The sequence below is a fragment of the Podarcis bocagei genome (genome assembly GCF_964188305.1).
Source record: "Podarcis bocagei genome assembly, chromosome: 8".
Classification (NCBI taxonomy): Eukaryota; Metazoa; Chordata; class Lepidosauria; order Squamata; family Lacertidae; genus Podarcis; species Podarcis bocagei.
The window spans coordinates 53287870-53411360 of record NC_138133.1 but is presented as its reverse complement, the minus strand read 5'-3'; the positions used below and the strand labels follow the sequence as shown (position 1 = coordinate 53411360).

The 123491-nt window shown below is 41.5% G+C and overlaps 2 protein-coding genes across 7 annotated transcripts; one reads left to right on the top strand and one right to left on the bottom strand.

The window, feature by feature from the left end:
- Positions 1 to 7636: 7636 nt before the first annotated feature.
- On the bottom strand, positions 7637 to 55671 carry RGS20 (regulator of G protein signaling 20). Of its 6 annotated transcripts, XM_081205179.1 has the most exons (7): positions 55589 to 55671; positions 49607 to 50017; positions 30074 to 30382; positions 16090 to 16238; positions 11152 to 11229; positions 9046 to 9280; positions 7637 to 8089 (listed from the first exon to the last, which is right to left on the bottom strand). In XM_081205179.1, the coding sequence occupies exons 2-7, from the start codon at positions 49715 to 49717 to the stop codon at positions 7901 to 7903; spliced, it is 1071 nt and encodes a 356-aa protein (XP_081061305.1). In that variant the 5' UTR covers positions 49718 to 50017; positions 55589 to 55671; the 3' UTR covers positions 7637 to 7900. The 6 variants fall into 6 exon arrangements, with proteins under 6 accessions (XP_081061305.1, XP_081061300.1, XP_081061304.1 ...); XM_081205174.1 differs by lacking the exon at positions 30074 to 30382; XM_081205178.1 differs by lacking the exons at positions 30074 to 30382; positions 49607 to 50017; positions 55589 to 55671 and adding an exon at positions 28623 to 29354.
- A 21-nt stretch (positions 55672 to 55692) lies between these two features.
- ATP6V1H (ATPase H+ transporting V1 subunit H) lies at positions 55693 to 88785 on the top strand. The gene is made up of 14 exons (XM_081204844.1): positions 55693 to 55834; positions 59019 to 59142; positions 61921 to 62023; positions 64273 to 64362; positions 67051 to 67164; positions 69445 to 69549; positions 70467 to 70508; positions 76869 to 76966; positions 78622 to 78814; positions 79304 to 79482; positions 80534 to 80659; positions 82268 to 82369; positions 83622 to 83735; positions 88399 to 88785. Exons 2-14 carry the CDS (start codon positions 59039 to 59041, stop codon positions 88457 to 88459), a joined length of 1431 nt encoding a protein of 476 aa, XP_081060970.1. The 5' UTR covers positions 55693 to 55834; positions 59019 to 59038; the 3' UTR covers positions 88460 to 88785.
- Positions 88786 to 123491: the final 34706 nt, after the last annotated feature.

Genomic DNA, 123491 nt, shown 5'->3' with positions numbered 1-123491 from the left:
CTATAAATGAACAAAGATGATCTGTAGTATGCTGCCTACCTGAAGATGTAAAGCTAATCTTTACAAATTTATAGTGGTATTAGTTCTTGTGAACTCTTAATGACCAGCTCTTTTTACATGTAGAGTTGCTGATTTCTTAGACCTGAGGTCAAAAATAAAACTATGGTTTTTCACCACCTGTTTGGGTGGCATTTTGTTAGAATATTTCTCTGACTGTTAGAAATACTGAAAAGCAAAGTTCTTACAATCATTTATATTTTGGTATAGTAAACAAATCTATTAGAATGTGAGTTTTACTAAACATGGTTTCAGAAGATAAGAACTGACATGGAATGGATAACTGAATATTTTTCATTTTCATATTCACAATAACAGCAACATGACAAACTTTGACTTCATTTACTGCAGAATTCATTTTTTGGGTACTATTCCATGTTGCCATGTTGACTGAAGAGAACAGGATACTCAAGTAATCAAAAGTAACATTTCTCAGTAGCATAACACATTAACTTGCTCATTTGACATATGTTTATTATATACATGGTGCTAATTTCTGTCTCATCATTTTTATAGCACTTAAAGTCTTAAATCTAAATATAAGCACACTCTCCTCATATTGTTAATTTTATTTTGGTGACTCCTTTTTGATGCCAAATTATAACTGTGCTTTAAACATTTTTTAAATCTAATTTTGAGTTAGAATTCTAATTGTTCAAACAAGTAACCTATATGATCCATGTGAGAAATTGCATGTGTAGCTTTTATAGCAGCATCTCTAATAGCTGAAAAGACTCATCTAACTATTCATCATAAAAAACTATTTCTTTTCAGCTGAACTGTTGGAGAAACTTGAAGATCTTTCTTAATAATGACTGGCTACTAGGTTAAAGATTAGGAACATTCATGGTAGGTAAGGGACAAGCTCCATGTTCAAAGATAGTATACCTCTGATAAACATACCGTATTTTTCGCTCTATAACACGCACCCGACCATAACACGCATGTAGTTTTTAGAGGAGGAAAACAAGAAAAAAATATTCTAAACGAAACAGTGGGTGTATGATTTTTGTGGTTCATGCTGTGGCCACAGACATGTGATCTGACGGTGAGTTTGGGGTAGCCCAATGCAAAAATCCTGAGGATCCATGTGGATCCATGCTTTGTAACCACGTTTTTGCACCACTGCGGCCCCAGGCAACAGTGGGTGCGTGATTTTTTTGGTGCAAGCTGTAGCCATGGACATGCTATGTGATCTGCTGGTGAATTTGGGGTGACCCGTGTAAGCGGCTCCTCTCCTCTCCCACTTTGCTCCTTTAAAGCAAGCAGGCTCTCTGTCCCTCTCTCCTCCCCACTCAGCGGCTCTTCTCCCGCTTTGCTGTTTCAAAGCAAACCACGGAGGAGGGAAGGAAGGGGAACCATGGGTCCTCTGCTCACGACTGCAGCAGATCCCCCGCCATCCGTAGGCATTCGCTCCATAACACGCACAGACATTTCCCCTTACTTTCTAGGAGGAAAAAAGTGAGTGTTATGGTGCAAAAAATACGGTAATTGGTTTGTCCCCAGTATCTGATTATCTTTGCTATGTCGTGTGTGTGTGTGTGTGTGTGTGCGCGCGCGCGCGCACGTGTGTCAGTACTTAAGCATATACATGTTTGGTCTGATTCAGTCCCTGTATGTGTATGCCTGCAATGCGGGGGGTGGGGGTGGACTAGATGATCCTCAGCGCCCCTTCCAACTCTATAATTCTATGATTTACTAAAGAAATTCATGTAGTTTATGTTCTCAAAGCTCCAACTGTATGCCATTGTTTCCTGTCTTGCTTCCTGAGCCTACAGTTATTTAAAGATCAGCTGGCTTTGGACAGCAGTGTATATCTCAATTATGCAGTATGTCTCAATGAGAATCTGAAAATCCATTTATCTTTAAATTCCATTTCTGTAGGTACAAAAGAAGCTTTTACAGGGGTCTAATTGGTAAAAATGGATCTTCTCAATTAGATACTTTGAAACAAGAGCTCCCAAAATTTCTTAGAAATAGCTTTGTTCCATGCATACTAAACACAGGTATATAAATGTGGATAAACCTAATTAGCTACAAAATCTTGTCTGAAGCGACCCAGGTCAGTGTTTAAATACAGCTTGCATAATACCATTACTAGTGTTGGTGATTTGAATAAAATGTACCCAAATGTGTTGGTTTGCAAATAAAAACAAATGCTAAAATGTGAATGCTATTACACTATTAATGTGAAGATTTCATTTGTAGTGACAGAATATACTAATTCAAGTAATAAAGAGGAGGATAGGATGCCAAATGTTGTAAACATGAGTAAACTTGCTGATATCTATAAAACATATTGATCCATAACTAAGGTTTCTAGCAGACTGGGAAACAGTGGGAAGCTTAATCAAGCTGCAAAAATTGTGTCCTAAATTTCCTTCGTTGGAGCTTTTTCTTCTTGGAACTTGAGATGTTTTGATATACAGTACAACAATAACAATTTTAAAGCATTTTGTAAACGGTGCTCTCTAGAGATTTATTTAGCTGCTTTGTAGTTTTTGCTAATGAAGCCAAAAAATTAAAGGGCAGTGAATGTAAGCACCTGAGGTCAGGATCAATTGACTGTCCTAGTTGGAGGTGTCCATACAATTTTAATATTGTATAATGAAAAGAATAGGTGTAGAAATGTTCTGTTGAAGTTATTGGTGCATATAAAGGGCAGACCTCTAACTGATAATGTCAAGGGACTAGAATGCTGCAAGTTGCTAATGGGTGTCCTGCTGCTTGATAAATACCAAGCCTGAAGTAGTAATGGCTTTCATCCCCCAAACCCTGGGGTATATTGATTCTGTGACAGTAGGTTTGACTTATTGTGATGGTAAATATGAATCTGCTGCAAAATATTGTGTTAAAAACTCTTAAATAGACTTTGCTACCACATTTCTTTGGATGCTTATCATGATGATTGTATTCTTTGCTTGAAGGCTACTTTCCTTAGCTTGCAGTTATTTGTTTCTTATATTTATATTCTTTCTTTTATCTGAAGAGCTCAAAGTGGTTCTCCCCCTTCCCATTTTATCCTCGCAAGAACCCAGTGAAATAGACTAGACTGAGAGACAGTGACTGGCCCAAGGACAGACAGTGAACTTCATGGCTGAGTGGGAAATTGAATCCTGGGCTTCTGGATCCTAGTCCAACACTGCATGATACTGGATCTCACACTTGCTTTCTCTTGCTGCTGGGATCCCATGTGCAAGGCTTCTGCAATGCACAGTGGGCTCCCATTCTCTAAAACTTGTTTAATGGGCTTACACTTACATGACTCATATAACTGTTGCAGTATACTTAGTACACATATTGCTTAACTTTGCACCAGTCATTTGAGAGTTTAATGTTTCTGCTTTGCAGATGGGAAGCTGAAACTAAGAATGGCTTCCTAAGATCACAAATGATGGCTGAATAAAAATACGAACTCTGATTCAAGTATATTAGGACATTTTTGTTTATTTGTCTAGCTTCTGAATATTCAGTGCCATAGTAACTTCTTGGTTAGGGTCTGTTGATGTGAACTGAATTGGATCCAAGCAGTTAGGTTCCACATACCCAGCATGTGTGGGAAACAATTGTACCACAAGCTTTCATTATGCATGACAAGCCACTTTTTGAAGATGCAAATGTCATTATAAGTTGCTGTTAAAAATAAATTGGAATGTGCAATCAATTGAGCATAGTTAGAGAAGTGAAACCAGTTTAGCTTTCTTTATATCACATACAGTTCAATCCTATGCATGTCTGTTCAGACTGTAACTTGTGTCTATTAGGAATATCAGATTTTAACTTAGAAACACTAGCTAAACTTTTAATTCCAGCAGGCTTTCCTGGTGCAGCAAAACAAAAATACTATCCAGTATTTTGTTGGACAAGTTCTTCATGGTTTTTGTAAAATCACCAAGATTTGTAGCATTGTAGGGAGGAAAGATGTTTGCATTAATTTTAGAAATCAGCTCTTTTCTGCAGCCATGAAAACTGGTGCAGCAAAACTAGAAACCTGAACTCCAGATTGTGTGCGCAGTACTCATGAGCACACATTTCCCTTTGGATTCTAACCCAATTTATTATTTTTAGTGTATGACGCTTAATATAATTAATATGTTTAAAATATAAAGTGTAAAATCAGTCAAGGATGTTATGAGGATCTGCTCTGAATGAGAAATGAGGAACGTAAAAAATATGTGCCTGCTTAGCATTCATTTGCAATTCTTGCAGAATAAGCTTTCAGACTAAATGAATTAATGATGTATTTCTGATGTATTTCTATTAAATGTATCTAGTCACCGAGTCCTCAGTATTAAAGGGGGGAAACACCAGAATAGTGCAGTCTATCTGGCATGCTTAAAAGTTTTGCATTAGTAGAGAGGAGAGGCACATTTATTTTTATACCTGAAAGAATGGGGTACAACAGTGTCTGTGGGAGGGCAAGATAATGTACTTCTGGCTTGTGCTCGGTATGCCTCTTCAGTAGATCTTTGTCTAATTCAGTTTCTGACATAAACTACCTTCCCCTGTCTTTTGGCAAGCTTTTTGGATATGCTTTATTCCTTCAATATGTTACTTCTTAGCATGAGACTCGCCCACTGCTATTGAACTTGCTAAGACATGGAAAGAAAGATAATGCAGTATGGATGTAATGTTAACATAGCTTGGTATTCATATGCATTCATATGCATCAGTCATATAGTGATGTAGGGTTGCTCTATATTTAATCTCACATTGGGCTTTTATCTTGACTCTTACCATATATTCAGATTTCATAGGTGATCTTGAAGTTAAACCAAGTTCACTTGCTTAAGCATGTTGTCTTGGAAACTGGTTCAGTTCAGTGTGGTTTGTTCCCAGATATATAGCATTGCACCTATAGTTAATTATACCAGATTTGGTTAAAATTTCTATTATTCAGCAAATATTTGAGTGAATCTTTTATAGAACCATTTCTTAGGTGCTCCAATGCATTTGCAATGCTTTCCCTAGAATAAGGATGATTAATTTTACCTGAGTTGCTGCAATTCTAGACTTTTATTTAGAAAAACGTATAAACCACTTAATCAGAATGTTTAAGTGGTGTATATAAAACAATAAATCTGTCATAAATCAACAATACAAGTATTGCATTTATCTCATCTATTTTATATGATCTAGTACAGGGCTGGGGAACCTGTGGCCTTCCAGATGTTGATGGGCTACATCTGTCATCCCTGACAGTTGACCGTGCTGGGTGAGGCTGATGAGAACTGGAGTTCAACAACACTTGGAGAATAATGGATTCTCTACCCCAGATCTAGGATTCCAGTGGCCAAGTAGTGAATTGAGGGTGGGTGGAAATGAACCTGGACTTATCTTGAATTGCAAAGTGCAATACTGCTGTGGTATTTATGGCTTGAGTCAAGTGGTTGTAACTGTCATTATTTATGGAGTAAGGTGTTGGAACTTCTGGTCACAGGTGAAGTGTTTCTAACAATATATACTTTGTTCCAGCTTGTCTCCCTTGATACTGTGTGATGACACAGCTCGTTACTTTTTTAAAAAATGGGGTTAACATGGCAAATGCATGCTGCATTGAACAATCAAGTAAATTAGTCTATATGCATATTTTTCTCCCAGTGGGGAGGAGTCTTAGTTAATGCTTCTGTTTTGCAGTGCCCAGATGGGAATGCTGATGAAAGGCTAGAAGAAGAAAGTAACAAGTATCTTCCAGCCTGGATTATATTTTAGAATAATCTTTTTGTAGTCCCTGTCCTTGCACTTTAAGGATGCAACACGATATAACAGCAGGTGATCCGTGATCCTTCTTAAAATGATACTATCCATGGAGGAGAGGGGGTTAAGCCTCTTCATCCATGCTGTTTTCCAAGTAACACCCCCCTGCAAAAATTGAGCAAAGCATACTATTACTTCTTTATGAAAAATAAAACCCTTGGGTAATGCTGTCACTCATTTTCTGTCACGTTAACATTCAACTTTAAACAGGTTTTGCTGAACAGATCATTGCAATGTTTTAAAAGATGGCTTTAAAATATTTTTCATTATCTACAAAAAAGTTTGGGCATTTTTATTTACATTTTATTTTTTTAAAAAGAAGTCTGTAGTTATGTTAGCATACAACGCTTAAGCAGAACAGTGTCCTGAAGTACTAAGCCAACATGTCCACTCAAATATTAACCTTCATTTGAAGCAGATTTGGGACTCAAATATTGAACTTGTGGGTTCTGGAATTTATGAAGAACTGTGCTTTAAAATGCACACACTGTGTTACATTCACCAGCAATCAGATTAAGTGCAACACTTAACTGAACCCTGTGACCTCTCTTGCATATTAACTGCTGCTTGGATGGAAGTATGAGATGTAACTGGATTTAAAATGGAAAGTGGTCTCCTACAAAGTGTGTACATCACAGATAGTTTCCACAATTAATATATATTTTTCAAACCTCGAACTATGCATCTTGAAAACTTAATTTCTAAATTATTTGCCTGTTCAAATGAGAATAGGACCGTATACAGTGTTGCAGCTCTGCTGGTGCAAAGGACTTCTGTGAGTATGACAGAACTGTCTCTGCCCCCTGTGAAACCTGGAAAATCAGCTGTGGGTGGTGGGGTGCATAAAGGAGGAGCAAAAATGGATGTCCCATTGTTCCACTGGCACAATTACAACCCCGAAATACTTATACAACCCTAAGTATTTTATCTCGGTAACTGTTGAAAGTGACCATAATAGATTCATCTGTTAATTGGTTAAGATGAAGCTGTTCCAATCCAGTTGGTGGACATCCCCTAACATACATATCATAGCTGCGACATGAATACAGATGTATGTTGGTGACAAATTGTGTAATGAAAACAGCTGACATGCATTTTGTGCTTCATTTAAAGTAGTAAATGCCCAACTCCTTTCCTCTTCTAAATAAATTCTTTAATTTTTCCAGAAACATTAACAATGCAACTTCTAAAATTCATTCCATAGATACTAATAGTAAAATAACACTTTATAGGTGATAGCATTCTGACCAGTGCTTTTCAGTCCTTTATATGTTAAATGTTTGTACTTCTATTTGGCTTATTGACCTCAAACATGCTGCTTATGTCCAAGAAAGGTTGACATTCGGCTCCCATTGAAATTGGAGGCAAAATTCCAAATTATGTTAATGGAAGAGGAGTGTTCTCTTTATGCCTGAATTCCAGGAATGTGTTTTAAGACTGAACTCCATGACAGTGAAGAGAGGGTGAGAGCGATGGGGAATATGACCATTGAAGAAACACACTTCCGAAAGCTTATTTGAACATGCAGTATACTTATCTCATGGTTATTTCAGTATTAGACCATGTACTTTATGATCCCTTGAGTGCACAGCTTTCATCTCTGTAAAGTGTTCAGAGACAGAATAGCATTAAGGTGAACCTACACACCAATTTCCCTGATCCCAGTGGTGCAGCACTTTGATATGATTCTTGGGGAAAGGCGCAACAACTACTCTTCCTCCACTTCCTAATTAAATTTATTATTTTATTCCTAATTAGTTGTAAGAAATTTTTAAAGCTTCTTTCCAATAGGTTTTCTTTTGTATCTTATATATGCTGCTCCTTTTTGAAGACTTTTTTTTAATATCTCCATATCCCATTATCATAGCTTACTGTAACTCTTATCCAAAACTGCAAATAGCTTGGGGTTCTGGAAACCTTCCATCTTAGAACACTTTTTTGACATTGTATTAATATATGCAATATGTCTTGAGTTATTTTTTGGGTAATAAACTCAATAATTCTAATTTCCATGTTGACGGACAGTATGGTAGCCCCAAGTTTCCCTTGTTTATTTAGATGACTGGGTGTGAAATATATTAAAACTCTACGATTCAGCAGATTTTTGAGAGAGAGACTCAACTAAGTCCCTATATAGGGCAGAGTTCATAAACCGAGGGTAAGAGTCTCTGAGCATTAACATATAAATCTGAAGTTGTGCTTCATCAAAACTATGTTCCGATGGTTCCAGCATATTCCGGTTGATAAGTTCCCTTACTCTGGAATCCAGGCTGACCTGTAAATAAAGAAAACAGTTGTTAAGAGCAGTTGTTAATCTTCTCTATTGAAAATTGTGGAAAAGAGTTAATGTGACCGTAGTGGAACTGAAACCTATGTAGGCATTCTGTTACAGAACTAAGGAAAGTAAAAATAATGATAAAAATAGGCCTTTTCTGCTGTGTTTTTATTGTCTCACAGCAGATTGACCTAATGATTAGGATGTACACTAATGACCTAATGATAAGCACACTAAAATTATTTGCAGATGAAGGAGAAACATTTAACTTGCGAGGAATGACAGGATGGATTATAATAATAATAATAATAATAATAATAATAATAATAATAATAATAATAATAATAATAAAATAAATAAATAAAATAATTTATATGCTGGGTTGCCCCAGCCACTCTGGGTGGCTCCCAACAAAAAATAGTAAAAACACAATACAACATCACACTAAAAACTTCCCTGAAAAGGACTGCCTTCAGATGTTTAAGTATAACCTATTGGCTATATATAGACACCTATCAGAGACTAGAAGAGTCTCCTACCTACAGTCAGACACCCTCGTATGTTCAAAGTGCTTCAGCCAAACTAATTTTGGAATGCCAGACTAATTATATTCCTTGGCAGTTTAAGATTTTAGACCTACAACTCACAAAGTTTCAAATGTCACACTTTACCCCTCACTATAATTTTGTTCCTTTCATCTCAGAAGACCACCTTTTGTCCCTGAAAGAGCCCCCCAAAATTTTCAGCAAACTGAAAAACTTGTTATAAAATGAGAATAGAACAGCTTTTTTAAAAAAACTAGCCAGTTGATTTTTTTAAAAAACACACACACTGAACTAGCTACATACCTGAATGGAAACATCTTGAAATATCAGTTAGAACTTTCATTTTAGATTGTTGGCTTAGTCCTTTTGAAATCGGGTATACTACAAAATAGTGTGAAAAGGGTTACAAACCTCTTTGGGAGAAAGAATGGAAATATAATCTTCATATATTAGTCTTGCTTTCTCTTGAATGATAGCCTTGTTAGATTCCTGCTTTAGATCTTCGCAGGCCAACCAGAAAAGCATATTTTCTTCGCTGAATTCTGTCCGAAGGAACTCCCTGAAAGCGTTTCTACCTGCTGGCGTTCTCATCAATTTGTCAAAGGACTGGCTCCAGGCACTCACTTCTTCAAGAGTTGGAGTTGAGCTGTAATATGAATGAAAAATAGAGACCGGGCATTACCAAGTTAACAGTACAAGAGGAGAACTTTAGTGGGTGATAATTTTGTAGAAATCGGGAGATTAAATGCATGTTATGGCATGCTGCAATACCAGCCTTTTCCAAGTGCTGAGGAGAAAATATTGCTGTTGCCCTAGAGCTAACTGAAAATCCAAGAAAGTGGAGGAACAACAATTTCACCACTCGGCTAAAGATGCAGACGACTGACTTGCCAATTAAAAATATACCGTGTGGCAAGTTACTATTTGAGTAGATGACTTGCTAAATTCATCTTATGCATGCCAGCAGCAGTGTTAATTATTGGGCAGAACAATGCCATAGACTGCTACAGGTGTGCCTCACCTCTTGTGTGTGGGCTGAATAATGAGGCAAATTGGGGTGATTTGGGAGGGTCTTTCCTCGCCCTGAGTTAAATGTCAATAATCCCTCATGAGCAGATCAGAGTGCCCACAAAATCTCATATAATTCTGTACAAGATACGGCTCTTATGTGTCCCTATATAACATCTCTTACGTGGTCTTCTATAATATCTATGTTTCTCTATGTCCAGGGGCTTTTCAAGAAGTGAGGCTATCCAAAATGCTGCCTGAAGATCACTGAGGAGCTCTGGATTGTTTTCTGTTAAAACAGGCTTTTTTTCTGTTACAATACATTTTTAAGGAATAAGCATTATTTTAAGTTTTTAAAAACACTTAAGTTGTTCTGCTTAAACAACATAAATGACAACCGAGAGCTCTTCGCCTATTGGAGACCTATAAAAGCTTTTAAAGCCTATTGGAGAACACAAATAACATCCAGAAAGAAGCTGGAGTGAAGCTGCAAAGTGTTAAAAGATGTACTAATAGGAAGACAAACCATTCAGCCACCACTTAATTAAGCTAAAGTAATAGACGAGCCCCTGTTCTCCACATAAGGGATTATGGAAGAAAATTAATCCTTTTTACTTCCCCCATACAAATCTCCTGGACCTTAACTGCAAATTGGTGGGTTTGAACTACTCTGGTAAGGCTCCTGTGCCTGAAAAATTTTATCCACTTTGGTCAAAACATGGAAAAGTTATCATTTTTATTCTACCTATTATAATAAATGGGGAAACACAATGGGATGTCTCCAAATAAATTTTGTTCACAGTAGGCTCTGTTTATGATTGAAAAGAATTGAAAAGAATGGCCATAAGTTAGAAATTTCCATTAATTTCAGAGAGTTTACTTGGAGTATGACTGACATTGGATACAACTCAGAACTTTGTTTTCAACAGAGCAGCTCAGAATTCAAATTACAGAGTTACTTGCAAACAGATAAGGTTTCCTAAAACTGCAGATACTGTATAAGGCATACATTGCGACTTGTGCACATCCCTATAACCTGTCATGTATTTCCAGGGCATATATCTGCCATGTTTTAAATTGTTAGGAAATATGACAATGGCGACTTCTCTTAAAATTTTATGGAAAAATAAAGGGGAAGATTTTTTAAAAAAAGATGCTAGTATTAGCCTTCCCTGTTTCTGCAACTAGGCAAATGATCATCAGAGTTGCATGGACATGCGTTCTATGCAAGTAGCTATGAGTGTGGCAGCCACCTCCAGTTGTAGGAGTCTAAGGCTGCATACCTATCAGGCATTTCCATCACCACCACCCCAAGAATCCTGGGAACTGTAGTTTATCCCTTATAGAGCTTCCCAGCACTCTTAAGAAACTGCAGTTCCCAGGATTGTTTCGTGTGTGTGCATGCACATGCTTTAAATGCATGTTGTTTATGCAGCCTAGATGGATAGACACAAGTGTAGAAACAAAAATTAGTCTTCTGTGTTGATTTGTTACCCAGCTAGTTCTTACCTTTCTTCACAGTTTGGAATAGCTTCTGTTCTGAGTTCATGTGATGCTGCTCTTTCATCTTGATTCCTAACAGTAAGACTGCAAGGCAACAAGCATAGTTTAATCAAGTGGAAATAAAGAAGTTTGCTGAAGCTTTGAATTTGTTCCTCTAGTTTTCAAACCTGATCATATGTTCAAAGAAGTTCGCCCCAGTACAGTGGTACTTTGGTTTACAACCATAATCCGTTCCGGAGGTCCGTTTGTAAACCAAAACAGGTTGTAACCCAATGGGGCCTCCAAATTTTTTTTTTTCATAATCCCCCCCCCCAAAAAAGGGTTGTAATCCAAAAAAAGGTTGCAAACTGGGACACACACTTCTGGGTTTGATGTGTTTGTAATACAAAACGTATGCAAACCAAGACGTATGCAAACCATGGTACCACTGTATAAGAACAATGCACTCCTACACCAAAATATTTCTCTTGAATTGGGTAAATTGAATAGGACATTTCACAGCAGAATTGATTCCTGCTTTGTGTCTTCTTTCTTGTGATTTTAAAAGCAGAACAAAAACCCAACTTTATCCTGATATATATATATATATAATTTTTATTTGATTTTACAAGTATAAAATTATAACAATACAGCCATATACATCCACATTTAAAGATTCCTCTGAATCTCTGGACTTCCCACCTTCCCCTCTGTGGGTCCTATTATTAACCTTTTCTCCTGCATCTTTTTCAATAACCCATATTTTATATAACCCCATTATCTCCTTAGTACTTACTACATTACAAGTGTTATTGCATATACTCCTTTTTAAAAAAATAATAATCTGCTGAATGGTGAACCATTGGCTGCCCTGCTGCCTTTTGTTTGATTGCACTTAATTGCATTGTTACATTGTTTGTCTAAACATTATATATAAAAGACATCCTGGGAATGGAAATACTGAAGGGTGGGATACAAATGAAAGAAAATTGTTCAGCAAGACTATCAGTACCGCCACTAACAAAGCTTATCTGGACAAAAATAAATTCTATGCAAAACAGTGTAGGAGACTATGTTCCTACTCTGCTTTATTTTTTGTATTTCTCATGCTTCTCAAAAAGACAGCTGTGGCCTTTTAATTTCAAGCCACCTAAGAGAGACCATTCACCATAATTGCTTGGCTAAAAGTATAATTGATCCTGAATTGCTGATGAAAAGATGGAGCATAAGTTATGACTTCAGCCAACAAAAGCCCATCTGGTGACTGTTCTTTCTCCTCAGTTTCTCTAAAATGGTTAATTCCAACCCCACAAGAGCTTTCAGTATTGGAGATTTTGTAACTTGGGGTACTATTTCTGTTCCTATTCATATTTTTCTTTTTCTTTGCAGCCCATTCAGGTTATTTGAGGAAATCCTTTCTATAAACATGGATTATAAATAGAGCTTTGAATCGCCGTTTTTCACATTTCTCCTGACTTGAAAACAGTAATTTTGAAGAAGTATATAATTTTGATGGTAGAACGAGGTTTTTTACTTGGGCAGGATGCTATTAAGTGCAAGTAATATTTTTAAGAGTCATGAATATAAATTAATTTAAAACCTCCAACAGAGCAACTTTTTTTTTAACTTTCATTATATATTTTTCAATGGGATTAAAAAGAAAATGGAATAAAATGACTGTGAACTTTATATCCAAGCTAAAGACAAACGTATGCCTGTCGTGCAAAAACCTATTGTGCTTTTATTTCCTTCTGAAATAGTTGAAATAACTGCACATGAATAAATCCTGTTGCCAGCCATGCTCAGTAACAATATTTGAAAGGTGATACTCTAATATTGCAGAAGTGGTTACACTAGAAAATATTTTCAGCAGTAAGTTCTTGAAGTGAGCGACTATTTCCCAGGGGGTCGGGTGCAGCCAGCTTTTATCGGCCAAGGGTGGACTGGAGTGAAGCCTGGTCTGGTCTGCTCTCAAGCCCCTCTACTTACCCTGGCCAAATTGGCCAGGGTTCAAACAACTGGGTGGGAAAGCCCGCCAATCAGAGTGGCCAGCCCAGGGATTTTTCACTGCCTGCCCCAGCGTTGCTCCCTGGGAATCTGAGATGACGTGCAGCAACCGCTGCCCATCCCTTGAAAAGGGTAAGCAGCCATTTCTCACCTGCATCTGTCCAAGCTAGTTTCATGTTTCTGCAGCAATCCCACCCAATATGGATGACCCCTTTATGCATGCTTGAAAGACTATTTGATATGTATGTTTTGTCGTCAGGACAAAAGGAGTAACTTTCCAGATTGATTGTATTTGAATACTGCTTTTCCTTCAAATGAACCCAAAGCAGCTTGTAAACAACAAATAGCAATAACATAATTATTTTATATTTATGCTGTATTTGTGATGTTCTATTAACAGATCATCAATAATAAATGTAATCTATAAAATGCTATTAACAATGCAGCAACTAAAGTGAGATGAGCGCCGCAACCCCAGAGTCGTCCGCGACTGGACCTAACGGTCAGAGTTCCCTTTAACTTTACCTTAAACTAAGCTAGGCTAAGCTAAGCACATTCTCCACACACCCATGACTCATAATCTTTCACCCTATTCAGCTCATTAAAATAAACATTTTGATTGAGAGATACTTGATGTTATCTCTCACTTGACAGAAGTGGGGTAGTGTATGGTCATCCTTTTTATTATGCATTCATGATTTGTGTTTGTGATGGGATCAGGGTAGTTATATATACAGTTATATAACCTTGGATCCCAAATGCCCCCGTTTTGGAACGTTTTGGCTCCCGAACTCTGAAAACATGGAAGCAAATGCTCCGGTTTTCAAACGCTTTTCGGAAGCTGAACATCCGATGTGGCTTCTGCTTGAGTGCAGGAAGCTTCTGCAACAAATTGGAAGCTGTGCCTTGGTTGTCGAACATTACAGAAGCTGAACAGGCTTGTGGAACAGATTACGTTTGACAATCGAGGTTTGACTGTACATACATAATTGTTGTTTCTCTACTACCAGGCCTTGGGCTGATTAAACATTCTAATATCTTTCTAAATGAGTTTGAGGGAGGGGAGGTTATTGGTCTGTTTTTGTTTTGTTATGTATTTTGTGTTCTCATTTTGTATTTTTATGTTGTGAACTGCCCTGGGATCTTTGGAAAAGGGCAGTATATAAATTTAACAAATAAATAAATGAATGAATAATAAGTGATCCTGTTTGTACCTGCAGAAGTTCTGGGGCAGATGTACTGCTTTATTTGCAATTGGTGAATGTTCCATAGCTTCCTGCTGAAAACCTATAGTTTTTTATACAACAAATGTTCTGGCTTATTTTATGCCCTGCTTTTGTTGTGCTATAGTGCAGGAGTGTCCCTCTAGATGTCAATAATGCAACTGGGGAAGCATAGCAGAACAATGAATAAAGGGAAATGACGTGTGGATTGATCTGGTAGAAATCCACCACATATACACTATTATTGCATTAATGACATGTTGTAGAGTGCACCCATGCAGAAAAACTAGCCAGGGGAGGGGCAAAGTACACCGTTCAGTTCTAGCTGTCCATCTGTTTCTCAAATAAAAATCCTTAACGTGGGCATGACCTTGGGTTATAGGCTACAGGTTACTTACTGAAAGCAGCAACAAAAACTTTTAAAATGAGAACTCAATAAGATGATTCTGAAGTGATCCCTATACACCAGTTTGCTGATTCTGTGCTGCCCTGATTGATTGCAATGGGGAACTGGATTATATAGACCAAGTGCACATTATGTTCCGTGCTGAATCCTGTGAGGATAAGTCCCAGATATGTCAGCTTATGCATTTTAAAGATCCCTGCTAAGAATATGCTGTTCAGAAGCTTTCCTTTTGAAAATTATACGTGCTACTTTGTTCCTTTTCTCTTTGTTGCAGTGTCTAGGTTTAGTAGATAGCACACAGGATAGCTAAACTAGCTGTAGAGTGAGGTCGTATCCTCAGTGCTATTTTTCTTGAAAACGAGGTGCTGGAACTCGCCCTGAACGCTTCCCTTGTTCTCTTGTAATGGCAATGGTGCCCACCTGAGAGGTGCGGGAACCGAGTTCCAGTGAGTTCCAGCTGAAGAAAAGCCCTGCACATCTTCAAATTATCAGCCTTCTCTTGGTTTCTCTGGAATGGTGACTAGGTATCCACTCTTCTGTTTCTTTCAGCAATGGCTGTTTCATAGTACTTTTAGAAGTATGTGGTCCATTGAAGTTAGAGCCTCTGGGTATGGCCCTCTGAAATGCTTCCTTCCTTAAATAATGGAATCCACACATTGCTGATTATTATGAAGAGCTGTCCCCCATTAGCCATTGATCCATCTAGCCCTGCTAGGTGAGATTTTCTGGAGATACCTGGGACTTAATATATGTGAAGCATTTGTTCTGCTGATAAGCTACACCCCTTCCTAGACTATCCTTTCCCAAACTGGTCCCTGGCCGATATCGATAGATTTCAACTTACATCAGCCTCAGCCAGTGTGGTCAATGGTAAGGAGTGATGGGTATTGGAGCCCAAAGCGTCTGACTCAGCTGTTCTAGAATCATAAGAGTTGGAAGGGACCCTGAGGATAATCTAGTTCAATCCCCTGCAATGCAGGAATATGCAGCTGTCCCATACGGGAATCGAACCTTCAACCTCGGCATTACCAGCACCACACTTTAACCAACTGAGCTATTCAGGCTAAACACGTTCCTGCATTGACCTGCAGCTGAGAAACACATAAGGTCTGAATGGCTCCAGCTCTGCTTGCATCTTTATGTATTTCCAGAAGATTTAAAGAACTGGAAGAAATGTTGTTTGGTGTTTTCATCTATGGAAAAGTAGGCAACAGCTGCATCGCCTTTCCTCCACCCCTTGTAAAACTCATCTGATTACTCAAGGGCATACATGGTGTCATCTTTTCCCCTTCTTCCCCCAAGAGGTTTGAATATGGTTTAAAGGCATACCAGGAGCAGCTGCAACAACAGCACCAACAGAAGCAGCAGGCATTGGACCCACGGTTTTCAATCCCTGGCTGTGGCTGTACAGAGCTCGGTGTCTCCTGGGTCACAGATGCTTGCCTTTTGCGCATCTCCATCCGCTCGGATCCCATGGGCTGCATGAGGAAAAAACAGGAAGAAGGTTAGACTGTGGAAAAAGCCCAGGCATCAGGTTTACTGCTTCACTCATAGTCTTGGCACCCAGTGGCGTTCCTAATTGTTTCTAATAGGTGAAGTGGCCTGTGGAGCAGTCAGAAGAAACTGCTTCCTTAATTCATGGTCCTAATCAGATGAGGAATTCTGGGCTGGTAATGTCCTTAAACCCACCGTGACTGTTTGTCATTGATTTTTAATTTGCCAAGTGTTTTGCGGTCTTTGTTTCATCCATAGCACAATGCAACAGAGTTTCTGAGAGAGCAGGGGAAGTGGGAAAGATTCCCAAGGCCCCACTCAGCAAAATGAGCAGGAGGGACCCCCATCCCACCATGAGAGCAACAGGGCTGGTTTGCCATCTTTCAAAATTTGGTTTTCTAGTTCGCCCTGTTGCAGACACAGGTAATACACATTACTATCTAAATTGGGGTCAGCAAACGTTTTCATCAGGGGGCCGGTCCACTGTCCCTCAGACCTTGTGGGGGGCCTGACTATATTTTGAAAAAAATAAATACCCTGCAGGCCAGTCCCACAGCTGCCTCTGGACCTAGAGAAGGAATGCACTCTGCACGCACTCAGGAGCGCGTCTTGGCGCCACTCGCTCACCGGCATTGTTGATGAGCAGCAGCCACTCCATCAGCCCGTCCCCATGGAGCTCCCAGGCGGCGTGAACCACGTGCTGCAGCCCATCATATGAGGCCAGGTTGGTGGGCAGGCCGCGCCTCAGGAGCACCAGGCAGCAGCTGTTCCAGCGCGGCTGCTGAGTGTGCCACCAGCAGCAGCGCCGAGCTGGGCACCAGGCATGGGGCAAGCGGGCGTGCCAAGGTGTGGCTGAGGCCCCACAATGCACCCAACACAATGCCCATGGTGCAGCGCAGACCACAGGCCCACCTGCCAGCCTCTCGGTCCATGGCCTCGCCGTGTTTACCTCAGTGTGTGGGCGGCGAGGCTTCGGATTGGCTGCAGGAACTTCCTGCAGCCAATCCAGAGCTGTGCCAGCATTGCAGAAGTCAGTCCCCAGGTGGTGAGGCGTCTGCAACTTCTTTTCAAGGAAACGCCATGCCACGCCAGTTTAGCTCAGCACAGGGACTGACCAAGTGGGCAGCAGGGTCCACGGGCCAGATTTATGAGCCTGGTGGGCTGCATCCGGCCCCCCCGGGCTGTAGTTTGCCGACCCCTGATTGAAATGTTGACCATTTAAGTCTAAAATGACCTCATTGCAACACTGCCCAGGCTGCCCTTCTCAGGGGGCTCAGACACCTTTCTGAATGTCTTCATCCTGCCTCCACTGCCCCAAAAGTTGAGCTGGGCAACAGAGAAAAGGTCACAGCAAGAATGCTTCTTGTTTTAGAGAGCTTGAGGCAGAAGCAACAACAGTTGCCTCCTCATCTCAGGCTGCCACGTCTATCTAGCCAGCATTGCCCATTATGACTAGCAGTAGCTCTCCAGAGTCTCAGCCGGAGGTGTTTCCCATTGGCAGCTACCTAATTCTTTCAAGGGGAGATACTAGAGATTGAATCTGGGGTCTTTGGTATTCAACACAGGCACTATCCCTATGCTTTTATCTAAAGCAGCACATGAGAATATAGCATAATCCTAAACACGTCTACACAGAAGAGCACTGAACCAGTGCTTTTGCCTGGCTAGAATGCGTCCTTGAACTCTGATTACAACTCTTGGTTCCCTGGTTGAAGGATAAAGAAGTGTGGGTGACCATGTGTAGAAACTAGCCTGCTGTAAAAAGGTAAACTTTGCATTCGTTGCTCTGCCTACTTTTGCTTCTGGCCTTGTCTGCCACTTGCACTTGCCCCCAAAATGTTGGCAAAAAGTTTTCCCATCCTTGTTAAACATCCCGTGTTTATCACACATACAGCCTTTTCAAATGGTCACAGGGATTATTTTGGGTTTAGGTAATCATTCTCACCCTCTGACCTCACTCTCCTGCATTCTCCCCTTCCCACTGCCAACCCACATGTACCTCTGCTTGCTGATTTGGGATGACACTTCATGCAAATAGTGAAGTGGAGTATAATTCACAAAAGTTTACGCCACAATGAATTTGTTTAGTCTTTAAGCCACTGCAAGAATTATCACTACAACACATTTAACAGGATTCCCCTGCTGGATATGCTTATAAGAAGTGATCTATATATCAGAAGATGCCATACGAAAGTGAACAAAGAGGAGAATAGCACTTAATAACAAACCTGTCCATTCTTATGCAGCAACACAGGACCCTGCACACTTACTATAGGTGTATCAGTGTAATTGGACCACTGTGGTGTAGCTGACAGTGAGTTGGACTTGGACTGGGGAGACCCAGGTTCAAATCTCTGTTCAGTCAACCAGCAGGCTCCTGGAAGACCTTGGGCCTGTTACTGTCTCTCAACCTGCTTCTATGATTAAATAAATGAAATGTGCCCTGTGAAATGAAAACAGTGAGGATTCTGTTAGAGATTTGTTGCCCGCCTTGCAAAAGCATTTTTATAGACCACTGTCCGATCAGGTGTTAATTGTGGGAAAAATAACCTGAAATGTCAAAAAGGGAAAGAGAAGAAAATCCATTTGATCTCAAACAAAGGCCCACATTTCTCTGTTGGTTCTCTCCTTGTTCCATGTGAGCCCCTTTGTCGAGAGAGGGTTCTGTGAATGGGGCATACGCAGAGACTGCTGAAGCTGAAAAGGGCTGTGTGTGTTCAAGACTGACAAGATGATTGGCCTGGCCTTTATTTTCAATTGTACTTTGGCTCTCACAGCAAACGAGAGCTATAATAAAGCAGATGGTATATTGTTCGATGTGGCTTTATTCCTGCTTACTTTTGTTCCTAAATTAAGCAGGAACTGGTCTTGCATACATATTCAGGGAGCACAGGTTTTTGGAGGAAATGTAGGGGGAAATACTGTTCAGGTCATGTGCCTCTTTTGTGTCCTAAATAAATGAAGTTTGCATACCTTCCTTGCTATTGCTGCTGTGGTTGAGGCTGAGGTTTCCTTTCTATATCTGACAAAGGCACACTTTAAATAACTGTACTGCAAGGGGAAATTCAGTAGTTGCAACTCATGATCAGCCTGCACAGCAGAAGACCATTGCTTATGAAATTTCATTTTCATTTCACTTTTAGTTTGTATACTGCCTTTCTATATTGTTATACACAAGGCAGTTTACAAGCTGTAGAAAGAACAAAATATACAGTTCAACAAAAACCATACTGGACCCTGCTTTGCTTGACAAACATGCCAGCAGCTAAGTCATAAAAAAACTAGGACTTTAAAATAAACAACTTACATCAAACAGAGTTATATGCAATGTTCCATGTATTGTGCAATAAAACTAACTTTCAAATGGCAAGCTAGAACACATATCCAAAGCATAATCACATTTAAGTAGCCATAAATCAGGGGTGGGGAACCTCTGGTGTAATAAACAAACAAACAAACAAACAAATAAATATTTATACCCCGCCCATTTGGCTGGGTTACCCCAGCCACTCTGGATGGCTTCCAAATGTTGTACTACAATCCCCATCATCCCTGACTGGAGCTGGAGTCCAACTATGTCTGGAGGGCCACAGATTCCCCACCCCTGCCAAAGATACACTTTTCTGTTGCACACTTCATTTCAGGTAGATGCTGGTTTGAGACACTAGAATCTTGTCCTGAATCCATATATTTGTGGATATTGACTCCTGCATCCCCTTTGAATAAGAACACATCCCTCGTTGTCTTTCTGGGCCCCTGTTGCTCCCTAGCTTACCTTCAAGCAAATGTACAGAAAAGAAGACAGAAGTATACAGGTTGGCAGAGATGGGCAAATGAGTGGAAACGAAGGAGAAAACAAAAGCAAAGCCAGAAGAAGCATAGCTCAGCAGAGAGATTTGGGGTTGGTCACATTGTGCAGCTTGCCAATCTCTCCACAGGCAAGGCATCCTGTTAGAAGCAGAATTTTGCAGAGCTCACTTTACCTCATTAGCTTTGCCTCCCTTGCTTGATCAAGATGTCAGACCATTTGAAAAGAAGAAGAACCTATGATAATGTGTGTATTAACAAATGGTTAACTCGCTGAGAAGTTAGGAGCGCTTCTTTGTCTCTGAAGCTCTTGTTTATTACACTCACAAACATCATGTTTCCTTTTATTCCCTAAAGCCAAATCAGCAAATCACAAAGGCAGATGCTTACACTGGAAAAATTGGTCTAATTTAATTGCCAGCACTTGTGACTACTTGTTAGTTAAAAGGAAGGATGTGCTTAATTAGCTGCACTGGCTGCCAGTTCATTTATGGGCCGAATTCAAGGTTCAAAGTCCCAAATATCCGAAAGACTGCCTCCTTCCCTCCAGACCCTGCCAGATGTTAAGATCAGCAGGGGGGGGGGGCTCTTGGAAGTTCCATCTCCCTCAGAAGTTTGGAAGTGGGGGTGGCCTGGGAGAGGATATTCTCTGAGACAGCCCCTAGGTTGTGCATTTCCCTCCCCACAGAGGAGTGTCTGCTTCTTCATGATACTGCACAGCTTTTAGTGAATGCTGAAGAACACCTGAGTTGTGGGTTTTTGGGGTCCACCTTATTCCTGTGATTCTAAAATGCTTTAACTGCTTTTAGTTTTAAATTTCAAATTTCTCTAACTTGCCTTGGGTCCTTGCTGGTCAATTTGATGATGAATTTGCTAGATTAAGATCGTTTGCTTCCTCTGAATCCATAAGGTTGAGGCAGACTTTGAAGGTCCTCAGTGGCACCCTGTGCAAGGCGAAAATTTGGCAGCCCCCACCTCCTGCCTCCCATTCTGCTCACACAATGCCGCTGACCAGAGCATAGATTACAGTAGCCAAGTTAAGACACTGGTATTACCAGTGAATGAAATTACCAAGACTGAGGCTCCCTTCTGCAGCTGCTCCTACTGTCCAGATACAAGGAAGCTGACTGCACGATGCACAAAGGAACACTATTTATTCATTTTTATCTATGTATGTCATTTACTTTTTACCACTCTTCATCAAAATTTATCCCAAGGCAGAGGTTTTTTTATTTAAAAAGTAAAAATATAGTGAACTAAAACAATACACATAATTAATAAAGCAGCAGCTAAAAGAACAAACTTTAATAGCCTGGGTGAACGTTAAAAAGGTGTTTGCTGGTATAAAATGGGGGTGGGGATAACATGTCTTCCTTCAGTTCTTGTCGGACCCCAATTCCCATCAGCTCCAGCTCACATGGCAATGGTCAGGGGTAATAAGAATCATAGTACAACAATATTCGGAGAGCCACAGGTTCCCCATCCACAATGAAAGCAACAGGCAAGCCTTCTTGGTAAGTGTTGCCCAATCAAAGAGTCACAGCTAGAAAGGCTCAGCTGCGGTGGTCAGAAAGGGGCCTGACAACCTAAGGCCACTGGCAGGTTGACATGGGAGATGCTTCTTCTTAAGGGTACCTGTATCCCAAGAGATTTAGATAGTGAGGGAGAAGCTGTGGACCTCTAGATATTGTCAGACTCCATCAGCCTCAGCCAGCAAGGCCAATGGGCAGGGATGGTGGGAGGGCCACAAGTTCACACCCTTGATATAGGGTCTTAAAGATAAGTATTATTAGCATTCTGAATTAGGCTTGGAAGTGCACAGGAGGCTCAGGAAGTTCTTTCAACTTGGCAAAATGGGAGATAAATGACTGGTCCCCACTAAAATCCTCACTGTTGTATTCTGTGCAAATTGTAGCTTCTGAATAATCCTTGAAGGTAGTTGCACACATCAGTGCTGTCAGGAGACTGCCAGAACATATATGACTGTGGTCAGTCTATTCTCTATCAAGGAATTTTGTGCAAGACTGGGTACCACAGACCAAGCAGTTGGAAACTGTGATTCATGGTGGAAGAGAAATCTTCAGTTCAGTACAACTATGGAAGCCTCATATTAAAAAGTTATAGAATACCAGAAACTAGGTTGCCTACGCCCAAGTATGATGTTTTTAGCTCTGAAAAGCTTTGTTTTTTTGCAGGCATTATAAGCATTGCTTTACATTTCAAAGGCAATGCTAGTCAGAACTGCAACACCCACCCACACAGTCACAACAAGAGGTACACTGCCCTATTCACTAATAAGCTCAAGCTTGCATTCGATTTATCCACGATCTATTTGACAGCAATCTGACAGCATGAAGAGGGTTTAAATGGGGACAATTATGTGTTCAAATGTAGGCTGCTTTGGAAAACTGGCTAATGTTGATACTAACTCCAAACCTTCAAGTTCTCAACTTTATTGGAACCATACATATATTTATACTTTTACTATTTGAAGGTCAGAATGTAAAATTAAAATGAAGTCCTTAGGTACATAGGGTACTTCTAGATGACCTGTTTATTGAACATTTATGTTGATTTGTTTGCACAAAGTTTGCAGGGATGTTAGATGACATTGGCCAAGATTATCCTCAGTGGTCTGGGATGCAGGCTTCAAACCCGTAGCTATTTATTGAGCATTCATTCTTTTTTGCTTTCAGGGAGGTTAAATGGCATTGCTTCAAGCAAGTGTTATACACTTTCCACTGTATTTTCTCCATCACTTTCCTTACAGCACCAAAAATCCAGTGCTGAAGGGGAAGTGGGCTTGTTGTGCAAGAGCAGCAAATCAGGTTTAATTGTGCAACCTGAATTTGCTCGTAGTTGATTGAATCACACCCAAACATGGCAGCAGCTTGACGCACCTGTGTGTGTGTGTGTGTGTGTGTGTTTAAGGAACTCTAAATGCAGAAAAATCATTAGCTAGTTTGTCCGTCACTGAAATAGTTACATCTGAGTGTGCTGCTTTAGTTAAACTCACTTTGAGTGGATGGGTGTGGGCATGTGTGGGTATGATATATATATATTGCTGAATACATTTATTTTGTGATTCTATGAGCTACTTGATAATTAACAAAATGGAGCTGAGCAGACAGCTGCTGAAGCCGATGTTCTCAACTGACTCCTGTCAAGGTCTAATTCAATGAGCATTCTGTTCCCCAGGCTTTCTTATGAATGGCCTCAACAAAGCCAATTTCACTGTAGTATGTTGTGATTCACACCAAGGAATCTGACAGCTCATAGTGGGTGCTGAAATCATGTGGCAGTGTATGAGCTATGACTCAGATTTTATTGTATTAAGTGCTGAAATCTGACTCTGATCAAATAGAAACTGACACTGTATTGGTCAGCATGGTGGTTTGCCTCAGGGTGACTCATCATGGAGTGCACAATCATTGATTCATATTCATTTGCCTTTTCAGTTGGAATCCTCTGTTGAAATCCTCATACTGCTATGCTTGGGTATGAGTCCACAGGTGAATCCTAAATTGCATGCGGGACCAGGTATCCTGTGTCCAATCTAGCTTGCCCAATGGCAAGGCGTGACTCCCCTAAACACAAAGGAGATGCTGATGTGCATTTGTTATGACATCAACACCTGATTGGCAATTATGCAAAGGATGTTAGTGCCACATATAGGCTCTCCACATATGCTCTTGTCCCAACTGCCATGAAGGGTGCCAACTGCCTAAGCCTAAATGCCACGTGGGGCAGAGCCAAGGAGAGAAAGCCCTAGGTCAGATCCAAAGGTCCCACAGACTGGACTGTATCTTGCATGTGGGCTGCCAGTTCCCCACCCATGGACTGCCCCCAATGATCATTTGAAGGCTTTTGCGGGGTCCCCAAAGCTGGCCAAGTGGAGCTTCAGGAGAAAGCCTGAAGGAAGTGTGTTTTGTAAAGTTGAGACATCTAAAAGAGCCGAGGGGGGCTCGGTGTGGGTGCAGGGTCAGGAGCATCAAATTGTCTCCACCACTGTGCCCACACCATGCACAACTCTCAGCTGCCTTGCTCCTCCCCTTCAGTCACCTGCTTGTCATTTCTACCATGATGGCTATGTTCTACTTCCACTGTGTTATAATCAGAATAGACCCATCGAAGTTAGTATACCTTAAGCGTTATATCCATTAATTTCAGTGGATCTGCCCTGAGTAGCATTGACACTGGATGCAATCTATTGCAAGTGCATTTTTCTGTGAATGATTTGGAAGCATAATGCTCCTGCTGTCATTATGAAGATAAAGAAGCCTACTATTTATATATATATATATATATGAAGTTAATTTTGCTCTAATCTGCCTTGGTTAGGATTTGCCCCAGGAGGTGGCATAAAAGGACTTTCAATAAATATCAGAAAAATCCACATTAGGAAAATGTTTGTGTCTGAATATTTCCAACAGAGTGTATAATAGTACTTCAATGTGTGGTTGTAGCACATATTGCAGCAATATATAAAATGATTCCAATTACTATAAAAAAACCTGAATCTTTCTAATATCCTCCAGCCTTCTATTAGGTAGGCAAGATTCCTCATAAAAAGACTTGTTCAGAACTTTTAAAACCATTTAGGCTCATCATCTTTTTCTGCTATTTGGAAATTTTAACTCTCAAGGTTATTAAAAGGTCATCTGTTATTCCTATTTTTGTATTGGAACTATGATGATGTGTAGCGTAGTGACAGCCCTTTAGGAGCAAGTTTATTCTACAATTTATTTTTTAATACAAGACTCCAAAATGAAGAAAATCATTAGTGGACCAGTAATATTCTTGGTGCAACTCACGTTCATAATTGTATTTGAATGAAATACTGTATTGTAGTTCAGCTGCTGGAACATCAACAATTTAGCTGCAGAACTGACTTTTTAAAAATACCCACTAGGTACTCTTTTCGCTATAGGGTAATGGCCAGTTTCCCTGCAACGTGACACTGTATAATTCATGACTTACATCATAAAAAACAGCATAACCTCCAAAGTATTGGAGTGGGAATAGAAGAATGGAGCAGCTTTAAGACATGCTATGTTATATTACTAGCTTGTCAATTGTCGAGGTTCCACTGCAATAACTGGCCAACTGGTTGAGCTGTGCCCAAACCCCAGATTGTGTATGCACCAGTATATAGTCAGAAAACTTCTGACCTCCAAGCCTATTGCATTCATACAACTAGACAGACAACATGGAGCCACTTGGTGTTGGACTAGGACCAGGAGACCAGGGTTCAAATGCCCACTCAGCCACAAAACTCACTTGGACCAGTCATTATCATTCAGGCTAACCTTCCTCATTGTTCTGAGGATGCAATGGAAAGGGGGAGGTGTGCACGGCAACTTAAGCTCTTTGGAGAAAATGTAGGATATAAATGTGCATATGTACGTGATATATATAGTATCAGCCATAGATTGCATTGTATGGTTAGTGGTTTGCATTTCACTCTGGCTTATGCTGTGTTGCATACTTCGGATATTATCTACTAATACTGAAACTAATGATTGGGTTTTGACACTGTAGGCGTGATCCAGAGCTAGCTGAATATATGTAAGTCCCATTAAGGTCAATGTTCTCAACTGAGGATCATGCCAACCCCAAGTTGGCCACTGAGGGCATAAGCCTGACAGAGATCTGCAGCCAGTCTTGCTTCCATGATGAATGTATTTGTATGATGCATAACATTTACAAACCTATGCTTTACATTTTAGATGTACACTTTAAAGACTTAGGCAGATACCCCTCATGGCCATGATTCATATGCAAACAAGGTGTTCATACAGGACTAGTCATGTGAGAATGTCAACAGCTAAACTACCCTTCATCATTTAAGAGCCTAGATAATAGGGATGTGCAGTTAAACGAAATTATTCCTGCAATTATGAATCCACCCACTGATTGATGTATGTAAGCCTGTCTATATACATCACTCTGCTTAGCTTGGGGTTTTTGCGCTGCGTGTTTCTGGGTCCAAAATACTCCATATAAACTAATTTTAATAGGCAAGGAGGGGTCCCTGAGGCCTCTTTTCAAACGGCGCCCCCTGGCGTTCGGTTCCAAGGGACTTTGTCGGAAGAAGCGGGCAAAGATCTGGCTATGGGTTCGCTTACTGCTTGTCCTTTTGCTCCTTAACTTTAGAAAGGGGGCAGTTAAGATCATGTGCTGGCGAAAACAAGCCTGCCATTCCCCCTTCAGCGAAAAAGCAAAGCCGAACGGGATGAAATTGACTCGGCACCAATCTAGACCGAAAGCCTTCCCGGAATGAAGCCGACAGGTAAGGCGGGAACCGGGAAGGAGGCAGTTTCCACGCGAGGGCGGAACTGCTACCAGCTGTGCAGGAAAGGAGGATGGAAAGGAAAAAAGAGACATTTGCTTTCTCAACCTTTCACGCCCGGCTAAGTATATGTGGAATATACATGGACGTAACCAGGAGACTTTTCCAAGCGCTTCTATTCCCAGCCCTTTTGCGCGTTCCCGAGGATCGCCCGCAGACCTGACTCTCGCTCAGGCGGCTTCTCCTTTAGGCTTGAGGACAGGCTCTCTTGCAGGGCTGGATGGACGGAGAGCCCCTCGGTGACCCAGGCAGGATCCAGTCGAGTACCTGGTGTTTGGAGGACTCTTGGGTTGGTGGTCGGGGGGAATTGCCAAGTCAAGCGCCCTGGGGTCACCGAGCCTCCACCAGCCAAGCTCCCGTAGCGGGGATCCAGACTGCCTTCTACCTGGCCAGGGATATGGATCCCTCTCCATCTACCCTTTCTCGTGGTAGAGCTCACTCCTAAACCGCTTTCCCCGTTCCTCAGCACCAAGGATGACAGAGCACCTGTTGCCAATGGCCATGCCCAGCAATGCTCCCCATCCCGCAGCTGCTTTCCAGTTGAGCCTACCCCCCACCCCTCAGGAGGCGATGCCGACACGAAGCCCCCTCTCCAACCCCGGAGACACGCTACTTGGCCTGCTTCTCTTCCCGGACGGACACCCCGTCGGAAATATTACTCCACCCTGGCACCCTCCCTCCCCAGAACGGATATCTTCCTCCGGGCAGAACCTCCAGGTCCCAAGAACCTCAAACGCCTGTGGCATGAGGCTGGGCGACTCACCTGTGAGCGCCTGACTGAAAAGCTCAGGAAGCCCACACCAGCCCAAGTGGTAGGCGAGGGAAGTCGCCCCTGCAAGCTTTACTTACCGGGGGCTTCTACCAGAAACCAGAAACACACACACACCATTCAGGCAGCTGAGCCTGAGGTAGCTGAGCCCGCCCAGGCGAGCCTGAGCAGCTCCCCGTCCGGTCTCGGTGCAGAGTCCGAGGGGCTGCCGGGTACTTACAATTTCCCCTTCGATCTCCGGAGCCGGGTGCAAATCTTTACATTGCTCACATCCGTTCGCAGCGGGCTCTTCAGCCGGGGACGGCAGCTCGCCCGCCATGCGCATGCGTCTCTCTGCTTCGCCTAGGAAGCCCGGGCTGCTGGAGCGTCCACACCCCGGCTCGGTCCCCAACTTCCTTTCTTCTCAGGCACCACAATGTCCAGGTGGCCGCCTATCCTCCACCCCAGCGCCTTTCTGGTAGACGTGGAGGGGAAGACACGGACTGGAGAGGCCGGGAAACGGAGCCCGGGGACCCCAGAGAGACCTTCCTCGGCCAAACAAGCGCCCGCTCGCCTCCGCTGGCGCGATTCAGCACCCTGGACAGCTCCCGGCCAAGCGCTCTCTGCAGCGCGCCGTCATTTTCCCGCCTCCCCCGCCGGCTCCCCCCTCTGCCCGCCCCCGGAGAAGCGCCCCGGCTGTTGAAAACACCACACACGGGCACGTGCCCGCGCGGGTGCCAGCCCAGGCAACGGACATCTGGAGTCACAAACATCTGCAGCAAACACATTGTGAAAACAGATGGAAGGGAGGGAGGAGAGGTGGGTAGCGAAGAGGGAGGCTCCGGCTTTGCTTCGGATCTCCCTCGGGGAGGAGAAATGGAGGGGTAAACAAGGTGTTTGTGCAGGAGAGATGAAAAGACAGAGGCATTCATTTTGCCTGTCACAGCCACCCGCTCCCCTCTGACATCCTGACCGCTTTATCAGACGATCTAAACGGACGGAAGAACCCCCTTGGATACGGGCAGGGACGTCTCCTTTCACTAAACCTCATGAGGGCTTATTTTCTCTGTTAAGCAGAAGAAATCAAATGCAATGTGGAAGAAATCGCGGCATAAATTGGATCTGGAGAAAAAGCCTCGCCTACCCATCCCTCTCCCCACAGCACTCTAGGTAGGCTTAAATGCTAAACGGAACCCTTAAGAGCCTCTGTAAGGGAAACGCGCGGTCGCAAGGGAAAGTCCTGCCCCAGATTTGTTTGCGGAGGCGAGGCGAGCAAAAGCGCCTTGCGAAGAGGCTGGCATGGAAGCGATCAGGTGATGCAGCTCTGCCAGGAGTCGGCTGCTGCTTTCAGGCACTGCCTTTCCTGCCTCTCTTTCCAGGGCTTCCTGGCTCGCGCTCGGAGAGGGCGAGAGAGCAGCGCTGTTCTCCCCGAAACTGAAATTGATTCGATGCATAAATAACCTGGGCGTCACTTCCTCCTGCTTCTCGGGAGCTTGAATCAGGGCTCCCTGGTTACCGGCAGAGGCGAGCGCGTTCATCAAGGCAGCCGCGGCGACCACGACAGCTCGCATCCTGTTTGGATTGGCTCGGAAACCCGAGATTCCGAGGAGGAAAAAAAGCACCGGCGCCACCAGCTTCTCGTCCCTACGGCTTCCTAATCTCACGCCTAGCTCAGAAGCCGCGCTGTCCTTCCAGCTCTGGAAGGTCTCAAAGCTGACCCCCACCTCCCTAAATCAGCTGCTGGAACTCGGGACTTATTTACAAGCACATTTCGGATCCGGGTGTCATGATGTCATTGTTGCTCCACTCCATACACTTTCACTCCATGCCCTGAAGTTGCAACAAACCAAAAAGTGCCTCTGAGCTTGCCTTTCCTCTTCCCTTTCCTCTGAGGAACACAGCCCCTGATACAAAACACCGGGAATAATTGGAAGGCCCTTTGTGGTAGTGGAAAGGGTTAAAGCCAAGCAAAAACTTTCCTCTATAACCAGGCCTTTGGCCTTTAACTATCTGTGTGGCCTTTTGGAATTGGGCGGGATGCTTATACTGTATTTCTTTCTTTTCTTGGTTTCAGTCTATCTGTTTGGGTTTTTTTTCCTGTTCGTTTTGTTGTTTGTAGGTCGTTTAGTAAGCCAGAAGAAAAAGAAAGACTAACAGATAATAATAATAATAATAATAATAATAATAATAATAATAATAATAATAATAATAATAGATAAACCTGGGCTCAGTCTCAGAACCTGGTTTACTTAAGAGTCATGTGCAAAGTGGCTTTAGCTGCTCGCTGAGGCTGGTTCCTGTATTGCCTCAGTGGGGTACTGCAGCAAATGTTGGGCTCCTGACGCTTCCTCACACCATAATTGTAACCTTGATTCTAAGTCTACGCAAGCAGGCCCCACTTCTGGATCACCCCGTTTATTCGTTTATTATTCAATAATTATAGCAAATGGATTGTGTGAACATCTCTCAAACAAATGTACATACATAGTCCCAGTTCACATTTAAGGTCTGTTTCCACATCTCAATGTGTGAACATGCAGCCTATGCTCTGAGACTATGTGTGATACTAACAGTCAATCATTGCAGCCAGCTCCATGCAGCCGGCAACCAGTTGAGGTCAGCGAGAGAATTCTAGACAGGCTTGAACACCATTGTTTTTCTGTTTTCGAAAACCCGCTATTAGCTCCTTCATCTTCTGGGGCTGTATACTTCTGAATGCAAATATGTTTGAGGACAAGCAAAGGTGAAGGCTAATGAATCAGAGTGTTTCGTTCCATATGTTCTTACGGGTAAGCTTTCCTATTTAGAAACAAGTGTGTTGCACACAACCTCCTTAAAAAGAGGGGATTGGGATGTGGATGAGCTGCTCCTATTTCCCCCAGGGGGATCCTGTTCAAGCAAGTGGTACTCACATCACTGTGCTGTTTTGAGAAAGTCTTGTGTGTCCTGAATGCTGCTTCTTTACATTTAGAGCATCTCAGGGGCTCCGAGGAGCTGCAGCTGCGTAAGGCCAGCTCTGCCAAGAGGCCTCCTAGTAAGGCGTCAAGCGGACCCAGAGCTGCCGCTTCCCTCCGGAGCAGAGTCCCTGTTCGGAAGGGTGAGATGTTAGAGAAAGGGGCAGCTGGCAGGGATGGAAGGCATGAGTGGTAGGCTAAAGGTTGAAAGCGTGGCCTGGACAAGAGAGGGAAGCTGGGAAGGAGGACAGAGAGGGATTGGAGAATCTAGGGAGTGGGGTGGAAACATGGACAGAGCGGGGAAGGAAAGAGAGAGAAATACAAAACAAAATTTACCAAGATGCCCAGCTAGCTTGATCCAAGTTGCTTGGCTTTAACAGTACAAGCCTAACCATACCTACTCCCTGCAAAAATACGAGAGGCCCCATCAGTATTGGCATTCCACAGGCTCTTGAGGACACACCTGTTTAGGCCAGCATTCCCTGAACTTGAACTTTCTGATCTAATTGTTTTTAAACTGTTTTAAATATTGTGCTTTACACCGGCATGTTTTACTGTTTATTTTAGTTATGGATGTTTTTAATGTGTTGATGGAATTGTTTAACTGTGTATTTCAATTGTGTATGCATGGATTTTACAATTGATCTTATACTTGTAAACTGCTAAGAAGCCGTTTTGGCATGCAAGCAGTAAACATATGTCAGGATCCTCTTTCAGTTTAAGGAAGAGGGCCAGGTACTGGAATAAACTGTGTTTGTTTAAACAAGAACCCTGTTAATATAAAGCATGATAATCCAGCATCAACACTTCTCCTGATCACTTCTAGGACACTTCTGCATCTTATCTTTTGCATCTCCTATTACCAGATATGGGCTTTAGAACTCAGTTGGAAATTTAGAAAAAGTCCTAAGAAAAAGAACATACAAAATGGCCAACCTCTTGTATCAAAAATTATGCGACTTCATGTGCTGGCTGGCTCTGTCATTGTTGCCCTCTGTTGGGCATATGTCTGGCTTGATCTGATGGTGCCCAGGCATGTGTGCTGGTGTGACTATATTTTACTGAAAACCACCCAAAGAGTGATTCATCCAAACTATGTCGACAGAATCTCCAATCCCAGCTACAGTGCAAATGTATAGCCATCACCTCGTGTTTAAAATATTTTTTAAAAACGGAACATGCATTCAATTGCTTCAGTTTCAGGAGACCTAAAAGATAATCTCACCCCTTGTATATCCAGACAATCACTGTTCTCTGCAAGTGAGGGCAACCTGCAGATGCCATCTTATCAGGAGGTTTGCTCTCGAGTCCCCACAATGTAGAAATTGGGCATTTAGTGTTGTGGCACCTATTCTCTGAAATTTCCTCCCCTCAAATATTAGACTGGTGTCATCTCTGTTGTCTTTTCATTGCTTACTGAAGACCTTCCTCTTTCAATAAGACTTTTTAGTCAAGATCTTTCCCAGTCTGCATCTGTATTGGAATTATTTTAAATATATTTCAAATATATTTTACCACTGGTTGTTTGCCACCCTAGACTCCTTTGGGAGGACAGGAGGGCTATTAATAAATATAAAATAAAATAAAATAAAATAAAAACTATATTGATTACAATGGAGACAATGCCTGTTTTCTGCTGCCTACAACTTTAGAACTTTCCATCCAAATGTCGTTCATTTTTCAGGTATTGTACTACTCCCCTAAGTCATCAGACCTGCCACGTTTCAGGCCTGCCATGTTATCTTTATGTGATGGAGGTCCCCATGTTATAAGCGGCTAGAAACTTGCAGTATCTTCTTAGCTCCAATTTCCTTTCAGTGAACACTTAGAATGTTGACATTGTCTATCTAAATGGCCTTAAATGTGCAATCACTGTGCTACTCCCCAAAGGCATAAAATCTCACAAGTTTCATATTGTTTTATGCCTCAGATTGGAGTTTTCATTTCTTCTCATTTTTAAGAACACTCAAAGATTGCCTCTACAGATTGCATCCAGTGTGTATCAATTCACAGTGCTTCTTGGGGGCTTTCTGCAGATTTTTGAGCTAATTTACCTGTGCTTTAGTTGGACAGTTTTAATGTCTTGTCACTTTCAGAGCACACCAAGACCCCTTCTCCATCCTACAGATTGTTCCTGGATGCAACAGTATGCATCAGTTTGATAAGAAATGCATTGCAGTACCTCTTGTCAGTTTCAGGAACCAGTCCTATAAGACAGGGCTTCACAAACTTTCCCTCACCACTTGAAAACTGCTGAGGGTATAAGTAATAGTACACAGACCACATGAATGAAGCTCACAGAAAACTGGTGGTCCACGGACCACAGCTTGGGAGCCCCTGCTTTAAAAAAGAGATGGGAGAAATGAAGGAAAATGATTCTATCCATTTCTTACAGAAAAACAAATTATAGCACAATCTGAACCCAAGATCCTCCAGGATGAGTGAATTTGGAGCACACAGACCTCTGGCTGGGCCAGCCAAGTCTGGGCTCAATGGGGCTATGCCAGTTAAGTCCTTCATGGCCATATACGCAGGGGGAAGATCCCCATCCTTGGCTCAGCTGACTCTCAGCTGGTCCTCACCCTCCTTGAAAGAGGGTGTTCCAGTGGAAGCAACCTTATAACCACAGGATCCAAAGCTCCTTAATTCCAAGAGGTACCAAGATTGGGCACAGGGGCACCAACTCCTAGGAGCCCAGTTTGTTTGCCCCCCTCTCTATTTTTTTTTGGGGGGGTGGCTCCCCAGTGTTAAAAAAAAGCAAGGGGCTATCCTGGAAAATGGCAGGACTGGGTATCTGGAATCCTGAACAGAAGCACTCCACACTGCTTTTCTTTTTTGGTTACTATCCCACTTTTGATTTCCAATTCCATGTTGATTAATATGTCATGCATAACGCTTTTTGAAATATTATTCTGTTTCATAGAATTGTAGAGTTGGAAGAGTTTAAATGAAACTTTAACACATGGCATGATAAAAGTCTGTAATTTTATCAGGACAAGTTACTTGTTTGTTTATTTTGTTGTAGCAATTGTTTTCTCAAAATTTATCTTCTGTACTATGAAAATAAATAAAAACAGTTTAAAAATTGATAGGGTACCTTTTAACGTTTTCAAGGCAATCAGAAATCTTCATGTTTGGGAAAGCTACATCTGTTGCTTATCTTGGAGATATTAATGGTAAATGAATCACTGTGAGCTTAAAAAAATGTGGCTAACTCCAACCTTGATTGGTTGCCTGGCTCCTAAATTGTAAACCCTTTCACTAGGAAATAGGAGCTTATAATGGAACCTGGCTTTATTTGAAGCTGAGAATTGGCTATCTGATGAAGAGTTCTGTATTATAAGAGTCTTAATAATATTCCTCCATAAACAAGAGGAAATATGCATTTGCAGGTGATTGTGACGAAGAGCTTCCCCTTCTCTTTATTGTGCTTTTAAGGAGAATAAGAAGGTTCCATTATGGTTGCCATTCTAGGCACACTTAGGAGGAAGTAAACAGCACCGAAGAGAAGCAGAAAGGCATAGAAAAGGGCTGCATTTATACACTTAGGCTACAATGCTAAGCGCCAGGGGGATGGGGAACCAGAGGTGCTTGAACTGCCTTATCCAGCAACAATTTCCATCCCATTTAGAACTTAGAACCAAGGAAGCGGCCTTATACTGAGCCAGACCATTAGTCCATAGTGGTGGTTCACCAGCGGTCCTAGCCCTTCCTGGACATGCTGGACATTGAGCCTGGGGCCTTCTGCATGCAAAACAGATGCCACAATCCTTCCCCAAAGGGAGAGAATTTTATTATGTCAGATCCAAGGATGGTGCAGTTTTCTCCCTCATTTGGAGGCAGACTGAGAGACTAGGAAGACCTTTGGATCCATGCCATGCTCTGGTACACATCAATCCACTCCCTGGTACCACTTTTGTGGCCGTACTATCTATGTTGGATTTCTGGCTTCAGTAGGGCAAGAGCCACAGAGGTGGTGGGGAGGGGGCACCTGAAACCAAATCTCCATCTTTGAGGTTGGACCCTCTTTCTCTGCCATTGGGAGAGGAAATTGTCAGATATAGCTATGGAGTCACCTTCACAACACAGGAGATGCTACAACCTACTTGGATGGGGATAGGGCTGCGGCAGGGCAGGGTGGCTCCAAGGGAAGGGCAACATGGACACCCCAGCAGTCAATCCAGCACTTTCACTGGTGTGCTGGTGAACTGCCCTCCCTGCCCTCTCCAGGTAAGCTGTAGCAAGCCCTGTGTTGGGAAGGTAGCTCCATGGCTCTGATCCACCACTCTGGCTGCTACTGCTGTAGGCCATAGGGCTGTAGGGTTGCAAAGCTACTTTCTGGAGGCCCCAGCTTTCTGGTAGTTCAAGACAGCCCTCCAAAAGGTATCTCTTCACACAACACATAATGTATGGAACTTACTGCAAAAGGATGTCTGATGGCCACTTGCTTGTGTGGCTTTAACAGGGATTAAACAAGTTCATGGGAGACAGAGCCATAGCTATGAGAACCTCTAGGTTCAGAACCAGTATGCTATGGAATAATAGCTACTAGGGAGCAAAAATGAGGCAAGGCTATTGTCTCCACACCTTGCAGACTTCCCAGAAGCACTTTGTTGGCCTCTGTAGAGAGCAGGGTGCTGGACCTTTGCTCTGATCCAGCCAGGCTCACGTTCGTTGAAAAAATGAAGCCATTATTTGTTATATTTATCTTTTTAATATCACCTGTTTCCTATTTGCTTTTAAAGCACACACACATATAATGCCTTTAGGTCTCTGAGCACTATATAGGCCCCCAAAGTGCTTACTTTTAATCCGTGTTTCCAAAGCCCATATACTGCTGAATGCAGCAGTTAACAACAATTCAGTAAGATTTACTCTCCTGTCCTTTCCTGCTCCTTATAACCTTTTGTGCTTAAAAAGAAGAAGAAGGTATAACACATCCAGTATATATAAAATGGGCATCAGGACAAAAAAGTACACCCTGAAAAAGAAGAGTACAAAAACATGGAAAACAAAATCATTAACTATAGCAAAACTATGATAAGGGTACCTATAACTAATACTAGTGGCAGAGCAAAAATGGGGGGGGGGGGAGTTTGAAGAGCACAAGGTCTAAATAAGTTTAATAATTCTTCTAAATGAATAACCCACTTGGCTAGAACAAGGCGATCCATGGTGTGTGTGTTGATATAAGTTAAGTTAAGTGTGTGTGTGTGTGTGTGTGTGTGTGAGAGAGAGAGAGAGAGAGAGAGAGAGAGAGAGAGAGAGAGAGAGATACCCATATGGGCACAAAATATTGTGGCATGGCAGAACCCTTGGTGCCTTTAAATTTATGAGTTAGCATCTTCAAGGAAACTGTATTTTTATACCACATGCCCATTATAATGGTCAAGGAACCTTCCAGCCCTGAGTTATAGTTAAATGGGCTGTGATTAGGAGGAATATAATCAAAGGTTTGATTAGTAGGGTGTTTTTGTCTCCTTCAAATATGGAGAGCAGACATAACTTTGGCTCTTTAACTGCCTGTTTACCAATTATGGATGTAATTTTCTCCATCCTTCAACCCCAGAAAACAGAAACAAAATGACAGCCCCAGAACATAAGCCGATAAGCACTCTTATCTGGGCAGTCTCACCAACAGCAATTAGATCCTTGACCCAATATATGAGCCAGCCTGGCCAGTGTGTGAGACCACAGATGCACCACTTTGAGAGAGTTCTGCATATTGGCAAAAACTGAGAAGGGCTTGGTAGACCAGACCCCCCCCCCCCGCCATAAAGCTGGGCCTAGTTTCTCCCAGGTCTTCCACCCACACCACCTTCAAACTGTCAAATGAGGGGAACTGGCTTCTCAAAAGCAATTGATAAAAAGCAGAAGCCAGCTTCTTATGAGTTTTAATGTCTACATGAACCCGCTGGGTGATGTCATTTGGGGATTTGGGTTTAAGTGTCACCAGTAGGTTGCTGACACTCAACTCTTAACCTTTTAGTATTAATCATCTAACCCTAGAGAAGCACTGGAAATTCTGAATTGGTGTCTGGAAGACAAACAATTGAAGATTCTTCTGCTCTTGGTGGAGGTTTGCAATTAATTTTGATTGGGATTGTATTCTCCCCTGAAGTATCAAGTTCATTTGGGGGTTCCTGTACCTCACTTTGTCCCTGGATGGCTAGGTAATGTCAGTGGCCAGCAGTGACAAAGAAGGCAGTTATTTGGAAAGGGCCTTATTGGTGATGATTCTGTAGATACGTTTCAAATTCTCTTACGGGGCAGGGATTGTGGTTCATCCACCAAACTAATTCCTCTTCGTGCTGTTAGGCAGGTGTTGAAACCCCTTTTATTAATTCCAGAAGACATTTTATAATTGAGCTCTACTGTCCTCATTTTATATCCTTTGGCTTTCATGCTTATGTGCTTTTAATCGGTTTCATTTATTTTGTTTTTTAAAACTATTTTTGCATTATCAGATTTGTCATTTTCTACTTATATAAGCCATTTTGTAGGTGGGGGAGTGTTTTTTTTTTAAAAGCAGGGCATCTTAAAAAAATAAATAGAAGGTACCACTTGAAATTACAATCAGAATGAGGTTCTGTGTTTGCAATTCAATTATACCACTTCTAACCACAACAAAAACAACTTTTAGTTTAAATGAATTTCCTGGAAGCTGGAAAATATTCTGTTTACAGAACAGACAGAGCTATCATGTACCTAATTACGACATTGTCTTATGCATTTTAATTTTCAGTTCATTCCCTCTGAAAGTACAGTTTAATGTGCATATGACTAATGCCTGTTTGGAGTTCATGTTGCTGAGGCATACCAGATTTTCACATGTCAGAAATTCCTTATTCATTTTAACTAATAAGGAAAGAAGGAGAGAAACTCATCACTTACCCTTAAGGAGAAATAGGGAAGGGAGAAATGAGTCTTTCTGGAACATCCTGTTGACTAAATTATGTTGGATTAAAGACTTAAAAGTATTGTTCCATTAATTTACTTTATAGCTGTTAAAACATCTACTGAAAAGTTTGTCTTGGAACTGAAATTAAGCATCACAAGGAATGCCAAGAGCAGCATTTCTGGGAAAGGACTCATATCTTATGAGTTTAATGTATGTGCATTGAAGAAGTAGCTATTGCAATTCTGGCAGCTGAGATTTGCAGTGTAGAATGCCACTGTTCAGGGCTGGCTCCAGACAGCTGGCAACGCCCCCCTCAGGATACTCCATTCCCTGTTCTTCTCCCTATTTACCGCTTTTTCCTCCTGTACAGTCAATTAACATTTCATGCCCACTGAGCATACTCAGTCCTCATTAGGCTGCAGCATTTTTGGACCTCGCATTGGTTCGTTCCCCTAAACAATTTCTCTAATTCTTCACATCTTGGGGTTCCCACAAGCCTGTTAATAGCTTCTTCTTGGACATGGGTGGTGTCATTGCAAAATGAGTAATTAGGGGGTAGCAGTGAGGAAGAGAGGTGCCCACTGTGGGCAACTTGCCCTTGGGACCCTCAAAATCTTGAGCTGGCAATTCAATATAGTGTGCAATAGAGATGAACTCTCCAATAGTTTGAATGTAACATGGCACATTTGACCAAAAAAGTTGGCAAATCTTGAAATAAGGCAGGGCAGGGAACCTTCCCTGGTCAGTGGGCCAGATCTTTATCTCAAAACCTCTGTCGGGTCAAATTTGACAACCCCAATGATTAGGACTTTGAAGACCCTTTGGCAAGCAGTGCTGTGCTGCTCTTTGAACATCCAGTTTTCAGGGCTTCAAAGAGCAGCACTGGGAGAGAGAAATGGTTTCCGCTGAAGATGCTGATAAAATGGCATTTCCCCTTCATTTTAGCAGATGCTCTACCATTGAGCTATGGTTTTCCCCCTGAACTTGCCACTCCCTACAGCCCCCAAAACACCATGTGTGCAGCACATATCTATCAGGTCCTTTGGTCACACAGGTTGGGGTAAGATTTTTCCAAATGATAATCTGAAGTCAATGGGAAATTTTGTATTACTGAATTAAAATACTCCAGCAGGTGTCACTGTAGGCATAGTCAAAGTAAGCAGAATCATTATGGCAAAGACAATAGCAGAAATGTTTACTGTCCTGGAGCATTTTCGTATGCAGGGTTTGTACTGCCTTTGGGACTTCTCAAGTCATCTGTGTGAGCACCTGATCATATTCATAAGTGGAAGAGGATCAGAAGGGAGCAATTTTCAATGCAAATCAGCATTCCAGCTAATGGAACATTTATACTCCAAACTGACTAGAGCAAGAACTGCTTTGAGCCTCACGCCTGAAAACACAAATAGTCCCCTCCCTGCTTTTGAGCACCTGTATTTCAAACATAAATACATTTACTTAGAACTAAGTCCCACAGATGCTGTATCCACACAAGGGCATCAGTGCATACGACAACAATTTTTTTCTGTGTGCGCTTTCGTCAATGCACGAGCACTTTCAACTGTATTCCCCCAATATCTATCTTTATGTTTCCTGACCTGTCCAAACTAGTGGGCAGTACTTGATGGGATGTATTTCTGCAGTGTGTTGTTGTAGCAAAAGGGGAAGCTCTGGTGATTGGCTATAGTGTGCATTCTTATAGGGCAAAAATGAATCCCTATAAGAGAAGAACGAAGGAAACGTGATGATATGGCTAAACCCTAACTGCTGGCCACCTAAAATCAAGGCTTTTTAAAACAGCTGGAACTCAGTTCCAGCACCTCTCAGGTGGGTGCCATTGCTATTCTAAGAGAATGAGGGAGGTGTTCATGGTGAGTTTCGGCACCTATTTTTCTAGAAAAAACCGTACTGCTTAAAATTGATCACAAGATTATATGGGTTTTATTTAGGGCAGCCACTTGCATATCACAAACAGATGAGGCTACATATTTGCATAAATTTGCAAGTGCTAACTGACACGCATAGCTGCAGATTGAGAAATCACTGCTGAAATTTAACAATCCATCTCATCATTGGGGAGAAGACTGTGAGGGCTTGTCCACACTTCTGCTTGTCTGGTGCATTAGAAAGCATGGGTCGAAGTGGTTTTCCTGTTGTCCTGGTCCTTTCCTGGTAAAACTTGCTCTTCGGTGCTAAATCAGAGCAAATGTCAATCTGGAGAAAGTTTGAATTGCCGTTTGCTCCAATTGAGCACTAAAGAGCAGTTTTACCCCAAGGGAAAGCAGCAGGGATGAGAGGAAGGAAGTGTGGGTAAGCCCTGGGTGTGATCAGGTAACCTGTGTGCCTGCTCCGTCTGCTTGTCCAGGTGCTAACTATTGAAATGCAACTTCAAAGATTCTGCTCTCTCTGCTTATGGACATTTTTTCTTAAACTCTTCACATAGAAGATTCTCTACAGTCAGATAGAGCACTGTCTCTGTAAAGCATTTGAGCACTCTGGTGAGGTCTCTGGGTGGAATGGCTGTAGGAGAGTCTGTTACAGCTGCCTCCTATATAGATTCTAATAACCCGGCAAGCAGATTAAAAGTTGAGTCTCAAAAAACACTGCTGGTATTCAGGCACATGGCTGACTCACATATTGATCTTTGTGCTGGGGAGGCAGCCAAGCTAATCCATACAAAATCCCTCAAGGAGCTTGATCTCAACCAAGACAGATGTTATTTGCTTCTTGCTTAGGGTCAAGCTCAAAGTGATATGCTAGGAAAGAACAGCTTGCTAATTGGACCATTGAAATCATAGTGGTACTGTTTAAGGCCGTGAGCTGCCAGGAAGGAAAGTGGATGGTTCTGTGAAGCCTCATCAATTGCTTCCTTTAGCTCGGAACTTGCTCTATACAAGTGCTTAATAAACATGAAGCCCTCCCTCTGGGGTCACTAACCTCTGTGCAGAACTGAAGGTTAGTCTGAAGTTCCTCAGAACACAGATAATTAGGTTAAACAATGGGGGAAGGTCACAATAGGATTAAATTAGGTTTCTCTCATATTTGCTGATACTGGGACCTCTTCAAAATTGTGGAGAGGTACTACACGGAAGACAACATACTCTGGCCTCTGCCATCAGCCAGGGAACCTCAGATCACAATCCCTTTTCCTTTTGCATCATTTCTTTTCAATTATAAGCATGAAGGTAGGGAAAGTGTTATTACTGATCATTCTAAAGCATTCTAGGAGCTTTTTCACAGGCTGAAAAGTAGGGTAAACAAATAAAAATTAGCAACATCAAAGCTTACATTTTCCTAGTTCAGTACAAACAATACAACTCCAGATTTTAAATATGTAAGTGTGGCTGCTCTGAGCCAACCTCAGCTTGATTTGTTGGACCCTGATTTGGGCATTAATGTGGAAACATTTGCCTACCCACTATATAGTAACTGCTTAATGCCTTATGGTGGATGTAGATACCATAGTCTCTGCCCTAGGCTGTACTCTGAGCTTTACCAAGCTTTCCTGAATACTTAGCAATTACATGAGGTTGGTCATAGAATCATAGCACTGTAGGGCTGGAATAATGCAATGCAGGAATAACCTCAGGTGTTGGAGGCTACAGTCAGAAGGCACCTCTCAACAGTTGTAGTTACCACACACTAAGGTATTAAGTGGCTACTGTGTCTTCTGTATGCAGCCTATTCCCAGTCAGCATTCACAGAGATAGTACTGATTTATGCAAGATACCTTGAACTGGTCCTGGTAGTTCACTGGCTATGTGATCCCACCTCACTGCCCCAGGTGGTAAGTAGTAGACAGAATCTTCTGTTTTTCAATTGCATTTCCCAGTCAGGAGGGTTTTTATACTCAGGGCTTTTTTAGACATCCATTTATTGAGCTTTGATCTTGAGTGGTTTGTAGGGAGATTAGATGTTGGCTACTTGATGAGTATTCACTCTGCTGTCTGAAAGACCTACATTGGTTCCCAGTACGTTTCCAAGCACAATTCAAAGCATTGGTGCTGACCTTTAAAGCCCTAAATGGCCTCAACCCAGTATACCTGAAGGAGCATCTCCATCCCCATTCCTCAGCCTGGACACTGAGGTTCAGCTCTGAGGGCCTTTTGGTGGTTCCCTCACTACAAGAAGTAAGTGTTAGGTTTCTATTCCCCCACTGCACCTCAGATATGTGGGACTGTTAACCATCACATGTCTGTACATTCTAACACTAGCTGTTGGAGCACGAGAATGGATGTTTTGCCTTTCACTGTTCCGTTTTCGTACTGCTGTTGTTCCCTTCTCTCTGAGAGCAAGAAGGAGAGGAGACATGTTCCCTTTTGTTGTGAACTGTAAATAATACAGTAGCTTTAGTGCCCCCTCCCCAGGCCTGGCTTCTGCTGATGTTTTGTTTACTCTGCTAATGTGTGCCCTACTGTCGGAAAACATAGAATCACAGAATAATAGAGTTGGAAGAGACCACAAGGGCCATCGAGTCCAACCCCCTGCCAAGCAGGAAACACCATCAGGGCACTCCTGACATATGGTTGTCAAGCCTCTGCTTAAAGACCTCCAAAGAAGGAGACTCCACCACACTCCTTGGCAGCAAATTCCACTGTCGAACAGCTCTTACTGTCAGGAAGTTCTTCCTAATGTTTAGGTGGAATCTTCTTTCTTGTAGTTTGGATCCATTGCTCCGTGTCCGCTTCTCTGGAGCAGCAGAAAACAACCTTTCTCCCTCCTCTATGTGACATCCTTTTATATATTTGAACATGGCTATCATATCACCCCTTAACCTCCTCTTCTCCAGGCTAAACATGCCCAGCTCCCTTAGCCGTTCCTCATAAGGCATCGTTTCCAGGCCTTTGACCATTTTGGTTGCCCTCCTCTGGACACATTCCAGTTTGTCAGTGTCCTTCTTGAACTGTGGTGCCCAGAACTGGACACAGTACTCCAGGTGAGGTCTGACCAGAGCAGAATACAGTGGCACTATTACTTCCCTTGATCTAGATGCTATACTCCTATTGATGAGGCCCAGAATTGCATTGGCTTTTTAAGCTGCCGTGTCACACTGTTGGCGCATGTCAAGTTTGTGGTCAACCAAGACTCCTAGATCCTTTTCACATGTACTGCTCTCAAGCCAGGTGTCACCCATCTTGTATTTGTGCCTCTCATTTTTTTTTTGCCCAAGTGCAATACTTTACATTTCTCCCTGTTAAAATTCATCTTGTTTGTTTTTGCCCAGTTCTCTAACCTGTCAAGGTCGTTTTGAAGTGTGATCCTGTCCTCTGGGGTGTTAGCCACCCCTCCCAGTTTGGTGTCATCTGCAAATTTGATCAGGATGCCCTTGAGTCCATCATCCAAGTCGTTGATAAAGATGTTGAATAAGACCGGGCCCAAGACAGAACCCTGTGGCACCCCACTAGTCACTCTTCTCCAGGATGAAGAGGAACCATTGATGAGCACCCTTTGGGTTCGGTCAGTCAGCCAGTTACAAATCCACTGAGTGGTAGCATAGTCAAGACCACATTTTACCAGCTTCTTTACAAGAATATCATGGGGCACCTTGTCAAATGCCTTGCTGAAATCAAGGTAGGCTACATCCACTGCATTCCCTTCATCTACCAGGCTTGTAATTCTGTCAAAAAATGAGATCAGGTTAGTCTGACATGACTTATTTTTCAGAAATCCATGCTGACTATTGGTGATCACAGCATTCCTTTCCAGGTGCTCACAGACTGTTTGCTTAATGATCTGCTCCAGAATCTTCCCTGGTATTGATGTCAGACTGACTGGGCGGTAATTATTTGGGTCCTCTCTTTCCCCCTTTTTGAAAATAGGGACAACATTTGCCCTCCTCCAGTCTGCCGGGATTTCGCCTGTTCTCCAGGAATTCTCAAAGATGACTGCCAGTGGTTCTGAGATCACATCTGCCAGTTCTTTTAATACTCTTGGATGCAGTTCATCTGGCCCTGGAGACTTGAATACATCTAAACTAGCCAAGTATTCTTGTACTATCTCCTTAGTTATTCTGGGCTGTGTTTCCTCTGCTGAATCATTTGCTCCAAATTCTTCAGGTCAGGCATTGTTTTCTTTATCGGAGAAGACTGAGGCAAAGAAGGCATTGAGGAGTTCAGCCCTTTCTGTGTCCCCTGTTTGCATTTCACCATCTTCTCCTCTGAGTGACCCCACTGTTTCTTTGTTCTTCCTTTTGCTACAAACATACCCATAAAAGCCTTTTTTGTTGCTTTTAACCTCTCTAGCAAGCCTGAGTTCATTCTGTGCTTTAGCTTTTCTGACTTTGTGTCTACACGTGTTGGCTATTTGTTTGAATTCCTCTTTGGTGGTTTCCCCCCTTTTCCATTTTTTGTACACATCCTTTTTTAATCTTAACTCATCGGTCACGGAGTCCAGTCGGAAAGGAGACAGATGATTTCTCCGGACAGCACGCAGGAGGGAGAACCAGGCAGGCATGCATAATGGTATTTGGCTGGACACCCACCCTCCGGTTTGGACCGTATCCTGACAATAAGGTTAAAGGGAACCAGACAGAGGGTCTTCTTGGTAGTGGCACCCGCACTGTGGAAAGCCCTCCTATCAGATGTCAAGGAAATAAACAACTATCTGACTTTTAGAAGACATCTGAAGGTAGCCCTGTATCAGGAAATTTTTAATTTCTGATGTTTTTACATTTTTTCATATGCTGTAAGGCGCCCAGAGTGGCTGGGGAAATCCAGCCAGATGGGTGGGGTATTAATAATAATAATAATAATAATAATAATAATAATAATAATAATAATAATAATAATCTGATGTGTTTTCGTGGAGGGTAGTTGACATAGCTTCAAAGCAAGCATTAACCCACCCTTGCCAGTGCATTTTCTTGTCACTTTCTCCATCTCAAAAAGGTCTGATCTTTTGGGGAAGTGGGTTTGTTGTGCAAGAGCTCCAAATCAACTTTCTTTGCACAACCTAAATTTGTTGGGATGTGACTGAATTCCACCGCAAAATAGTGACAATCTGGAAGTACCCTAGTCCTCCCCCCCCACCTCTTGAAGGTGCTGGGATTATCAGCAGTCTGATATATAGACAGGCTATAGCACTGGAAATTAAATTCTGTGCAGGAAAAAACACCATGATATATATTTGGCCATACTGTCATACGCATAATGGAGAGAGGCAATTTCCTTTATATTGGAGTCCACATACTTGTATTTGTTCCCTAAAAGCAAAGGGGAACATTATGTTCTCCTGCCTCCCATCAACTCCTGCAAAGTCCCAAAAGGAAACCTTCAATAGAAAAGATTGGCTGCGATACCAAGGAACAACACTGAGCCAAGCAAAACTGCATTGCTGGGGATGCAGAATATGGCGACACATGACCAACCCTGATATCTTTAAAATGAGGCTAGCAATGACTGTGAATCATGACAGACACATACTATCTGAACTCCAGTGAAAGGGATTTGAGCTGGCCCCACAACTGTGGAATTCAATCCTTTTGAATATTACACAGGCCCTTTCTATGGTAGTTTTTAAGCAGGCCCTGAAGACCTCCCTCTTCTTATACATGCAGGTCCCACTATCTAACCACAAGACATTCTAAGGAAATTGTTTGTTAGGTTAAGGTAAAGGTAAAGGTACCCCTGACCATTAGGTCCAGTCGCAGACGACTCTGGGGTTGTGGCGCTCATCTCGCTCTATAGGCCGAGGGAGCCGGCGTTTGTCCGCATACAGCTTCCAGGTCATGTGGCCAGCATGACTAAGCTGCTTCTGGACAACCAGAGCAGTGCACGGAAATGCCGTTTACCTTCCCGCCGGAGTGGTACCTATTTATCTACTTGCACTTGATGTGCTTTCAAACTACTAGGTGGGCAGGAGCTGGGGCCAAACAACAGGAACTCACCCCGTCACAGGGATTCGAACCACTGACCTTCTGATCGGCAAGCCCTAGGCTCTGTGGTTTAGACCACAGCGCCACTCGCGTCCCATGTGTGTTAGGTTAGTATTTGAATAATGAGTTGACAATTCCCCTTGATTCCTATGGGGAAATTTCTAATCTGTTTCTGACCATGGAATTTTGACCTGAAAATGATGGGAAAAAACTAGGAAAACCCTCTGAAACCTTGTGAAAGGCAAACGAAGAAAGGAAAAATGCTCTCTTATTTGTCTGATCTCTCCCCCTCTCCCCTCATGGTTTCTGGCAAAACAGCTGCTGTAGACCAGCAAAACACAAAAATGAAGGTTTGTTTAAAGCTGCTGGTTTGTTTACACAGGTCTGGCTGTTTGGATATCTGAATCTGCAGTATTTATAGTGAGGTTTGGGTACTAATTTCTCTTGTTTGAATAAGTGAAATTTCATATAACAAGCATCGGGATAGAGAGACCTGCTTGTAAATCATTTAACTAATAAATGAATGCATCAAAAGCTCCAGAATAAGAGGCAGCATTCTGAATGCCAGTTGTTGGGAATAAGAAAAGGAGAAGCCAGTTCCCATAGACATCTGGTTGGTCACTATGGACAACAGGATGCTGGGCTAGACAGGTTGTTGGTCTGATCCAGTGGGGATCCTCTTATTGCCACTTGCTGCCTTTCCCCCAACACTTAACTGCTGGCTTCGAATTTCCTCCTGTCAGCAGGAGTGGGAAGATTTAGCTGTTTCATGTACCATATTTAGAAGCCATGTTCCATTTAGGGCAAGTGGAAACTATTAGGCTGCCACTTCCCCCTGCCTTTAACACTTAACAGACGCATGACCACTAGCCATTCAGTAAGAGCAGTCTTCAGTGCATCTCCTTGCCAGGAAACACTCAGTGTGGGAGGAGAGATCTCAGTAATAGGTACAATCCACAGCTGAACACTTGCACAATTTCTATTTATTTCAATGAGGGTCTGCAGGAAGAGATTCCATCGGCTTTGGCCGCAGACATTCCTGGGCTGGGATAGCTTGACCATAGCAGTCCAGGCCCTGGTAATTTCATGAGTGGAATGCTGCCATGCACTCCCTGTGAGGCTCCCCTTGTGGCTGGTGCAGAAGCTGCAGTTAGTGCAGAATGCTGCAGCGTGATTGGTGTGACAGCATATTAAAACTTCTGCTCAAAGACCTGCATCAGCTGCTGATCTGCTACAAGGTATTCTGATTAGCATATAGAACCTGATCAGCTTGGGCCCAGTATACTTGGGGAATCATCTTACCCAGGCTTCCTCAACCTTGGAACTCCAGTTGTTTTTGGCCTACAACTCCCATGATCCCTAGCTAGCAGGACCAGTGATCAGGGATGATGGGAATTGTAGTCCCAAGACATCTGGAGGGCCGAGGTTGAGGAAGCCTGATCTTACCCCTATTTGACTGCTTTCATCTGCAGAGCTAGCACTTTTTAAAGTGCCATGTTCATTTGGTATCTGTGAGGAGTCCATCTTTACTGTAGCAGCACATGTGCTCTGGACTTCCTGGTCTATGAACACTGAGCAGGAATTGTCCTTCTACTGTTTTAGACCCCAGCTATAATGTTTTTATTTCAGCCAACTTGTTCAAACTTGTAATTCAGTTATGTAGACTTTTTTTTAACCTTTTTTGATTGTATTTGTTTATTGTTGAGAATTTGTATATTACTGATGCATTGCTGAATACCATAGCTGTCAACTTTCCCCTTTGTTTAAGGAAAATTCCCTTATTCCGAATAGGATTCCTCACAAGAAAAGGGAAATGTTGACAGCTATGCTGAATACAGAGGAGAGTCCAAAATGATTCAGGACACAATCTAATGTTAAGTTCAGCTGACAAAGAGGTTATAGAATACTATGCTGGAGTGCCAGCTATATTGCCATTGTGACAGATATGTTCAAACTATTTAAATATTGTGATTTAATTGTAATCCACTCTGGAACCTTAGGTTGAACGGCAGGTTAATAATAGCAATAATATGGTGGCAACGTGTGCAAAATACACTAGGTGTATTTGTAGCAAAGCTACACTGAGGGAATAGTTGAAATGGGGAGTGGGGCAGAGTTGTGGGGAAGACATGGGCAGCACAGGGTGAAGCACCATTATTAGCCTGTCTGCAATGTACACATCTCAGATTAACTTATGTCATCTCAGATTAACTTATCTCAGATTAACTCAGCTTATGTTTTCAAATGATATGGAAGCTGGCCTGAGGGTGAACACATCAAACAGTAGTAGAAGCCACATATGAATTGTTGGTAATATCATATGTAAAGTACTTTGCTTCAAACACCAGCAGTGGTAATGCACTGAATGGCAATGTGCACACAGCCTAAGGCAAAACCAAGAACCTTGGGTAAGGATTAAAGGGTTGATTCAGAGTCTGTATTCTAGGGCCACAGTTAACGACAGTGGGCTCCCTTGAGTGAACCTGTTATAGAAAGATAGAATATGCACTACTGTACAAATAATAATGTAGCAGCAAAACACCTGAACAATATGAAATGGTTCACATTCAAGGCATTCATCAGTTATCTACAGAGAAAATTATCAAATTCTGCTTTCAATCTCACTTAAAATAAACTCAGAAGAGAAAAGCAAAATGCAACAAGAAGTCACTTACACTGTAAAATTATAAACAGAAAAAATGGAAGTGTGTGGTATTTATTCCCCAAACTATAGCCTGGCATTTAATAAATGCAAAACAGAAATGCCAAAATAATACTGGATTGTTCTTTCATAGACTGTGATAATAAACTCTGCTTAGTATGAATTAGGCCAAACAAAGCAACAAAGCTATTTTAACTGACCTATTTTAACCTCACCAGCATTTGCAAATAAAAGCTAGATGTAACCGACTCAAAGAGCTAAACTAAGTCTCATGATGAATATTTTAAAAGGTCTTTAAATGTCACCTAGTAAGGCTTAAAATATTTCTTTAGCAATTTAGATTGTGGAAATGTGAATAAGCATACAGTATATGTAAATTTACCTAATGAAAGGATAAAAATCCTTCTGTTTACGTAGGGATTTAAAGCTACTGATCCAGCTACTCTATCTCTGTGGGTAAAATACTAAGATGGAGAAGAAAAAGGGAAATGGAGTCTGGGGAAGGGAGAATAAGTCCAATAGGAACCTGGCCAAGGGGTCAGTATCAGAGAGGATTAACCTAGAAACTAATAAAGTAAAGTCAGTGTCGGATAGCAAAGAACGAGGTTAGGATTAAGTAAAATAAACTAGAAACAAAAACAATTTCAGGCTGCTAGAATCCAAGTCCGGGAGTCTTGGTAGGATTTGAAACCTAGACTGTCAAGTAGACAATAGGCAGTTAATGTCCTGTGGAAATATTAGAAAGCAACAGGAAGAGGCTTCAGGATCTGATACAGGCTTAGAGTGTCCTAAAGCGGAAGGAAGGAAGTAGGTTATAAGGTGAAGCAAGGGCAGTGTATGTTTACATGGACAGAGAATTACTGCAGGAACATCACTACAGCCCAGACATTCTTTACTACTTCCTTGCCCCACCTCTTCTGCACTCATAAAACAAAATAATTCAACTGGATTGATTGATTTCAATGTGGCAAATTAGCTTCTTTGAATATAGTTCTCTCCTTGATAAAATAAAGAATGTCAGAGGAAAAGGTTGGAGGGATTCCTTTTAGGGCAGTTTTATAGAGAGGAGTGGGGTTGCTTTCTAGAGGCAGGGAGTGTGTGCATAGAGTATAGAAGTCCTCACTTTTGGCCACCGGAAAACCCCATCAAAATGACTCTCCACTCCAGCAGTACCACTTCTTAAAATTATTGAATTCCTTTCTGTAGCAATGAGGACTAGAAATGTGCAGTTTAAAAATGAAAGGTGCAGTCCTTAGGAATTGGTGACATATAAGGGCTCTGGATTGGAAGGGAGAGTCAGTGATTCAAGGCACGCCTGGTGTCACACAAAGGCTGTGTTGTGGGCTTGCTGTCTGATTTTTGTGAACAGGTCTGCCACTGTGGTTTTTGCAAAAAAAAAGTTTCCAGATGGATGCTGAGATTTGACAAAAGAACATCAGTGTTCCTTGAATGGTTGTGGATGATCTCCTGAATGAGCAATGCACCTGTAGTGCAGGACTCAGAGAGATGCTTAGCAGATAACTGGCTGGGAGAAGGGAGGAATTAAATATAGAAATAGGAAAGTGGTGAAGAATGCTACAGTGTTTGCAATTTACAGCACTACTTCTCTTTCTTAAGCACTGCAGCTTTTAAATTTTTTATCATGACCTCATAGGTGGAGAAACTGACACAGCAGCAGTTTCCTAAACTCATGGCAAAATAAAATTCTTGTGTTTGATCTAGGAATCAATTGAGAGCACATGCATTACTCCCTTTAACAGTAAACTCAGTGCTTCTGTAAGGACTGACATGGAGCTAAAATGAGACCACCGAGAAGTAAGAAAATCAAGTTTTAAAAGACACTACTGGACTCATTTTCCATGCTGGTGAAAGACCTGAACAGGGCCCTAACTATACATTATGATTTTGCAGCAATCTTTTTTATGGCTGTTATCACATATAGGAGAAATCACATTGTAGACATTGCCACCTCTCTCTGAACCAGGCATTAGTGATGCAACAGCATTAATTTAACTCATTGCCCCTCTCTTTTCATTATTCCAAACTTTTTCTTACCTTGAAAAACAGCTGAGCTGTGGTGTCTTCATTTTCATCTTCTGTATTTGTGCTCTGTGTCCTGAAGGAAAATAGATATTGCCTCCACACTGATAGGTCATAAAAGGGCATATTTCTAAATCGAATTCCACACTCCGTTTTCTTTGGAAAATGTCAGGGGTTTTTTATAGAAAATATACTTCAAATCCAGACACTGAAGCAAATGAAAGCAGCGTAAGATTAACTTCTCCTTGCATCAATGGGACAAGTATCTGATTCTCTTGAAGTTTATTCAATCTTTCCTGCACTGCTTACAGCTGGGAGGGCAAACAGGATTATCTGTTGTCTGTGCAGCGCCTTTGAATTCCACAAAGTATTAGTCCAAGTATTAGTGGATTGCTTTAGCTTGGTGATTGCAAGTTGATAAAGAATCTAAAACAACAACAATAAGAAAAATGAATCCTGATACAGAATATCTGATGAAGCATCTAAACTCATTGTAGCAGTGACAATTAACACTGAGAGCAAAGCAGCATTGTTCAGTGAATTGGTTTTTACGTGTAGTCCTGTACAGAAAAGATTAGGCATAAGGATGACACAGTTCCACAGGGATTGGAATGTGACACTGAACTGCTGAGTCCAACTTAGACCAGTGGTATTTGTCAATCACAGAGTAGCCAACTGATTTAACTAATCCTTCCTGTCTAAATGAAAATGTGACTTTAGCGATATAAGTGAACACTGAGAAACTTCAGGTAGCTTATTAATAGGTCTTTGATCCTAGCTTAAATAGCACAGAAATAATTTTTCTCTCTCTCTACAAATAAGACCTGATTAACCGGTTGCATTAAACCACACCATTTAAATTATATGTATCCATCATCCATTCTGCCTAAAGGTGGGAGCAGAAGACTAGAGAATGAAAACCAGGTTAAATTGTCATAATGGATTCATTCATTAGAACCTGTTAATGATATGACCACTTTAGTCTGTCAGCAATACTTTCATAATTATATTTGTGACAAATTGGTGCCCTTTGGTTTCGCTCTGTTCTGTGCTTGCTATAATCTAATTACAGCAGCACAGACATTATGTTTTGAGGAACAAAATCCCTGTTAGCTCAGCTTTTGAGAGTGATTTATATATCTGGTGCGTTTTTATGTATTATGTTGTACAGGAGGCTGCATGGTAGTGTGGGGGTTGTGTTGGACTTAGACCAAAGAGAGAGAGACAGGCTACCCTGTGGCCTACCAAATATTGTTGGGCTCCAAGCCAGCATGCCATTGGGTCAAGGATGGTGGGAGCTGTAGTTTAGTGACTCCTGGAGAGCCACAAGTTCCACATCCTTGCATAAGACAAGTCTGTTGGCACCCTTAACACCATGAAGGGTGGGTACTAACAGTTAGATGGGCTGACCCCAAGTTATTTTATACATTCTGGGTGAGATCCAAGATCACACCAGCAAAAGTGACCAGTCTTGCCCTTCCTCTCCTTTTCAGCCTTCTCCCCATACTTTGCTCTAGAGGGCCGCCAACTTCCTGGAACAGATTCGGAGACTGAACAGCTGGCTGCAAGAGTGGAGATGAAAGGGAAGTCTTGTTTGCACAAGCAGATCAGTTGCACGTGGGGATTCGCCTCAAGGCCCTGTCTATCCCCCAATAACATACATGGGAGGAAGTGATGTGGAAGAACATGTGCACACAGGAAAGAACCATGTGTGCAATTGGAATTTAGTGGCAGTAGGTTTAGCAAGCCAGACAACCCAAGTGATTGTCTTTCCAGGAAGTAAAACACCTCCAGCTACAGCACCAAAACAAAGCTTGAGAACTGTTGATGTTTTGTCATATACTGTAATCAAATGAAAACATATGAAGGCATACATCAGGAAATACGGAATATTGTTTCATCTCATTAAATTGCAATTTGTGTTTGGTGAAAGTATTTGAAGTTTTGCTTTTGCTGTAATAATAATAAAAAATTATCATATTATTGAGTTTTGTTCCATGTTAGCAGTTCCCACCGGAAGGTGTGCCGTTGGTTTACATTACATATAACTGAAATATGTCATTAGAAGACTGATACTCTGCCTAATCGCAACCCTGTACCTGGCCATTAGTCTCACTGAATTAGGTGCAATCCAGAGAAACAGAGAGCGAGCTCTTTGTGTATAGTGGGCCTTTGATTTCAATTTCTGAACATTTACTTTCCAAAATGCACAAGAGGGATTGTTATTATTATTATTACTTGAAATAATGGGATGCACAGCTATAATAATAATGCAGTGCTATCTTGGTTCTTGAACTTAATCCGTTCCAGAAGTCCGTTTGACTTCCAAAATGTTTAAAAATCAATTTGCGGGTGCAGGTGCCCCAGAAACAATAGCCAACAGCCACATCAGAAGCTCGGCTTCTGAAAAACGTTCGAAAACCGGAACACTTCCGGGTTTTCAGTGTTTGGGAGTCGATTTGTTAGTCAACTAACCCGTTTGAGAACCAAGGTTCCACTGTAATAACAATTTCATTATTTATTCCCCACCCATGTGGCTGAATTGTCATCTCATCACCACCCTTACCAAGTATCCCCCCATACTAACCCTCTAGGAGTTCTCCTTCCTACTTTATGCAACTGCTAAACGCACTTTTCCTCTTTCCAACTCCATTTCTGATGCCATTTCTCTCTTCTGTTCTGCAGCCCCACAGTGCACCTATTTTCACCTTTACCCCCACGCTCATGCCTTCTCTCCTCCCCCTTGCACACAAGCCATGGCAACCTTCTGCATCTTTCTCCTCATTACTAAGCTCCCTTTTCAACTTCTGTCCAATTATGAAACCACCATTCCCTCCTATTCTGCAGACCCTTTCATGTCCCTGCTTTCATATTCAACTGCATTCCGCATTCTGTGTGTCCTACTCTCTCCTTTCTTGCAACCACTTTGCACAGAGTATGGGAAACAAGCAAGATGAATTTGAATTCTTCATACAGTATATCAAATATTAGGAAATATTTTCCAAGTTATGAAAAGAGGTGGTAAGGGAACATCTAGCTATTTTAAAAGATTTAAAATCTCCAAGGCCTGATGAGCTGTATCCAAAGGTACTAAAGGCAGTGGCTTTTTTCTTAAAAAAATGTTTGGGGGTACTCTCATTTTCCTACTCAGTATGCAGATGATACACAGCTCTACCTCTCTTTTAAATCAGAACCAGTGAAGGCGGTGAAGGTCCTGTGTGAGTGCCTGGAGGCGGTTGGAGGATGGATGGCGGCTAGCAGATTGAGGTTGAATCCTGACAAGGCAGAAGTACTGTTTTTGGGGGGCAGGTGTGGGGGACTCCCTGGTCCTGAATGGGGCAACTGTGCCCCTGAAGGAGCAGGTGTGAAACCTGGGAGTCATTTTGGACTCACAGCTTTCCATGGAGGTGCAGGTCAATTCTGTGTCCAGGGCAGCTGTCTACCAGCTCCATCTGGTACGCAGTCTGAGACCCTACCTGCCCATAGTCTGTCTCGCCAGAGTGGTGCATGCTCTGGTTATCTCCTGCTTGGACTACTGCAATGCACTCTATGTGGGGCTACCTTTGAAGGTGACTCGGAAACTGCAATTAATCCAGAATGCGGCAGCTAGACTGGTGACTGGGAGTGGCCGCCGAGACCATATAACACCCATCCTGAGAGATCTGCATTGGCTCCCTGTATATTTCCAAACACAATTCAAAGTGTTGGTGCTGACCTTTAAAGCTCTAAATGGCCTTGGTCCTGTATACCTGAAGGAGCGTCTCCACACCCATCATTCAGCCCAGACACTGAGATCCAGCACCGAGGGCCTTCTGGCGGTTCCCTCACTGCAAGAAGTGAGGTTACAGGGAACCAGGCAGAAGGCCTTCTCGGTAGTGGCACCTGCCCTGTGGAATGCCCTCCCACCAGATGTAAAGGAAATAAGCAACTACAGTGGTACCTCGGGTTAAATATGCTTCAGGTTACATATGCGTCAGGTTACAGACTCCGCTAACCCAGAAATATTACCTTGGGTTAAGAACTTTGCTTCAGGATGAGAACAGAAATCGTGCAGCGGCGCAGCAGCAGCAGCAGCAAGAGGCCCCATTAGCTAAAGTGGTACTTCAGGTTAGGAACAGTTTCAGGTTAAGAATGGACCTCCAGAACGAATTACCGTATGTTCTTAACCCGAGGTACCACTGTATCCTACTTTTAAAAGACATCTGAAGGCAGCCCTGTTTAGGGAAGTTTTTAATGTTTAATGCTGTATTGTGTTTTTAACATTTGATTGGGAGCTGCCCAGAGTGGCTGGGGAAACCCAGCCAGAAGGGCGGGGTATAAATTAATAATAATAATAATAATAATAATAATAATAATAATAATAATAATAATAATTATTATTATTATTATTATTATTATTATTATTATTATTATTATTACTATTATTATTATTATTATTCCTACTCATATTGAAATATGCCTCTTAATGAGGCCAAACTTAGATTCACAAAATGTTTAGGGGTATGCGTACCCCTGCGTCCCCCCAGAAAAACACTGACTACAGGAGTTTGCGGATGTAATCTCAGAGCCACTGTCTATAACCTTTGAGAATTCTTTGACAACAGGTGAGGTCCCTGCAGATTGGAGACAGGTAAATGTTGTCCCCATCTTCCAAAAGGGGGAAAAGACCCAAGTAACTACCAACCAGTTAGCTTGATGTCAATACAGTGGTACCTCGGGTTAAGAACTTAATTCATTCTGGAGGTCCGTTCTTAACCTGAAACTGTTCTTAACCTGAAGCACCACTTTAGCTAATGGGGCCTCCCGCTGCCGCAGTGCTGCCACCACACAATTTCTGTTCTCATCCTGAAGCAAAGTTCTTAACCCGAGGTACTATTTCTGGGTTAGCAGAGTCTGTAACCTGAAGTGTCTGTAACCCGAGGTACCACTGTACCAGGAAAGGTCCTAGAACATATCTGTATATGAGCACTCAGAAAAGAATGCTGTGATTACTACAACCCAGAATGGGTTTCTTAAAAACAAGTCATGCCAGACGAATCTCATTTCTTTTTTGATAGAATTACAAGCTTGGTGAATCAGGGGAATGCTGGGGATGTAGTATATCTTGATTTCAGAAAGGCTTTTTGACAAAGTCCCCCGTGATCTTCTTGCAGAGAAGCTGGTAAAATGTGGTCTGAACAATGTAACTGTTGGGTGGATTTTTAGCTGGTTGACTGACCAAAACCCAAAGAGTACTCACTGATGGAGAAAAAAAGTGACAAGTGAGATGCTTGCTATTGTTCAACGTCTTTATAAATGACTTGGAAGAAGGAATTGAGGGGGTGCTCATCAAATTTGCAGAGGATACCAAAATGGGAGGAGCAGCTCCCATTTCTGTCTGCCGCAGAATTCTTGGGATTCAAGATGACCTTAAAAGATGGGAGAACAAGACCCAAACTAACAAAATGAATTTCACTAGGAAAAAATGTCAGGTTTTAAGCAGCTGCACAAATATAAGATGGGGGACCCCTGGCTTGTCAGTAGTACACGTGAAAAGGATCTAGGGGCCTTAATAGACCACAAGATGAACGCGAGTCAACAGTGTGATGCAGCAACAGCAAAATAAGCTAATGTTCTTCTAGGCTGCATCAACAGAAGTAACAGTAACAGATCAAGGGAAGTAACAGTACCACTCTTCTGCCTTGGTCAGACCACACTTGGAATGTCCAGTTCCGGGCACCACAATTTAATAAGGATATGGACAAGCTGGAACTTGTGCAGATGATCAAAGTTCTATGTTTGTGTACGTGCGCGCGCTGCGGGGAGGGCGAGTGCATTGGAGGTCATTGCGTTACTGAACTTGCCACGGACCAGGCTATATGATTGTTTTATCACAGCTGCCTGCACATGCTCTCTTAAAACTCTCCCATTAACCCTCCAATAACGTTAGAAAATAAAAAGAAAAGCGTCCTGTGACGCTGGAAATAAAAGTTGCGTCTACACAGCGTTCTAACGTACCGGCCCAGCACGCTCGCCCTCGCTGCGTCCCCCGCCTCCTCTTTTGGCCAACATTTCCCGCTTCGCGAACGGAGCTTTCCGGGGACCCGTAGCGCCGTCCTATCTCGGCCGCTGTTGTTGTCAGCTGAGCGCAGTCACATGATCGTGAGCCTCGGCTGTCCCTCTTCTGCCTAGCTGCTGAGTCCGGGTCACCCGTTGCCCCTGCGGATTCCGGGGACTTCGTCGCCGGCCTACGAAGCGAAGGAGGTAAGTGAGGCCTGCAGCCCCGGGAGAGGGACAGGGGCTGGAGCGGAAGGCCTCGGGGTGGGGCTGGTGGGCACCGGGAAGGGACAGGCGCTGCGCCCGCTTGCCTTCGGGCGAGCATCGCTGGCAAGGAAGCTGCGCGCTGCCCTGGAGACTCAGCTGGAACTCACGGAAGGCCGCCCCGTTCTCGCCTCCCGAGTTACCCACGTACCCGCTGCACGCACAATACTCTCAGCTAGGAAAGCTCTTGCGGATTCCCAACATCTGTTTAAGCGGCGAGTGATTATCTCGATGCCGCAGGGAAGGTCACAAGCAGAGCAGGGTGGTTCTCTATTATCTCCAGGCTTCTGGTTCTTGGGAGGCATTACTGAGGTTCTGGCTTTTAACCCCCTTACTGTTGTGGCTAATCCCAGCCTTTGCTAGTCTTGGAATCCATGAATTTGATTGCTCTGCTGCACTCTCAGCTATTGGGCTAGATGTTCTTTAAGTGGTGCAGAAAGGAGACTAAAATAAGTGCCAAGATGGAGATGCTGCTGTGCATATTTTAAAAAAGCAAAACAGCACAGGGCCACTCTGATCTCGGGATGGGAATTGTCTAGTTATTTCAGTCTTTCTATAAGAGCTTTGTTTTTCTGAATCTTGCTGTCCTTGAGCTTACTGAACCATTAGGTTTTCTCTCACCACTTCGTTAAATGTTTGTGCTCCTTGTAATCAAACCAGTATCTTGGTACTGCTAATGACTTTTGGAGTACATATAGGTGCACTTAGGTTGTATGCTAGAATGAAAAATGGTTGTTCAACTTCCTTCATCTGAGGTAAGACTTGATCTTGTTGACACTAACGCAGAGGGCAGAAGGAAATGTTTCATCCAATAACAGTCATTGCATGTTTCCAGTGGAAGGGAGGAAACAGTTTATATGGTTTTTGTGTGTAGGCAAATGGTCCTGATGAAGTTTGAACAGGTTCAGTCAGGCTGAGTTATCTGATGTTTATGGAGAGTTCTGCCCTAACAATGATTTAATGCATTAAAAACTCAGGCAGCTTGTTTTGGCATCAGAACTGGACTAGGCCAGACACCCCCTAAGAAAGTAGAAAGCAGAAGTGGTGAAGGTCATACATTCTGGTATTCAAACTATACTTACATTCTGTAAAAAGAAAAGAAAAAAGTATCACTTTAGGATGATGTGCAGTGCAATCTTGTTCATGCAGCATAATCTTGTTCATGCTTGAACTTGTGCTTACAGCTAGAAAGGGTTGTATAGGGTTGAAAAATTGAAAAGTTACCCCTTAGCTGGAAAGGGGAAGTGACATTGGTTATAGGTCACAGGAAGTAGAAATCAAGTTAATCCTTAGCTGCTGGGCAAAATTACTTGCTGCCTGAACCAGAAACTGTTTGTCTCAAAAATGAAACTGAGTTTTGTTAGCAGCCTGAACTTTATTTGGCAACAAATCTACAATCTCAAATGTGCAGATCCTTTTTGGAACAATGCCCATGTCACATAATACTGAATAGTTTATGATAAATGAAAGGGCATTCTGCACATTTTTTCTTGCGTTGTTGTTGATTTATTTACTTACTACTTTTCTAAAATGAATTAGCAGTATCAAAGTAAATATAAAAGTGTGATAAGCCCCACCCCATCCTAATACAATAATAATAAAAAAATACCCAGCATCAGAGGAGCTATATCCCACTGGGAGGATTTTTTGAATTAATTGTATTAGCTTGGTTGGAATAATTGTTCAAGAAATAGAGGTGAACAAACTTTTCTAAGTAGAGTGTTCCACAAAGTAGCTGCTACCTCGGGGGGTGGGGGGGATTGCCCTGAGCCAGAGCTGATAGAATGTGAGAAGTGAGAACACTCTTTCTCTCCAGGCTGTCTGTCGAGGTGTGTGTGTGTGTGTGTGTGTGTGTGTGAATTTAGAGTATATGTGTTCCTGACTTTGGGCTTAGGGATTCTTCTGGTTTACTGTCTGTCTCGTTGCCCAGCGCTCTCCCTGGCAGAACTGATAGAGCTGATCTTGGAGGTGATGCTGAGGACTCCCAGATTGCTGGTGTTGGGGGACTTCAACATCCAAGTTGAAGCTGTCAGCTCTAGGGTGGATCAGGACTTCATGGCTGCCATGACGACCACGGGGCTGTCCCAATGCTTGTGGAAGGTCACACTCTGGTCCCTGCTTTCTTGGCTGAGCAGGAAGAAGGTGATCTGATATTGACATTACTTCCTTGTCGGGGCAGATCACTTCCTGTTGAGATTTAGGCTTTCCATTGCATCCTCATTGTGCTGTACAAGAGAGCTTTTCCTGGTAATGCAGGGCCTTTTACAGTCTGGCCCAAAGGAGGTGATAGACCTGATGGCAGCTTGTTGTGACTTGTTTGCAAAACATCACTTACATCCACTGGGATCTTGATTCCACTATTACAGCAGATAACCCTTAAGGGGTGTCCAGAGCACTGTCTAGTCCTGTTGTTTTGGCCTTCAGTTGGTTAAGGCTTGAGGACATTGACAAGGTGCTTGGATTGGTCAGAACGCCTGCTTGTACTCTGGACCCCTGCTCCCACCCATCCTGGCTGATAAAAAACTAGCAGAGAGGGGGCAGCTGGCTGGGCCAGGGAGCGGATTAATACCTTGTTGTGGGAGGGGGTGGTCTCTGCCTGCCGTCTCCTATATCATACAGGTAAGGGAATTGTAGGATTATAGTTCTGTTTTATTCAAAACTGCTTTATGTATTGCATGGAAATCTTTTCAAAGCTGATCATGTTGTATATATTACTGTAATACTTCTGCAACTATGTGGGCCTTGGACTTAAAAAGAAAATTGTTAGAGGATGTTTGATTCCAAATCAGTGTACAGTCAGGATAGCATAATATATAATGCCTGGAAAATTGAGGTGTATGCAGAATAGGCTTCAATGAGCAACTGTAGAAAATAAGCAAATAATATGGTATGCAAATGGTATGCACCTGGAACAATCCCGTGGAATGTACAGACTTGTAAGCCTCATTAATTTCAATGTTAAAAAGTTAAGTACATTCTTAATTCTTATTTGAAGTTAGTGGGGTTTAAACTTTTGGATGAACTATAGTCACTTCTCGTAGGTTTAGCAGCTTTATAAACACAATTTCGAACTCTTGAAATCACTTTGTTCAATGTAAACTGATAGCAGCCTTTATTTTCTTAACAGGCTTTGACATCAAGATAAAAATGGATATCCGGGGTGCTGTAGATGCTGCTGTCCCCACCAATATCATTGCTGCCAAAGCTGCTGAGGTTCGGGCCAACAAAGTGAATTGGCAGTCATATCTCCAGTAAGTTAGTATCTGGGCACAGGTTCCCAGAAGGAGCATATATCTCTAGGCTTCTAAACTAGTTACAGTTTTTATGCTTTTGGAAGGTCTTGCATGCTGTTAGGAGAACTGGAAAAATACTGAGTTAGTGAAAATTAACTGTTATTACCAGAAATGACATTTCGTTAAAACAAATAAGGGTAGGGTTCCATGAATGGATATGATTGATAGAAACATTTTTTCCTAACAATTTTCTTAAACTTTTTCAGAAGTCTGGCAAAATCCAGGTTTTAAAATGCCAATTTGTTGAGGAATTCCACTATCCTTAAGATTGCTTTCTGCCGTTTAACTACATAATTAACTACACACAAAAAGGCCTCCTACAGCTCCATTGCTCATAAGTGCATGTTGGTTTGTAGAAGAGATAAATAGAGATCACAAAGAAGAATTTAACTAGCACAAAAGAACATTGCCAGGTCAAAGGGTGGGCTGGAATGTCTAAATAGTTGAGGACACATACACTTACAATCCCCCCCCCCATTTGATTCATTAATTCACAAACAATACCAGTGAAATTCACAGGAAAGCAAACACCTAATATTCACCAGGCACTGTGTGACGAAATAATTACAGAATTCGAACAGTATTATATTGTACAATAATAGTAATGAGATTACAGCCTGATCAAATTTAATATTGCAAAAAAATAAAATAATGACTGTTACTACTTTATGTGAACAGAAGAACTACACTTCTTGCAAGGAAAATCTATAATTGAAAGGAAAACTTAATCACAAGTTACTGTGTCACTGACTGACTGCAAGAGGACTTTTTTTTTAAAAAAAAATGAATAACATCACTTAGGACATGTTTTTTATCCCTAATCAGCAGCTGTTTTTCCTCATGGCCTTGGAATTATGTTGGTCTGTCATTGGAAAGTTGTCAGGGTGTTGGGGAACCAAAAGATGTAGGACTGCTGTCTAAGAATCTTTATTTATTTATTGTTACCAGTGTCCAGGATTAGTTACTATTCTGAAATGGTAGGAATGAATATTATCTTGGAATTTAAAAACATATATTTTTAATAAGGCTTTTTTCTTTGGGCTTGATGATCTTTTCTAAGCAGTCTGCTAATTAACTCTAAATTTAAGGGAAGGTAAAATAGTACAGTAGTAGCTCGGGTTACATACATTTCATGTTACATACGCTTCATGTTACAGACTCCGCTAACCCAGAAATATTACCTTGGGTTAAGAACTTTGCTTCAGGATGAGAACAGAAATCGTGCTCCAGCGGCAGCAGCAGGACCCATTAGCTAAAGTGGTGCTTTAGGTTAAGAACAGTTTCAGGTTAAGAACGGACGTCTGGAACGAATTAATTACTTAACCCGAGGTACCACTGTACAGTACATTGAAATTCACAATCAATAGATGATTTCCTGTGGTTTACCCAATATGTGTTAATGTTACATAGAAATACACTGAATAATTTATTTATTTATAAAAATGTTTATATATCACTGTATCATAAAAAAAAATTCTGCAGTGGTTTGCAACAATGTATAAACATAAAATGAAACAATAACATTTAAGAACAAGTTAAGAGCAAAAAAGAAATTAAAAACACACATCAATTGACCATTGTGGACGATGTACTCTTAACTGCCTGCATAGGCCTTCTGGAACCGAAAGGTTTTCAGCAGGCGTTTAAAAGCTGGCACAGAAGGTGCCCACTGAACTATTTGGCAGGATTTCCCACAGGACTGGTGGAAAGTAAAGGCTCAGTTTCTCATTGTTGTCAGATGAGCCACACGAACTCAGGGAATGACCAAAGATGGTCCTGTAGATGATCTTGGCGATCAAGCTGGGATATAAAGTTTCAGGAGATCCCTGACGTATCCTGGATTCAAGTTGTAAATCAATACGTGAACCCTGAACTAGGCTCAGTAGCAGATGGGCAGCCATTGCAGCTGTTTTAACAATGGTGTCAAGTATTCTTAACCAGCAAGGGTGAAAAGTAATCTGGCTGCTGCAGTCTACATTAGCTGGAGCTTCCAAATTAGAACCAAGGGTATAAAGACTTGAAAACAGTTTACTCAAAACATGGTCAACTTTATGCTGTTCTTGTAGACTGTACAAGAGTATTTGTCCTGATCCAACAGGCCTGTTCTTAAGTTCTTTTGAAACTAAGTATAATGTTACCTCTGGTTACAAACGCTTCTGGTTACGAATGCTTCAGGTTACGAGCTCCGCTAACCCGGAAGTAGCTCTCCTGGTTGCGAACTTTGCCCCAGGATGTGAACAGAAATCACGTGCTGGAGGCCCCATTAGTGGAAGCGTGTCTCAGGATAAGAACGGTTTCAGCTTAAGAATGGACCTTCGGAACCAATTAAGTTTGTAACAAGAGGTACCACTGTAGACCTTTCAAAAGCAGTTTATGATTAGGCATGGAGTTGGGGTTTACTGCTTCAAGGGAAAAAAAGTCAAAAATTCCATTAGCCTTGGCTCCATAGAAGCTTTTGAATCATCAAAGATACACTGGGGTCTTCACTGCCCTTTTCCTTGCAAGATAATGGCTTTGGACAGCATCCATGCTCTTGGGCTAAACACAGTACATGCTCCAAATTTATTTAATATGTTTGGAAAGGGAAGTGTGCTCACTAAACAAGTCACTGTAGGAAATTATTACATTAGCACCTCGGGAAATTTTTTTTGAACAGCAGGATATATTCTGTTAAATCTACAAGCGGTAAAACAATGATAGCACAGGAAGTCCTTAAAGCTTTGTTTTCCTTGCTAGAGGGCAGATGATTTCAGCAGAAGACTGTGAATTTATTCAAAGATTTGAGCAGAAAAGGAGCCCAGAAGAGAAACAAGAATTGATTAAAAATGAAGGCAACCAGGTAACCCAGTATCTCTTTGTGGCAACCTCCTGTTCTAGGAACAGCCAATGTATGTGGTTGTTTTGTCTTTGGCATTCTGGTTTTAAAAGTTTGTCATCTATATTTCTGCTTCTGTGCCAGCTTTCCTCATAGATCATTTGTGAAAATGTCCTGGTGAATTAACCGTATGCCTTCTACACTTTCTTTCTATCACTGAGTATGATGACAAGAAGCATAAATAATTCAAGCCAGAATTGTAGAGTTGAAAGGGACCCCCAGGGTCATCTAGTCCAACCCCCTGCAATGCAGGAATCTCGACTAAAGCATCCATGGCAGATGGCCAACCAACCTCTGCTGAAAAACCTCCAAGGAAGGAGAGTCCACCACTTCCTGAGGGAGACCGTTCCATGGTCAATTAGCTCATACTGTTGGAAAGTTTCCCCAATGTTTAGTTGGAATCTCCTGTCTTGTAACTTGAAGGCATTGGTTCGAGTCCTACCCTCCAGTGCAGGAGAAATCAAGCTTATTCCCTCTGCCATATGAAAGCCCTTGAGATATATGAAGATGGCTATCATATCTCCTCTCAGTCTCCTCTTTTCCAGGCTAAACATAGACAACTCCTTCAACTGTTAATCATCTTGATTGCCCTCCTCTGCACATGTTCCAGCTTGTCAACATCCTTCTTAAATTGTTGTGCCCAGAATTGGACACAGTATTCCAGGTGTGCTTTGCCCAAGGCAGAATAAATCATGGAAGTTTCACCCGAGTCCATAAGTCATGTCAGAATGCCTTAGACCGCTGTTTGAATATGCAGTCCTCTTTTTGAGCATTTTATGGGTTCTGCTATTGCAGTCAGATTTTTTTGTGCAACAAATCCAAAAGTGTAGTTGAACTGCTTGCTGTTTGCATGCTAGTGTGAATTTCACTTGGTGCTTAGAGAATGTGACTTAGGGTGCCATAGAGTACTGGGTTGTAGCTGGAGAAGGAGTGTAATTACATAGGACAACAGGAGGCTGCCTTATACTGAGCCGCAACATTGGTCCATCTGGATCACTGTTGTCTACACTGACTGGCAACAGCTCTGCAGGGTTTCAGGCAGAGTTTCCCAGCCTTGCCTGGCAATTTGCCGCCTCCTTTCTTGCAACTCTCTTCTTTCTCTGCCCCACCCCATACTGTTCCGGAGGGTGCCTTGGCTTTGCAGAGCAGCTTTGGGGGAAGTTGGGGCTGCAGTGAGAAGGAAACAACTCAAAAACCTTCTTGCATGAGTATACTGACACTTGTACATCTCTGTCTACAGCCATTGTAAATATTATTTAAAAGTTGCTTGTTAAAGTATAGGCACACATTGTATAAGTACTCCTCTTAATGCAGTAATTGTTGTTGGATAGGGTTGCCATATTTTGAAAATGACCTTCCCGGACAGTGCCTGCCCTCTTCCACACTTCGGTGTCATACATGTGTCCCTCCAACCCCTCCCCCAATAAACACCCCTTCCCCCAAAACCCGGACATTTCAAGTACAGTGCCAAATTCCGCCTGGAGGGGCATACTGCTCCCCCCCAAAAACAGGACATGTCTGGGAAATTCCGGACATAGGGCAACCCTTTGTTGGAGCGCTCTTCTCCTATTCAGACTAGGAACAAAATCAATCTCCCCCACTCCCATATTAGTTAATTTCGAAAAGTATAACGGGCAGTTTTGCACATTTTTGTTGAAGTTAGTGAGGCTCAGCATACATAAATGTCTTCATCATTGTCTCCCCTTTGTGCCTGTTAGAAACCATAGTAGATGTTAACTTCAGGTGTGGGGAGCTTTTTGTCCTCCTGACGCTACTGAACTAAAACTCCCATCAGCCCTAGCAAGCATGATCAATGGACAGGGATTATGGGAGATACCATTTAGCAACAGCTGGAAGGACAAAGGTTATTACCACCTGCTTTATTTTATGGGATTGTGTCTTGCTCTCTTAATCTGTGGCCTTGTGTCCGCAGGGCATGCATTAAACACAGCATACCTTTATATTCTAGAGGAAACAGTCAAGAACCCATTGCCAAATTCTGTTTGGACTGTTGATTAAATGAATGTAGCCGGTGCAATAGTAGTAGGCTGGGGAGGAGTTTCCCAATACTTGTGTTTATTACAGTGAAGCAACTTTGGATTGTTTCAGTGTTCCTCACACAGGCTGTGCTTGCAAAATTGCCAAATGAAAATAAGAATGAAAACACTTGCGAATAAGTCTAACTTTCTTTGGATTACTTCTTTCCTCCCTAGTGCGCTAAAACGTTCATAAACCTCATGACTCACATCTCCAAGGAACAAACGGTTCAGTACATTTTAACAATGGTGGATGATATGCTGCAGGTAAGTTAATTGGTTTCCCCCCCCCATTTCCAGTGCTTGTGGGTATCTTATTTCAGTGCAGACAGCTTTCTGCTTGCTGCCCACTTTAAATTGGTTTGCAAGGCTAGAGCCTATGCACCAAGTGGCCTTTAGTGATTTTAGTGGAGCTTGTGTGCTTTATCTGCTGAAATGATCAGCGGTGGCCGAGCAGCAATGCCTTGTGGAATAAGCTTTCTGTGATCAACATCTGCTAGGTTCTGCCTACACTCCGTACTTTGTGGAAAGTACCTTTGATACAGTTAGTAATTTTGCATTTACAGCTTGGAACAAGTGTGGCTAAAACCATTAATAGATGAACCAGTTAACCTTTTTCAAAAATAAAGAACCCCCACAGAGATGTGCATTTATTTTCATTAACATTCCCGACTACATCCTACAGAACAGCACTTTATCCATTGCATATAGCGTAAATTGTATAAGATCATCATTAATCAAATATAAATAATGAGCCCACTTACCCATTTTATCTTGAACAGTCAAATATTAGGGGAGTAACTTTTCATCTTATTGCTGTTTTAAGTTTGTCTGTTGACACTCTAAGGCTTTTCTTAGGCTGTCCGTAGTTATTTGTTTATGATATTCATTATGTGGATTAATATTTTAATTCTGTCTATTTCTTGAATTCTGTTAGTTGCTTTGATTGCCTCTGTAAAGAGGGGAGTAGCAGGATAATAAAACATTGTGGTACATGTGGTCAGGAAAGCTGTGGTTGGTGGTGATGCTATTGTCACAAGTATGCTGTATATTTGCTGATGGGTTTCTCCCCTTCAAAGGAAGTAAGAAAAATACATTTTGCATGAAATATGCAAAGCATTTCTCACTGGACATATGCATAACGTCTTTGATTTCCATGTACATGTGCAAGCCAGTTCTGTCTGCTTGGCAACAAATCTTTTATCGGCCCGATGACCTCCTTGATTTTTTTTTTAACAATACATTTTGTTCTGAATAGTGCAAAATTACCTTAATGTGTTCTAATATTTTAGATTTGTAGCAATTACATTTTTAAAATAAGACATGCTTAGCACGAAGCATGGTTATTATACAAGCTCAGGCAGCATCTCTTAAGTGCACTTACAGGCAGATCTTGGGCTGCTGTACCAAATTACTTTTAAATTAACACATTGTGCTGATATTCTGGGCAAGCATACCACCTGAAAAGTTTAAACTGAGTGTGAAAGAATCATAATGAGTCAGAACAGGTAGGGGCCTCAAATCTCCTGCCAGAAGCATGAATCCTCTCCAAAGCAGGGGGAACAAAGAATTGGCTTGCAAAATCAAACGACGATCCATCTAGTCCAGCATCTAGTTTTGTTTGCTTACAACATTTAAAGACCACTTTTCAACAGAAGTCTGTTCGTGAAGCAGCTTCAACAACAATGTACATATGCATTGGCAGACAAAGGGTGACTTACAGGGGGGGATGACCCCAAAATGAAATCAGTGGGAAACTTAAGGAGCCAACTTATGGGTTGGTTGCAATACCACCAGATATACAACATGTTTAAATTAGATAGAAAGAATGGATTTCTGGACCAAAGCTCACAACTTGAAAAAGAACTCTTACAAAATAAGAATAAACTTCTGTCTAAAATGTATAGTTTTTATTGGAATGGGAAAGAAAAGATGAGCTTGTTAAAGCTTCAGTGGCACACTGGGCAATAGATATAGGACACAATATAGATCTTAATCTCTGGAAGAAACTTTGGGAAAGTGACCTGAAATTTACTGCATGTTATTCACTGAAAGAGAATTATTTGAAAATGTTTCATAGGTGGTATTTAACTCTGAGTAGGTTGGCTAAGATTTATAAAACAGAATCAGATACATGTTGGAAGTGTAAAGAAGCGGAGGGAACCTTTTTTTCACATGTGGTGGACATGTAAAAAGGTAAAAGTATATTGGGAAATGATTGATAATGAATTGAAAAAAATGTTTAAAACTACTCCCCCCCCCAAAAAAAACACACACCCTAGTCCTGTTTGCTGGGAATAACCCAGACATAAATTTCTAGGTGTTAGAAAAGGTTATTTATGTATGCAACAACTGCTGCCTGTGTTTTGTTAGCCCCAAAATGGAAAGTGAGTGAGGTCCCAACTAAAGAGCACTGGCAACTTAAGTTGACAGAATATGCAGAACTTGCAGATTTAACACACAGAATAAGAGAGCAAGAAGAACATATATTTTTAAAAGAGTGGAAAACATTTATTGAATTTTTGGAAAATAACTGTATACAGTTGAGAACGCTGGCAGCACTAAGATAAATTCAACAGAGTAAATCATTTTTGATGGATCTAAAAGTGGAAAACTGATTTGAATGGTTATAGTAAAATATGCAGGAATGTATAATATGTAAAATGAACCATGGAAGGAGAAGGGAAGTCAATGAATATTTTAAAGTTTGTAAAATGATTATTTTGAAATGTAAAATTGAAAACTTAATAAAAATTATTCTTTAAAAAATATAATGTACGTATGCAAGTGAAAACAATCCATACAGAATAGAACTATGTTTATATAGAACTATGTTTCAACTATGTTTATAAAATTAAGCATCAAGAATCTCAGCTGATCTCCAAGTGACCCAAGGATAAAACTGTCTCCGTCTGTTTTCTAACTGTGTTTCCTTTCCATTTATGCTGCTTGCAGGAAAATCACCAACGTGTTAGTATTTTCTTTGACTATGCAAAACGAGGCAAGAACACTGCATGGTCCTATTTCCTTCCAATGTTGAATCGTCAAGATCTTTTCACTGTGCACATGGTAAGCTTTCAGCTCAGTCAAATAGCCTGGGTTTGAGAGGGGACCTTTGGTTGCAAAACTTAGGACAGATTTATTAGACCTTCAATATCAATGTCCTGTCAGCACTTTATAATTAAGGGTTATATAAATTGTCCATTAACAACACAACAGCTTTATTTAAAGTATGGTATTTAAGTTTTCCATGGAAGGAAGGCATTCCTAGCAGTATTCCTGCATTATCTGACTATAAAATTTTCAGAGACCAAGGCAGAGCACAATATGGACGTGCTGTATGACCCATCAGTGTCACCTTGTTTGAAGTGTTGATTTAAACAGGACCGGGGTAAAGGACTTAGTTTTATATGAACATTATTAGATTTAGCTGTAATGCTCAGCCTCTCTCTTTCCCCAAACCTTTAGAATGGGACAGTTCATAAATATAAACTAATGACTAGGTTTTCTTTCTTTTTAAACTGCTAGCCTTTTCTTCTAATGCCCCTTTTCATGCCTCTCTTTTATGCTGTTGCTCCTCAGGTTGGCAAGAGGCTCCAAATGTTTAGCTAATCAAAAACCAGCAATTAAGTACATTTTAAGACAGCCATATACAGTGGTACCTCGGGTTACATAGGCTTCAGGTTACATACGCTTCAGGTTACAGACTCTGCTAACCCAGAAATAGTGACAGATAGGTAGCCGTGTTGGTCTGCCATAGTCAAAATAAAAAAATTCCTTCCAGTAGCACCTTAAAGACCAACTTTAAGGTGCTACTGGAAGGAATTTTTTTATCCAGAAATAGTGGTTCAAGTTAAGAACTTTGCTTCAGGATGAGAACAGAAATCGTGCTCCGGTGGTGCGGCAGCAGCAGGAGGCCCCATTAGCTAAAGTGGTGCTTCAGGTTAAGAACAGTGTCAGGTTAAGAACAGACCTCTGGAACGAATTAAGTACTTAACCTGAGGTACCACTGTATTATTATCAGTAAAGATCTTGAACCAGCCGGATTAGTAAGAGAGATGATGTGGTAGAGGGGTTATGCTATTTGATTGTCTTGTCACAAGAGTCTAGTGGCTCTTAAAGACTAACAAATTTACTATGGCATAAGTGTTTGTGAAGTGCAGCCCTCTTCCTTGGATGCAGCTAAGGTTCTTGGATTGTAACGCTCCTGTTTAAAAGGTATTACTGTATTTTCCATCCTATAGGACGCACTTTTCCCCCTCCAAAAATGAAGGGGAAATGTGTGTGCGTCCTGTGGGGCGAATGCAGGCGTTCGCTGAAGCCTGGAGAGCAAGAGGGGTCGGTGCGCACCGACCCCTCTCGCTCTCCAGGCTTCAGGAAGCTATCCGCAAGCCTTGGGAGCCCGCTGGAGTTCCCGCTGGGCTCCCACGGCTTGCGGAGAGCTGCCTGCATCCCGAAGCCTGGGTGCGCTGAGCAGTTGCGCCCAGGCTTCGAGTAGCTCTGCGCAAGCTGTGTGTGTGTGGGGGGGGGCTCCCACGGCTTGTGGAGAGCATCCTGTTCTGGGGGCTGGGGAAGCTCCGGCTTCCCCCGACCCAGCCCCACGCCTGGGGGGGGAAAAATAATTTCCCCCCTTTATTTCCCCCCCAAAAAACTAGGTGCGTCCTATGGGCTGGTGCGTCCTATGGGGCGAAAAATACGGTAATATTTAGGAACATAGAAAACTGCCTTATACAGAGTCAGACTGCTGGTAAAAAGGTAAAAGGTAAAGGACCCCTGGATGGTTAAGTCCAGGCAAAAGCGAATATCGGGTTGTGGCGCTCGTCTCGTTTTCAGGCTAAGGGAGCCAGTCTTTGTCCACAGACAGCTTTCTGGGTCATGTGGCCAGCATGACTAAACCACTTCTGGCGCAACAGAGCACCATGACGGAAACCAGAGCACATGGAAACACTGTTTACCTTCCCACCGCAGCAGTACCTATTTATCTACTTGCGCTGGCGTGCTTTTGAACTGCTAGGCTGGCAGGAGCTGGGAGCTCACCCTGTCGCAGGGATTCAAAACGCCGACCTTCTGATAGGCAAGCCCAAGAGGCTCAGTGGTTTAGAGCACAGCGCCACCTGCATCCCTAGCTTAGTACTGTCTTGACATTGACTGCCAGTGGTTCTCTAGTGTTTCAGAAGAGTCTTTCCCATCTCTGCTTTGAGATGTAGGAAGTTGAACACAGGACCTTCTACATGCAAGGTGTATTTGCTACCGCTGAACAATGGCTCCTCTGCTGTATCCGTTGATGATGTTATTGCAAAATCTATGATAATATGTGTCTGAGTTTATGCTTTCTGCACTTTCTTTCAGGCAGCCAGAATTATTGCCAAGCTAGCAGCTTGGGGAAGAGAACTGATGGAAGGCAGCGATTTAAATTATTATTTCAATTGGATAAAGACCCAGCTTAGTTCGCAGGTAATTATATTACAGTCTAGTGCAGCTCCCCTTGGCCAACAGCTGGGGATGATGATAGTTGTACTGCCAAACACTTGGAAGTCACCAGGTTGGGATCTACTGATATTGCAGTGTTTATAAACAGGTATATTTGGCAGATCTACAAATTCAACTACTTGTATTTAATAATGATATAAGCTCATACTGCACGACAAACTTCTCCTGTGCAAGCCCCAATGAGCCCTTAAATTCAAATCAGTAAATGCATTTAAATCTGAATAATGTCCTTTACCTGATTTTTGTGAGTAGTAGTGTGTGTAGCTGCAGTGGGGAATTGTACGTACTAAGCTATTGGAACTTTTCCCTACAGTGTGTATTACAGTGGCCAGGCTCTTGGGGCAGGATATATTTTGGCTGCTTTGTGTGGTACCAGATATATATTGACAGAGCTAAATTCCCTATTACTTAAAATACACATATTTTATTGAAACACTTGGCCAATTAAGCATTTTTCAAGTTCATTAATGTAAGAGGATTAAATACTTCAAATGTGCAGAATATCTACATGTACTGAAGCGTAGCAATGTACAGAAAATGCTAATTACTTGGCTTGAAATGTTGGTACTTTGTGGCTATGCTCTGAGTCAAATGTGGGAAGTGCTGAAAGAGAATAAAGTACTTCCCCTTTTGGATAGTGGGAGCAAATGTGCCATGGCCAACCATTTGGAAGCAGAATAGGAGTCAGCCCAGATGTGTGACTAACTGCCACACTTGTGAGCAATATTTAGGGGATGGTCGGAAATTTATTTCCAATTCAGTCAGGCGTAGGAAAATAAATATATGTAGATCTCTCTCTCATTAGGCTATATGTGTAGATTTGTCCATAAGGGCTGCCTTGTTGCGAATCTTTAAATGTAACTTTCTCCTTTCCATGCTAGAAACTACGCAGCAGTGGTAGTGCTAACGATCCTGGAACCGATGTAAGTATCTGTGCATAATTTGTTAATCTTTCTCTTGATAAAGTGGGCTAGAAGCACTCAAATTAGTGGGAGAAGTTGGCCCCGACTACCATGTCCCGTTGATTTCAAAGGAACTAAAGCATGACTAACTTAAACTGCAGTCCTAACTCCATATATCTCGGAGTGTGCCCCGTGGACTTCATAGGACTTACTTCTGCATAGACATCGTTAGGCTTGCACTGTTTGTCTGGATCCAGCCCAGAGTATTGTTTCTTGTGGGACACTGATGCGAGGAAGGTTCGTGCAGTAACCGGGATTGAAATGTATTTTCCAAATATATTAATGTAGAAGACTTGTACTTTCAAGGCAGTTTACAAACAATGGGTGATACCCATAAACTCAGAATTCACTGGGACTTGCAAACCAACCCACAATTCAACAGCCCTTAGTTTTCTGGCTGATGGATGGGGCCAGAGCATGCTTCGCTTTGATTCTACAGTCCTGGGGTAACTGGCACTTGGAGCAGAATATATTTTCTGGGAGGGAAAGATCCATGCAGCTATTCCATCGCTGACCAATAGTTTGGTCTTCCCCATGCTGTGATGTTCTTCCTGGGAGGCTGGGCAATAGGCTTTAGCTTCCCAAGGTCCTTTGACTCTCTGGCCAATAAAGCAATAGAGACTTTGAATAATATATCAAATCCAACTAGCTTCTGAGTTTGAGGTTTCTTCCCAGGATCTCTCTGTCTTGTAAATCTCTGCAGCCAGCTCCTCGATCATTTACGGCTGGAATGAGGAGCTTGTGGTCCTCCCAGATGTTGCTGGATTCCAACTTCATCAACCCCAGTCAGATGTGATTTATAATCCAGCAACATCTGGAGGGCCAGATGTTTATGGCATGATTGTTTTCAGGGTGATCCTAAGCATGTGGCACTATCAGATCCCACAGGAATATTATCCATCTTTGCACTATTGAACAATCACTACGATACGATGGCATTGAAATGGGTGAAACTATACATGCAATAATATTTTATCCTTTATGAAGATCTTATTTGTTTAGCTTATATTTTGATAAGAGAGCAGTCCCACAGTTGTGGGGTGGTTGTTTTTAAAGTAATGAAACCAGGCATAGGTTTGGCTCACTCTCTGGGTATCTGTACTGTAAAACTGCAACCTGTGATCCCCAGCCTCGCCCAACCTGTTTAGCCTTCGCAGGTTACTATTCTGTTGTTGATAATATTGCAGGAAGTTTTTGTGAGATTTGATCTGGAGAAGACAGTTCTGTAGTTAACAAATAAAAATAAAACAAGTGTTTCTTATTCATTGGCACAGTAAATTTGGAGGGGAAATAGAGCTCTGCAGAGAACATTGTTGTGCTAAAAATTACTCTCTCCATTTCCTTCTGTGAATACTTGTTAGGTGCGTTAATATTATAATGCTCATGGATTAGCAGTCCATTAAGCTGCAGATGCTTCAGAAAGCAATTGTAAAATGTCATTTATCTCAAAAGCTGTACTGCTCAGTATTGCCACTTGGTGTCTCTAAGAAATAAAAAACATTCCCAACAATCCAGGCTATACCAAATGTTCTTGGAATCAGAAATGTAATCAGGTGTAATATTTATTATCAGTAGGGACTCATGTAATAGCTGTGCAGTTATCCTGGGGCACAGGGTTGAAGGGAGGGAATAACTGAATGTTTAAAACAATAGTACTCAGCTTCCAAAATGGGTAAAAGGAAGCTGATTTTAACTCAATTTCCTGTTCAACTTATTTAAATGAATACTGAGTCAACTTAAGTCTTTCTTTGACAGTTGACAATCTGAGGGGTTTTGGAGTTGATGTGCACATCAAATGACCAGGCAACTCTACGAAACTCACAGGGTGACCTTGGGCTAGTGACTGCCTCTCAGCCTAGCCTACTTCATAAGGTTGTTGTGGGGATTAAATGAGGGGAGGGAGAACCCTGTATGCCACTTTGAGCTCCTTGGAGAAAAAGCTGGGATATAAATGCAAAAAATAAGCAACAATTTGCATTCCTTCAGTTTAGCTTGAGGTTTTATTTCATAGAAGCAGTTTATGGAGACTAACCTGAAATAAATGGGCAGCTCTGGAGATATATTAAAAACACAATTTCTGCTGCACTTAATTTGCATATGGTTGGATGTAATTAAACATTATTTTTTTCATAAATGTGGCACTTGCAATACTATACTATGTGTTGAAGGGTTTGGGGAAAAGATTGGTGAACTCTCAGTTATGGATTAGCTTGAAAATCCTTTATTTATTTGTTTAAAATGTATTTTCTGCCTTCCATAAGGATCCTAAGGGTCTGGTTTATAGGAAAATAAATAAAAACAAATGCAAGGAGGATCAAAAAATCTGAAAAAGTTATTCACTTTTATTTTTTTAGTGATGGCAGCTTTCTTAGATGTTCCAGCTTTTTGTTAAAAACAAAACAAAAACCTGCTTACAAGGCTTGCTGCCAAGCCAAGGCATGTTCCTGAAACAGTTCCATCCAGAACAGTTGAGCAAGACAAAGGGAATGCTTTGAAATTCTCACTACTTCCATAGTGGTCCAGGTCTCTTAGGATTTGTGTGCTTGGGAATCATGAATGGAAAAGCATGGAAGGTTGGACTCCTCATGCTAGTCTGATGTGCCACCAAAGAGTTTTAAGTCTTGCCTGAAGGCAGCCCTGTATCGGGAAGTTTTTAATATTGGCAGTCTACTAGCTATGAGGAAAAGTAAGAGGGCTATATCTGGTTGGAGCTTTTGATCCTATTTCCACATGTGTTTGGTATGGATATTAAAGAATGGTGAGAATACTACCAGTGATTTTGGTTTTCTGCTATTTGCTGATGCAATACAGGAAGGATGGTGGTTTCGGTGATTTGGGGTTATTTATGACTTTGCTTAGGGGACGCGGGTGGCACTATGCTCTAAACCACTGAGCCTAGGCCTTGCCGATTAGAATGTCAGCGGTTTGAATCCCCACGACGGGGTGAGCTCCCGTTGCTCGGTCCCTGCTCCTGCCAACCTAGCAGTTCGAAAGCACATCAAGTAGATAAATAGGTACCGCTCCGGCGGGAAGGTAAACAGTGTTTCCATGCGCTGCTCTGGTTCGCCAGAAGAGGCTTAGTCATGCTGGCCACATGACCCGGAAGCTGTACGCCGGCTCCCTCAGCCAATAAAGCGAGATGAGCACCGCAACCCTAGAGTCGTCCACGACTGGACCTAACGGTCAGGGTTCCCTTTCCCTTTCCCTTTCCCTTTATAACTTTGCTTTAAATAGGAGCATTTTTTGAGGTGTAAAGAAAAATGAACCCTGTTGGTCTTATTCACGTGCATTTTTAAACTTTGAATCTAAGTGTAGAGAAAATAATAATAATAATAATAATAATAATAATAATAATAATAATAATAATAATAATAATAATAATAAAAATTATTATTTATACTCGACCATCTGGCTGGGCTTCCCCAGCCACTCTGGGCAGCTTCCAACAAGATATTAAAATACAGTAATCCACCAAACATTAAAAGCTTCTCTAAACAGGGCTGCCTTCAGATGTCTTCTAAAAGTCTAATAATTGCTACTCTCTTTGACATCTGCTGGGAGGGTGTTCCACAGGGCGGGTGCCACTACCAAGAAGGCCCTCTGCCTGGTTCCCTGTAACTTGGCTTCTCACAGTGAGGGAATTGCCAGAAGACCCTCAGCGCTGGACCTCGGTGTCCAGGTAGAACGATGGGGGTGTAGATGCTCCTTCAGGTATACAGAAAAGCATGTATCCTTTACATTGAGATAGTGTATCTTCTTCTTTTTAATAAGCTTTTTATTAAAGTTTTTCATAATGCAGAAAGATTATTAGAGATAACATACCTTCTGTCGTGTGTACATAGGTTAGGAAACAGTTCTTCAGCTTCCTAGCTACTGTATTCATAGCAAAATAAACATTGATTACTGTATATTGTGTGTATTCTTTTTCTCTGAAAATGTCATGGCTGCTCACTGCAAGTTCAGGGACGACTTTGAAAAGAGAGTAGGAGTTTGTGAGTTGTGCTGTAAAACAATGCAGTTCTGTAATTGCTTTGAGGCAGTTTGACAATGCAGTTGAAGCCTTACAAATTTGCCCCGGGTTCCATAGTTGGTTGGATACATCTTTAGAATAGAGACGATGCTTTCAAATGCACACATAATCTATTGAATTACAGGTCCTTGGATTCCTGTTGTTGTTGTTTTATATAATGTTGTTGGAGTAACCTGACAGTGAACTGCATTCAGTAGTAGCTTGGGCTAATGTTTATTTGTTGCTGTTCCATTTCATTTATATTCTTTGAAATGTTGTTACTCAGAAATTGTTCTGAAAAGACTGACTTTGCTCTGTGTCAGAGATGGGCAACCTCTTTTTTCTCTATCACGGGCTGCATTGCCCTGTGGATAATCTGTCAGGGATCCCAGGCCAGTTGGGGTGGAGCCAAAGCTGATGTTGGGTGAAGCGATGGATTTAACTCATCTGGAAGGAAGGCTGCCCTGCTTCAGTTTCCCCTGTGGCTGCCTCTGATTAGAATTCTCAATCCTAAGAAGGCAAACTCAGAAGTAAGCCCCACTGGGGTTGGTGCAGTTATTCTCAATTAAGTATATAGAAGGGATTTCGTTAGCACAACAGACCAATAGAGCTATGTTTCTAGAAAGCAAGTGAAGGTACAGTGGTGCCCCGCAAGACGAATTCCTTGCAAGACGAAAAACCCGCTAGACGAAAAGGTTTTACGTTTTTCGATGCGCTTCGCAAGACGAATTTCCCTATGGGCTTGCTTCGCAAGACGAAAACGTCTTGCAATTTTTTTCACTCCCCCCCTTTTTCTAAGCCGCTAAGCCGCTAATAGCCTTTTAGCCGCTAAGCCTTTAATAGCTGCTAAACCGCTAATAGCGCTAATCCGCTAAGCCGCTAATAGGGTTGCTTCGCAAGGCGAAAAAACCGCTAGACGAAGAGACTCGCGGAACGGATTATTTTCGTCTTGCGAGGCACCACTGTACTTTCTTTTGGACTCGGGGGAAGGGATAGCCACTGTGGTGCTCTCTAGATGCTGCTGGCCTACAACCCCCATCAGCCACAGCCACTGTGGCCAATGGTCAGGGGTGATAGGAGTTGTAGTCCATCAACATCTGTAGGACACCAGGTTCTGAGTGCTACATACTGTGGTGCCTTGGTTCTCAAACTTAAACTGTTCCAAAACCAAAATGTTCCAAAATGAAGGCACGGTTTTCCATAGAAAGTAATGCAAAGTGGATTAATCTGTTCCAGACTTTTAAAAACAACCCCTAAAACAGCAGTTTAACATGAATTTTACTATTTAATGAGACCATTGATCCATTAAATGAAAGCAATAATCAATGTACTGCAGTCACACAATCAATCAATCAATCAATCAATCAATCAGTAGCTCAACTGGGTTCCACACAGTCACAAAAACAAAAGAGCTGCAAAAACAAAATACGGTAAATAGTAAAAACAGACAGACCTCAGCATAACACTCAGAATGGAAGTGTGGCACTCAAAACTGAGGATGTTTGGCTTCCCAAAGAAGTTCGCAAACCGGATACTTCCGGGTTTGCAGTGTTTGAGTTCCAAGTTGTTTGAGTACCAAGGCACTTAAGAACCAAGGTACCATTGTACACACATGCACAAACACAACAGAAGCCTACCAGATTGTTCTCAAACAGCTGAGTGGGGGAAAGCCACACAACCAAAAATATATATAACAAATAATTATCCAAGAAAATAATTGCCACTTATAGTTGTTCTGAAACTATATAGGAAGAGGTGGGAAACTTTTCTAAAAGCTAGGGGAAATGAGGGAATTTTAAAAGGAAGGAAGGAACTCTGAAGGAATTGAAGAATAGGGGAACTTTAGGAGGACACTGGTTCCCCGTGTACTGACCATTTGCTGTATTTTTCATTAAGCATCTAATAAAAGACCTACTTGGGAGCAGAGGGGAAATATGGAAATCAGGCAGAATATGTTAACAATAACATTATGCTCTTGTTCAGTGTTGGCTAGGTTTTTGCTGTTGAAGTGTGGGATCTCACAGCCACCTAAGTGAGAGCCCTGGTAAATAAACTGATTATTGACTTGATAATTTGAATTTGATTCTGTCTAAGGACACTTAACTACAACTGTGGCATGAATGTTGTTAGCCTTAGTGACTAAACACAACTTTGGAATAACAACAGGCACTGATGGCAGTGGGCTGGCTTTTGTTACAGTAAAAGAGACAGTGATAATTGGAGACTTTTCAGTTGTTCTCACACTTACCTATTTCCAGTGCAACAACAGGCTATATGTAATTTTTGTAATGGTGTATTCTTCTTTCATGTAGAGTTCGCAATATGTCCAGTGTGTCGCCGGGTGTTTGCAGTTGATGCTCAGGGTCAATGAATACCGTTTTGCATGGGTCGAATCAGATGGAGTTAGTTGGTGAGTATTTGTTGTACAGAAAAAGATGAGCTTCTAGTATATCCATGATGAAAGTGTTTTCCTCCTGACTTATGCATTCTGTTGAGCTCTTAAAAGAGTCCTTAGGATAAGTGTGCAGATCTAAAAGTGTTGTACAGTCGTACCTTGGATCCCGAATGCCTTGGCTCCTGAACAAATCGGATCCCGAACGAACAAAATCCGGAAGTGAGTGTTCTGGTTTTCAAATGATTTTTGGAAGCTGAACATCTGGCGTGGCTTCTGCAGCTTATGATTGGCTGCAGGACGATCCTGCAGCCAACTGGAAGCTGTGCTTTGGTTTCCGAACATTTTGGAAGTCTAACAGACATCTGGAACGGATTCCATTCGGCTTGGTATGACTGTAGTTCTATTTCCTAGATAATTCTTGGTATTGTTCTGTGAGCGGACTGGATTCTTTCACAAAATTCTGTTTACTTTCCAAATAAGTCCCTTGATGAGAGTCCATGATATTTTTAAAGAACACTTTGTTTGCACAGTACATATAACTTCAGTTGCTGCAATCGTGTATGTAGCATGGACTTCTGTAACTTTGCTCAAGAATGCATGTAGATGTTTAAGAGTGATGGATAATATAGCTGGGCTTCTGAAAAGCCTTTGACACAGTACGTAACCATAGCTACTGAGTAAACTTAGCAGTCATGCGATAGAAAGTCTGATTCTATTCTGAGAGACAAGGAAAATCTGTGGCTCTTGGGAAGTTGTTGAATTCCAATTCCTCAGCCAAGATGGCTAGTGGTTTGGGATGGTGGCCATATGGAGGGTGAAATGTTAGCAAACCCTATTCCAAAAGTTCCCTTAACTATGCTCAGAGATGCAGTGGTAAATTTTGAAGTTTTATCACAGCAGCCCATATACAGGCCCCAAGGAAAGTTCAAAAATTCTGGCAGCATAATTTGTAGTTTTATTAGGGCTAGCATGACTATAATTTCATTGTTTCGCGATAGCAAGCACCATTATATACATCAGTGTATACAGGTTCAGATTTCAAACACATTCCACTTTAACAAAAGATCTTAAGCCAGATAAAATGTAACCTTTAGCTTTCATTTAGAAATGCAAACCATCTTGTAAAGAATTGTTACCATTTGAACTCCTGTTGTGAAGTAGGAACTTCGTCAAAGAAAAGGAAGGCAATACCAGGCTCTGCTTGATTATTTCTCTCATTTCGAGACTTCCTCTGTATTCTGATTTGTCACAAAACAACAACAACAACAACAACAACAACAACAACAACAACAACAACAATAACAACAACAACAACAACAACAGTGAAACCCTGCAATCTCAGTATTGCCTTGTTCATTTGCTGGATACCCTACTGTTCCAGCAGATGATTTCACCTCTGCTGTGAATAAAGTAACTGAGCTTTGCTCCCTTGCTCCCTCCTCTACCCTACCCTACCCTACCCCTGTCAGACTAAATTGCATTCTATTGTTTGGCTGTTTAGTGTTTGCTAATTTGTTTAGTGTCTCTCTAATTTGTATGGAAGTATATTTGTGAAAGGCTTTTCTTTTACAAATTCAATGTGTCTGGAAGTGAAGATTTACATTCTGAATTATAGGATAGTGAGCAGCTGCCTAATGGTATGTTTCTTATGCTTTATCCCTGCTCTCTAGTATCATGGGAGTATTGAGTAACAAATGCGGCTTCCAGCTTCAGTATCAGATGATTTTCTCTATCTGGCTTCTGGCATTCAGTCCTCAAATGTGTGAATATTTGCGGCGTTATAATATTGTCCCAGTCCTGTCTGACATCCTTCAGGAGTCCGTAAAAGAGAAAGTCACTAGGATCATTCTTGCAGCATTTCGGGTGAGTAAAGTATGTAGACTACAAATTCTTTATACCGGGGTGGGGGGCTTTAGGTCTGGGGGCCAAATGCAGCCCTCTGGGCCTCTGTGGCTCTCTGGACTTTCCTCAGGCCACATTTTCCACTGGCACTACCTCACACCCTCCTTGACTGTTTTTGCCCGACAAAAGTTTGCTCTTGAAGACTGAAAATGCCTTCTGCTTTCCTAGATATAAGAGGTGTGTATACAGAAACTAGCTATTGTGCAAAGGTAAAAATTGACATTCAGCAGTCCATCCACATGAAACTAGGAAGATGTCTGAACACTCCTCAGTATGCTATGTCATCTTCTTGATACAGAACTGTAAAGATGCTAGCAAAATGTGGTAGGAAATGACAGTAGGGTCAGTCAAAATATAGAGGGAGTGCCACTTCACAGAGAATTCCATCACTACCTTTTTAATTCATGGCTATCAGGGTCTGACACCGTTTTGTTTTGTTTTTCTTTCTAGAATTTTCTAGAAAAGTCTACTGAAAGAGAAACTCGCCAGGAGTATGCTCTTGCCATGATCCAGTGCAAGGTTCTGAAGCAGCTGGAGAACTTGGAACAACAGAAATATGATGATGAAGACATAAGTGAGGATATAAAGTTTCTGTTGGACAAACTTGGAGAGAGTGTGCAGGACCTCAGGTAAATTTTGTCTTCGGTGTCTAATGTTCAAATTGATACAAGGAGGGTCCTCCTTGGGGTATAGGCTCCCCACCGAAGCACCTGTCAAGATCAAATAGAGGCCTAGTTATTAGAATGATAGCTTGTCTAGTGATTGTTTTCTGCGATGCTGTAGATTCCAAAGACCATATGAAGGAAATAACTGTAAGACCAAGCAGGCTTTTCTTTTTGTAAAACCAACTTCACATGATTTGTACCTTGGGATGGTATCAGATTCAAGTAATCATCAAGCTACAAAATAGTTATCATTTGTCATTACCATAAGTAGGCTTTATTTACACCTCATTTGGGAGTACCTCATCATCTTATATAATATCAAAATAAAGTACCAAAACAGAGTGCTTTAAGTGCTGAAGGAGCTGTGTTTTCAAAAAATCAACAGACACGGCATGTAATTAATAATAATAATAATTAATGGAAATCAGAATTGCCATACCTTCAAAAATAAAATAAAACGGCTCTGTGGTTTTATATTTGGCTAAGCACCAAACTGTTGTTGTCCTAGGTTATTAGAAAATGACCATGCACATATGTAGTTAAAAGATTCTAACGGCTAGATTCCCATTTTCCAAAGCTGGTTGTGTGACCTGGGAGAGGAGCACATGTTAATCTGAGTAAGGAATGTTTTCCCTATTATGGCAACTTCCTGGAAGCAAACTCCAAATTGGATCTGAATGTCCTAGGCTACAGTCCTATCCTTGTAATGCAAAACTGTCAGCAGCGAAGAAAAATCTGGAAAAATTGACTCCTTTAGCTTCAGTCTGGCCAAATTAGAATTCATGGTAAATAGGCCACGTTCATCCCAATGAAAATATGCTGCCATTTGTAAATTGTACTTCCATATTTATAAGTGTTCATACTTATGCTTGTAAGTGCCACTTACAATTTTTGTAAAATGCTTTACAAAGAATCCTAAGTGCAGTGGGAGGTTTGGATGTGCTGTTTGCTTTCATATATTGTCCTTGTGCATCAGATTTATTCCTCATTCTCTTATGTTCGGTTTATTTTGCAGTTCGTTTGATGAATATAGTTCTGAGCTTAAGTCGGGGAGGCTAGAGTGGAGCCCTGTTCACAAATCTGAGAAATTTTGGCGAGAGAATGCTGTGAGATTAAATGAAAAGAATTATGAACTGTTGAAGTAAGTTCTTCTGATATATCCCTGCTTCAGTTGAATTGTTGTGTTGCTCAGAGTAACCAAAGTTTCATTTAGGGTATCTGCATAAGGTAGAGGGACTATAATACCATTTTCAATAAAAGGTTCCCGTCTTTGAAAATGTCCCAAGTGAGCACACACAGAGAGAGAAAAAAACTTTGTTGCTTTGTATGGTATGGAAACTAAATTGGGAGCCTTAGTTCAGAGGGCTGTATCCAGGTTCCATTAATGCCTGCACAACAGGACTTCCGCTGCTTCTTCCTGCAGCCCCCCCCCCCCCAAATCTGTTCTGGGTGTTCTGCCAGCCCTCTGGAGCAGATTTCTTTCGTGGAGAGAAGAAGGAAAGGAAGTCCTGTTGCACAGGTGGAAGTCCTTCTGCTAATGACACAATTTCATAGGATACAATCTACTGTTTTCTTTTTTGAGCACAGGTGAATTTGTAAGAGCATTGGCTTGCTTCTTAAGTGAAATGTGGCTTGATTCTAGAACAGCAAATGTATGGTTTTGATATATTTAGAGACTTCCTTGAGATTGCTGGTTACTATTAAAGATTGGGTTTGCGGCTAATGGCTGTGATATGATGTCCCTCCCCCCATCGGTAACCTTATCACTGCTGTAACATCCGAATGTAGCCTAAATATCTGTTCATAGTAGTGTCATACTTGCCTGTTCAGGAATATGCATTATTCATTCCAAATGAGGTAATCAGTCAAGTGTCTGTGCTGTGATGTCTTGGCTTCGATGCTTCAGCTGTCTCTAGATACGCCTTGCAGATCAAAAGGCTTAGCTGAGCATGAAGCAAAGTGGTAATTATCAGCAACACTGGTTTTGTCTTCATTGAAAGTTGAGCTAACTTAATTAAGTATATTATTGGTTCTTTAGTTTATCGTTCAGTGTACAAATCCTGAAAAGATATCTGTGAAATGAGTACAGTTTCCTCTCCCCACAAAGGCTTATTTGAATTTTTGCATGGCAGATTAATAAGATTAGAATTTACCAGAGAATGCATTAAGAATTTACAACTGAACACATTTGCTAAATATGTGTTGGACATTCATTACCTAGATGACATGGGATAGCATTCAACTAAGTCATACTTGGAACCGACTGACTGAAATCAGTGATGTTAAGTTAGTCATGACCAAGTCCATTGATTTCACTGGGGTGGAATCTACATGCATGTTAAAAACGTTGTGAAAATGCTTTTTTAAAAATCATTTTGAAAAATGCATTGAATTTGCTATAGCTCGCAGTCACCATTTAGTGTCACAATTGTATATTGCACTTTACAACACATTCCAAACTTTTTATTTGCAGCGAGATGAGCACCACAACCCCAGAATTGTCCGCGACTGGACTTAACGCACAGGGGTCCCTTTACCTTTACCTTTTTAGCTGAGTCCTAGGTCTACCCTGAGTGTGATTTTGAAATATCTCTCAAAATATTTGTGTGATACTGGGTGAATCTAGAAAAGTTTTGCAGTACTGAAGTAACATGGCAGAGATTTATTGAGTTTTATCAATTTTTTGTATGCTATATTTTGTACACTCCATAGTGAATAAGGATCTTGTATATTTGCAATCCTATTGTAGAATCTTGACAAAGCTTCTGGAGGTATCAGATGATCCTCAAGTCCTGGCTGTAGCTGCTCATGATGTGGGAGAATATGTCCGACACTATCCTCGAGGAAAACGGTGTGGAAGGCTTTTTCTTACCTTTGCTTAGCGCCTGAGTTAATACAAGGGCCATTGCTTATGACTCAAGGAACAGTTAGTGTAACCTTTTGTTAGACCTTACTATAAAGTATCAGTAGGTGGTTTAATTTGATTTTATATTTATGTATGTGAGATGCTTTCAGTAACATTTTTATATGACTATTTGAATTTTATTAAGTATTGTAATTTTTAGTGAATGATGTCATGTAAACTTTTTGATGATATGAGCTGCTTTGATGATAGTTCACAATGGAAAAGTGGCATACAAATCAATTGAGCTAAAATGGACTGAGATGTTTGTGCTGAAGAAGCACCCACATTTGCTTTCCAAACTAATCTTACGTCACCAAACCTTTATTAGGCATTACAAGTACAGGCCATCATAAAACATCCATATATAAAATTTTAAAATATACAAATAAACAGCCATGTAAAATATATAATGACAAGGATTTTCATTGGGATTTCTTCCCACTAAATAGTACCATTCACCACTCTAAGAGAGACTATTGACAAAAACTCAGCCACCCTTGCAGTTACTTCCGGGTTAATGTCAGACAGATAGAATCTGATATTTTCATTGTATCGTGATGTTAGATTACCCAAAAAAAGGAATAACAAGCCTTATTATCTCACTGGGCAATGGACAGTAAGAAAAGTATATGTTCTACAGTGTCTGGCACATTCAAATATCATTTGCAATGTCTATCATTTTGGGGGATGTTTAAATATCTGCCCTTGACAAAAGCTGAGGGGAAAATGTTCAATCGGGTTAACAAAGTCCCTGCATTGGGCTGGAATTATTTATTTTGAGATATAAGTGACCCTGCTACCTGTTGTATTTAAACCATAGAACTTGGGGGAGCAAATTTTATTTACAGCTGACTCGATGTTTGGTTTTTCCAGACTAATCCATGTGCCTTATTAAGCTTTCGATTAGGAAGTTTTAAGTCAGCATATTGAAGCTAGTTGAGGGGAATTCAGTTGAAGTAGTAGACAGTGGTGGGGAATCTTTACTGACAGGCAGTCAGGATCATAACATCCCCCACCTCGCACATGGGTCTGCTGGAAATTTGTGGTGTTGGTACTGTAAAGTCACTTAAAATGGTGTGAGGTTGGTGGCTGCTAGTAATCAGAAGCAGAAGGAAACTTGAAAACACACAACACCCCCCCACCCCCCCACCCCTGACCACTACCTCTCTCTTACCCATGCTCTCTTCTCTTCTTGTAGTGTGATTGAGCAACTTGGTGGAAAACAGCTTGTAATGAACCACATGCACCATGAAGACCAACAGGTTCGCTATAATGCCTTGCTTGCTGTGCAGAAGTTGATGGTCCACAACTGGTATGTGACAACTCACTTTCACTTCGGGGTTTTTATTTTATTTTATTTAGTAGATTTACATACAACCCTTCATCATAAGATCTCAGGGCAGGAGTTCTTTTTGGGAATGTGTGAAACTCAAGTCCTAAGTTATGACATGCCTCTTGGGGGTTACAATAAAACTTTGGTACCCTCTACCACTGAAATGATAACAACTCAGCAACTGGCAGTAGTGTCATTGTTAAGTGAAATTTAGCAGCTCTTCTGCTGTCTTTTTTCACTACTACCCTCCCCCATTTTGTTATATAATGAAAATTGAAGTAGACTGTATAAAACAGAATATAGTATTATTCCTTTTTGTTTCCTTACATTTAGAATGCCTGATATTTTCAGCCTTTAATTGTGTTTCCATTAGAATTTCTTGCAGCAGGATCCATTTATATGTCCAGCAGATCTTTGGTGAAAAGAAATGCAAGATGCATTTGTATTTTTCTAATAGCTGAACTGAAAGAAATAGATTCTTGTTAAAAAGTTGTTTAAAAGTTTCTGAACTGATTTGTTTTGTTTAACAAAATGTATGTACAACTTGCTTGTTAAAAAAACCCAGAAACTTTTTAAAATGGTTTATAAAACATGAAATATATTGATAAAACATGATTAGATACAGGTATCGGTAAGCATTCGAAGATGATTGAAATGAACAGTAGCTAAAAAGAGATAAACTACATGTTCGCAGAAGCGGCTTAGTCATGCTGGCCACATGACCCGGAAGCTGTACGCCGGCTCCCTCGGCCAATAAAGCGAGATGAGTGCCACAACCCCAGAGTCGGTCACGACTGGACCTAATGGTCAGGGGTCCCTTTACCTTTTACATGTACCTTCTAAATGTCTGGATAGGGTTGCCTGAGCAAAAATGTTTTAAGCAGGTGCCGAAGAGAGTATAGCCTGCTGTACATCAAAAGGCAGAGAGTTGTAGGTGCTGCCTAACGAAACAGTTTATTTCTCAGGATAGTTTTATAAACTTTTGTGCACATATGCAGGGCATTAGGAAACAGATTCTTTAGCCTTGTTTCTTAATGGCTGGGTGGGGGGACTTTTTCAGCTGTAGCAACTTAGTTGAAACTTTTTGCAAGTAATACAGACACATCAGTAGCACATCCCCTCCATAAACTACCTCATTATATTTTGTAAAATTTATATACTAGAGAAAAGGCAGGCAGCCTGCCTGCCTAGTATATATCAGATCATTACAGGCTATTACCATCATCCTATTCCTTGGGAATGGAATAAAGAATTTCCTAATGTCATTCTTCAAGATGCATAATCCACTACTCCTGTTACCTAACCACTATAATCAACTGCTTCTGGCCTGTGTATACTCTAGAAACTTATACAGAAGAGAAGTTTAGCATGGTAAATCTAACTTTGTAGTGTTGCATCCCTCCTTTTCATTAGTTTCCGTTACCTGTCATGGCCTTTCAGAAGACCTGCAAGGCTTTTACCTCTATACTCTTTCTGTGCAGTTGAAAGTGCAAGGAATACAGTCGTACCTCCGTTTATGTAACCCTCTGGTTACGTAAACTTTGGGATGTACGCGGCAAACCCGGAAGTATTTTACCAGGTTTTGCCCCGTGCGCATAAGCAGAAGCGGTTCTCAGGTTGTGGAAACCTCAGGATCCGACCAGACCTCCAAAAAGGATCCTGTCCACAACCGGAGGTAGCACTGCAATGACAAAGAGCAGAGCCCACATCCTGGTTTTTATCCTCAGCATCACGTAAAAACAGAAAATTAATTGATCAACAGCCCACATTCATACTATGGTACAATTTATGGCCCAATCCCATTTTGAGGATGGACTTTTTAGACCACAGGCAAAGAACAAGGCTCAATATAGAAAGAATCTCTTTCTGTGGCCTCTGATCTTTCCCTTCCAAGTAATAGTCGTCGTCCCCCCCCCCCCCCCAGTAAACTTCAGCACCCAGCATTTCTCCCATAGTAGTTGTTTCTCTTGTAGCCCCATATTCCTTTCCATCCACTCCAGTTTTTAAAATGAAAATACCCACTGTTTGGAAATAAAACTTTGTGGATTGTTACTAAGAAGGCCTATTACTGTGTCACATTTTTTGTCTCGAATCTCTCATCCACATGGGAGACGGCTACATAATTCAATCCATTCTATCATAGAAAATTGGAACATAAATTGAGTTGAACGTTGTGGTTAGCTCTTTGCCAATATATGTCCCACCAAGAGTTGCATCTGTTTGGTTGTGGTCAGCTGGATCATCAAGCTGTGTTTCACTTAGGTTTCAATTCTGCACTCTACTTACCTTTTAAGGCCCTATGAGGTTCAACAGGATTTACATCTGAGCAGACTGTTAATAATTTACTTTTGTAGCAATTGATGGTTCTTTAAAAAACACAACCCTCAGAGTGTGGAAAGTACAGCAAATACATCCAAACCTGGTACAGTTATGTAATTTATCTGTGATGCTTTAATAGCTGAACTGATAAAATGAACAATTGACTATATATTTAACTGGTTTTGAAAAGTCAAGTAATTTAGGTACTATTGCTTTTAAATAGGATTCTGAAGCAATATGACATCGATGATGAAGCTGTTTCTAAATTAAGAAGCGTGTGAATGTCTGCTGTGCGGCTCATAATTAGCTCTGCAGCCATGTGAAGCCACATAAAATATTTTTATGTTTGAAATGAATATTCTGTATCTTCCCCTGTGAGTTTCTCAATACATCCTTGTATTTCCCCTGCTGAAAAATACATCTTGTACTTCACTGTTTCTGGGGTTTCATTTTGGGCTACTGCTCTACACCTCTTCACCTCTTGTTTAATTAATGTTTGTTTTTCAGTCTCAGTATCCCAGAATTTCATACAGGGGAACTGAAACGGCATTTGTTTGCCAATGACAGTAATTTATTTTCAGATTTCTATATTGAAGGAAATGGTACTTTAGACTGTCTCAAGCAAAGTTTAATTAAGGTTCAGTCAGTCACAATTTATTTCAGGTTCTTAAAAGTATGTTGCTATGTGTAAAACTGCACAAATTTGTTTTCTGTTCAGCTTGGTAAATGTGTCTTGATTCATGCAGATTCATATTGGATTACTGAAGCAAATAAAGCATCAAGTCAAATTTAAATTAGTGAGGAGATAGGTTTAATTTAGAAGACATCTTTAATCTAGCATTGCAATATAAGTGAAGACCTTAACAGCACTTTACAAATAAAAACCTAGATATGATTGAGCCAAAGTCCAACACCAGCCAAATTTTGTTGTATGCTGATTTAAATGGAAGAGAGTGTTAAGAATGTGTTTTTACACTTTAAATCAATGGGACATTCCTAACTTTCTCCCCCATTTATAGCTTTGAAAGTTTTGCCCCTCTCTTAATCGGACTGGGCAAATGTGTACTGATATGCTTTCGAAAACCGAAAACTTGCGTATCAAATTAGTTGTAGAAGAATCTTGGTACAGAGAGATGTGAGCAACTGAAATTTCAGTGTGCATATTTACCGTATTTTTTGCCCTATAGGGCGCACCAGCCTATAGGGCGCACCTAGTTTTTTGGGGGGGAAATAAAGGGGGGAAAATATTCCCCCCCAGGCGCGGGGCTGGGGCGGGGGAAGCCCTAGCTTCCCCCAACCCTAGCCCCCAGAACAGGCTGCTATCCGCAAGCCTTGGGAGCCTGGCGGGAACTCCCGCGGGCTCCCAAGGCTTGCGGATAGCTTCCTGAAGCCTGGAGAGCGAGAGGGGTCAGTGCGCACCGACCCTTCTTGCTCTCCAGGCTTCAGCGAAAGCCTGCATTCGCCCCATAGGGCGCACACACTTTTCCCCTTCATTTTTGGAGGGGAAAAAGTGCGTCCTATAGGGCGAAAAATACGGTAATTCTCTCAAGGTCATTGGGCTGCATCTCGGTAGTACAGCATCTGCTTAGCATGCAGAAGTTACTAGGTTCAATTACTGGCATATCCAAGAAGGAATGGGAAAGACATCTTTTTGATAATCTGGAGAGATGTTCCCAGTCCATCTAGCTCAGGATTGTATGTGAAGGTTTTAACTCTGTAGAAGGCATCTTCTGATGTTCCCATGCTTTTACATAAACTGGATGGAAGGAAAGCTACTAAGTGATGAGCAGCAGAATGGTGTGTTTCAAGATCTTTTGAAAGGTGGTAGCTGGAATAAAAAGCATGAATAAAAAGCTAGCTCTGAGTAGGCAAATTACATGAGCAGCACAAGCAGAACAGTACCATCTCGTCAGTTTGAGGCAGGCTGTATTGTTGCCATTTTGCTAGAAGAAATTGTACAGTATGTCTGAATTCTCCAGCCTAAGCTGATCTGTTTGTCTAATTCTGGGAAATGGTTGCACATGTTCTGAGATTTAACATAAGCAGTAAAATCTGAAACTATCACAATGAAACACTCTGCTGGTATAAACTAGCATGGCTAATGTTCAGAATATATATTTGTTGTTTTTTAATGTAAAATTCAGACCTGAGGCATTTAGCAAAACTGGCATCTCAGTGGAACTGCTGTGGGCTAGTTGAGGCAAGAAATTGCCTACTTCTTTTGAAAACAGTAACCGCTACTTATTTCCTTCAGAAAACTCTCATGAAGTATTCATCATTGGTCCCTTTAAAAATGTCTCGCCCACCCCTTGTTGTCTTTCAGGGAGTATCTTGGAAAACAGCTACAGTCAGAGCAGCCTCAAACTGCCACAGCACGAAGCTGAGTCTGTCCTTTGGCGGGAAATAACTGGAGTAACAATTGCTATCTTGAAGTGCGAGTAAGAAAATGATGTGATTGCAGTTTCTTCACTGCCTACCCTGCTATTGTGTAGATTTCTTCCCTGTTATTCTTCCAGTATTGTTGCCAGGGGTAAAAACTAATCTAGTAAACAGTTTCTGGCAGTTTGCTAGCTGAAGCCCTTTAATATTGCAAAAATATACAAGAAATATAGCTGATATATGTTGCCTTTATTTTATGTATTTATTGTCTCTAAATAAGAAGGAAAAAAAGAACACAAAGCATTAAAGAATAGTCATTCCATATCATTAATTGTCTCTGTGTTGCCTGTTCTTCACTTGGCTATGAATAGTATTGTTCGGAAAGCAACATTTCAATTAATTTGGTTGACAGAATGATTATTAAAGCTACATATGAAAACAGTAAAAGACCAATTCTTCATCCCCACTGGTGTTACCAAGAAGCTGGGACTCTGTACGTACATATTCTGAGCAATGAAAACATTGCCGTGGCCATCAATGTGAACCACACTCATGTGAGCTGTAGGCACGCGCCAATCACCCAATTAACTCCAGAAATCAAATGCAACAAACACCCTTAATTTGGTCATTAGTCTCCTTTTGTGAATAAATAGCTTCTACCTGATAAGCATATCCTGCACTATCCTATTGCATTTTCAGAGAACTCCCAAAATTACCTAGTTTCAATGAAGGCAAAGAGCATCATGCTAAAGATAACAATAAATTGAGGACTTTCTCATGTGGTATGACCATTAACTTGACCTAGGATGTCCTTGGAATCTCTTTTGTACCTTGGACTCTTAGGTCAAGCCTTTTTTTTGGGGGGGGGGGCGGGATCGAATTCAGGAAGAGGCCTTATAAGGTACATCTTCCATTCATTCTCCTTTTGGGAATGCTCCCACACCACTTCTTGCCTCTTCCCTCCGTGGGTTCCCTTGCCTCTGCTTGTTGCAGGACTGGAAAGACATCCAGTAGGGTCTTTTGTGAGAGGAAAACCTTTCTGTTTTTCAACCAAATTTGGGTGGGCTCGCCAGGAACCTGGAGATAGATGGTTGTGGAAAGGGATTTACAATGAGGTTGAACTATCAGCCCAACCCCACTTAATACCATGTTTCTGATAGGCATAAGGATTGTTTTTAATGAATTACTCCTCCTTTGCCAAAGCGTGTAATCCCAGCTATGATCATGTATCTGTGCTTGTCAGAAATTCAGAGCTTTGGGTCTCAGCAATGCCACTCACCTTCCTCAGGAAGAAATGCAGCTATTGCATCTCACTTTCCTGACTTTTCTGCAACTTCTGTGTTTTCTCTGACTCCAGTGAGATGGGGAAGCCTTTATTTTGCATGTTAACATTTCCCACTGAATGGATTCTTTCATTTTCCCCATAGCAAAACTGGGTGTTTAAGACGTTGCCTCATAGTTCTGCATTAGGTGACTTTCCACCTCTGGTCTCCTCGCTCTATCACTGTAATGGTAACTAAGTGTATGGTCTAGGCAATGCATGGCTGAATTAGCCTGTCTAATGAATTTTCTCTTCTGTGTTTCTCTAGTGGCATTCCAAGGCACAAAGCTATTGTTGTTGCCTCTATATCAGTGTATATTTACATAGTACCTCTATTGAGTTATAAATAAATTGCTATAATTGCAACAATGTTGTGGTCATTGCTGGCTCTCTGGATCAAGCATGCTAATATAGGTCAGTGCTAATTTCCCCCAAATAAACAAGGTAATCAAAGCAAGAGCAATGCCATATGTATGAGTTCAACTGTCTTCAGTAAAGATCCCAAGAGTAGTATCGCTTATTTCCCAAAATCAGCATTTTAGTGAATGCAAGTATTAAGAGCTCATCTGAATGAGTGTATGGGTGCACATGACTAGCTGAACTGGTAACACTGGGTGGCATAATATATTTAGAATTGTGAAATAATAATATTATTATTAGATCCAAGAATTGTCATCTTCACAAAAAGAGACGTACTATAAATTTATTTTTTGTGTATCTCTCGCCCCCTCTCAAATTAATGTCTCATTTTGCATTATGTGAAATATGTTCATAATGGTTACTCTTGTATACTTCCTGGGGATATATGGATATATGAAAAGTGTGCACATTGGTAAACAAATATCTGTATGCATGCCCAGTTTGAAGAAGAAAACCAGTAACGGAGGGTGGATATGTAATAACAGAGGGGAGAGAACATGCACACACCATGCAGATACCATCCTATCAAGGACCACCCACTTTGGAATAAAGGAACACTAGTGTAGACAGAAGACATTGTTTTGGGATGAGGAAAGCAAAGTGGACATGCTTGCACCAGCCACACACACCAGCTATCCATTGTTTAAGAGATCACCCCTGCATAGACATAGCTGAAGTCAAACTGACAAAATTTTCAGTAGCAAAAGTGAACAATCAGTGGCTATCTAATTGTATAGCTTAATGGTTGCTTAGTGAATTAATGAATTGATACAGACCTTTATAATTTATTTTGGCATTTGTAGCTGGCTGGTGTTAGGGGATGTTAATCATTGTGCTTTGTATTAAGTACATTTAAGATTTATTAAGATTTAAGTACCAATATGAGTTTGACTGAACTTGAAGCTACCAACATGAGTTTAGACCAAACTGCGGGAGGCAGTGGAAGTCAGGAGTGCTTGGCGTGCTCTGGTCCATGGGGTCACGAAGAGTCGGACACAAGTAAATGACTAAACAACAACAACAACAAGATTAAGTACACATATGAAGATTTAAATATACCTAAGTTAGTGTCCATGAGAAGTTTGAAGCAGTATACCTTTATTCCAGTTGGCATCAGTGGCGTATTTGAATTGATTTTATGCATGTACTGTTATTGTTTTTAAGTTGCTTCCATGTGCAATTGTGTCAACTTTTTATGTATTTTATATATTTTCTATTATATTGTAAATCACTTGGGGATGTCTCATGGCAAATGATTCATAAATGAGACAAATACTACCAGTAAATAGATCTTGAAAAACAGGTTACGCAGCAGAAGAAATGAAAAAAGACCTAGAACTTTGAGACTTTACTTTTGGATAGATATTGCAGTGGCTGGTGCACAGCCTAGGAATTTTATGCTGCTGTAAAGAGCTTCTGGGGTTGCCAGAGCCCATGTCAAGCAGATGTATTGCACTTGTCCAACTTGGCAGTTATAAATAAGAGACCAGACTAGCCACAAGGGTGGCAGAACTTTTCACTATTTAAAATGAATTTCAACCCCCTTTTCAAACAGGCCCTTTGTCTTTTCATTTCCCAATAGCCTTGGGGTACTTAAAATACTTCTATAATTCTTTGTAATCCATCCTAGAAGTTGGTTTGAAAATCAATGAAGGTCTACTATGTATCGTACTTTGCCTAGCGGTATACTTGTGGCACAACTCTCATATTGTACCTCTTCTGAATGCAGCTATGAGCTCATATATTAAATGCTTGCATGTAGCTCAAAATATTTGTTTGGGACAATTGAGTTTATATGGTGCTATAATCATAGTTACGGACATATTATTGAAGCAATTAAATACTCTGTAGTTCACTCTACTGCATTGCTTTAACTCTGAGGATGTTGAGAATACACTGATTTGTGTTAAGTTCATATTCCTTTTGTGTGTTTTTCCTGGTAAATGCTCTCCCATGACATGACCTCCCTGCCTGTGTGGAAAACTAGTCCATTTCTCTCTCAGAGTAACGAGCCAATTCTTGTGAACCAGGCCAAAGAAATATGTATTAAAGGATCTACATGGTTTCCTTTTGGGAAAGATTAGTTAGTTGCAAGCAAACGACCCCTTTCTATTGTTAAAGCAGACACAATAGCCATGAGCTGAGTTTATATATCAGTACATTTATTTATGTATTGTTTTTGCATGTAGGCTTGGTAAATTTATTAACAATGATCATTTCAAGGCTGGAATAGGCCTTGATGGGAATGCTTTGAGTTGGATCCCAAAGTGTCCCTCTACCTCTCACAGAAAGGCAGTTTCTGAGCTTAGTGAAACAGTGGTCTGGGGAAAAGTGACCCCAAATCCAGAGAAATGCTTCTGTTTCTGCAAGCTCTTCTGAAATACTTTTCTATATCTCTCTCTCGAAACCATTTTATTACCCACTGCAGCTTCTATGCTACATCCTAGATCTTCCTTATCTAGTGTGTTTCTCATGCTGTGATAGAGCACAACCCCAAATTATATTGTGGCACTGCACTGCAAGAATTCTTCTGGTAACACTTGCACAAAAGTCCACAGAGCCCTGGTAATAACTTTCTCCATCTGCTCATAGTTTGAAACCAAGACATAATGAAGAAGAACAATGAAATCTCATCTACTGCTGTGTTCCATCCTCCATAGATGGGATCTAGAATGATGATTTTGAACAATATTGGTGAAACAGATGTCAGAAAGAGCCAACCTTAAACATTCTCCACTGGGTGCTTATATTTATAAATCGACTGCTGCTTAGAACAGATGCCTGGTATTTGGTATGGTAATGCTGTGTTTTGGTGCCATCCTCCAGTTCCATATTGCATTATCTGAAATCAATATGTCTACTAGATACAGTAAATGTGGCAATTAAAATACCTTGAATAGATGCTTCAGTTACTTCCGTCCGTGATTCGAGCCATATTTTAGTTCTCTCATTCCTTTCACAGGACCCAATAAAACTCTGTGCTAATGTTCCCATAGGAGGTACTTAACATCACTCTGAAATCAACATGGCATCTGTTTAAAGTGTAAGGGAAAAGCTAGATCATACACTGAAAATTTCTGATTGAGCTTGTGCTTTTGTATGCTAAACTTAAAGCGGGCCTCTTCCATTAAATCAATGGAATGGCGCTTAACCTCCCCTTCAGTGATGTTTTCCTGGTCTAAAAGTCCCCCTGAAGCTATTTAACCTATGGCAGAAAACCATATAGACATCATGCAGGTGGCCACATGTTTCCCTGTAATGCACATAGCAGCTTTGGGAAGGGGAAGGAACTTAGAACTGAAAGGTGGTGTGGGTGATTGTTTGGAAATCTCCAGCATCACTTACCTTATCCAGTTCTCTTCCATCAGCTGCTTTGAACCTAAAAAAAAACAAAAACAGATGAGATGCCCAGAGATCAATGATCTGGGGTAATGATTCTCTTTAATATAAATTAATAATCTGGTTTATTCAATTTTACGGGGAATATGGGGAATATATTGGCTAAAAAAACTAAAATGCAAATAACTTTAGATTCTCATCTGTTCTATATTGATTGTCCTCTTATGCTACAGAACTCTTATAAGCTACCCTATAAATGTAGTTATTTTCATTTGAATATTCAGCATTAATGCAGCTGGGATCAACATGAAACTAGAATGGCAACATGGCACAACCATAGTATGCACAAGGCAGTTGTTCTCAAAACAAAAGCATGGCTGTACTCATGCACTGTTTCCTTTAACAATTAATGAATCTTCTGAACTAGCAGTTAATGTATTTCTGTGGTTTAGCTTTAAATGCCAGAAGATAATGCCGAACATGAAAGAAGCAAAGAAATTATTAATTGTGGAAATATGAGTACTGTATGTTGTTTTAAACAGCTTGATAACAGCCTCACTATGGTTCATTCACCATTAAATGTTCATTGCAGCTAATGTTTAATAAAAAGTGTGCAAACAGCATATTCTGCCATGTATTAATGCATGACATTTGCTTTTTGTGGAGTTTGCTTTAACCTGCAGCAAAGCCACCAGGTTGTGGTGCGCGCCCAGCAAAAAAGTTGGCAAGACAACAGAAACTGGGAGCATTCCAGAATGATCAGGGTGACTTGCTATGATGCTATGCTTTTTCATGGAAAAAAGAGCTATCTCTGACAGCTTGCGTTAACTTTTAGAGACTACTTGTCATTCCAATAGCCTCTCAGTCCCACATGGAGAAAAGGGGACAGATACGCAATGAGAACCATTTCATGGTTTGTTTACTAGCTTGTGCCCAATATTTGCCCTTCAGCTGGCATGGTATGTTAAGGCACCACAGTGGCACACTAATTGCAGGCTGCTGAAACTCCACTGAAATCAACAATTAAAGCAAATAAAGTGGCAGTCATGCAGAGGCAAATCAGTTCCTTATGCTTTCCTTGATCTTAAAAAATTCTATGTAAATGTAAGATTATTTATTTATTTATTTTTTAGAAACAAGGTTTAGTCCTCTGCATGCTTTCCCATTTCCTTAATATCCATATAATAGTTGTGGTTTGCAGCTGCATAAAACTGAGTACAGTTTTCAGAGTTACAGCTACCCACCCTCTTTCGAGTTATATTGTTGTAATCTATTTCCTTTTGTTAGAAATCAGAGCTGAAGGGTGGTTGTTTTTTGGAAAATCAATGCAGAAATCAAAGCCTGATTGTTCCCATGGTTTTGTAAAAAGATGCTGCCAGATGTTACCGCTGTGCCATGTGATCTCTCTCTCGTCATTAATTATACTGTCTGTGAAGTCAATCTGGTTTTACTTTGCTCACCGGCGGAATAGTTGATTCAAGGATTATAGCTCTGAATTCTATTGCAAGTGACAGCTTAGCCTCCAGACCTAAAACACTCTTACTTTCCTTCGCTCTAGTTTTAACAGCTTGTCCCAGACCCCTGCATTAACCTTGTTTGGGTTCTATGAGCCAAGGTTTCCAAAGGCAAACCAGCTTAATTTGATTTCAGGGTACTAGAAGGGAAATCACAGCTGTATGGCTGATAAAAGAGGACTGCTATGTTTTGGTGGGGGAAAGCAATAGAAGAGACCCCTAGGAAAGCTATTAAGTCAGTGCTGGCATCAACAGAGCATTTTAGTTGTTGTTTTTTAATGCAAATTCATCCAGGACTGTGAGCAGGAAGCCAGGTTTTCTGCATTCAGAAAACGTAAGGGCTCGGCTCTCAATCATTTCCCTATCACTAACATTTTTCTAGTTTATGAGCTAAGTCAGTAGTTGTCACACAGTGTGCCGGTCAGTCCAAAGTTGGAGTTAACTCTTTATTACCAAATGCATGATCTCCACAGACATGTCTGAGTATCAGGCCTAATGAGCACAGCAGCTCCTTCCTGGTGGATCTTCCTCCAAGAAATCAGTTGCTGAGGCTGAAGGTCCTCGCCTCTCCACAACTGTCTAGGTCTCCTTCTCTCCAGGGCTTCCCCCAAGCAATTGGAGACTGCATTTGCATGCTGCTAATCTCTCCTCTTCTCCGCCAAAGAATTGATGCTTTTGAATTATGGTGCTGGATGAGACTCTTGAGAGTCCCATGGACTGCTAGAAGAACAAACCTATCCATTCTTAAGGAAATCAGCCCTGGGTGCTCAGTGGAAGGACAGATCCTGAAGCTGAGGCTCCAATACTTTGGCCACCTCATGAGAAGAGAAGACTCCCTGGAAAAGACCCTGATGTTGGGAAAGATGGAGGGCACAAGGAGAAGGGGACGACAGAGGACGAGATGGTTGGATAGTGTTCTCGAAGCTACCAGCATGAGTTTGACCAAACTGCGGGAGTCAGTGGAAGACAGAAGTGCCTGGCGTGCTCTGGTCCATGGGGTCACGAAGAGTCTGACACGACTAAACGACTAAACAACAACAATCTCTCCTTTGCCCTTTTCATGCCTCTCCTGGTCCTGGGAGACCAGGGGAGAGGGCAGCTTGCCACAGCAAGAGGGAGTGACACTTGGGCTTTTTCACTAGCCTAACTCATCTCTGCCTCTTGACCTCCCTCCTCCCACTTGCCAGCTTCAGCTTCTGATTCTGGACTTTTCCCCATTATAGACTCTCACTGCTCACAAAACTCTCTTCAGCTTCTGACACCTCCTCCTCCCCAGCTTCTCCTTCTTTTCCCTCTGACCACTCATCATTGTTCCACCACCAATCCCTGGACTCTGAACATTCTTCCTTTAGTGGTTCCCCAGCTGGTTCCTCCCACCATTCCTCTGCGTCCAACCAGACCATGGCAGTAGTATTTCAGACCCAGGATCACCTTTAACCCAGAGTAGAATCCATAACATGATTGAATGTTACCCTTCCTTGTGGCAACTCCTGCAGCCAAGCTGATGCCAAATGTATTGCTCTGCTCTCCTTTGGACCACATGAACCAGGGGGTGGGCAGTCTTGTCTGGGCAGCCCAGGACCTCCATACACACTGGGCAGGCATGCGCCCCAGAGAGGTCTCTTTGGTGGTGTTAACACAGAAAAAACAACATAGGAGACAGCAGCTACGAGTTACCAGTCTCTGCAGCAGCAGGCACTGTGGTTTGACTTCATCCCCAGAGGTGCACTCCATTGTTTCTCGAGACAGATGAATGCCAGCAAAACTGAGGCTACCATCTTTCAAGGAGAAAAAGCTAGAAATGTTTCACCAGTTGGAACTAAAGTTGCCAGCTAGGGGAAATGAGCTCTGAGAAGCGACTGAGCCAACATTTCAGATGTAATATGGGTGAAGGCAGCTTTTGAAATTAGGTATGTAAAGTTCCCCTGCCCTTTCCCCTGTACAATCACACGCCAGTGTGAACTTTGAGGGTGGTCCTGTGGGTATTAAATATCTGTTTGCTGTTACTGTGTTATTAAACTGGAAACTGGCCTAAAGCTATCAAAAGGTCATAGCCCTGGAATAAAACACACTGTAGATTTTGATTGGCAGGATGCTGGATGCTATGCCATACTGGCAAGGAGCAGCCTGCTGCTGGAAATTACATAAGGGCTCTCCTGTAACCCAGCAGTAGAGCAACCACCACGCCAAAGGTTCTGGGTTCAGTCTCTGACATCAGGACGCCTTTCTGAAAGGCTAGACTGCTGCTGCCAGTCAGCGTGGAAAACACAAAACCAGAAATGCCAGTCATTTGGGAATTTAGGAAACCGCCTTGTACTGTTTCAAAAACCAAACAAACCAAAAGCAATAACAGAAACAAAAACCCAGCCCTTTGAACTCTGTGGTGCCTTACACTGGTTATAGTTTGCTGGGGTTTCATTTGGGGCTTTTGCTATCTGGAGATGGTGGAGACTGAGCTTGGCATCTTTTGCTTGCAAGGCATGTTTTAGAGCAGAGTTCAGGCCCAATTTATATATGATGTTTACGCAGAAAAAACAACATAGGAGACAGCAGAAACTACCTGACACTCAGAAGACATCTTAAGGCAGCCCTGTTCAGGGAAGTTTTTAACGTGTGATATTTTAGTGTATTTTTGGTTTCTATGGAAGCCGCCCAGAGTGGCTGGGGAAACCCAGCCAGATGGGCGGGGTACAAATAATAAATTATTATTATTATTATTATGTGATCACATGTAACATGCTAGCTCTTTGAAGCATTCCTCTTCATGTTCTGGAACACTGGGGGGAAGGGAGCTGCTCACAGCAGGAGGGGAAGACTACCACTTCTGCCTCTGATTCTAGACTGCTCTCTGCCACAGTCTCTTCCTGCTCACTAAACCCTGTTATGTCTTCAGTTTCTGACCCCTCCTCTTCCCAGTCTGCTCCCTCTTCTCCCTCTGACCACTCGTCGTCGTCCCACCACCAATTCCCTGGCTCTGAGCCTTCTTCCCCTGGGGGTTCCCTTGGGGGTTCCCCAGCTGCTGCCTCCCACCATGCCTCTGCATCCAGCCAGTCCATGAAAGATGTAGTAGAAACATGACATCTCCCTGTCTGCTGGTCACTGACATGTTATTGCAACACATAGAAGGGCAAATACACATCGTAAAGGCATGTCAACATGATGGGCTCTGATTAAACCAGTTAAACAGGGAAAGATTGTACCCTTATCCCACACAGCATATATCCCAGGCCTCAAAAAGGAAATGCCATGTGAATGTAATCCTGAAATCACTGCTGTGCTGTACCAGATGCCAAAACACAGAAAGCAGAAGGACAGTTAGAGAGTTTCGAAGCCACCTTTTGCATGCACTACAAGGAGATGTCTTATAACCAAAAACAAAGATAATTTATTCAGAACAGACTGTGGGAATCTGCCATAATGTAGTAACAAGGAGTTCAATTATCCTTAAACCTCTAATTCATCGGCACACGAGGAAACATTCATTTGTTCTAACAGTTACTGATTGCTTTTTGTCTCATTAATTATAAGACCAGCATCATCTATCCTGTGCACCATTATATGACTTTGATTTTCTCCTGCCTTTCCCCCACTCTGTCTCCTTATGGCAACATTAGCCAATATATAGTATTTATTATCTTTCTATCTTACCCTTCCTCCCAAGGGCCTAGGGTGGCAAACAAGAAATGATAAACAGTAAAAACATTTTAAAACAATTCTAATACAGAGACAGACTAGAAGCAGAGATACAGCTTAAATTGTTTTTCATGTGGTTCCATACAGAGGCTTGACTTACAGTGGATTTCAAAGGTACTTAGTAGATTTTGCTTACCTCGTATGTGCTTTCAAAAAGTCTAATGACATTTTCAGTGCACACATACGGCAGATGGGTAGTCATGGGTGCAGCCAGGGGGGTGCCGGGGTGCAGCTCCCCCGCCCCAAATCAAGCAAATAAATAAAAATACTTAACTAAATGACCAATCACATTGCAGTTAACTCATTTATGCCCCTGCACAATATAAATCATGGCTATGCCCATGTGGGCAGTGCTCCCTCTCTAGGATGCTCTTTGCACATAGGACCAACACCCTGAACTCACAATCTTGGTGAAAAACATTTTTGCAGGGTATCGATCATGTGGAAGGAGCCTATGTGCAAGGAGCCTTCAACATGCATAGACTTTGTTCATAAATTCACATTATTTTTGGAGGGGAGCCCTCGGAGTTGGGACCAGGAAGCGCAATCCTCTTACTTCCTTCATGCATTGCGTTATCCACAGATTAGTCATTCGTGCAGGGTTAATCATAAGCATGTATTCAGTTGAAACTGCAGTGTTCATTGCTGCAAACTTAAGAAACAATACCAACAAGAGATTGGAGCAGGCATAAAGGAACTTGGCTAGAATTGTGCAGTCAGTTCTTACAATGGCTATGAAGATGTCTGCTGCTGTGCATGGTTGTTATCCTTTATTCATTCTGCAGAGCTGTTTCCCCTACCTACAACTACTCTTGTGACACATTCATTCCTCCCCTTAGTTTCTATCATTACAAAACTGATTTGAAGAGTAACATTACTTTTAGTTGTTTCAGAAAAGAAACCATTAATCCAAATATTATAAAATGCAAACTTGATTATCCCTTTTAAAAATAATAAAAATACAGAGATCAAATGGGCCATTGTGGCTCCAGGAATAATTGTGTTAAACATCATTAGTGTGGCAAATTGCTATCACCTAGGATGTGTCTAATAGTCTAATTAAAATTTCTGTGATGCATTCATTCTGTGAAAATAACATTACCTTCATCTGTGCATGCAGAATGACTCAATCATTCAAATAACTAATAATAACAGTCTTATTTCTTTCAATAATGATGAAGTGGCTCATTTATCACCACTTTTGCTTTGTTTAAGACGATCCGTTCATTTGTTGAAAGCAGTTGCCAAACCTAAAATGATATTCTTCTGAAACTGTGGCTTTATTAGGTTAGATAATGAAATGCTAAGGCATGCATATGTGACATTTAAAAATGTGTGTGTGTTGCAGCCTGCATATTGAAACCAAAATGCAATACAGAAGAACTGTTGAGCTCTGGCAGATTCCAACAATAAAATTAAGTTGCATTTCTCTTGTTATCAGGGCAGCAAGGACAATGGACTCGGGCTGTAGAAGCATTTCCACCACTGAAAGCATTGTGAGATCAGATAAACAGGTGACTAAGTCCTTTATTCCAATATCATTAGACTTTCAGAGAATAAAAATAGTGTAGTATATTTAGCTAAGGTAATATAGAAAAGCAATATTGTTGTTGTTTAGTCGTGTCTGAGTCTTCATGACCCCATGGACCAGAGCATGCCTGTCTTCCACTGCCTCCCGCAGTTTGGTCAAACTCATGCTGGTAGCTTCGAGAACACTGTCCAACCATCTCATCCTCTGTCGTCCCCTTCTCCTTGTGCCCTCAATCTTTCCCAAAATCAGGGTCTTTTCCTGGGAGTCTTCTCTTCTCACGAGGTGGCCAAAGTATTGGATCCTCAGCTTCACGATCTGTCCTTCCAGTGAGCACTCAGGGTTGATTTCCTTAAGAATGGATAGGTTTGATCTTGCAGTCCATGGGACTCTCAAGAGGCTCCTCCAACACCATAATTCAAAAGCATCAATTCTTCGGCGGTCAGCCTTCTTTATGGTCCAGCTCTCACTTCCATACATCACTACTGGGAGTAGTAGATATGATGGTTATCCGAACTGAATTCGCCCATTCCCGTCCATTTTAGTTCACTGATGCCCAGGATGTCAATATTTATTTTTGCCATCTCATTTTTGACCACATCCAACTTACCAAGGTTCATGGTTCTTACATTCCAGGTTCGTATGCAATATTTTTCTTTACAGCATTGGACTTTCCTTTCGCTTCCAGGCATATCCGCAACTGAGCATCCTTTTGGCTTTGGCCCAGCCACTTCATCAGCTCTGAATCTACTTGTACTTGTCCTCTGCTCTTCCTCAGTAGCATGTTGGACGCCTTCCGACCTGAGGGGCTCATCTTCCAGCGTCATAACTTTTATATTCCTGTTGTCTTTGTCCATGGAGTTTTCTTGGCAGGAATACTGAAGTGGCTTGCCGGTTCCTGCTCCAGGTGGATCACGTTTGGTCAAAACTCTCCACTATGACCTGTCCATCTTGGGTGGCCCTGCATGGCATAGCTCATAACTTCTCTGAGTTATTCAAGTCCCTTCGCCACAGCAAGACAGTGATCCATGAAGGGGAAAAGCAATATATCTATAGTCAATAAGTCATTCTGATGATCCAGTAACATGTCAGCTGAGGAGAAAGGGAAGCTTTCATGCTTTAGTTAATGCAAATGAGTGAAATTTGTGGATTTGTGTATACTGTCCTCAAATTGTATTTCTGTTTTCCTGCTTTGGGGATGGTACTAAGATTTCATGGTTCATGAGACCTTTAATGCAGAGATTAATATTGCACAGCTTGAAGTAATAGGATGAATAAAAAGGCCTGACTCCTCTTGGAATAAAAATTGTCCAGACCCAAAATATGGTTTAAAAGCTTTCCTGACAGAACTTGTTCCAAAAACAGTTACAGAAAACAAATAATGATACAACCAAATGGTTGTATAATATAATGTGCATGTCCAGCAAAGATTCAACTTCTTATAAAAAGGAAATTACTCCAAACAGACCTAAAATCAGAAGCAGCAGCACAGGCCAGCACTTCCTGTTACACCTCAAGTGGCAAAACAGGACATGCCACCGCTGCCTGCAACCTTATGGGTTGATGCAAGTGTCAAGCAGGTTTAGGGCTATTTCTGTCATGGTCTCCCACCCTATGCAATGCCCTGCCAGTGAGGCTCCTTCATTCTATTCTTCCATGTACTGTGTGCAGACATGGCTTTTAACCAGGCCTTTGACTGATTAAAATAAAGGCTTGCGCTGGTGTAGGTTGTGTTTATTTTAATGACTGCTGGATTTTCTAATTTGTTTTTGTGTGTGCGTGTGTTGAGTTTCGTTTAAAATGTTGCTTGTTTTATAATCTATTATTATTTAATCTGCTAGCTGCCTCAAGTTTCCTTGGTGGCGGAGGAAGATAATAATCACAAAAGAGAACCTGATGTTCATGTGGGTCACTGAATGGGAAAATGGGTAATGTTAATCATCTTTTAGTAAGTGATGTTTTCTTTGCCTAGGCAGTTTCTAGAAATTATACATCAGCATATTTGGAGAGGTCTTATCTCATTGTTTCAGAAGACCACACTTTGGGAGATTTGGAAAGAACATTGTGATGAATGATCTTATTACCAAAGCTGTGCTGAGAAGGTTTACGTAGTAGTAGTTCAAATCCCCTCCGTGGCAAGACGTTATAGTTCATATTTGCTGCGTCTGGGACTTTCTAGAGCACTAATTTCTTTCTTGGGTTTAGGAAAGAGATAAATCAATTTTCTTTCAGTCGGGTGCTTCCTTGTCTCCATAATGTGGACCAGCCACCTTGGCAGTTCACTTTTTTATAGTACCCAGTTTGCAACTCCTTCCTTTCACTTTGCTTTTCAACAGCAACATTGTTATCAATGTAAATCACCCCACCCCCTTCACTGAGGGCCAAATCAGGTGTGGCTACTAATGACGAAGTTGGTGGCACTGGATATGTCCACAGTTGGATGTTCATCATGTATTTGGTTTTGCTAATTATATTAGCTGAAGCAGAGCAGGCTGCAGAAAGGGAAGTCCCCTGGAAGAAGGCATTCAACTCTCCCTTCCATTCCTTTTCTCTAATGTAAAACCATCTCCACAAAGCTGCAACAAGCTCTTCAAGGAGGCTGGCAGAGAGGAACATGAGGAGTATCTGCATCTGTCTCTCCTCCACCTGCTACGATGGAGCTAAATGTAGCTTAGGATGGGGAGTTACTTTGGAGAAAAAGCATGGGAGGAAGGAGTTTAAAATTCCATTCCAAAGTACTACATCCTGGCCTTCAAGGTAGCCTCATGGAATGGCAAATGAGCAAAACAAAAATAACTAGCCACAGTGTCTAACTAGAGGAGAAGATCTGATCCTGCAGCTATTTGCTGTGGGAAGGGTTTTTGGGTTTATCAGCCCCCTACCACCATGTTATTCTTCCAATCAAAGCTGTTGCTCAGAAGCACCTATTGCCTGTTGGGGAAACCTAACACATACAGTGAGGCAAACAGCAATTTTGGTGTGAAAATTTTCATTAGGAAAATGGCTCTTACAGTGCTGGGGTCCTGATTTTTGCCTTACCTGCCTGCCATGCCTGCTTTTTGCTAACAAGATTAACATTTGAGTTGCAAGTCTCTTTTGCCCTTTGAGGTGCTGGTCTGTTTCAGTGGGCTACCTTGATCTTGTGCTGTTTCAGACATAGAATCATGGCAAGTGGTCTACCCATGCACTTGGTCCACAACCTCCAGCTGTTACAAAATGCTAAAGCTGGACTGTTGATGGACACAGACTATTGCCAGCACATAGCCCCAGTGCTTAAAATCTTGCACTGGCTGCCCATGTGTTACTGAGTGAGGTTCAAGGTTGGATTAATTTTCAAGGCTCTTAACATCTTGGGTCCAGGATAACTTAAGAACCATGTGGCCCCTCATATTCAAGCCCAACCACTGAGATCTCTGGGGGATATATCACTCAGGTGTGCTAATGATTAAGCAATATACATATGCATGCATGCATGAATGAATTCATGTGGTTTTATAGAAGCTGAAGCCGTGTCAATGGGCTGTTTTGTCATCAGAAAGTTTCAGGAGGCCCCTGATTCCATAAACTAACACAGTTTTCATTCTGTAGGGCATGTCTCCTCTGCCTGAAGCATCTTTCAGCTTTTCCCTGACATCTCCCCACCCCTCTGTAGAATGCTCCATATTAATTCCCCCCCCCCAAGCATGTCAATGAATCTTAGAAAATTTCTGGAGAATGCTCTTTGAAGCAGAGTTGAAAATTGCTTTAAACTGATTAATATCCTTGCCTGGTACTTCATCTGTAGTTTGAATAAACTGATAGAGCTTATAGTTTGTGGCTCTTAGCTTGCTATTTCTTAGTTGCACAGCATCATGTCTTTTCCTAATCTGTCATGCGCTATGACAGACATTTTCATTTGGGGATACCTTAATGAGAGGAAGATTAACACCTAAAACCAAGCAAAAAAACCCCAAGCACACCTGCAAATCAACATTTCATTCCACAACCTTATTAAGATAGAGTATTAGGATGCAAGGGTTATGCTTCAGCTTTATTGACTTTAGTGAGTCCCAAATGGGGTCTTTTCCAAATGGCTGAGCTCAACTGGGTTGCAGATTCATATCGGAAATAACAGCAAACAAGCATATGTCTAATTAATTAAAATGAAGCAATATGCAAGGAGAATGTGGTTAAATGGCAATTATTCATGCTGACTTGATCCAAATAGTTAAAAAACAAGTCCTTGAAAGGTTTGCAAACAATTAGTGATAAAAATCTTTTAAAAACCAAGACTAATAAACAATAAACTGAATAGGGAGCTTTCAAAGGTACAAAGTTTGCTTGGTGGGTTTTTGTTATCTGTGTAAAAACCTCACTGAAGAAATTGCGGATCTTCAACACCACCCAAAGACGGAGAAAATGGCTGCGTGTGGAAAGATGCTTTGGGATCAGTCAGCATCACACAGATTATTTCAGTCCAAGACTCCCAAGGTTGTTAACAATGTAAAGCAAAACCATATACAGGATGCTAACAACAAAAACAATAGAATAAAAGCTTTACAAAATATAGCAGAGACCTAAAAGAACAGAAAGGGAAGAGCTAATTGGATGACCAAACAAACGAACAAAAAGGATTCATGAGCCCATTCAATTGTCCAGGGCTGGCTCTGTTGGGAATCTGAGGTGACATACCCACATAGTGGACGTTGTCCCCAGTTCCAGTCACAACACAGAGGCAGCTTAAGTCCAAAAATAGCTTACTGCAGCAGAAGATAAGGCTTCAGTAATACAGTTTCAGATGCTGATATATACATACAGCTTGTAGGCTTTGCAGATATATGCACCCAATTATAAAACATTTATGTTGCTCCAGCAGTTCAAGATGTAACACAGACTCCAGCTCATGAACAGCACACACTGACTGACTAATGAGCTGACATCCGGAGTGCCAGCTTGGCCCTGCAACTGTAGGTGCCATGAAGCATGCATGGCCCTGGCCCTGAAATTTGCAGGTGCCTGGCCCCTTTATGGAGAATTTTGTGGGTGCTCGGGCACCCAGGGTCCGAAGGGATTGGCACCTATGACTGACATGCCTTAATCACTTATATAGACAACGCTGGGACATTGCCACAACAACTTGCTTTGCTGACCTTTCTCCTGCTGACAGAGGCGGAGCTAGCTGCTCCGGTGCCTGGAGTGATGCACATGCTGTGCACCCAGGCGGGCAGCACACCAAATGTCACACCCCCCCCCCCAGTGATGACACCTGAGGCAGACTGCCCCCACCGCCCCCTTCCTCCGCCCCTGCCTATTGACTTATCTCATACATGGGTGATTTGTCTCCATGAAAGAAGTTAACCCTTTCCTCCATGTCCAGTTCTTCCAACAGGCTCTACCATTAGGTAAAGAGAGCTGGCTTTTTCCAGTGTCAGATGTTTGTGGGTGAAGAGTGCCAATGAGACAATGAAGAAGGATACAATGGTGTATACAATGCACAGCCTCTCCTTCATCTCTTCACCATCCAGCTACCCTTAACACTCTCATAGGTGGATGGGGAGAAAATAATATGCCAGTACCAGAGTTGGTGTTTTTCCTCTTATCCAGGGACATGTTGGGGAATCTTCCCTTTCCCAGAATGCTCCCTTTTGCCCTCTCCACTGCTGGGTACCAACTTCAGGGGCAGTGATAGCAGTCCTTTCTGCCACAGCTAGGAGGGATCTTCCAAAGTTGGACCACCTTCCCCAGGAGTGGAATATTCTCTCCATCCATAGAGAGGGAGAACCACAAAAACCCTCTGATTCACAGAATACCCTCCCAGTCAGGATGGTGAGATTTTCAGCAGTGTTGGAAAAAACTAAAGTGTATAAAATGGGGTGAACCAAGAAACCGCGAGAAAAAGAGGAGACAAAAGGAACCATGGAAGGAGAGGATGGGAAGTCGGTGGAGGAATGCTTTCTGGTTTTATTTTTATTTTTCAATATTCTAAAACTTATTTCTTTTCTACTTCAGATGGTTTTTTGTGCCCTTTGCATTATTTCCATTCATATCTTTGACATGGAAATGTATCAGTAGCAAAAATAAAAATAAATATTAAGAACACCCTCTCAATCATAGAAAAGCACTGTGGCTGCAGTGCCACAATCTATTCTTTGCAACTCTGAGCTTAAAGTACTGATGGATGATTAGCAGTTAAAGAAAATGTAATCTGCACGAAAGCAGTGACATTCTGTGGTATTCATCAGGAAAAAGGATTACCGCATCAGATAACAGTAGACAGACTTTCTGATGGAACATAACTGAGATTTTGTTTTGGTGTTTCAGGAGCATGTGAACTTTTAGCTTTGGAATATAACAGGCTTTCAAATCATGTTTAGACCTGTGCCCTTGTAATATCCAATAATCGTATGTCTATGACTGACTCACTCACTTAACAAAAGCTTAGAAACCTTATCTTTGCATATAAAAATGCACAGGAGTGAGAGCCAATGTGCTGCAGAGAAGAAATATAACAGCAATATGTTGACAATAAAGCTTTGGGAATAATAGCCATTTGGAGTAAAGATTTGATAGCTGTATACATAATAAGGTTGAGGGGTGGGGCTGCACTGATTCTGCCTGGAAAATACTAGGTAATTAATCAACCAATCCTTTATTTTATAGCTAAGTGGAGTCTTTCCAACAGTAAAGGCTGATTCCTATTTTGTGTGGAATGGACTTCCAGATAAGACGGTGTTTGCAGGAAGCCTTCACTTTCAGTGACTAATCAGCATATCGGGGGTCAGACAACTTTTTCAGTTATCTTGGTGCCACCTCGAGCTTAGTTTGGTAGCAAATTGACAGCCACTGCCCAGTGTGTATGGAGGTCATCTTTTAGCTTAGATACAATCCACAGACTTTAGGTTACAAATAAAACCAGTTGCAGCAATAGAAATTCAAAATCCCAGTACGTGAGCAGTTTATTTCTTTTATTTAACTGTGCATAAAGGGAATTAAAGAAAAAATGTTGTTGGACCCCAGTGCTCTTCCCAATGAAAGAGCATTTTGTTTCCTAGTGAAGGTGAAGAACCATCAACAACACTAATTGTTGCATTTCTAGATAACACAACAATCTCTGACCCTAATTTTAGCAAAACCTCACCACAAGAGAGTTGAAAGGAAGAAAGCCTTCATAAATTGAAATTATCAATTTAAGCTAATAGTTGTCATGACATCCCCTGAGCTAATGAAGATAACTCAGCAATGCCCAAAGGAACTGCTCACCACCCTGCCCCGCCCCTTGCAGCAACAATATAAGACCTATCCTTTTCAAAGAAGCAGAATAAGTAGGATCTGCTTAGCTCCTGGCTGTATTTTCTTTGGTAGCACTTTAATTTAAAGTGCAATGCAATTTTGTTGAACACCCCCATCGATGTAAGGACTGTAAAACAGCAGACCAGAAAATGGCAGGAAAATGCCAGCAGAAACAAAAAAAATCTCCAAAAGCCATTTAAAAGCCATTTTGATCCAAATGGTGCCAAGGATGAACCAACCAAAAACAGTTCTTCCATTTTTGAAGAGGTTAGAAACCACTCTGAGAAGACTGTCATATCCTTTCCCAAAGCATGTGGTAAAAGGTAGAAAGGAACAGAACAGGCACATTTAATGGGATGTAGAAGAAAATGTTGACCATGTACATCATGCCCATGTTTTTTCTTGATGCTCCTTTGTGCACAACTCTCTATGACACTATCCTTTAACCTACTTTGCACCATAGATAAGGTGCACAAAGCAGGAAGGTAAGTCCCCACAGAACCATTTCTGGGTGTATACACATGATTTCCTAGCTTGGTGACCTTGGTTCCTCTTGGTCAAGAATGGTAGTGGAACTAAGGAGCACAACTTTCCCCCCATTCACACTGTAAATCTATGTGAAGTTTCTTCAGTTCCTGCACCAAAAGCATCTCCACTGGAATTCTTTCATGAAGAAGCTTCTCTGAAACGCATCATTTTAAACATGGTTGCCAAGTAAGAGAAAGAAAAAACTATTCCTGCCTAGTAGTGTAAGCTTGATCCCTAGGCAACAAACATAAAGAATTATCTCTTGGATACCAGTGTTTCTGAATCAATAGCTGGACTGGAAGCATGAGTTCAGCAGGCCTGATTAAATCACTCTAGAAAAGTAGCAAGGGCGACTGGATAAATGAGCTTTTAATCAGGAAACCATTGCCCTTTCAGTGGAAGAAAGTCCTAACAAACAGCAGAAGTCAAATTTTCTCTTTGTGGTGAGAACGGATAATAACGTCATTTTCTTTGCCCACAAACCCCCATCTCTGTTCTTTCTCTACTGGTAATTTAGTTATCACCACAACGGCCATCAGTAACTTCACAATTAGGGCTCTTCCTTCAGGCACTTACATTTGAAAGCCCACACAGAGGATTTTATTTGAGCTGGGGTTTCTGGGACTTAGCCCCAAAGTATAACAAAGTGAAAACAAAGAAGAAAGTAAAAATAATGTGAATCTGGAGATGGCTTTTTCATCTGAATGTGGTTTGCGGGCCCAGCATATAGCCTGGAGGAACCAACATGAGACTCTCGAGAGTCCTCAGCGAGACTGGCCCAAGACATTTCGTTGTCTGTGTTTAAGGACAAGATAGTAACCTCCATACCCAATTTCGCATCTAGAAGCTTACTGGACTAGCAGTTGATCATTCTTCAATGTGAGACAGTGTCCTCCACTGCTCCCAAGGGCAGCAGGCTACTTGCAAGGGTGCAAGGCAGGGTTAGGATCCTCCAAGAAGGAAGCTCAGGAGCACCAGCCAAGGGGAGGGGCCTTTCCCAGCTTTCCCTCAGCACTTGCCACCTGAGCATCGCAATGTCAGGAGTGCTGTGGAGCCAAGTGGGATGGGGCAGTGAGAGCAAGATCTGGAGGACGAGTTTGGAGGTGGGGAGAGGCCAAGTGGTGAGTTGGCAGAGGTTTCTGCCTCTTTTCAGAAGGGATAGGGGAGCAGTTAGAGACAGCCTTCACTCCATCTTTTGAGAATGAAGTTCCTATGGTAGCCAAGGACACAACTGCCCAATTGACAGCGCCAGTTGAGTCAGAGGTGGAAAGACAGTTGAAGTGAGTGAGTCAGGTCCTGTTGCCAACAGACCTGGCCCACCTGCAGGACTGCGTGCTTGCAAGTACAGTCTTTAGGCTTGGGTTAACTGTGCAAATGACTGGCCCAGACACACTCTTCAAAAGTCAAATGAATCTTAGAGCTTAGCCATGAATCTTAGAGCTCTGCTTATAGACTGATGAATCATGTGTCCTGTACTTTGAACTTATGCTGAGGGGGGAAAAATAACACATGAATTGTGTGTCTCTACAGGGATGGAGGATCCAGAGTGCATTTGGTGGGATTTTATTTCCTCAACTTTAGATGCTCAACATTCACCATCAATGCCTTCATTTTTATTGGTATGTTACCATTTCTTTCTTCTGTTATGTTTTGTTTGCTTCCTTTGTATATGGAATGATGTAACACGATCTTACTGCACTTTTGGGTTGTTAGCATAGGCCATTTTGTGTGTGTGTGTGTGTGTGTGTGTGTGTGTGTGTGTGTGTGTGCTGAGACAGCGTGCACTCATTTCTTGAATAAAGCTTCCAGGTTTCCTCAAGCTGAGAGTCTGAGGGTGGGAGCCAGGACATCCTATCACTGCCACTGAGCTACCTGCCCTACGATCACAGTTGAATTTCTCAGCCGGGTTGTGGTTATGCTGAGAAAAGTTCTGGGCTACTATGGCACATGTGTAGACTGGCACTACTATGTTAATGATGCTACTTCTTAGGTACTACTGATTCTAGCCTCACCCCAATGTTTCAAAGCTTGAGTACTGGGCTGGAGTCATTAGAACTGCATTGTTGGCCAGTACATGTGTGGTAATAATAATAATTTTTATTTATTTAGTGTGCAGACTAGGAGCTCTGCTTGCAATTGCTGCTGGGTAGCCCCATTCCCTGGAATTTGGGGGGGGGGAATTTGTTCTGCGGCAGACTCTACCCAGGTGCCAAAATCTGCTACAAAAATCTAGGTTTTATGAAACCCTGGTCTTCTCCACTGATGCTAGTGGACATTGAGCCCACATTCTCTGGGTCACATGCATCCCAAATCCCTGTCTGTGACCTCTAATTATGTGCACCAACAAGGCCATGCATGATTATCTAAAGCTATGGACCGCTGTGAACCATAAAAAGCTTCTCTCTTGGCTGATTGTCATAGGAGGCACTGATGAAAGTTCTAGCTTTTCTGCTATTGCTAACAGCAGCCTTTCACGGTTTCCATGGAAGCAGATGTGGCAGTGAAAAGTTTTAAGTGACAGGCATGTTTCAAACCTTGACCTTTTTCATTTCTACAGAAAGGGCAGTAGAGAAGCTGGCAAAAGCAGAAGAGTTACATCTATGCTAATGCCAGTTATCAGTCAAGAGAGCTCTGGACTTTACTGTAAATGGCATTTTTACAAACAAACAAACAAAAAGGTTTGGCAGCTTCAGGTCTAACAAACATGTAGGCTGTTTGCAGTGTACAGAAAAAAATCAACCGTGTGGGGGGGGCAGGGATCTTTGTATATTATTTTCTTATTTTAGTGAGAAGAACCATCAGGAAAGAGAATTTTTAAGTTATTGGCCGCTCAGTCATGTTAAAGATAGGCAGGTGATGGAACTTGAACTTTGCGGTGAATTTTAGGTCATTTATGTTTACTGGCTTCTCCAGTAGATGGAGTGGACATGATTTCCAGAAAGCCAGGGCACTTATTTCTAGAGATGTTGCTATTCTAGAACTCAGAGTGGCCACCTGCACAAATAAAGTGTGTGCTCCAAGAACACCACAGGGTCCCGAAGCACTTACATGTGGGTTGCTATGGTGCTGAGTGACCTGTGGTGTTGAGACTGGGCTGAAGACACTAAAGGTTCAGTTTCTTGTTCTCAAATGAGCTTTGCCAACTTGAGGAACAACCATTGGTGTTCCTGCAAATGGTATTAATCATCAAGCTGGGATATAAGGGTTCAGAAAGCCCTTGAGGTACCCTGGTCCTAAGCTGTTTAGGGCTTTGTAAATTAATACATGGGCCTTGAACCTGGCTTGGTAGTAGAGCAATTACCTCATAAACATGTGCATTGATAATGCGCATAATGTGTAAAATCAAGTTGGTTTCTGGGTGTGTTATAAAGTGTTGGTTAAAAAAAGATTTTACAAAATGTCTCACAGGAGGGCTGAAAGCGTAGAGCCAAGAATATAGTCCTACTGTTAACACTATTGTCCTGTTCCTGGGAGATTAAGGCAATTTTCTATACAAGTGCTAGCGTATTGCATTTTGATGACAAATTAGAGCTGTTCAAATGTGCTTTACTGCATGCAAAACCTGATGGAGTCCTTAGGCTATTTTTTGTGCAGGTAGAGTTTTGGGATACAAAGCTAAGTTTTTATTAAATTCTGCATCACTTGGAACTTTCTGAAGTGAAAATTGCTTTAATGATCACAGCATGAAGAACAGTAGTTACCATACTCAGCCATTTTCTTGCCCAAATACCCACATTAGGGGGTAGGATTATCTATCAGATGGACCTTGCTACAGAGTTTTTGAAAATTACTCTGGTGCAATACAATAGGCTGAACTCTTCTACTGCAGAAAGTGTGCATTAGGGAGTTTGAATGCAGTCAGGAATGGACTGAAAATTCAAAGGCATCAATCAGTATTAGTCACTTAGGATTCCAGGTGTGAAATAGATGGAGAGCATGGAGAAAGAATGGATAAGTTACTAATTTTATGAGAAACAGGAGGCCTAACTGCCCTCTTTCCTATCTGGCAGATTCACATGATTTGAAAGAGTGTTCTGCCTTTCAGCTTGGATATGCTTGTAAAAAAAGAAAACCATATTCACCATATCACACTCTTAAGTGAGGCTTCCAGTGGGTTATCTGCCCATGTTGCTGATCAAGTGTGTAACCCACTTAGTTTGAGCAACAGCAGGTGCTACCAGACCATTCATTGGGTTCACTTTGGGTTCACTTTCTTCTTGGATTGTGGATGCCTGGATTGTGCATGGGGACTAGAGGTTGTGTTTAGAGCTCTGATATTTGCATTACTACTTGCCTGTTGATATAGTTGATGATTCTGTTTAGTGGCTGCTCTGGAAAAGGTTAAGAGCAACTATATAAGTAACTGGCCCCTTCCAAATATTTATGTTTGGATGTATGTCCTAGGCCAGGAAAACCCAATCTGTGGTGGTCCACAGACAGATTCAGCTATACAGAATTTTTTCCTCTTGTGTCATTGGGCCTGGGCTCATTGTTTCCATTTGGCCTGTTCCACCCAGCTCGCTTCCACCATGACAGCATCATAACTCACTTCTCAGGTAAGCAAGAAGGTAAGTTAAAGATTCTTTGAGCATCATCATGCTTAAAGCCAGTCTAGTTACTCCACTAGGCTTTCCTTCTCCTTTTGTCTTCTGTACTCAGTGTCCCCTGATGATTGAATCTTCATACCACCAGATCAAGCAATTACATGATAACTGGTGGGAATTCTGCAGCTCCTATGACAGGGAAATTGGCTATCATTGCTTATAGAAATGCACAGCTCAGAGGCACAGCTCTGCAACTGAGTCAAAAACTTCTGAACAGGCCACTCCAGCCCCCCAAGCTGCTAAAAATGGGCTTGGGAAGGATTCCTAGCATATAAAACCTGTACAAAGGATAGATTTTGGTTCAAAATTAAGATATGTAACCAAGGCTACTCATTACATTTTGGGGGGTCAACATGAAGTCATATAATTGTTTATCTCTGGTGGCCATCTACCACCAACTGTCCTATGGGAAAAATTCTAGGACAGAAGGATGCAGGTGAAGACAACCTCAAAGGCTGCTCCAGATGGATTTAGCAAACAACCCAGCTGTTTGATGTTGATGAAGGAATGGTGAGACAAAAATCACAAAGCTACATGAAGAATCTGAACACATGGTGTAGAAGTGCTATGTATGAAGGAGATAGTGCATATCATACTGGGGCGAAAGGTTAAGAGCAACTGCCAGGACCAATAGTGGCAAAGGAGTTTGCAAAAGGATCTACATATCTATACACCTTCCAAGTAACTAGCTGAACTTCTTATATATTTATAATAAAAGTTATACTCAGTTCTTAGATATTTACCTAGGATCAAATGTAACGATGACCAGCATCCACCAGTGGAATGGATTTTGCTTGCATGCTGAAATTTTCCTTTTCCTCTGCTCCTGAAACAGCCCATTGCTTAGTTCTCAAATTTTCTCTGAAGAGTTAAGGGACACCCCCACTCCACGCAGGTGTGTGTGTGGGAGGGGCATAGGGGCTTTGGGGAGGAGAGAAAGGGAAAGTCACTTTGTACTAGCAGAAATCTGCTTGCGCAATGTCACCTGTAGGATTTTCCTATGGACTCCACAGGGATGTCTAAATCTAAAACACATAGGACTGCTGTATTACTAGGACAGCTTTACCTTTGTTTTTAGTTTTGTTCTGCAGAGGGCCTTCTCGGTAGTGGCGCCCGCCCTGTGGAACGCCCTTCCAGCAGATGTCAAAGCGATAAACAACTACCTGACATTCAGAAGACAGCTTAAGGCCGCCCTTTTCAGGGAAGTTTTTAACGTGTGATATTTTAGTGTATTTTTGGTTTCTATGGAAGCTGCCCAGAGTGGCTGGGGAGGCCCAGCCAGATGGGTGGGGTATAAATAATAAATTATTATTATTATTATTATTATTATTATTATTATTATTATTATTATTATATACACTGTAACAGAGAGAGAGGGCAGCGGAGTGAAAGAAACTTCAAGATCCCACCTCAAATTATTCTATGAACTGTGACTTTTAAAAATATTGGCAGTCCTCTCTGACTGAATTTAAAAGCCAGATCACCCACATGAACACTGAAATGTTAAGGATAAATAACATCATCATCATGAAGGACAAAAGTTTAAGCAGGAATGAATGCCAAGTGTTTTAATTGATATAAATTTGAGGATCTGAAGAGTCTAGTTTTTTTTGGGGGGGGGATCTCTTGTTCACTTTTCTATCTGCTCTGCTGAATTCCAAACACTATTCAAAACAAAAAAGAGGAAAAAGAAAGGTACAAAGCTGTTGGGAAAAACACACCATTTATTACTGATGGGTTCCTTGTTTCATGGGATTCATATTGTAGATTCAGCTGTAATGAACAAATAAAAGCCACAGTACTGTGTTTTGGCTAGCTGTGAAAATTTCAGGTTTGTTTTTATTTGCACTCTTTAATCTTAGAAATGTAATAAGAATTCCACAATGCAATGTTTCATGGGCACTTTATTGCTTTATAGAAATTCTCTGCTGTATTCATTTAGTCCTGAGCAAGACAATAAGCTCCATGAAGCCTTTCTGGGATGTTTTCTGTATTTTTTCTTCCCTATCTCCCTTGCGGTGTAATTGTGCTGTTTATTCCTCACTACGTCCCACCAGTTATAACCATATGTTTTTAACAGGTATTCGATGGATCTCCTTGAAAGCTGCAAATGTTTAATACCACGCCGAATTGTGATTCCTGTCAATATGGCGTGCTTCAAGCAACAAGAAAAACAACACTTTTGTTTAATGTCAGTAAAGTACAAACACATCTGCTTGAAGATATTGTGCCAATGCTGCAAATAGTTGTTCTTAGCCCCTGGCAGAGCCTGCTTTTAGACTTTATTACATTTAAGAAATTGACATAAATGATATGCAGTTTTACACAAAAAGTTGAATTTAAAAGCAGATAGAAGCTAATAGCAAAAAAGAGAGAGATTGTATGGTTTCTCCAATGGGAGAGGAAGTTCAGTAACTGAAGCAGCATCACAGGAAGTAGCAGGAAGTAGCCCAATGACTAATTGTGGTAGATCTCATTTGTGACAGCTGTAAGGCCCAGCAAATGGCACCATTTATGGCAGTCTTTGCCAGCCTGGTGCTCTCCAGGGTCCAGCATCATGCAGCCATGCCAGCTGGGGCTGATAGAAATTGTAGTTCAAAACATGTGGAGGGCACTAGGTTGGTGCAGGGTGATTTATAGACTTTCCAAAACAGAAATTGTGTGGGAGAAGTAACACACACTAAGTCATGCTGGTTCTTGTTCTTTGGAAAGGTGTGTAGTCAGTGACCAAGCCTGAAGTGGTCCCAAGTTCTTCTGATGACAGCTGTCACTTTGGAAACCAGGATTAAGGCTAGGCTCAGAGGTGCCTTCATATTTGTGCTTCCCTGTAGAGAGCTAACTCTATACATTTAAAAAGGTTGGTCTAGGGTATCTTGTTCAACACAGGAAATTAAGTTAAATTACCACGAGGCTATACTTCTCTGTATATTTTAAGACCCATTTTCTCCATCCTACTCTTCAAAAGCCTGTAAATTCTGAATATGATTTTGCTTCAAGAGAAGCTTGAGCCTAATGGGCTAATTCTTAGGTTTTAGAATTTCCTTTAGTTACAGGGGAATGCTTTTTTAAAAAATTATTTTTTATTAATTTTTAATTAATAACAATCCAATGTAAGCCACATTAATACAATACCAAATCATAATACAATTAAAAGAGCCAATTATCCAATACGAAATGAAACGTTTTTGGATGACTTCCCTTTTTAACGATTCTTGACGGTTGTATAGAGGGTTATTTTTACCCTAACACTGAAGGATATCTACACATTGACCCAGAACTTCCACACTGCTTTTCATGTGCATAGCGCATCAGGGCAACCATGCTCAAGCAACTGTACTTATTCACAGATGTATAGTCTCATGTGACTCTATATAAAAAAATGATTGCCATGTATTGGTCCACAACAGGTGAACATTTGGTGCTTTTCTAAACAATAATAATACACAGTGGTTGTGAAAAACTGAGCTACCAGCACCCAGATAGAATCCATTTCCAGTGTTGTATGACATAGTGCACAAGTCTTTTGGCATTACAGTTTACAATAAATCTGGAAGGAAACAAATCTGCCTGTGGATCCAAATTTAATGATCTCTACAGTATACCAAATGTCACTTCTGAATATATATTTATATCTACCAAAGCAAAGTGGCTTCATTTACTGGATATGTTTCATATGAAACAGTTGCTAGCATAATTATAGTCCTGTTGTTAGTGGCAAGACTGAAGACGCTATAAATCTAGATATTGATTTTCAAGTGATTTGCATTTTAAAATGGACAAGCATAGGGAGTACAATCTCATGCATGTCTACTCTGAAGTAAGCCACACTGAGTTCAATGGGATTTACTCCAGATAAGTGTGCATAGGATTGGAGCCATAAAGGACAATTTTTGTGCATGTAATATATGGATTTGGTATGAAACAAATATGAGCAAGCCTTATTACTTTATCAGCTCCCTCATCTCTGCTAGGATTGCAGGCAAAGGCAGCTAGCTGGAATTATAGATTTTTGGCCAGCATGAGTTATTACACCATCTAAATTTACTGCTTATTACTACAGAAGGAGCCAACTGGCAGACATGCCATCCATTTTGGAGGAACATGGGGAGAGGATACTGAAACAGCCACTTTTTGGATTTCAGCACTACAGCTAGTGGGGTACAGCCTTGAGAAGAAAGGTATGTTCACATTACTGCTTCCTCCTCATCTGGTGTGCTCCCACTGCTAGGTTTCGAAGCCAGTTCACACGACACTCACCACAATCCATATTGATCCAGTGGTTGCACTAGAAAACTTAAGCCACATTCCCTTCATACTTAAGAATGGCACATACATTTGAGGTAACCGAGACACTTGTGCAGATGACAGCTTTATAGTTCTGGGGTTGCTGGGGTAGTGGAGAACTACTAAGGTCATGTCCATCTAGTGAAGACATTCTCTGACTGCTCCCTGATGTTCACAACACTGGGCCTTCTTGGTAGTGGCACCCACCCTGTGGAATGCCCTCCCATCAGATGTCAAGGAAATAAGCAACTACAGTGGTACCTCAGGTTACATACGCTTCAGGTTACATACGCTTCATGTTACAGACTCTGCTAACCCAGAAATAGTACCTTGGGTTAAGAACTTTGCTTCAGGATGAGAACAGAAATCGTTCTCTGGCGGTGCGGCAGCAGCAGGAGGCCCCATTAGCTAAAGTGGTGCTTCAGGTTAAGAACAGTTTCAGGTTAAGAACGGACCTCCGGAACGAATTAAGTACTTAACCCAAGGTACCACAGTATCTTACTTTTAAAAGACATCTGAAGGCAGCCCTGTTTAGGGAAGTTTTTAATGTCTGGTGTTTTATTGTGCTTTTAATATTCTGTTGGAAATCGCCCAGAGAGGCTGGGGAAACCCAGCCAGATGGGCGGGGTATGTATGTATGTATAAATCAATCAATCAATCAATCAATCAATCAATCAATCAATCAATCAATCAGTATTATTATTATAGCTTGAAAGAAGAGAACAGAAGTAGAGTTTTGGATTTGACATCCCGCTTTATCACTACCTGAAGGAGTCTCAAAGTGGCTGACATTCTCCTTTCCTTTCCTCCCCCACAACAAACACTCTGTGAGGTGAGTGGGGCTGAGAGACTTCAGAGATGTGTTACTAGCCCAAGGTCACCCAGCAGCTGCATGTGGAGGAGCAGAGACGCGAACCCGTTTCCCCAGATTATGAGTCTATCGCTCTTAACCACTACACCACACTGCAGCAGATGTGGGAATGACTTCACTGCCTTTTAAGTATACAATGTGAACAACCCCTAAGTCTGTGTACCAGAGTCCAGAGAGTCTGTAAGAGCTTTCCATTATGATACATGTTTTATATGGGGGAATGTGTCACCTAAACTGTTCCATCTTCTCCCCAGCCATCTTCGGCCACCCCATTATTCCACCATTTCTCTTCTAACCACAGTACTTGGAAAGGCACCTAACCCATTTTTTCCATCTGTCCTATAAGAGCCCTCCTTGAATGTTATCTGGAGTTGTTTTTCACTCTAACATTCAGTTAGGTTCCTTCCAAATGGGTTCTTAATCCTTTTGTGGTCAGGCCATACCCTTGCGTACATGATACTGGTCCCACTGATAATGATCCCCCTCCCCCGAATTTCTACATCAGAAGCAACCATTGTCTCTATACTAAAATAATTGCCACCAACGTGATTTTACCCCTTTTGAAAAAGGAGTCTGTCTACCAGCCATATACCTTCCCTCTCAGAAGTGGAGGCATTGCACAGAAAAGGGCAGAAGAGGGTGAACTCAAGCTGAACACAAGGAAACAACTTGCACAGCCTTGGATTTTGTTACTAACCAGAACAGCAAACCAGCTGCATTATTAATTAGCTTTCTCCTTTCTCAGCATTATTTATTGTTGCATTATAATGCTTCATTTATCACTTGAGAATGCCGCTTCACTATTACTTAAAAGCTCATAAAATAGACAAAATGAATTTTGGCTAATGTTAGTCTGAAGACATTTATATGAACAGAGCTAATAATTAACAATAATGGAGTGATCTGCCAAGTACCGAAATTTTTACTTGAGTTTTTTTACTTCACATATATAGCACTCAGGTCAAGACATTAGGCCCCGTATGACATATTTATGGGGAAGCTCATTAGTTATACTTTCAATAGCACGATGAGTGTGCAAAGTGCTTTATGATTCAGATTATTCATCTTCAAAGCAACTCTATAGAAAACTTGGTCTCCCCACCCCACCCTGCAGGACTGAACTAAGGCTGAGCTAGGCAAACCATGGCTGAGTTAGGATCTGAACTTCAGTTTCTTATTCCAAGGCTCTATGTCACCTACTGAACCACCTTGGTGTTGCCAAGAGTATGGAACCATCTGCTGGTGGTTCCTTTACTTACTTTTAGATGAGTAGTGAAAAGCCTTCTCATCTGGTTGCCCTTAAGAGTATGATCCAGGTTTTCATTCACTACTGGGGTTTAAAGGTGTGTGCTTGTTTTAATTGCTTTGATTAATATATGGTTGGAATATTTTATTATTATTTATTGGTAACTATTGCTTGTTTTAAGGGAGGCGGGTGGCCCTGTGGTCTAAACCACATGACCCAGAAGCTGTCTGTGGACAAATGCCCCTTTACCTTTTTATTGCTTGTTTTTAACATTGTTTTCACCTGGTGATATGTTTGATCTTCTATTGGTGAGCTGCTTTGGATATCTTTTGTAGAAAATGGGGTAAAAGTAATAAAGTGAAATGAATACTGGCCCTTAGATTTATAGGCTCAATAAATGCAGAGAGCTCAGAGGCAGGATACTTGTTTAATCAATGGATCAAAGCATTCATTGATATGGGAGGCATTTATCCAACCTTTCAACCGCACCAGGGACATGCCAGAACAATTTACTACCCAAAACAAAGGACAAAATAGCTTTCTGCTCCTCATGTCATGTACAAAAGCTTATTAGACCAGGGGTCAGCAACTTTTTTCAGCCATGGGCTGGTCCACCATCCCTCAGACCATGTGCTGGGCCGGACTGTATTTTTTGGGGGGAAATGAATGAATTCCTATGCCCCACAAATAACCCAGAAATGCATTTTAAATAAAAGCACACATTATACTCATGTAAAAATACCAGGCAGGCCCCACAAATAACCCAGAGATGCATTTTAAATAAAAGGACACATTCTACTCATGTAAAAACACACTGATTCCCATACCGTCCGCGGGCCGGATTGAGAAGGCGATTGGGCTGCATCTGGCCCACGGGCCTTAGGTTGCCTATCCCTGGATTAGACAGTCACCACTTGAACACTGGCAATGGGATAGCATCGTCCATAGCCCCTGAAGCAGCAGGCTAGTATAGCAGGAAGAGGGTCAGGACAGATCATGTAGGATACAAAGTCTGCCCTCCAACCAAGGGGGAACTTAGGAGGAACAGCTCCTAAGCATCTGCTGCCCAAGGCCATTATCTCATTTTGCCAGTCCTGAATTGCAAAGGTGTCGAAAGTAGCTAGCACCTATAAATATAATGCATCAACACATAAAAATAAAATGCTAAAATCAAACATACAAGGAATAGCATTTAAAAAATCAAAAGAGAGAGCCGAAAGCAAATTAAGAAGGAACAACGATCAAAGCAAAGATAAAATAGAAAAAAGATTTTCAGTTTCTGGAGGTTAAAAGCAGAAAGTAAGGGGCCAGACAGAAATCCTGGAGCAGGGAGTTCCACAAATTCAGTCTTCAGCTAGAGTGGAGAAAGACATGCCCAACGGCTCGTCAAGGTAGGCAGTATTGTGCTAGATGGGCCAAAGATCCGACTCAGGATATGGCAGGATTTTCAAACTTGCAAATGTGCAGGGACAGCCCTAAGTTTAATGTTTTGGAGATTTGCATAAAATTGCATATGCTGATTTTTCTGTATAGCTACAAATTTAGAAATAATTGTTATGATTTTATAATTTAGATATAAACACAATATTCCTCTGTCTGCTGTCAAGAGGGGTAGCTTCAGGAGCCTTGCTCCCCACTCCTTGTGAATCTTTAAACCAGACTTGGACCAGACAGCTTTTCTCTAACACAGGATGTCTTCAAGTAGAGAACTCTCTCCTGACAGCACTTCAAATAGAGGACTGGCCATCCTAAAGCAGGGCGCATGACTATTCTATGTGGTATTCAGTGGATTCAAGTGGAGACTTGGCACCTACAGTTTCAGAATAAGGAGTATGCCTGGGAGATAGAAGTTAAATAGTATCTCCCTGCATTTAAGCAGTTAATAAATGTACAGGCCTTGTTTAACTCAATAGTGGTGACTTGCCTCTTCATTCGCTGGTCTTGGCAGGGAAACTAGAGGCAGTGACATCTTTTTGGTGCCAAAGACACTGCTTCTTATTTCAGAAACTTCAGTGTTAAAATACCACCAGCTGCTGCAGAAATTATATTCTTAATTTTTTGGTGGCCAATAGTACATTGGGAGGGTGAATTTGTTTTTGTGGGGGGTGCTCATTTTTTTGGCATTGTTATCACTGGTTTTAAACACCTTTGTACTGTGTGTAGTTATTTAAGTTGTAACTACTTATTTAGCAAGCAAATTAGTTATTTTGCTTTTGAAGTTGTTTTCAGACTTTTGTGGAAAGTGACCAATTAATTATTAACAATAAATAGAGAGATGTATGAATGAAGCCAGGGGAATGACTCTATAGGACAGAGCTTTTAATTTCTGGATTCAGATGACTCTCAACTTACATAGCGGTTACATTCTGGGAATTTTGCGTAAAGCCAAAATCATGTATAGTCAAAATCATGGTTGCAATGATGGGTGGGATGCCAAAGTTTTCCTCCTGGATGTTCACCCATTTTTATTTTTATTTGCCAAGCATGTAAAACTGAATGTGCACAAATTAAATGCACGTGCATTGCAAGTTGCCTGTATTGTGCATGTAGTAGAAATTTGTTGGAAATTAATTTTAAAAGGAAGATGATCTGGAGCCCTTACAATGCAAAGTGTGGAATGTTTCGGAAGTATTCAATGTTTTTAAAAATGGGGTAATATTTTAGGAAGAACAAGAAAGAAGTAATAGTATAGTTTTGGAAGATCTATTCAGACCAACAAGTTAAATATGGTAGTATATTTATATTTCTTACCTGGTGGATACTTTTTCCATTTATTATTATTAATAAAAATATCCTGTCCAAGTATGCAGAAATGTAAAAAGGAACATTATATGCTGTGATATAATGTGAACACCTGCTAAAATAAATCTGAACAACAGCATACTGTTTCATTTAAGTTTTTACTTCCATTGAATCTGCAAAATGAGTCAACAAACTGATGGTGGGAAGACTCTGACTATTACCAATGTGCCAGCTAATTTCTCACCTTTTGAGAACTGCAATTTAATTGTTTGCTGCCTGTGAGGACACCCCCCCCCAAAAAAAAACCCAACAACAACCCTGTTGGCTTGCATTTAAAAGCCTTTGGTGACCAAATGGACTGAAGATGAAACTGAATATTGCCCTCCAATGTCCATAACTGTCAAATAGGATAATAGGAAAAGAGAATATAACTGAAAGAAGGGCCCATAAAAAGGATAGTTCTGGGATAATCATAAGAATGAACCAGATGTGCAATGCTTTGGGATACTGAAAACCTTAGAAACAGGATAAAAATCAAGGAGGCATGGTGGGTGTGGGGAAGAAAGAATAATTCAAAAGTTACAATTCTTTGCTAGATCAATTTTAGGGACAATCCCCATGGATTTGTAGTTCTGTTCCCAAAGTTGTGGCAAATTCAGTGTGATGTTTACAAGGAAAGCCTTTGAATATGCATTTCTAACTAGCTGGAAAATTTCTCATGTTTGGGACGTAGGTCAGTGATAAAGCACAATCCTTGTGTGCAGAAGGTCCCATGTTCAAACTCTGGCATCTCCAGATTGGGTGGGGAGAAATCGCTGTGTCTAGCTGGGGTTACTTATAAGAGGTCTCACCAAGCATTCTCACCAAGGTGCAGCAAAGTTTCTCTTCCAGCCTATTCAAAAATGGTTATTAAAAGTAGCAGCATATGCATGGTTGCAGTTTATAACTTCTAACAACATTATTTCCAGGGTTTAAGGCATTTTCATTACCATATTCATGGAGGGGTTGCACAGGTCTTTTAAAGCAGAAGCCATAACAATATATTCAGTATTTTCCATGGCACTTATTCCTAAGTATGTGTGCATATTTCTTCATTCATTCTGGATTCTGTTTTTCTTCTTCTGGTCTGCAGTAAGGGTACAGTGATGCGACGTCAACACAAACAACATCTGCTCTGGCGAGATCATTTGATTTCTTTCTGTGTAGGAGAAGGGGATATGCAAAGATCATTAGACACTGCTAAATCTAACTTAATGGAAAATTGAAATCTAGAAGTTCTGTGGCCTCGGGGCAATGCACCACTGAGCTGCTCTCTGCAATGCAAAAACATCAGCATTAACAAGTTTTCAATATCAAGGAAAGTTCAATAAGTGGTAACTATTACATAAGCGACATTGAGCAGGTGTCCTATTGATTTCATATCTGTTTTGGGCAGAAGGATAATAACCCCATGATTTATGTTGCCCGCCATTGTCTTACTGTTCCCTGGAGTAGATAACTGAAAAATGAATAAAGAGTTCAGAGCTGTTTGATGCACAAAAGTGCCACTTTGCCAATGAAGAGAGAGGTCTGCTTACAGAGCACTTACATGGCTAGAAGGTATCTTTCCCCACCCAGCACCCAGGTACCCTTACACAAAGAAGCTCTGTGGTTGTAGATATCCTGCTGGTGAGAAACA

What these genes read in the sequence shown, in the direction of transcription:
- ATP6V1H (XM_081204844.1), top strand. Translation starts at nt 59,039, where the DNA reads ATGGATATCCGGGGTGCTGTAGATGCTGCTGTCCCCACCAATATCATT. An exon ending in CTAACGATCCTGGAACCGAT is followed by an intron (nt 70,509 to 76,868) that starts GTAAGTATCTGT and finishes TCTTTCATGTAG; the next exon opens with AGTTCGCAATATGTCCAGTG. An exon ending in CACTATCCTCGAGGAAAACG is followed by an intron (nt 82,370 to 83,621) that starts GTGTGGAAGGCT and finishes CTCTTCTTGTAG; the next exon opens with TGTGATTGAGCAACTTGGTG.
- RGS20 (XM_081205179.1), bottom strand. Translation starts at nt 49,717, where the DNA reads ATGCCCTTTTATGACCTATCAGTGTGGAGGCAATATCTATTTTCCTTC. An exon ending in TCTCAAAACAGCACAGTGAT is followed by an intron (nt 16,239 to 30,073) that starts GTGAGTACCACT and finishes TTCCTCATGCAG; the next exon opens with CCCATGGGATCCGAGCGGAT. An exon ending in TGTTGTTGCAGCTGCTCCTG is followed by an intron (nt 11,230 to 16,089) that starts GTATGCCTTTAA and finishes GTTGCCTTGCAG; the next exon opens with TCTTACTGTTAGGAATCAAG.